Source organism: Bufo gargarizans, chromosome 5, assembly GCF_014858855.1.
Source record: "Bufo gargarizans isolate SCDJY-AF-19 chromosome 5, ASM1485885v1, whole genome shotgun sequence".
NCBI lineage: Eukaryota > Metazoa > Chordata > Amphibia > Anura > Bufonidae > Bufo > Bufo gargarizans.
The window spans coordinates 423,231,185-423,375,363 of record NC_058084.1 but is presented as its reverse complement, the minus strand read 5'-3'; the positions used below and the strand labels follow the sequence as shown (position 1 = coordinate 423,375,363).

At 42.0% G+C, this 144,179-nt stretch overlaps 1 protein-coding gene across 1 annotated transcript; it reads left to right on the top strand.

Moving 5' to 3' along the window:
- The first annotated feature begins 30,205 nt into the window (after positions 1-30,205).
- LOC122939488 (double-stranded RNA-specific editase B2-like) lies at positions 30,206-140,984 on the top strand. Its single transcript, XM_044295557.1, has 7 exons — positions 30,206-30,215; positions 30,307-30,475; positions 36,561-36,712; positions 55,203-55,371; positions 77,657-77,838; positions 125,237-125,415; positions 139,525-140,984. The coding sequence occupies exons 1-7, from the start codon at positions 30,206-30,208 to the stop codon at positions 139,699-139,701; spliced, it is 1,038 nt and encodes a 345-aa protein (XP_044151492.1). The 3' UTR covers positions 139,702-140,984.
- The last annotated feature ends 3,195 nt before the right edge of the window (positions 140,985-144,179 follow it).

Genomic DNA, 144,179 nt, shown 5'->3' with positions numbered 1-144,179 from the left:
GTGCTTTGACGGGCACTAAATAACTTTCCCAGCTACAACAGGACAACGGTAACGAGAGATTTAGAGGGATTTAAATTTGAGGCCTAGTATTTAGGCGCTGGGTGACAGGTATGGGTTTAGTGACAGAATTAGACTTGGAAATACACAGTAGCGGGTGTGTGTGAAGTTATTCTGAATGACCCTATGTGCACCTTCAATATTATATACCCTTTTTGGGATAGATTTCAAATAGCTCTGATATAGCAGGAACCACTAAATTATGAAATTGCTAAATTGGGAATTGTACTTCAACCCAGAACAAAAAATGTGCTTTGACGGGCACTAAATAACTTTCCCAGCTACAACAGGACAACGGTAACGAGAGATTTAGAGGGATTTAAATTTGAGGCCTAGTATTTAGGCGCTGGGTGACAGGTATGGGTTTAGTGACAGAATTAGACTTGGAAATACACAGTAGCGGGTGTGTGTGAAGTTATTCTGAATGACCCTATGTGCACCTTCAATATTATATACCCTTTTTGGGATAGATTTCAAATAGCTCTGATATAGCAGGAACCACTAAATTATGAAATTGCTAAATTGGGAATTGTATTTCAACCCAGAACAAGAAATGTGCTTGAACGGACACTAAATAACTCGCCCAGCTACAGCACTAGGGACAGATTTAGCTGGATATAAATTTGAGGCCTAGTATTTAGGCGCTGGGTGACCGGTATGGATTTAGTGACAGAATTAGACTGGGATATGGCCAAAAAATGAACAGACTATTGCTGGTTAAATGCACTTGGTGTGACAGCTTCACCCTGATGTAGGCTTTAGCCAAAAAACAACCACACCATTGAGGGTTAAATGCACTTGGTGACAGGCGCAGCTTGCCCCTGATTTTGTATATGGCCAAAAAATGAACAGACTATTGCTGGTTAAATGCACTTGGTGTGACAGCTTCACCCTGATGTAGGCTTTAGCCAAAAAACAACCACACCATTGAGGGTTAAATGCACTTGGTGACAGGCGCAGCTTGCCCCTGATTTTGTATATGGCCAAAAAATGAACAGACTATTGCTGGTTAAATGCACTTGGTGTGACAGCTTCACCCTGATGTAGGCTTTAGCCAAAAAACAACCACACCATTGAGGGTTAAATGCACTTGGTGACAGGCGCAGCTTGCCCCTGATTTTGTATATGGCCAAAAAATGAACAGACTATTGCTGGTTAAATGCACTTGGTGTGACAGCTTCACCCTGATGTAGGCTTTAGCCAAAAAACAACCACACCATTGAGGGTTAAATGCACTTGGTCGCAGCTTGTGCTGGCGCACCACAAGACACAAAATGGCCGCCGATCACCCCAGAAAAATGAGACTGACAAACGGTCTGTGCAGCCTAAAAACAGTGAGCAATTGAGGATCAGCAGCTCAATGGTCCACAGCTGCAGATCGATCAGTTAATCAAGTCCTTTGGAGGAGTTAATCTGCCTAATCTCGCCCTACTGTCGCAGCCGCAACCTCTCCCTACGCTAATCAGAGCAGAGTGACGGGCGGCGCTATGTGACTCCAGCTTAAATAGAGGCTGGGTCACATGGTGCTCTGGCCAATCACAGCCATGCCAATAGTAGGCATGGCTGTGATGGCCTCTTGGGGCAAGTAGTATGACGCTTGTTGATTGGCTGCTTTGCAGCCTTTCAAAAAGCGCCAAGAAAGCGTCACAAAAGCGCGAAGAAAGCGACGAACACCGAACCCGAACCCGGACTTTTACGAAAATGTCCGGGTTCGGGTCCGTGTCACGGACACCCCAAAATTCGGTACGAACCCGAACTATACAGTTCGAGTTCGCTCATCCCTAAATATAACGAATGTATTCGTCATATTCCACAAAACGAAGATAACGAAGTATTCTGCATCTTCATTTTAGCTACCTATTCATCAATTTCGCTAATTCTAGCAATGATATAGGAAAGTTGACTATAGAGACAGCTAAGTATAATTCGCTATGCGATTATATGACTGCTTTTTTTATAAATAGTATAATTATAATAATTATCAGGTATTATAATTATACTATTTATTTTTAAAAAAAAAGCAGTAATATAATCGCATAGCGAATTAAACTTAGCTGTCTCTATAGTCAACTTTCCTATATCATTGCTAGAATTAGCGAAATTGATGAATAGGTAGCTAAAACGAAGATGCAGAATACTTCGTTATATTCGTTTTGTGGAATATAACGAATATATTCGTCAATTCGCTAATTCTACCAAGCCATTGAAGCCAACCATATAGTAAACCAGGTCCAAGTTGGAATCGCAATTCGATTATGTCAAGTTATAATAATCGAATTTCGATTTTAACTTAGCACTGCTATATGCCATATTAGTTAGCCTAATATGGCATATAGCAGTGCTAAGTTAAAATCGAAATTCGATTATTATAACTTGAAAAAATCGAATTGCGATTCCAACTTGGACCTGGTTTACTATATGGTTGGCTTCAATGGCTTGGTAGAATTAGCGAATTGACGAATATATTCGTTATATTCCACAAAACGAATATAACGAATGTATTCGTCATATTCCACAAAACGAAGATAACGAAGTATTCGTCATATTCCACAAAACGAAGATAACGAAGTATTCTGCATCTTCGTTTTAGCTACCTATTCATCAATTTCGCTAATTCTAGCAATGATATAGGAAAGTTGACTATAGAGACAGCTAAGTTTAATTCGCTATGCGATTATATTACTGCTTTTTTTTTTTAAATAAATAGTATAATTATAATACCTGATAATTATTATAATTATACTATTTATAAAAAAAAGCAGTCATATAATCGCATAGCGAATTATACTTAGCTGTCTCTATAGTCAACTTTCCTATATCATTGCTAGAATTAGCGAAATTGATGAATAGGTAGCTAAAATGAAGATGCAGAATACTTCGTTATCTTCGTTTTGTGGAATATGACGAATACATTCGTTATATTCCTTTTGTGGAATATGACGAATACATTCGTTATATTCGTTTTGTGGAATATAACGAATATATTCGTCAATTCGCTAATTCTACCAAGCCATTGAAGCCATATTCCATGCTTATGGAGCGTCCCCATCACCATGGGAACGACTCCATATACTAGAATGTACTGTCGGATTTGAGAATTACGTTGAAATCGCAATTCGATTTTTTCAAGTTATAATAATCGAATTTCGATTTTAACTTAGCACTGCTATATGCCATATTAGTTAGCCTAATATGGCATATAGCAGTGCTAAGTTAAAATCGAAATTCGATTATTATAACTTGAAAAAAATCGAATTGCGATTTTAACGTAATTCTCAAATCCGACAGTACATTCTAGTATATGGAGATGTTCCCATGGTGATGGGGACGCTCCATGAGCATGGAAGTCGGCAGAAGCGGCAACGGGCACTGACTGGAGCAGCCAGGAAGCCAGGAATCCAAAGGACAGGTAAGAACAACTTTAGGGAAGTGGGAAAGAAAAAAATATAACAATAAAAAAAAAAAAAAAAAAAAAAAAAAAGAATATTCGAAATATCGAATTTATATCACTATATTCGAAATATTCGCGAATTAGCGAAGTGCCGATATTCGCGAAAAAAATTCGATATTCGAATATTCGCGCTCAACACTAATTATTACAGGAAGTTTATTTTGAATTATTCCTCTATTGTTAAACCACTCACTGATATGACCAGAAAGGGGGTAGATTTTTCTTCCTGGTCGGTAGAGGCGCGTAAGGCCTTTTCTAATATCAAGGAGAGTTTTGCTTCCGCTCCCATCTTGGTACAACCTGATATTTCTCTACCCTTCATAGTTGAGGTTGATGCTTCTGAGGTGGGTGTGGGGGCGGTCTTGTGTCAGGGTTCCTCTCCTGCCAAATGGCGACCGTGTGCCTTTTTCTCGAAGAAACTCTCCTCCGCAGAGAGAAATTACGATGTGGGAGATAGAGAATTGTTGGCCATCAAGTTGGCTTTTGAGGAATGGCGCCATTGGCTAGAGGGAGCCAGACACTCTATTACCGTGTTTACTGACCATAAAAATCTGGCCTACTTGGAGTCAGCCAAGCGTCTGAACCCGAGACAGGCCAGATGGTCTTTGTTCTTTTCAAGGTTTAATTTTGTTGTCACGTTCCGCCCTGGGGTTAAGAATGTGAAGGCAGATGCCCTGTCACGTGGTTTTCCGGGAGGTGGGAATTTTGAAGACCCGGGTCCCATCTTGGCTGAAGGTGTGGTGGTCTCTGCTCTTTTTCCTGAATTGGAGGCAGAGGTGCAGGCAGCCCAGTCAGAGGCTCCTGATCTTTGTCCTCCTGGGAGGTTGTTTGTGCCTCTCGCTTTAAGACACAAGATTTTTAAGGAACACCACGATACGGTCCTTGCTGGGCACCCGGGGGCAAGAGCCACAGTGGATCTCATCGCTTGGAGATTCTGGTGGCCTGCGCTTCGTAAGTCGGTTGAGGGTTTTGTGGCAGCCTGCGAGACTTGCGCTCGTGCCAAAGTCCCTCATTCACGGCCATCAGGTCCTCTCCTTCCCTTACCCATTCCTTCCCGTCCTTGGACACATCTGTCCATGGACTTCATAACGGACCTGCCTCGTTCCTCGGGGAAGACTGTGATTCTGGTGGTGGTGGACCGTTTTAGCAAAATGGTGCATTTCATCCCTTTTCCTGGTTTGCCCAATGCTAAGACGCTGGCGCAGGCATTTATTGATCACATTGTCAAATTGCATGGTATTCCTTCAGACATAGTCTCTGATAGGGGCACGCAGTTTGTTTCCAGATTCTGGAAGGCTTTCTGTTCTCGCTTGGGGGTTCGGTTGTCATTCTCTTCTGCTTTCCACCCGCAGTCGAATGGTCAGACAGAGCGCGTCAATCAGAATCTGGAGACATATCTGCGCTGTTTTGTGGCGGAGAATCAGGAGGATTGGTGTTCTTTTTTGTCCCTTGCTGAGTTTGCTTTAAATAACCGTCGTCAGGAGTCCTCTGATAAGTCACAATTTTTTGGTGCATATGGGTTTCATCCGCAGTTTGGGACTTTCTCGGGAGAGGGGTCTTCTGGTTTACCTGATGAGGACAGATTCTCCTCGTCTTTGTCATCTATTTGGCAAAAGATTCAGGATAATCTAAAAAGCATGAGTGAGAGATATAAGCGTGTGGCAGATAAGAGACGTGTGCCTGGTCCGGACCTGAATGTTGGTGATCTGGTGTGGTTGTCTACCAAGAATATCAAATTGAAGGTTCCCTCCTGGAAGTTGGGTCCTAAGTTTATTGGGCCTTACAAAATCCTGTCTGTCATCAATCCTGTTGCCTACCGTCTTGATCTTCCTCAGACTTGGAAGATCCATAATGTTTTTCATAAGTCCTTATTAAAACCTTATGTTCAACCCATTGTACCCTCGCCTTTGCCTCCTCCTTCGATTATGGTTGATGGGAATCTTGAATTTCAGGTCTCTAGGATTGTGGATTCTCGTGTTGTCCGCGGTTCTCTCCAGTACCTCGTTCATTGGGAAGGTTATGTTCCAGAGGAGAGGATGTGGGTCCCAGTGACGGACATTAAGGCCACTCGTCTCATCAGGGATTTCCATAGGTCCCATCCTGAGAAGGTGGGCTCTGAGTGTCCGGAGTCCACTCGTAGAGGGAGGGGTACTGTCACAACCAGACATCTGAGAAGCTCTGACAGATGCCTTTCAGAACCTCCTCCTTGAGCTTTCTTTGTTTTGGTTTTCAGTTCCTCATCTCGTTAGCCTCTCTCAGCTGTCTTGTAGTTGGACTGATTGCATCCCTTTAAATTCCTCCCCATAATGCATTAGTGTGCGGTTTATACAACTTCCTGGAGTGTGTGTGCATGCTGATCCTATTTCCTAGTCTTCTACAAGATAAGTGCTGTACCTTCATTTGTGATTTTCTGTTTGCTGGATACCAGGTGACCCTGACTCCCTCCGTGTCTAGTGTAGGGAGCCGGTGGTCGTGTCCCCTCACTATTGTAGGGTGTTCAGGTGTCATATAGTCGAGGTACGAGGATATGCGATCATCCACCATTGGGGTGTTCGCATAGGCTGAGCAGTCAGGGAGAGTGCCAGGTCTTATGCAGGGGTCTCCCTTTTGTTCCTTAGCTTTGGATCCAGTGAGTCATATATTCATTTTGCATTGTCTTGTTTCCTGTACACCTTTCCGTGACAATACTGCAGTCAATCAGTGGATAGTGCCCACAAAATAATTGCACTAATTAGAGCATAGTTGTATCTCCATATTTTTCATGAACAGAAAAAGGGACACAATATGTGGCGCATGCAGTGTACTGAGACAGATTTGTTAAGCCATACCTCTAACCATGCCCAAGCACACCTGCTCCATCAGAACAATGTAGAAGAAAATTCGGGTCACCAGGAAGGTCCAGGCTTGAAGGTAAGTTTATAGCTTTCACAGATTACGCGGTTCCTTCCTCAGAATGGAGTCCATAGGCTGAGGTAACACTCTCACCCCCACTAGTCTTTCCTTATACTCTTGCAAGACTCTGGGTCACTTGTATTATTCTCTTGTGGCCTACCCTTGGTCTGCACACAACTCAGAGGGGTAGCTACTTGACAGCTTACTTCTCTTCTGGGTTCAGCAGATCCAGCCCTAGCTTTGGTTAGCCAGCTCCGAATGTCTGACTCTGTAGTCTGGCTGTGGCATCTGACTTTTTTGTCTGAATATGGAGTTTGTTTTCATTGGTTTTAGACTAAACTTATGCTGACCTGACTGCACTGCTCTCAACTTCTGCACTTCACTGACTGACTTCACCCCACTTGCTCCGACCACTTACTTATTGCTTACTCTGCCTTGCACCTTCTATATATATAGCAGAGGTTACTGGGTGTAACCAGCCTGTTAGAAGGAATTACAGCAATATGTATACATCTTATAAAATTACATTCTGTAAATGCAGGGCCCCACTCCTATTACAGAGTGGGTCAGTGCATATACAGTATACAGGTGTTATCTGTCACTGTAATTCTGTTTGTGAGGATAATGAAACGACTGGTCAAAATGATGGATTTTTAGTCTATTTTAGGCTTAGTGTCAAAAAATGAATGAGAATAAGTAGAGTCCTAAGAGATGGTAATATTGTACATTTGTGTGTCTAGAGATACTTCGAGTCTCTTAGGCAGTCCAATCATGATGCATATACAGGTCCTTCTAAAAAAATTTGCATATTGTGATAAAGTTCATTATCTTCTGTAATGTACTGATAAACATTAGACTTTCATATATTTTAGATTCATTACACACCAACTGAAGAAGTTCAAGCCTTGTATTGTTTTAATATTGATGATTTTGGCATACAGCTCATGAAAACCCAAAATTCCTATCTAAAAAAATTAGCATATTTCATCCGACCAATAAAAGAAAAGTGTTTTTAATACAAAAAAAGTCAACCTTCAAATAAATATGTTCAGTTATGCACTCAATACTTGGTCGGGAATCCTTTTGCAGAAATGACTGCTTCAATGCGGCGTGGCATGGAGGCAATCAGCCTGTGGCACTGCTGAGGTGTTATGGAGGCCCAGGATGCTTCGATAGCGGCCTTAAGCTCATCCAGAGTGTTGGGTCTTGCGTCTCTCAACTTTCTCTTCCCAATATCCCACAGATTCTCTATGGGGTTCAGGTCAGGAGAGTTGGCAGGCCAATTGAGCACAGTAATACCATGGTCAGTAAACCATTTACCAGTGGTTTTGGCACTGTGAGCAGGTGCCAGGTCGTGCTGAAAAATGAAATCTTCATCTCCATAAAGCTTTTCAGCAGATGGAAGCATGAAGTGCTCCAAAATCTCCTGATAGCTAGCTGCATTGACCCTGCCCTTGATAAAACACAGTGGACCAACACCAGCAGCTGACATGGCACCCCAGACCATCACTGACTGTGGGTACTTGACACTGGACTTCAGGCATTTTGGCATTTCCCTCTTCCCAGTCTTCCTCCAGACTCTGGCACCTTGATTTCCGAATGACATGCAAAATTTGCTTATATCCGAAAAAAGTACTTTGGACCACTGAGCAACAGTCCAGTGCTGCTTCTCTGTAGCCCAGGTCAGGCGCTTCTGCCGCTGTTTCTGGTTCAAAAGTGGCTTGACCTGGGGAATGCGGCACCTGTAGCCCATTTCCTGCACACGCCTGTACACGGTGGCTCTGGATGTTTCTACTCCAGACTCAGTCCACTGCTTCCGCAGGTCCCCCAAGGTCTGGAATCGGTCCTTCTCCACAATCTTCCTCAGGGTCCGGTCACCTCTTCTCGTTGTGCAGCGTTTTCTGCCACACTTTTTCCTTCCCACAGACTTCCCACTGAGGTGCCTTGATACAGAACTCTGGGAACAGCCTATTCGTTCAGAAATTTCTTTCTGTGTCTTACCCTCTTGCTTGAGGGTGTCAATGATGGCCTTCTGGACAGCAGTCAGGTCGGCAGTCTTACCCATGATTGCGGTTTTGAGTAATGAACCAGGCTGGGAGTTTTTAAAAGCCTCAGGAATCTTTTGCAGGTGTTTAGAGTTAATTAGTTGATTCAGATGATTGGGTTAATAGCTCGTTTAGAGAACCTTTTCATGATATGCTAATTTTTTGAGATAGGAATTTTGGGTTTTCATGAGCTGTATGCCAAAATCATCAATATTAAAACAATAAAAGGCTTGAACTACTTCAGTTGTGTGTAATGATTCTAAAATATATGAAAGTCTAATGTTTATCAGTACATTACAGAAAATAATGAACTTTATCACAATATGCAATTTTTTTGAGAAGGACCTGTATACAGTTCATGCGGGAGTGGAGTGTCAGTGTGTCCAAACACTTAAAAGGGAACCTGTCACCGGGATTTTGTGTATAGAGCTGAGAACATGGGTTGCTAGATCGCCGCTAGAACATCCGCAATATCCAGTCCCCATAGCTCTGTGTGCTTTTATTGTGTAAAAAAAGATTTACTAAATATGCAAATTAACCTGAGATGAGTCCTGTCCCTGACTCATCTCAGGAACAGGACTCATCTCAGGTTAATTTGCATATGTATCAAATCTTTTTTTTTACACAATAAAAGCACACAGAGCTATGGGGACTGGGTATTGCGGATGTGCTAGCGACCATCTAGCAGCCCATGTCCCCAGCTCTATACCCAAAATCCAGGTGACAGGTTCCCTTTAATGACATTTTAGGGAACTCAAGATAGTCCCCCTTGGGAACGGTAGCGTAATGTAATTACAAGTACTCTCTCCATTCAAGTGAGCCGTAACTACTGAGACAACGGGCAGTGTAATGTAATCGCATGAAGCGCCGCCTCCTCTTTAGACAGCTGATCAACAGAGGTGTCAGGTTTCGGACCCCCGCTGATCAGATATTGATGAGCGATCCTAACGGTAACTCATAAATATAAATGGCCAGAGAAACCCTTTAAAGGGAACCTGTCACCGGGATTTGGGTTATAGAGCTGAGGACATGGGTTGCTAGATGGCTGCTAGCACATCCGCAATGCCCAGTCCCCATAGCTCTGTGTGCTTTTATTGTGTAAAAATAACGACTTGATGCATATGCAAATTAACCTGAGATGAGTCCTGTCCCTGTCCTGTTAACCTGAGATGAGTCAGGGACAGGACTCATCTCAGGTTAATTTGCATATGTATCAAATCGGTTTTTTGACACAATAAAAGCACACAGAGCTATGAGGACTGGGTATTGCGGATGTGCTAGCGGCCATCTAGCAACCCATGTCCTCAGCTCTATACACAAAATCCCGGTGACAGGTTCCCTTTAAAGCAATGTCGAGAACCCGATCCAGTAAGTTAAGTGACTACTGTAAATACGGTACAGGATTTTCTCCACTGAAATAGTTAAACCTATATATCACTAAAACTTACATTTAATGAATGTTAAATGTCATGCTGAGAAGGGCAAACTGAAAGTGAACAATTCTGCAATCTGCATGTTCACACTGTGTTTGCACCTCCTTGGGCACGGCCTGAGAACAGATGTCAGACGGGGTGAGAATATTCTCCTGCTCCGGATAGTTCAAACAAGCTGCACATTTCGCACACACGCGGCTGGTGGGAAATGTGAATCATCTGGTCATAGGTGAGAAAAGGTCCAAATGTTCTGATACTTATGTTTTGACATATTTGACACTGACATCTCTCAAACTGTTTTTTTTTTTAAAGAAGTCAAAAAGCTACGCAATTAACACTGACATGTAGAAATTCTGGCCTGTGTGCAACCATTGACTGGAATAAGTCTTCATACACAGCTGAGTCTCTTCAATGAGAGCCAGTACCCACAAAGATACGGTCATTGAGTGATCGGTGGCCTATTGACACAGGGTAAATATCAGGAACACTGGTTCCTGTTAATTGCCCCATCCTTGGCCCATGTAAAATGGCCGTAAAGGGGTTGTCTCATCATGGACAGTGGTGGCATATCGCTAGGATCCCGCACCTATATCAAGAACGGAGCCCTGCAAGTGAAGGAGGGCGCACTACGCATGCGCAGCCACCCTCCATTCATTTTCTATGGGGCCGGCGAAAATAGGCGAGTGCTGGCTTGGCTATTTCCATTGGCCCCATAGAAATGAATGGGAGCATGGGCCGCGCATGCTCGGTATGCTCCCATTCACTTCTATGGGGAGCCATCTTGGTGGTGGCCGGACCGGAGTCCTCCAGCCACCACCTTGCGGGGCTCCGTTCTCGATAAAGGTGGGACCCACGCCTATAAGACTATGGGGGCATATCCTAGCGATATGCCCCCATTGTCCATGATCAGACAACCCCTTTAAGGAATCTTATTTAACCAGGTAGAACCCTTGTCTGTACTGATGAGGGGCAAGAACCCCAAAACAGTTGTCTACAGATGGCTCTCTGGTATGGTTTATTTGCATATTTTTTCCCATGGAGCATTGCCTGACAAAAAAATCTCCATACACCACTCGTCAGTGGACATCTAAACGATGGCATCTAAGCGGTTAAACAGAAAGAGGGGCCCCTCCAATGCATTTTCAGGGTCCAGATGGAATTCCATGGTAGATGGAAGGACCTAATAGTCTGCCTGTCCGTTTTATACAGAAGTATTTCAGTGTATTAGTGACTATGAGTAACTTTATAAGAAAAAAAACAAAACTTTTAAGAGCCACTCCTTCTTGCCTCCCGTAGTGATCATTCACCCTCAGGTCACACAAGAGACTAGATGGGCCGTTGGCTCACTGAGGGGTAGAGTTATATGCTGCTCATAGAATGGAGAGGGGAGCAGGGGTGCTGCTGCTGAAATTAGCAATCGGAAGTCGGGTAGGGTACCTCGGCACCAAACCCAACTTCGGATTGCTATTTTAAAATGTTTTTAGAGACATTACGATAACCCAATCAATTCACCGAAGTCTGAAACAAATGTTGCCTCCACAGAAGCAATACATTTTAGTGCTGTACAGAGACAGGTCTGCGGACAGCATTAAAATAAAGTGTTTGAACGAATCGACTTCAGATCTATGACCCAAAGCTCGATTCGCTCAACACTAGTTATTTTCCATAGTATTTATTTTTCTATTTTGATTCATTTTTCCATCACATTATACACTGCTCGTTCCCAGGGGTTATGACCACCCTGCAATCCATCAGAGGTGGTCGTGCTTACACACCATATGAAATAGCACCAGCCTATGTGCGTTACCACAGCCACAGCCACCACTGCGACTGGCACTTTTTCCTATAGTGTGCAAGCACGGTTACCACTATGGATTACTGGGTGGTCGTAACCATGGAAACGAGCCATGTATAATGTAATGGAAAAATGAATCCAGCCAGCAAAGGAGGCAATATGGACAATCACAATACAATAGTAAGCGCCTTGTATTAACTTCTTCTACGTGGGAAATGCCTTTTGCTGAAGTGACACAACCCCTTTAAATCCATTCTCCATAAGTACAGTAAATGGTGGTGGTTTAGTGGCTCCAAAGCGGCAGGTTCCCTTAGAGGTTAATCGATTTGGCGATATGCAAATCACAAAGCCGCAAAATACAGATGCATCCCACGCTTTTCGCAGGCCCCATTGTAAATATGCCTATTCTCGCTTTTGCAGCATGGCTGCTCGGATGCGGACAGCACATGGATGAGATCCGTGTGCTGTCTGCATTTTTTGTGGCTCCATAGAAATGAATGGGTCCGCATTCGATCCGCAAAAAATGCAGATGCAGACCGACTAGTCAAAAGTGGTAGTTATTATGAGTCCCAAAGAACCCCTCTAAGCTTAATCATGGTCCTGCTAAGTATGTATAGTCACACTCAAGAGTAATACTCCGCTCTGCAATGAAATGGTTAATGTGGCTTTTAGCTTGTTCATTCCATCAGTCCTGTCCAGAAAAATGCTATTTCAATTGAGATTGCTTAGCTATTGTTAACCTGTCATTGCTATTTCCTCCAGAATTACTTTATTTAAATAGGTAACATGAGGTCTGACAAGAAAATTATCTATATACAGCACAATGTGAAGGCATAACCAGGGGGAACTGTTTAAGGTTTGTTCACACAGTAGTTTCAAACTGTATTGCAACTAGGGTTGCCACCTTACCCAACAAAAAATACTAAGCCACACCACAAAGGGGGGTTGTGGGGACCTGGCTTAACAAAGGGTGTTAAGTCACTATGTCATAATGTGACTCTCAGTATTAATAATGCCCCCAATAGTGCCACCCAGTAATATTAATGCCCCTATTAGTGCCCCTCAGAATTAGCAATGCCCTCATTAATGCCCCTCAGTAATATTAATGTCCCAATTAGTGCCCCCAAGAATTAATAATGTCCCCTTTAGCTCCCCTCAGCAATATTAATGCCCCAATTAATGACCCCTAGAATTAATAATGCCCCCATTAGTGCCCCTCAGTAATATTAATGCCCTAATTAGTGCCCTCAGAATTTATAATGCCCCTATTAGTGCCCCTCAGTAATATTAATGCCCCAATTAGTGCCCCCAGAATTAATAATGCCCCCATTAGTGCCCCTCAGTAATATTAATGCCCCAGTTAGTGACCCTCATAATAATTAATAATGCCCCCATTAGAGTTCCCAGAAATAATAATGCCCCCATTAGTGCCCCTCAGGAATATTAATGCCCTAATTAGTGCCCCCCAGAATTAATAATGCCCCCATTAGTTCCTCTCAGTAATATTAATGCCCCAATTAGTGACCCTTATAATTAATATTGCCCCCATTAGAGTTCCCAGAATTAATAATGCTCCCATTAGTGCCCCCCAAAATTAATACTAACCCCAGTAACAGTAATGTCCCCATTAGTACCCCCAGAATTAATAATGCCCCCATTAGTGCCCCTCAGTAATATTAATGCCCTAATTAGTGCCCCCAGAATTAATAATGCCCCCATTAGTGCCCCTCTGTAAAATTAATGCCCTAATTAGTGCCGCCAGAATTAGCAATGCCCTCATTAATGCCCCTCAACAATATTAATGTCCCAATTAGTGCCGCCAGAATTAGCAATGCCTTTATTAATGCCCCTCAGTAATATTAATGTCCCGATTAGTGCCCCCCAGAATTAATAATGCCCCCATTAGCTCCCCTCAGCAATATTAATAACCCAATTAGTGACCCCTAGAATTTATAATGCCCCATTAGTGCCCCTCAGTAATATTAATGCCCCAATTAATGCCCCCAGAATTAATAATGCCCCCATTAGTGCCCCTCAGTAATAGTAATGCCCCAATTAGTGACCCTCATAATTAATAATGCCCCCATTAGAGTTCCCAGAATTAATAATGCCCCCATTAGTGCCCCTCAGTAATATTAATGCCCTAATTAGTGCCCCCAGAATTAATAATGCCCCCATTAGTGCCCATTGGTAATATTAATGCCCCAATTAGTGTCCCCCAGAATTAATAATGCCCCCATTAGCTCCCCTCAGCAATATTAATACCCCAATTAGTGACCCCTAGAATTTATAATGCCCCATTAGTGCCCCTCAGTAATATTAATGCCCCAATTAATGCCCCCAGAATTAATAATGCCCCCATTAGTGCCCCTCAGTAATAGTAATGCCCCAATTAGTGACCCTCATAATTAATAATGCCCCCATTAGAGTTCCCAGAATTAATAATGCCCCCATTAGTGCCCCTCAGTAATATTAATGCCCTAATTAGTGCCCCCAGAATTAATAATGCCCCCATTAGTGCCCATTGGTAATATTAATGCCCCAATTAGTGTCCCCCAGAATTAATAATGCCCCCATTAGCTCCCCTCAGCAATATTAATACCCCAATTAGTGACCCCTAGAATTTATAATGCCCCATTAGTGCCCCTCAGTAATATTAATGCCCCAATTAATGCCCCCAGAATTAATAATGCCCCCATTAGTGCCCCTCAGTAATAGTAATGCCCCAATTAGTGACCCTCATAATTAATAATGCCCCCATTAGAGTTCCCAGAATTAATAATGCCCCCATTAGTGCCCCTCAGTAATATTAATGCCCTAATTAGTGCCCCCAGAATTAATAATGCCCCCATTAGTGCCCATTGGTAATATTAATGCCCCAATTAGTGTCCCCCAGAATTAATAATGCCCCCATTAGTTCCTCTCAGTAATATTAATGCCCCAATTAGTGACTCTTATCATTAATAATGCCCCCATTAGAGTTCCCAGAAATAATAATGCCCCCATTAGTGCCCCCCAAAATTAACACTACCCCCAGTAATAGTAATGTCCTCATTAGTACCTGCAGAATTAATGTCCCCTTCTCTGCTTGTGCAAAAGAAAAAAAAAATAACTCACCTCATCCATATGATTGCACTGCAGTGAGCACTCGCTAATAATGCCCCCATTAGCTCCCCCTCAGTAATATTAATGCCCCAATAAGTAACCCCCAGAATTAATAATGCCCCCATTAGTGACCCTCAGATATATTAATGCCCCAATTAGTGCCCCCAGAATTAATAATGCCCCCATTAGCTCCTCTCAGTAATATTAATGCCCCAATTAGTGAACCTCATAATTAATAATGCCCCCATTAGAGTTCCCAGAATTAATAATGCCCCCATTAGTGCCCCCCAGAATTAATACTGCTCCCAATAATAGTAATGCCCCATTAGTACCCCCAGAATTAATGTCCTCTTCTCTGCTTGTGCAAAAGAAAAAAAAAACTCTCCTCATCCATTTGATTGCACTGCAGTGAACACTCGCTAATAATGCCCCCATTAGCTCGCCTTAGTAATATTAATACCCCAATTAGTGACCCCCAGAATTAATAATGCCCCCATTAGTGATAAGTGGTAATATTAATGCCCCAATTAGTGCCACCCAGAATTAATATTGCCCCCATTAGCTCCTCTCAGAAATATTAATGCCCCAATTACCAATTAGTGACTCCCATATTTAATAATGCCCCCATTAGTGCCCCCCAGAATTAACAGTGCACCTAGTAACAGTAATGCCCCCATTAGTACACCCAAGAATTAATAATGCCCCCATTAATACCCCCAGAATTAATAATTCCCCATTAGTACCCCCCAGAATAAAATTAAAGAACTCACCTCATCCATTTGATTGCACCACAGTGAACACTCGCTGCTGACTGGAAGCTCAGGACAGGACCTGCACTCCAGCGTGATGACATCTTGCAGGTCCTGTCCTGAGTTTCCAGTGATCAGCGAGTGTTCACTGCGGTGTGGTCAAATGAATTAGGTGAGTTAGTTTTTTTTCTTAACACAAGTGAGTTAAAGGCAGTACTCAAAGGGCACTCCACAATGAAAGTGCTCATTAGTAACAGTCCATATAGGAAAATACTGGAAACTATTATTGCTGGTAGAAAAAACTTACCGCCACCTGCAGGGGCACTAAATTACCGGCTTGGCTGGTGAGTTACCGGCAGGGCGGCAACCCTAATTGCAATGTATGTTTAAATGATACTGCCCAAAGTTGTATGCTGGCAAATGACAGCAGATCCTTAAGAGGTTATTTAGAGAAGAAAACAGCACTACTCACTGGATGTATTCAAAAATCTGTCCCAATGGTGGTGGTGTCAGCAGTATTAGGTCCAAGCCCGACGGGCCCCCAGTAATTCATAAAAGAAAATAATTACCACAGCACTCTCTGTCTTCAGTCACATATGGTTTATTCACCATGCGATATTTCGACTTCACTGAGTCTTTTTCAAGCATTTCCTTAAGAAGAACACGCTGATGCTTTATTGAGCATCATCACATGCATGTGACGTTATTGACCCTGGGGTCACCGTAACACCCAAATGTCCTTTACACCTGGACACCTAGGATAGAATATGGTCCCCAAAGGCTGATTCTGTGAGATGTGGAGCTATTAGTACCCAGTAGTTAAACTGTGATATGGAATTTATATTGATGCCATTATTTAAAATCTTTTTGTTGCTTGGTTGGTTTTTCCTTTAATTTTAGCTATACAAAACTGTTGATAATGTAGCATCCAGAGAAAGCTGTGCTTCATGGAATTGCCTTTGAACTTTAGACACAGAAAGGACAAGAAAGTTTGGCAGAACTTAAAGAGGTTGTACACGATTAGAAAAGTTGCAAATTATGGTGCACACACATATTTGCACCATAATATGCAACTTTTTGAGCTTCTCACCACGCTTCTAAAGTAGTGGGAAAAGGAGCAAGGCTCAGCTGCATGGGGTGGGGCTTCACCCGGCCCGCCAGATTTACTCCAACTTACTCCAGAAACTGCCATAAATTATAGCAGACGTGTGCGCCAGTCACTAGCTGGCGTAAACTTAAGTTTGTGGCGCATGGACAGCCATAGATGAGACTAATTTATTAAGAGGCATCCAGCATAGGGAGGTCAAGACTGGCAAATAGGAACACCGGTTGTGATAAATGTCCCGCAGTGTTTGATATGGGTAAACTTCTTTGGGGGTTAAACCTGTAAGTAGGAGATTTATTAAAGTATGCCAATTGTCTGGTGTAAATATGTTAAGAAATATAGAGTTCGGAATGAAGACCATCTCTATGGAGCACCTGTGTTTTTGACATAGATACAGCATCAAATAAAGTGGGTGAGGCAGAGGGCAACTTTTTTATTACAATGTTATTTATTTTTTTATATAAAATTTCTTCTACTTAATAAAACAAATCTTAAATCTGGAGAGTCACACTTTATGTTCCGTGTTGCCCGGGAGTGTTTGACACTCGCGTCCGGGGATACTGGATGGGGAAGAACGAACCCATACTAAGTTTTGCTATGGTGCGCCAATGAGATCTGTGCAGGGGCATAGCTAAAGGCTTATGGGCGCTGGTGCAAGAGTTCAGCTTGGGCCCCCTTCCCTCAATGCTTTGTGGTCAGGGGCAGGGAAGCACATAGCCTTCGTGCTACCTGAAGCAAGAAAATTCTTGACCTAACCCCTTCCCTCCAGCCGGAGGTGTAACTTGATCAGCATGCACTTTCTATAATACTGGTGTCTACTTTTGTGGCACAAGGGTCTTTGGGCCCCCTCAGGCTCCTGGGCCCTGTAGCGACTGCTACCTCTGCACCTGCTATAGCTACACCCCTGGATCTGTGTACACTCCTGTGCACAAAATAATATCATTTTGAGCTAGGTACCTTCCTAATGTGAAGTTAGCAAGTAATCAAGGAGAGGAGAAGGAAGTCTAGGCTGTGGGTCTTCAAAGTCGGCAAATTGTGCCACTTTCCTGTTTTTAGGTCATCGGTTGCTCTGTGCTCCTCCACAATACTCTCGAAATGGTCATTGTGTACTCAGCTTTCTTTCTCTTACAATTTATCTGAGTTCTCATCTGTCCTCTGCCACATTGACTCTCCAATTCACTGTTGATGATAGACCATTACAGGCAAGGTTAAGATGACACATGAAGTGCCTCTAGCATTTATCTACGTCAGCTGAAAGCCAAAGTCTGACCAACAGACGGTGCAGTACAAACCCCGCATTAAGGAATACGCACTTGTTCTCACCGTGCCTAAAAGCCATGTGCTGAACTAAAGTGTATTTCTTATATAGGGGCAGTCACTGGAAGACTTCATTTCTACTTCAAAGACTGAACAATTTTTGTTTATTTATTTTATTTTTGTTTTCTATTTCCAGCCTTTCTGGAGCCATAACTTTTTTTCTTTCTTTCCGTTCATATAGCCATATGAGGTTTTGTTTTTTTGCGAGATGTATGGCACTTCCTAATGGAACCATTTAATATTGAACATAAAGGAAAACGGGGAAAAAAACTTCCAAATGTGTCATTGTAATTGTGTAATCTGAAAAAAGCCAATACCACCAGTTTTTTTAGCGTTTTTTTTTTTTTACGTTCCCTATGTGGTAAAAGTGACCTTTATTCCTTTGTTCAGTACAATTACAGCGATACCAGTTTTTTATAGTTTTTATTGTGTTTTAACAAAAAAATAAAAACTTTGAAAAAAATACATTTTCTTTGTAAGACAATATACTGGCCCAAAGATTTTTCATATTTATGTGTATTGAGTTATATGAGGGCCTATTTTTTGCTCAGTAATCTGTGGTTTTCATGGATACCATTTTGGGGTGTGTTTGACTTTTTGATCACTTTTTAATAATTTCTTTTGTTGGTGAAGTGATAAAAAAAAAAAGCGAATCGGCCATTTTGATATATATATTTTTTTTACTTTTACGGATTTCTCCTTACAGGATGAATTGAGTACATTTATATTTTAATAGTTCAGCCATTTCGGGACTTGCCGATGCCTAGGATCTTTATTTTTTATTGTTTATAAAATTATTAGAATTTTTATATAAAAAAAAAAATGTAACCTCTCCAGTCCATCTGGTTAATTTAATGGGTTAATGTCAATTGTTAATGTTAATTTTTGATTTGTAATCCAAGAGCTGAAATGGGAACACTGATAAGTCATGTTACCCTGCGCAGTGGGAGGTGGCGAGTCCTTCTCTTCTGGGTCAGCAGCTTGGTAGTGTAGCTCAAACAGCCTAAGGCCTCATGCACACGGACGGTTTTTTTTGCGGTCCGCAAAAACGGTTTCCGTTGTTCCGTGATCCGTGTCCGTTTTTTCTTCCGTGGGTCTTCCTTGATTTTAGAGGATCCACGGACATGAAAAATGAAAAAAAAATGTAAGTCAAGTTTGCCTTTAAAATGATAGGAAAAAATGGAAACGGATCACGGACACGGATCACGGACGACAATCTTGTGTGCATCCGTGATTTTTCACAGACCCATTGACTTGAATGGGTCCGTGAACCGTTGTCCGTGAAAAAAATAGGACAGGTCATATTTTTGTCACGGACTGGAAACACGGATCACGGACGCGGATGCCAAACGGTGCATTTTCAGATTTTTCCACGGACCCATTGAAAGTCAATGGGTCCGTGGAACAAAATGGAACAACGGCCGCGGATGCACACAACGGTCGTGTGCATGAGGCCTAAGAGAGTGGAAGCATCTGCATGTGCTTTGTGCAAAAGTGAGACCTGTTACAAGGACTTTTCATCTTTGCATGACATCAACAACCACCATCCTCTCAGAAGGAAAGACGTACAGGATGCACAGAATGTTAAGGGTCATTTTAAAGGACTGATGCACAGGACAGACAGTAAGTGCAATCACTTTTATACAGAAACAGTCCTTACTACTAGGGGAAAGGGTTAATTCCCTTCCATTTAGGCGCCCAGCACCTTTTTACCAGGGGTTAGCGACACAATGGAGGATCTACAGAGGATCTACGCCCCTCTGTGGGAACTGTATTACAATACTGTGAATGTTAACCCCTTCGGTCAACGTGGAAGGCAGTTTGGATCTGATAGAGAGCGAGAGACTCAGATTCTGCCATCTTACTGCACATTATGCCAGTTTTCAGCCTTGGAAGTATTGTGTATGTACTCTGGAGAGTCTGAACTGAATGCTACCAGTGTCTTGGTTTATGAACTGCCTAAACTACCTCAGTAAAGAACACTGGATCTGTTAACCCTACAATGGTCTGATTATTACCGTGCATGGCCTGAGGGAGCCCTGCCTTGCACCTGTAAACCCCACCAACCTCTAAACCTTGCATCTCTAAACCCCTCCAGGCAGGAGCCCCAGAACTCAAAGAGTGCCCTGAGGGAAGTAAGAGTGTGCCCTCCATTCACTGCATGCCCCAGGGAGCGTTGGAGTGAGGACAGCCACCACTACACCTCCTACTACCACTCCCATCCTCCTCGCAACACTCCCCGGCAGGCTATCATTTGAGCGCTTCTCCCTTAGACTGCAATGAATTACCATTGCAGTGTATGGGAAATTCACTGTGTTCCTATGGAGCCTATGCTTACGCTTACTGTATGAAATGAACGCATCTGCTAAAAAATACCGTAGATAAAAGTACTCAGTGTCTTGTATATTTTGTATTTGTATACTTTTCAACTATCTGCTTAAATTCACTCAGCTGTTTTTCAACAAGACTGTGGTCCCTAGACAAAAAAATAAACCGCCATAGATCCTTATAACAAATCACGTGTCAGGTTATATGATAAATAGGTTATTGCGTATCAGAGACAGAACTGTAAAATCAACAATATGTTAGCAGATGTAAGAGGCCATATAATACGCCATTCATTGCTACATATTTTGAGCGCATCGGCGATTGCTCAAAGTCAGACTGAATTTAGAACACAAATAAATCTTGACCCGAGGCTCCAGTGTTATCCACAGTGCTGTGAAATTGCTGCTCGCCCTTTGGTGGATATATTTACCTTGTACTGTAACCAGGTTTCCTATTTTTATTTTATTTAGGCTGTCACTTTTTATCAGCGTAAAATGAAGAGATGGTAAATAATCTGCTTAAAAATAAATTTAGATTTAGAAAATAGAGAGATGATAAATTTGGGGGTATTAGGAAGAACCTTATTGCAGCTCTGCTGCCCCAGTATATGCGTGGCAGGGACTGAACAAAAAAAAAATCCTAGCCTATTAAAATGGTCGCATTAAAAATAATGATAAAAAAAAGCAGAGCTGCATGTGAAGGAAGGGAGCAACATTCTTAGGGTAGATGCACATTGTCCTAGTTTTGGCGTAATAGTGCTGCCAAAGAGGTGCACCTGCCATCTACTGTACCTTCATATATTTCTGATTTTAAAAAATGTATAAAAAATTTCTGGAGAGAATACTTCCATTCACACAGAACCTATATGGAGGTGCATGGACCCTGCATCAATGCGTGAGAGCCCTTAGCCTCTGCTATTATCCAAAGTAAGACAGCAGATGAATTTACAACTTCAGAGGACTCCAACCTGTACAGCTAGAATCATAGATCATCCATATCAGATATTATACGTATTTATTTTATATATGTGGGTAAATAAGAAAAAGGAAAATATATATACTGTGTGTATATATATATATATATATATTTGTATGATATTGGTTTATTTTATATTTTTTGAATAAAAAAAAATCTGATCGATATCAGTCCGACTCCACCACCGCCAATCAGCTGCTCGTATTTTATTTAAGGGTACATTCAGACATCCGTAGAATGGGTCTGGATCCGTTCCGCAATTATGTGGAAAGGGTGCGGACCCATTTATTTTCAATGGGGGCCGGAAAAGATGCGGACAGCACACAGTGTCCGCAGCTCCGGAAGAAAATAGAGCATGTCCTATTCTTTTCTGCAGCTGCGGACAAGAATAGGAATCATCTATCCTAAATGCCGGCGATGTGCGACGTCAGTGTTTTGCGGTCCGCAATACACTACGGACGTCTTAATGGATCTTTACTGCTCGCCATCAGTGAGAAGTGTAATAGCAGCTCCTCCGTCCCCATTCACTTGAACGCAGGTAAACAGAAGACCTGTGTTCCCTTCAAACAGCTGATCAGTGAGGACAGGACATCAATATGGGGTCCTAAAAATAGGTGCTGACTTCATTTAATTTTGCATTGCATTTTTCACTGCTTGTTCTTGTGCCACTTCTGCAGCGCAGGTACGAGGTGGCGAGGATAAGAACTGCTGTGCACGCGCACTCCCACAGTCCTGGCCACCAGAGAGGCCGGCACTTTTTCTTATAGCGTGCAAACACGGCCACCGCTGCTGGATTGCATGGAGGTCGTAACTCAGGGATAGGAGCAGTGTATAATGTGATAGAAAAATGAATCAAGCCAGCAAAGGAAGCGATTTGGATAATAACTAGTGTTGAGTGAATGGAAATGCACGGATACATTTTCTGGTTTCTCCGTGCTTCGTAGTAGCAAATGTGTAAAAACCCCCAAAAAATCATACTTAGGGTACTTTCACACTTTGGATTCCAGCAGGCGCCGGAAGTGCCTGCCTGATCCGGAAATCCATATGCAAACGGATAGGCCTCTTTCACGCGATTGCGTTCCATTGTTCAGTTTTTATCGATCGGGTTTTGCACTGAATGTGGTACCCAGACCCGAACTTCTTCACTAAAGTTCAGGTTTGGGTTCAAGGTTATGTAGATTGTATTATTTCCCCTGCGTTCATCACATGGTCCATCACATGGTCCATCTCCATGGTGATGGATCATGTGATGGACCATGTGATGAGCGTAGTGACATCATCAAAGGTCCTATTCCTCACAGATAAAGACAGAAGAGATGCCGGCTGCGCGAACAAGTGGATTAAGGTGAGTTAAATAATTTTTTATTTTTTTTTAACCCCTCCAGCCCTATTTTACTTAGCATTCTGTATTCAGAATGCTATTATTTTCCCTTATAACCATGTTATAAGGGGAAATAATAATGATTGGGTCCCCATCCCGTCTCCTAGCAACCGTGTGTGAAAATCGCACCGCATCCGCATTTGCTTGCGGATGCTTGCGATTTTCACGCGGCCCCATTCACTTCTATGATGCCTGCGTTGCGGGAAAAACGCACAAAATAGAGCTTGCTGCGATTTTCACGCAACGCACAAGTGATGCGTGAAAATCACCGCTTATGTAAACAGCCCCATAGAAATTAATGGGTCTGGATTCAGTGCGGGTGCAATGCGTTCAACTCACGCATTGCACCTACACGGAAAACTCGCCCGTGTGAAAGGGGCCAAAGCATTTGTTTCCGGATCCGGATCCGGCTGACAAATGAATTGAAACACCGGGTCCATCTCTCCATTGTCATCCGGAAACACGGATCCGGTATTTTTTTTCTTCACATTTTTAAAGGCCTGCGCATGCACAAATGGGGAAACCGGATCCGATTTTCTGGAACACTTGGTACCGGATTCGGCATCAATACATTTTAATGGAAATCAATGCCAGATACGGCATTCCGGCAAATGTTCCGGAAATTCCGGCCGAATACAGTAAGAGTGACTGACCTGAAAACATCCTGATGCATACTGAATGGATTGCTCTCCATTCAGAATGCATTAGAATAAAACGGAAGCGTTTTTTTCCGGTATTGAGCCCCTGTGACATAACTCAATACCGGAAAACTTTAACGCAAGTGTGAAACTACCCTTACCTGATCCATTTGCTCGCGACGGGCCAGCAGCCTCCATCTTGCTTGATGATTTTGCACAAATTCCCGTGCGCAGTGACGTATGAGGTCACCACGCCGGCCAGCGTGATGACACCATCATGGGCAGCGCAAGATTTCGCACTAGATCTTGATGCAAGATGATGGAGGCCCGCCCTTCACAAGCAAATGGATCAGGCAAGATTTTTTTTTGTTCTCTAATAACTCGGAACTTAATAAAAAAATTAATAAAGTCATTTATTGAAAGAATGTGTTCAATATAATGCCCTACCGCGGCTCCATACAGCGGCACATGGGACATCCTAAAACATTTAAAGTTAGAAAAAAAGGCTTAATGTACCATAATGTGCCTAAACCTCAATCAATTGCCTTGGAACTTTGCACAACCTAAGAGCTCAGCTTCCCAAACCTATCCTGGAAGTTTCATGGATTTTGGCTACCCACAAGGCAAATGAGTGAACATTACGTTTTTTGGGGAGCTTAATGTGGCTTAATGTGCAAAAAACAACTCAGATGTTAACCGATTTCCCCAAAACTTCCCGTACTACAAGACTCTCTCTATGCCGACATAAACTGAAGATTTTGGGTCATTTGAGAAAACATACCAAAAGTTATTCACATTAAAATATTTTATTCCAATCCTGAAACTGGCTGGAATCTGGCTGTGAGGCTTGGCAGGTGAGTTTGAATAAGGAGCGGGGGGGGGGGGGGGAATACGGGTGAAACTGCACACTTTGTGTTGTTATTTCATTTAAATAGAAAAATGTTATTATAATGGGGAACATTAAACTGTTATGTTGCCTATTACAATCTAATTATCTGATTAAATGATTAGACAGGGCCGCTGTTCTGTCAAAGTTTGGAATGTGTGAATGGACGTGGTCACACATTTTAATGTAATCCCGCCCAGTTTTTTGGCGGTGGAATGTGTGACTTTCATTCCAACGCTTTGTCAACTGTTCCAGGGCAGATCGCTATTGCAAATCGTATGTGCAGGAGAACTGATCTGCCCTGGAACAGCTGTTCGGGTCTGAAATGTCACTTCTATCCGACTTTGTTAGTTGGGTGGAATGTGAGATCGCACTCACAGAGTCAACTCAAGTAGTGGTATATTAGAGAGAGTCTTGTAGTATAGGATGTTTGGGGCAAATCGGTTAACATCTGAGTTGTTTTCTGTACGTTGAGCCACATTAAGCTCCCCAAAAAACAAGCTTAATGTCACTAATTTGCCTTGTGGGTAACCAACATCCATGAAACTTCCAGGATAGGTTTGGGAAGCTGAGATCTTAGGTTGTGCAACATTTCAAGGCAATTGATTGAGGTTTAGGCACATTCTGGTACATTAAGCTCGTTTTACATTAAGCTAAATGTTTTCGAAAAGGAATAAAATAGTTTAATGTGAATAACTTTCGGTATGTTTTATCAAATGACCCATAATCTTCAGAATATGTCGGCATAGAGAGAATCTAGTAGGATGGGAAGTTTGGGGGAAATCGGTTAGCATCTGAGTAATTTTTTGTGCGTTAAGCCACATTAAGCTCCCCAAAAAACATTTGCCTTGTGGGTAGCCAAAATCCATGAAACTTCCAGGATAGGTTTGAGAAGCTGAGGTCTTAGGTTGTGTGACGTTTCAAGGCAATTGATTGAGGTTTAGGCACATTCTGGTACATTAAGCCATTTCCACATGAAATGTTTTAGGATGTCCCCGGCACACAGAGTAGTGCAGAGCCACAGGGACTCTACATACCGCTGCGCAGGCGCTGAGCCTGTGATGTGTGCATGATGCTTTGAAGGGGCTGTTTAGTTTAGAAATTCTATTTTTGTATACTCAATCTTCAGTCTGAGGATTCTCATTTCTTGGTCAGAGGACCTGTCCTGTCCTGTATTACATAGAAAACGTATTGATTTCACCCGGCAGTGCCGACACTATGTAAAGCTTTTTCCCTGTGGTGGCCTCATAGAGAAATTGGACAATTACTGCCAGGTTTCCCCACACACGACAGAAGATCACTGGAGGACTTAGCAGACGGACAGCTTATTGTGAAGGGATAGCTTTAAAGTGAATTTATAACCTAGATTTTTGTTTTACTATTAATCAGATTTACTAGATTAATTTTTCCGATTGTAGACTTTTTTTTATATTCTAGTTGCTCTGCTCTGTTAACAGCATTCAGAGATATTTGTTATGTAGCCGCATGGACCTAAGAACCTGTAGACTGGAGATGTTCATTGACTTTTAAGGGAGAGTTTTGTGAGCATGCTCAGTGACCTGTGCAGAAGTTATTGTGCAGAGAGGGGGATAAGGTGAGCTGTGAAAATCACCTTTTGTACATGGAGGATCCTGTGTTATCTGTACAGAGTCTGTGTCAGATTTGGGTTCCTTAGGCCTAACAGGGGAAATTATTCTCAGTGCTCAACCCCCATATAATCAGTAAAGTGTAATAGGTTTTGATTCCAAGAAATATACCCTAGTTGCAAGTGTCCGGCTCCAAAGGCAGCTCCAGAAGTTTTTTTTTTTCTCATGGACCTTTGGGACCCACTATGGTATGAGAGCCAGGACCAACTGGAGGAACCTCTGGTAATCTTCTGGGTCAGCCCGACACTATAGAAAGGTGATATATTTTATTGTACTCCTGCTTGTAATGATAATGAGATGACTGCTGAAAAGTGGCTTGTTCAGAACAGAATAGCCAAAGTGATCCTCTGGATCAACTTGCAGGATAAGAGGCTGAACTGGATGGACAGATGTCTTTTTTCAGCCTTATAAACTATGTTATTACGCTACTATGATAACTGGGAGATTTTAAAATTTCCTTTAATGTAAACATCGACATGGAGAAGTAAAAATAAAACACCAAATTTCTTACAGATATTTTTAAAGTATCAAAACTTGATTTAAACCATAGGTCACTTTCTGATTAAACATTCCCTTTAAATAAATAGGAGAATCCCTTTAAGGGCTCTCAGGTACAGACTCGTTTTACTAAAATCTGCTTTTTAAATGACAGACAAGGTTCCTTGTAAAATGTCCTTTCCTTATTGACCCTGTCTGACGCCCTCATTTTCTCATCTTTTGCTCTATTAAGAAATCACCTAATGAACAATCATGACGGGACATTGCGGAAAAAAAAATAGTCTACAGCGAGAACAATCATGAACTTATAGCTCTTTCAGCAATGAGCTGACAACACGGGAATGCTGGATCCATGCCCTGCAGGACCACGCTTGTAAGCAGACATCATTACTGTAAGCTAAAGCCGGGCATTTCCATAACAATCCCATGCCTGTAAAACCTGCGCACACATCCTCCGCTTGTTAGATAAAAGGCCTCTGACAAAAGTTTTCTTGTTCAATCAATAACTACATCCTTGGAGCACACATTCTATATGAGGTAATAAACATCTCCCACTGAGGGGAAAAACGGCTGGGTTGTTTATGGGCTGCTAAAGCAATTGCTGATGGTTACAGAGTCCTTATAAATGTACCTATCACTGCAAGTACTAAATAAAACCTAGAAATCAGTCTGAGTTCTTTTCCACTTTAGTTGGCATAGAAACTTCAGATAAATCATGACCAGCACTTGGTTCGAGGCTATAAGAGATGAAAATTGGACCTATATATACATTTATATTTTGTATATATATTATAGCGGTGCATTCCAAACTGTATACGTTTGCGTTGTTTCCGTTTGTTCCATTTGCATTCTGAATGGAAAGAGATCAGTTCAGGATGCATCAGGATGTCTCCTGTTCCGGCAGCATTCTGTTTTGTGACTGGCCTAAAAAACTGTGCCATGGTAAAACCTTCAGCTTACGCCTTTTGAGGTAGTTTCGGTTCGCCATGTCCTCTGTTTGAAATGTAAGTAAGAAATGGCAGTTATCAAGAATAGTGGAGGTCAAGAGAAGATCTGAAAGACCAAGAATAATTTCAGAGACAGCTGCTCATAGGATTGCTAGAAAGGCAAATCAGAACCCCTGCTTGACTGCAAAAGATCTTCAGGAAGATTTTGCAGACTCTGGAGTTGTGGTACTTTGTTCTACTGTTCAGCGACACCTGCACAAATATGGTCTTCATGGAAGACGCATTAGAAGAAAACCTCTCCTGTGAGATACACCTTATAGGAATATGTTATTTTAGGCCCCAAAAATCTGTGCTAAGTTCTTAAAATATCTTGATAGTAGACGGAGCTTTGTTTTTATTATACAGATCTCTAAATGCCCTGTATAGAAACAGATTTGAAAGATAACATTCTGGCTGTAGTCACCACTAGATGGCACATCGGAGCTTACTGCAGCTTTAGGGTGTAGATACAGTATATTGTTTTTAAACCTATGTCCTTGGAGGGGATTGGGAGATCTGGATCAGTAAAAACAAAGCTGTATATGTAGAAATAGATCACCACAGAAGGATGAGTCTATTTAGATTACTGCCAAAATTTGTATTTCAGTGTGGACATAGATTATGAGGGTTATCTGCTCTGGACATTTACTTTTTATCACAAGGGATCTCCTGAGTGAATCATGTGATTTATGACACCTGGGATTCTTCGTAATCTGTCGGGGAGAAGGGGAGTGACAGTGCTGATCATGGACTTTTAACCCCTCAGATGCCATAGTTAATTGCAACCATGACATCTGAAAGAGGTCATTTACTGGGAGCATGGTGCTCCTGGTGACCGAATGGCTCTCCACAAGACTGTAGAAGCCATTCAGTTGCTATGGCAGCTTCATGCCTTCTAAATGCCACAGGCTGGGCTTGATATGAACTTAGTGGTTCTCCCATAGGCAGCAATGGCAAATCATTGCAGTATATGTGAAAAGTGATTAGACAATTGCATGTTAAAGTCCTCTAGTGAGACTAAAAATAAATGTACAAAATTTTATTAAAAGGTTTATAAAAATATAAAACAAAAAGAATAAAAATTTGAATGATCTCCCTTTCCCTGTTTTACACATAAAAATAAACAATAACAAAATAAAGATCATAGGCATCGCTGTGTCTGAAAATCCCCATACTATTAAAATACACTGCCTGTCCAAAAAAAAAGTTGCCACTTGGATTTAACTAAGCAAATAGTTATGAGCCTCCTATTGAATAATTACTGCATGGGCGATTATCTTTCAGCTGGCAACAAGTTATTTAACCCCAACTGGTGCAATGAGTTGCGTCTCATTTCTTAAACAAACATGTCGAAAGACACATCTCGTGGTCGTGGAAAAGATGTTAGTCTGTTTGAGAAGGGTCAAATCATTGGCATGCATCAAGCAGAGAAAACATCTTAGGAGATTGCATAAGCGACTAAAATTGGGTTAAGAACTGTCCAACGCATTATTAAAAACTGGAAGGATAGTGGGGGCCCATCGTTTTCGAGGAAGAAATGTGGCGGGGAAAAAATCCTGAATGATCGTGATCTGCGATCACTTAAACGGGCTATGTTTAATAGTGAAAGTAAGAGCATTTCCACACGCGCAATGTGAAGGGAACTCAAGGGATTGGGACTGAACAGTTGTGTAGCCGTAAGAAAACAACTAATCAGTGAGGCAAACCAGAAAAAAAGGCTTCAATTTGCTAGGGAGCATAAAGATTGGACTGTGGAGCAATGGAAGATGGTCATGTGGTCTGATGAGTCCAGATTTCCCTTGTTCCAGAGTGATGGGCGCATCAGGGTAAGAAGAGGCAGATGAAGTGATGCACCCATCATGCCTAGTGCCTACTGTACAAGACCACAGTCCAGACCTTAACCCCATTGGGAATCTTTTTTTTTTTTGGGTGGCAACTATTTTTTGGGACAGGCAGTGTATAAAGGTATTTATCCCATACAGTAAGTAGCACAGGCACACACCAAAATGATATTAATAAAAACTACAGATCTCCCTGCAAAAAAAATTAGCTCTCACATAGCTCTGTAGATATAAATATAATAAAAAAATAGGTGGTGTAATATATTGATGCAAAGAAAAAAAAATTCTTTTAAAGTTTTTTTTTTTTTAACGCATTAAAACACAAGTAAAACTCTAAAAATGTGGTATTACTGTAATTGTATTGACCCGCAGAATTAAGTTAACAGGCCATTTTTACCACACAGGGAATGCCGTAAAAACAAAATCCCTAAAACCATGGCAGAATTTCATTTTTTTCCAATTCCAATTTTCCAATTCCATCTCATTTAGAAATTACAGCTTCCCACTACTTCATATGCACTAGCTGATCCTAGGAGAGGTGGGACTAGTAGTGTACAGGCACATAGTTATGCACTCCATGCCCGATTCTATCTCTGAGGAAAACCAGCAGTTCTTTAGCCCTTATGTTTCAATAATCGGTGGCAATCTCAGCACATGGACCGCCATCGATCAATGCTGACACTACAGGTACACTTTAAAGGGATTCTCTAAGATTTACATATTGATGTCCCATCCTGAGGATAGGTTATCAAAATGAGATTAGCGGGGGTCCGACTCCCGGCACCCCCGCTGACCAGCTCACCAAGCACAGCACATTACATTTTATAATCGGCTGTACTTGGTATCACAGCTCAGCCCCATTGACTTGAATAGGACTGAGCTGCTCCTAGGCCATGTGAACGATGAACATAACATCACATGGCGTAGGAAGGAGCCTAAGTGCTCATGGAGCGCCACGGCCTCTTTATACAGCTGATTGGTGGGGGTCCCGGTAGTCGGGCTCTGATAATGATGACCTATCCTGAGGATAGGCCATTAATATGTAAATCCCAGAGAACCCCTTTAATGAAAGTAATTATGTATCAAGGTATTAAAAAAAGGAAAATGACAAGAAATATATTATACAAATATGTTTTTAAACATAGTTTTTTACATTATTGCATCTTTTTATTTTTCAGGTTTAGACCTGAGGCAGGCACAGGTCATTGCCCTGTCTTCTGGCACCAAATGCATCAATGGAGAATATCTTAATGACCAAGGGCTGGTGGTCAATGACTGCCATGCGGAGGTTGTTGTGCGAAGAGCTTTCATCCATTTCCTTTATACTCAGCTGGAGCTACATTTAAGGTAAATTGAAATGTGCTGACGACACGACATGCTATGTGATCTGCTGTGGGGCAAATCTGTCCTCTAGATGACTGATCCACGCTCCTTTCATGAAGAAGACGTCTATTTATTCTGCGAATCTGAGTGACCAGCATTTGAAGGAAATAAGCAAAGCAATTTAATACAACTTTCATCTTTCAGTGTCTGGTCTATGAAAGCAGATTTCCTTTCATGAAGAATTAGATTTGCGGAAGTCAAGGGATACTTTCAGATATTTGTTTACATATTTCATGAAGAAACTGAACAGAACTGAACCGACTCAAGCAAAAGGCATGATGGAAAGCTAGATTTTCCGTCTCCCGTTGTGCTCAGATTTAGCCTATTTGCTTTTCTCCTGTATTCTAAATGTCCTTGTGTTTCAGATGAAGTAAAGCTATTACAAAACATATAAAATCCCGATAATTTACAGGGTACTCACTGGAAACAGTTGTGTAGAAAATTTTGTTGAATTTCTTGTATTTTATTATGTTTCTTTTTTAAATAAGCTAACATCACTGCAGCTTATGGTACAGATTAGCCTTGTGGAAATAATATAGATCAATGAGTTATTTGTCCAGAGACAATTAGTTGTTCCCATTACAGAAGGTGATGGCACACCTCTAGCAAAATGGTTCCCAACATTTTTGGCATTGGGGAACCACTAGAAAAAAAAAACTATCTTGGGGAACCACTATTAATTTAGGCCAGACACAACGGTCAGACCCCACAATTAAGTCAGTAGTCAGCCCCCATAATGCATTCAGCCATCATACTCCACAATTAATTCAGTCTGGCCCTCACAGTTAAGGGCTTGTTCACATCATTGTTATGTATTCCGTTATGGCATGGCTTTCCATTATAACAACGGAATCCATATGATGGAAATCAAAACGGAAACCTTTAGAGGCATTCCGTTTTGATCCGTCATAATAGAAGTATATGGGCAAGCATAACCGATCCGTCTGGTTTCCGTTATGCCGGACGGAAAACAAAGTTTGTCGACAGAACTTTGTTTTCCGTCCTATATATCTTATAGATTCCATTATTTTCCGTCTTATAGATCTTATAGATTCTGTTATTTTATGTTATAACCATGTTATAATGGAAAGCCATAACGGAATGCATAACGGTGATATGTACAAGCCCTAAGTTAGACGTCAAACCCCACAATTAATTCCAACTCCAGACCCCTAATCAATTGAACCCCCTCAACACCAGTTCAACCATATCATTGATTGTAGCACTGCCCGGTTATTGCCATCTCTTGGCCCCCTCAACAGTGCAATGATGATGTTCTTTAGCCTAAAGCCCTTAGGGGCAGCTCATATCAATGCTGAATGTGACATCTGGACTACTTCTGCTGTTGCCTCTGCAGAGGTCTATTGTCACCCCCATGCGTTGGTATTCTGCTGTGCTATAGTGCAGGACATTTGAGAAGCCCAGAGAAAGAAACACCAGAGGATGCAACCACCAGCTGGGTAAAGCACCCATGTGAGGCCAAGAGTTTCTTGGCATCCTTTGTAGGCACTCAAACAACCACAGGGCACTCCTGTGGAAATTTCTGCACTAGGGTACGCCATCACTTCCTGAGTTTGACTGTTAGTATCCAATCTTCCTAAGATTGAAGAGGACCACAATGCGCTCCTGGCCACCAACTGTTCAAGGAATTGAAGCATAGTCCCATTCACTTAACCCCTTAAGGACACAGCCCTATTTCACCTTAAGGACCAGGCCATTTTTTGCAAATCTGACCAGAGTCACTTTAAGTGCTGATAACTTTAAAACGCTTTGACTTATCCAGGCCATTCTGAGATTGTTTTTTCGTCACATATTGTACTTCATGACACTGGTAAAATGAAGTCAAAAAAATTATTTTTTTTGCACCAAAAAATACCAAATTTAACAAAATTTTAGAAAAATTAGCAAATTTCAAAGTTCCAGTTTCTCTACTTCTGTAATACATAGTAATACCCCCAAAAATTTGGATGACTTTACATTCCCCATATGTCTACTTCATGGTTGAATTATTTTGGGAATGATATTTTATTTTTTGGGGATGTTATAAGGCTTAGAAGTTTAGAAGCAAATCTTGAAATTTTTCAGAAATTTACAAAAACTCAATTTTTAGGGACCAGTTCAGGTCTCAAGTCACTTTGCGAGGCTTACATAATAGAAACCACCCAAAAATGACCCCATCTAAGAAACTACACCCCTCAAGGTATTCAAAACTGATTTTGAATACGTTGTTAACCCTTTAGGTGTTGCACAAGAGTTATTGGCAAATGGGGAGGAAATTTGAGAATTTTATTTTTTTGTCTAATTTTTCATTTTAACCCATTTTTTCCACTAACAAAGCAAGGGTTAACAGCCCAACAAGACTGTATCTTTATTGCCCTGACTCTGCTGTTTACAGAAACACCCCATATGTGGCCGTAAACTACTGTACGGCCACACAGCGGGGCGTAGAGGGAAAGGTGCGCCGTTTGTTTTTTGGAGGGCTGATTTTTATGGACCGGTTTTTTGACACCAAGTCCCATTTGAAGCCCCCCTGATGCACCCCCAGATTATAAACTCCATAAAAGTGACCCCATCTAAGAAACTACACCCATCAAGGTATTCAAAACGGATTTTACAAACTTTGTTAACCCTTTAGGTGTTGCACAAGATTTAATGGAAAATAGAGATACAATTTCAAAATTTCACTTTTTTGGCAGATTTTCCATTTTAATTTTTTTTTTCCAGTTACAAAGCAAGGGTTAACAGCCAAACAAAACTCATTATTTATGGCCCTGATTCTGTAGTTTACAGAAACACCCCATATGTGGTCGTAAACCGCTGTACAGGCACACGGCAGGGCGCAGAAGGAAAGGAATGCCATACGGTTTTTGGAAGGCAGGTTTTGCTGGACTGTTTTTTTTTACACCATGTCCCATTTGAAGCCCCCCTGATGCACCCCTGGAGTAGAAACTCCAAAAAAGTGACCCCATTTTAGAAACTACGGGATAGGGTGGCAGTTTTGTTGGTACTAGTTTAGGGTACATATGATTTTTGGTTGCTCTATATTACACTTTTTGTGCGGCAAGGTAACAAGAAATAGCTTTTTTGGCAGCGTTTTTTATTTTTTTATTTACAACATTCATCTGACAGGTTAGATCATGTGGTAATTTTATAGAGCAGGTTGTCACGGACGCGGCGATACCTAATATGTATACAATTTTTTTTATTTATGTACGTTTTACACAATGATTTCATTTTTAAAACAAAAAAAATGTTTTAGTGTCTCCATAGTCTAAGAGCCATTGTTTTTTCAGTTTTTGGGTGATTATCTTAAGTAGGGTCTCATTTTTTGCGGGATGAGATGACGGTTTGATTGGCACTATTTTGGGGTGCATATGACTTTTTGATCGCTTGCTATTACACTTTTTGTGACGTAAGATGACAAAAAATGGCTTTTTTTACACCGTTTTTATTTTTATTTTTTTACGGTGGTCACCTGAGGGGTTAGGTCATGTGATATTTTTATAGAGCCGGTCGATACGGACGCGGCGATACCTAATATGTATACTTTTTTTTATTTATGTAAGTTTTACACAATGATTTCATTTTTGAAACAAAAAAAATGATGTTTTAGTGTTTCCATAGTCTAAGAGCCATAGTTTTTTCAGTTTTTGGGCGATTATCTTAAGTAGGGTCTCATTTTTTGCGGGATGAGATGACGGTTTGATTGCCACTATTTTGGGGTGCATATGACTTTTTGATCGCTTGCTATTACACTTTTTGTGACGTAAGATGACAAAAAATGGCTTTTTTTACACCGTTTTTATTTTTATTTTTTTACGGTGGTCACCTGAGGGGTTAGGTCATGTGATATTTTTATAGAGCCGGTCGATACGGACGTGGCGATACCTAATATGTATACTTTTTTTTTATTTATGTAAGTTTTACACAATGATTTCATTTTTGAAACAAAAAAAATGATGTTTTAGTGTTTCCATAGTCTAAGAGCCATAGTTTTTTCAGTTTTTGGGCGATTATCTTAAGTAGGGTCTCATTTTTTGCGGGATGAGATGACGGTTTGATTGTTACAATTTTGGCGTACATGCGACTTTTTTGATCACTTTTATTACCTTTTTTTGGGAAGTAAGGTGGACAAAATTTCAATTTCATCATAGTTTTTTATTTTTTATTTTTATGGCGTTCACCGTTCGGGTAAAGTAACATGACCGTTTTATAGATCAGGTCGTTACGGACGCGGCGATACCAAACATGTGTAGGGAATTTTATTTTTTTAATTTTTAATCAGTGATAAATGTGTTTTTTGATTTTTACCTTTTTTTCACTTTTTTTTTGACCCAGACCCACTTGGTTCTTGAAGATCCAGTGGGTCTGATGTCTGTATAATACAGTACAGTACAATATATATTGCACTGTACTATATTTTACTTACACTGAACAGATCTATGCTTTCAGCACAGATCTGTTCAGCACCATGGACAGCAGGACGCCTGAGAGGCGTCCTGTTGCCATGGGAACCTTCCCCGTCTGCTCAGTTATGGTCAGAACTGCGCAGACGGGGAAGGGTAAGGACGGGGCTCTGGGGGGGCTGTCTGGGGGCTCTCTCCCTCTCCATTGGGGGGCTGCAAAGGCACTGCAGCCCCCCGATCGGAGAGGGAGGGAGCTCCCTCTTACTGTTAACTTTTTCCATACAGCGGTCCGTACGGACCGCTGTATGGAAAGGGTTAAACGGCTGACATCGCATCACCGATGTCAGCCGTTTATACCAGGGTGCCAGCAATGTGCTGGCACCCTGGTATACCCACTGTACACCAACGATTACGCAATAGGAGGCGGGCGGGGGATCGCGATCCCGCCTGCCGCACCGCCCGCCTCCCGCACCGCCCCCACCGCCCGCAACACCCCCCCCTGCACCTCCCACCGGGCTAAAATCATTCAGAGGTGCAGGGGGGGGTGATAAATATATATTTTCGCCACACTAAAGTTTCTGATCGCCGCGGTCAGGGACCGCAGCGATCAGAAACTGCAGAAAGCGCAACAAACCGCAGGTCTGAATTGACCTGCGGTTTGTTGCGATCGCGGACATGGGGGGGTCACGGGACCCCCCCGCGCATTTAGCCGAGGTGCCTGCTCAATGATTTGAGCAGGCACCTTGTTCCGATCACAGCCGGCCGCACGGCAGTGATCGGAACAACACATGACGTACCGGTACGTCATGTGTCCTTAAGGACTCGGGAAACATGCCGTACCGATACGTCATGTGTCCTTAAGGGGTTAAGGGTAGTTATTTTAAAATTTCATATCTGTACAACTAAGGTCGGGGTCACAACACTATTTAGTTTTCCGTTCTGTTGATTCCTCCTGCCAGGACTTTTTCTCCCATTTAAAACAATGGAACTGACAAAATAAAGGATCTGTTTGTTTTTTTTTGTTTGTTTTTGGGGGGGGTTCTATTGTCCTGATGGATCAGAAGAACGGAAAACTAAACGGTGATGTGAACCTGGCCTAAGGCTACGGGTACAGAGTTACCATATTCAGCATAGCTGGACATCGCCAGGCATTGCAAAATGCTTATTTACTATAATGGGATCCAGCAAGGATCAAACAGGTGCCAGAATAATACTGCTGCATGCAGTGGTCACTGGATCCCATTATAGTCAATGGGGATCCAGCGATGTCTGGCTATGCCAGATACGGTAACTCCTGTACTATGCTCCCCTGCTGGATTTACCGAACAGAGAAGTGAATGTAGCCTAATTACCAGATAAATGCTCTATTGACTGCCTCTGGTCCTTCCTCTGCCCTTGTGAAATGTAATATTGTCCAGTAGTTTTGTGACAGATTATTATCATTTCGGGATTATTATTGGATGTCACAATAAAGGAATATATATATAATCCCAATAATGAACTGTTTGCAGAGTTATATTTTTAACAGATTTATTATATTTTTATGACATGGTCACCTGCTGCCATCCAGAGCATTATCTACAGTAATGACAGGAGTCATGTCCTCCTTTCACTGTAATAAAAGATGTCCTGTCTCTATGCAGCAAGCACAGAAGTGACTGGGAGAGATCTGTTTTCATCCGGTTAAAAGAAGGAGGCTTCCGACTGAAGGACAGCGTCTTATTCCATCTGTATGTTAGCACATCGCCATGTGGAGATGCTCGGATCAACTCTCCCTATGAGATAACATCTAATTGTAAGTTTTGGTTTCCAACATACATACATTTTCTCAATTTTTGGGTCAGTAGGTCTTGGAGGTGCTATTTGTCCCTCTGGAGAGGGCTAGAAATGGCATACGGAGTCTTATAGGTCATACAATGCTCCAAGAAAAAACAATAAGCACATTAGCTTTCTTCCAAAAGAAAGAAAGCCTTCTCCATAGTGCCGTCTACTTGGGCTAGCTACACTATAGTCAATGTCTGACCCTTTAGCAGACCTATCAACATGTCTAAGGATATTAGCCAGACTAAAAGCCTTCTTCTCCGAAAGAAAAAAGGGAGCCATCGGTTGCCAGCTGTTTCCGGTTATAGTGCCCGTTCGTACAGAGGGTACGGTTGGCTAGGTGAGAAGTCTTTGACACAGAGTTACATTTGCATATTCTCAGTTTTATACAAAAAAAAATTCATAATGTTTTGTTTAATGAAACCAAACAATGCTAGTTTTGCCTACACATGTTAAAAGTGTTTTCTGGGATTTTTTACCAATGACCTATCCTCTGCATAGTTCATTGGTATCTGATCGGGGACACCCAGTACCCATTCAATTCAATGTGGCTGAGCTGTGCCTAGGCAATGTGACCAATGAATGTGACGTCACATGATCTAGGCAAAGCTGAGAGAAGGCCGCAACGCTATTGTGAGTGCCAGTGCCTTCTCAACCAGCCAAATAGTTTATCAGTTAAAAATCCCAGAAACCCCCTTTAAGAAGTTTAAGAAACAAACAGCAATGATGTGATACTATACCGATACATGCAAACGGTGCATATGATGGAAAAGGTTGAACTCTCATGTATATGGTATGGAAATGCAGCATAAACAACACAACAATCCGCCTAGAAAATGTGCATAGACTACACTGCCGTGTGCATACGCCCTGAAATCTCAGATATTTGCATATTTCTTACGTAAGTCAGACCACTGAAACAAACGGAAATGTTTGCCTTCCCATACACCTAATTGTTCTTTATATGCTTATTCCAGGCAAACAGATTTTCTTTTGATTGCATTTTCCTTTGCCTTATCTGTACCTTTACTCTGAATCCACATGTGCAGTGAAAGAAGCGCTCCACTGATTACCATTTACATGCACAATATCAGTCCCCTCCGGCTGCTGAGAGCTATTTCGGCCATCCAGCTGATTTTATTACTGAAAAATTCAACATTTCTAAATTTCTCAACATATGGTCAGCCTGTGTATATAGTATTAATGTGCACATAGAGCTTCACTAATTATCCAGTTCTCTGAATATAAGTGCATTTAGGGCTGTATTACACCAACAGATTATCTGACAGGTTTTCGAACCAATGGTCAGATGGCTGTTTACACACACAGATCTTTTTGTTATACACACCAACTATTGGTCTGATTGGACAGAAATTGGTCAGATAATCTGCTGGTGTAATACAGGCCTAAGACTTAGGCTGGTTTCACACGGGCGTTGCGGAAAAATGTGCGGGTGCGTTGCGGAAACACCCGCGATTTTTCCGCGCGAGTGCAAAACATTGTAATGCGTTTTGCACTCGCGTGAGAAAAATCGCGCATGTTTGGTACCCAAACCCGAACTTCTTCACAGAAGTTCGGGCTTGGGATTGATGTTCTGAAGATTGTATTATTTTCCCTTATAACATGGTTATAAGGGAAAATAATAGCATTCTGAATACAGAATGCTTAGTATAATAGCGCTGGAAGGGTTAAAAAAAATAAAAAAGTTAACTCACCTTATCCCCATGATCGTGTAGATCCCGGTCTGTTCTTTAGCTGTGGGCTGAATGACCTTTGGTGATGTCAGATCACATGCTCCAATCACATGGTCCATCACCGTGGTGATGGAGCATGTGATCTGACATCACCACAGGTCCTTTAGCCACAGCTAAAGAACAGACCGACCGGGAACTAGGCGATCATGGGGATAAGGTGAGTTAACTTTTTTATTTTTTTTAACCCTCCCAGCTAGGGCTGCAGCTAACGATTATTTGAATAATCGATTAGTTGCCGATTAATTTCTTCGATTAATCGATTAATCGGGAAAAACGACAAAATTACAAAACAGAGGTTTATATGATCTTACTTGAAAAATTATGTTCAAAGGCCATATTAAAACAAATTGTGGGCGACACTATTATGGGGGATCTGTGGGCGACACTATTATGGGGGATCTGTGGGCGACACTATTATGGGGGATCTGTGGGCGACACTATTATGGGGGATCTGTGGGCGACACTATTATGGGGGATCTGTGGGCGACACTATTATGGGGGATCTGTGGGCGACACTATTATGGGGGATCTGTGGGCGACACTATTATGGGGGATCTGTGGGCGACACTATTATGGGGGATCTGTGGGCGACACTATTATGGGGGATCTGTGGGCGACACTTATGGGGGATCTGTGGGCGACACTATTATGGGGGATCTGTGGACGGCGCAGTTATGGAGAGGGGGATCTGTGGGCGGCGCAGTTATGGAGAGGGGGATCTGTGGGCGGCGCAGTTATGGAGAGGGGGATCTGTGGGCGGCGCAGTTATGGAGAGGGGGATCTGTGGGCGGCGCAGTTATGGAGAGGGGGATCTGTGGGTGGCGCTGTTATGGAGAGGGGGATATGTGCACTGTTATGGGCATAACAGTGCACAGATCCCTTTCCCCATAACAGTGCACAGATCCCCCTCCCCATAGCAGTGCTATACACAGACCCCCCTCCCCATAGCAGTGCCATAGACAGATCCTCCCCCCTCCCCATAACAGCCCCGGCCCCGATGCTTATAAGTCGGACTAATCACTGCATCTTTATTTTACCTTTTTACAATGACGCTCCTGTAACAGCCAGGCAGAGCGGACGGCGGCGCAACGTCACTCACTCACGTGACGCACCTGCTCCGCCCACCTCATGAATGAAGGAGGCGGAGCAGGCGCGTCACGTGAGTGAGTGACGTAACGCCGCCGTCCGCTCTGCCTGGCTGTTACAGGAGCGTCATTGTAAAAAGGTAAAATAAAGATGCAGCGACCACCCGCCCGCCCGCATAGCAACGAATCGGCGATTATTCGATAACTGGATTCGTCGACAACGAATCCAGTTATCGAATATAATCGATTACATCGATTAATCGTTGCAGCCCTACTCCCAGCACTATTATACTATGCATTCTGTATTCAGAATGCTATTATTTTCCCTTATAACCATGTTATAAGGGAAAATAATACAGTGAATAGACTGTCACCACTCACCTAGAACCCATGCGTGGAAATCGCACCGCATCCGCACTTGCTTGCGGATGCTTGCGATTTTCACGCAACCCCATTCATTTCTATGGGGCCTGCGTTACGTGAAAAACGCTGAATATAGAACATGCTGCGATTTTCACGCAACGCATAAGTGATGCGTGAAAATTACCGCTCATGTGAACAGCCCCATAGAAATGAATGGGTCAGGATTCAGTGCGGGTGCAATGCGTTCAACTCACGCATCGCACCCGCGCGGAAATCTCGCCCGTGTGAAAGGGGCCTTAGACTGGCTATAAATTGCCTTGTCACAAACCAGCGGGTTCACTGTGCCACGTGTCCTACCTCCTCTAAGGGCGTTGTATAAGTGAACCCCTGGATCTTCACAGTACCCCTGATGGTGGGGATAGACCTTCCTAAAGGGAACACCAGGTCGCTACCTGTTGAGGAGGATAGGCACACGAGGCAGCTGGTCCATCTATCCCCTATCTATCTGTCTCTCTGTCTGTCTATCTATCTAAAATTATGGAAGAAAGGCTGCATTCTGACTTCAGCGAAACAAGTGGATTCCTTTATTCACCCAACACTCAATGCCATTGAGTGTTTGGGTAACTAAAGAAATCCTTTTATTTTATTTTTTATTTTTTTTATTTTTACTTGCATAAAAAAAATCTGATTTCTTTCTATTTATTTACTTTTTTACTTCGAATGCAAAGAACAAATAATCTACATGTCTCTGCTGTCTCTATATACAGAGCACTGGTAAGGCTACTTTCACACTAGCGTTCGGGTTTCCGTTCGTGAGCTCCGTTTGAAGGAGCTCACGAGCGGACCCGAACGCAGCCGTCCAGCCCTGATGCAGTCTGAATGGAGGCGGATCCGCTCAGACTGCATCAGTCTGGCGGCGTTCAGCCTCCGCTCCGCTCGCCTCCGCACGGACAGGCGGACAGCTGAACGCTGCTTGCAGCGTTCGGGTGTCCGCCTGGCCGTTCGGAGGCGTGCGGATCTGTGCGGATCCGTCCAGACTTTCAATGTAAGTCAATGGGGACGGATCCGTTTGAAGATGCCACAATGTGGCTCAATCTTCAAGCGGATCCGTCCCCATTGACTTTACATTGAAAGTCTGAACGGATCCGCGCAGGCTACTTTCGCACTTGCGCACTTGCGAATTTTTTTAAAGTTATTAATGCAGACGGATCCGTACTGAACGGAGCCTCCGTCTGCATTAATATGAGCGGATCCGTTCAGAACGGATCCGCCCGAACGCTAGTGTGAAAGTAGCCTAACAGTGACTGTTTTCAGGTGTTTTCTGATTATTTAACAGGGTTAAGCCTCATGCAGATGTCCATGGAACACTGTCCGTGAGATACCGGACTGGCATCCTGCTTAGTGCAGAAGCACACAATGTCATTGGTTGCTATGACACCGTGCACTTCGTGCCGCCACCGCAGTGCAGTAATACACTGGTATGATTTATACGCGTGTATTACTGTACTGCGGCAGCGGCACGAAGCGCACGGCTTCATAGCAACCAATGATGCCGTGCGCTCCTGCACTAAGCAGGATGCCAGTCCGGTATCTCACGGACCGTGTTCTACGGACGTCTGCATGAGGCTTTAAGCAGGCCTCCTGGGCAAACTTGCTAAGGGAAGCACACTTAGGGCTCATGCACACAAACTTGTCCTGGCCGTTCCGTGCATTGTGGACCGCAGTTTGCAGTCCCCACTGCACGGGCACCATCAACTTGAATGGGTCTGTGATCTGTCCGCACCGCAAAAAAAAAAATAGAACATGTTCTATTTTTTTGCGGTGTGGAGGCACAGAGAGAAACCCCATGGAAGTACTCCACAGTGCTTCCGTGAGGTTCTGTGCCTCCGTTCCACACTGCTCCTCCTGGATTGCAGACCCATTCAAGTGAATGGGTCCGCATCTGTGATATGTGAGCACACGGTCGGTGCCCATATATTGCAGACGAGCAACGGCCGTCTGCATGAGCCCTTAGGCTGAGTTCACACTTCAGTTATTAAGTGTTCTTGCATGGCAAGACCACTTACTGTTATCTCACATATATATTCTTATTATTATAGCCAAATTTACCACCCTGACTTCTCCCAAAATTTTTACACTACATAGACAGTAATATACCGAAACGTGCAGATTGTTCCCGATTGGGGTACTATTACTTTGTGGAACGCTTCGCCGAATGGTTCACGAAATATCGGCATTTTTGTGGCGAAATTGGTCCCATAGGAATGAATGGCGGAATGTTCAAAACTAGAGTGGGAGCTGACAAAAGCTAGAGTGTGAGCTGAAAAATCAGGACATGATTTCTAAACTGCCACCACTCCCTCATTTTCAAGCCCACCTACACAAATCTTATATCAAAATGTTCAGCTATCCCTGCTGCAATAGTCCTGATAGTTTTCACAATATGACCATTTGTTTGCAACTCATGCCGTCCATTGACATTCATTGAAACTCCACTCTAGCCACCTCAAATTTGAAGGGCAATTTCTAGACTGCGACTGTGCCTTCATTTTTAATATTTCAGAGACATACTATGCATCAAAATGTATGTCTGGGTCTTGTGATTCTCACAATATAAAGCTCTTGGGTGTAGGATTTATAATTTTTTAACTACAGCCGTTTGAAGATGGCAACCGCCAATGAAGTGAGCAAATTGAGCAGTTTGTTTTTAACCACTCTTCTCTGCCCTTGCCGTAGAGTGAGAGTGCTATAGAAACCCAGGTGTGTGAGCAGCCACCAGAGTGACAAAAGCTAGAGTGTGAGCTGAAAAACTGACATGATTTCTAAACTGCCAATACTCCCTCATTTTTAAGCCCACCTACACAAATCGGCTGCTAGTGTTTTTATAAATGTATGTTTAAATGTAACTGTGAAGCACTTTGGGCAACAACATTGCAATTAAATGTGCTATATAAATAAATAAAAGTTGAAATGCATTTCTCACTCTATTAAGATTGCCATGTGCACTTTTTAAACCCCTTCTACCCCGGGCCAGTGTTCACTCTGCTGCCCAGGCCATTTTTTGAAAATCTGACATGTGTCACTTTATGTGGTAATAGCTTTGGAACACTTTTACTTATCCAAGCCCTTCTGAGTTTGTTTTCTCGTGACACATTGTACTTCATGATAGTCATAAATTTGAGTCAATATATTTCACCTTTATTTTTTTTTAATCCCAAATTTACCCAAAATTTTGAAAAATTCCCAAATTTTCTAATTTCAATTTCTCTACTTTTATAATAGATAGTGATACCTCATATAATAATTATTACTTTACATTTCCCATATGTCTAATTCATGTTTGGATCATTTTGAAAATGAAATTTTATTTTTTGGGGGACGTTAAAAGGCTTAGAAGTTTGCAAGCAAATCTTGAATTTTTTCAGAAAATTTCAAAAACCCACTTTTTAAGGACCAGTTCAGGTCTGAACTCACTTTGTGAGGCTTACATAATAGAAACCACCCAAAAATGACCCCATTTTAGAAACTACACCCCTCAAGGTATACAAAACTGATTTGACAAACTTTGTTAACCCTTTAGGTGTTTCATAAGAATTAATGGAAATTTCAGAATTTCACTTTTTTGGCAGATTTTACATTTTAATCAATTTTTTCCAGTAGCAAAGCAAGGGTTAATAGCAAAACAAAACTCAATCTTTATTACTCATATTCTGTGGTTTACAGAAACACCCCACATGTGGTTGTAAACTACTGTATGGTCACACGGCAGGGTGCAGTAGGAAAGGAACGCCATATGGTTTTTGGAAGGCAGATTTAGCTGAAGTGGTTTTTAGATGCCATGACCCAGTTGAAGCCCCCGTGATGCACCCCTACAGTAGAAACTCAAAAAAGTGACCACATTTTGGAAACTACAGGATAAGGTGCCAGTTTTGATGGTACTATTTTGGGGTACATATGATTTTTAATTGCTCTACATTACGTTTTTTGTGAGGCAAGGTAACCAAAAAATTTATGTTTTGGCACAGTTTTTATTTTTTATTTTTCTGACAGGTTAGATCATGCACTATTTTTATAGAGCAGGTTGTTTCGGACGCAATGATATCAAATATGTCTACTTTCTATGATGTTTGTTTCCGATTTACATAATAAAGAATTTTTTAAAACAAAAATTTGGTTTGTGTACCTCCATTTTCTGAACGCCCTATTTTTTTTTATTTTTCTGCCGATCAGGCAGTGCAGGAGCTTGTTTTTTGAAGGAAGAGTTGACATTTTTATTGGTACCATTTTTGGGTACATATGATTTTTGGATCATTCATCATTACACTTTATCGGGCAAGGTGACCCATAAATTTGTTGTTTTGGCGCAGTTTTTATTAATTTATTTTTACCCCGTTTACCTAAGGGATTAGGTCATGTGACTTTTTTATAGAGCAGATCGTTACGGATGTGGCAATACCTAATATGTCTACTTTTTCTTATTTATTTAAGTTTTACACAATAATAGCATTTTTAAAACTGAAATAATGATATTTCAGTGTATCCATAGTCTGAGAGCCAGAGCTTTTTTTTGATTGTCTTAGGTAAGGTCTAATTTTTTGCAGGATGAGGTGATAGTTTGATTCGTACTATTTCGGGGGGTGTATGCCTTTTTGATGGTTTTCTGTTGCAATTTTTATGATGTAAGTTGACAAAAATGGCTTTTTTTTACACAGTTTTTATTTACATTTTTTTACGTTGTTCACCTGAGGGGTTAGGTCATGTGATATTTTTATAGAGATGGTTGTTACGGATGTGGCGATACCTAATATGTATGCTTTATTTATTTATTTCACTTTAGCACAATAATAGCAGTTTTGAAGCAAAAAATAATCATATTTTAGTGTCTCCATTGTCTGAGAGTGATAGTTTTTTTTTTTGACCGATTCTCTTAGGTAGGTTCTAATTTTTTGCGGGATGAGGAGAAAGTTTGATTGGTACTATTTTGGGGAGCATCCGCCTTTTTGATCACTTGCTGTTGCAATTTTTGTGATGTAATGTGACCCCCAAAAATTTTTTACACCGTTTTTATTTTTGGTTTTTACGGTGTTCATCTGAGTGGTTAGGTCATGTGATAATTTTATAGAGCTGGTTGTTACGGACGTGGCGATACCTAATATGTATATTTTTGTTTATGTATTTCACTTTAGCACAATAATAGCATTTTTGAAACAAAAAATTAGGTTTTAGAGTCTCCATGTTCTGAGAGCTATAGTTTTTATATTTTATGGGCGATTGTCTCATGTAAGGGCTCATTTTTTGCGGGATGAGGTTACGGTTTTATTGTTACCATTTTCTGGGACACATGCCTTTTTTAATCGCTTGGTGTTGCACTTTTTGTGATGTAAGGTGACAAATGCCTTTTTTTAATGGTGTTTATCGGACAGGATGGATCATGTGATATATTTGAAGAGCCGGTCATTACGGACACGGCGATACCTAATATGTGTGTTTTATGGGGTTTTTTTTCAGTTTTTTATTATAAAATGAGGGGAAAGGGGCGTTTATTTTTCATTTTTTTTACTTTATTACTAAATTAATTTTATTAAAAACATTTTTTTTTACTTTTTATTCTTTACTTTATTTCTGATGTTCACTTCTAGGGGTCTGATCCCCTCTGCAATAATACATCTGTATTGTAATGCATTGCCTGTTCGTGTACAACAGTGAGTAGTACACAAACAGGTTTCCTAGGAGACCCAGCCTGAGGCTGGATCTCCTGGGCACCCGTAGAAGACATTTCCCGATGCCGTGTAAGGCATTTGGCAGTCTCTGCGCGGTATCGGGCTGCCTTCTGACAGATTGAGTCCCTGCCACAGCAGCACGGGGACTCGATGTGTTCCCTCACCCGACAAAATCCCTTCTATGTCGCGGTCAGCACGGACCTCGGCATATAAGGGGTTAATCTTTGGCTTTTACAGCGATGCCGGCGGATACAGCAGGGGCCCGGCTACCAGGGACTGCCGGGCCCCTGCATTGATTGCACATGCACCGCTCCGGTGCCCGCCCGATCACGATGACGTACTATTACGTCAAATTGCAGGAACGCAGTGGCTTCCATGACGTAATAGTATGTCATATGTCGGGAAGGGGTTAAATTTGATCAATCAATTGGTTAGTGTAATGTTTACTTTCTTTACTCACTCCAAACACTCCACACAGTTACTCTGCCCACTCCATAAAGTTACTCTGCCCAGTCCAGCCTTTCCACAGTTACTCCAGCCACTCCAACCACACAACAGTTACTCAAGCCACTCCACCCAGTTACTCCGCCCACTCCAGTTGTAGACTAATGGTGGAGGCAAGAACACTTCACACAATTTCCCCAGAAATTTTAGATTTTCTAGTTTACATCAGTTATAGTGAGCCAAAACCAGGTGTGGGTCAAAAACACAGAACAGGAAGAAATCCTTCCATTAAACCTTATCTCTGTGTCGGCTTCACTACTGGTTTGGGCTCACAATAACTGATGGAAATAACTGACCAAACAACTGAAGTGTGAACTGGGCCTTACCTGCTTCCTGACACTGGCTCTCGGCTCCTGTGCTCTCCGACCTCTGCTCAGGTCCCTGGATGTCATCATCCATTTTGACGCTGCCTGCAACCAATCGTGGGCCACGGCGGTGACTTCTCCCCTTGCATCAAGTGAATAAATGTGACAGTACTTTAGAATTTGGGGCCCTGCTTTTAATTCCGCCCAGGGCCACATTTTGTCTAAAACCGGCCCTGCCTGCACCTATCTATTATTGGTGGCATATCCTTGCAATATGCCACCAATGTGTGAGACGGGCCAACTAATACTGTTTAGAAAAAAATAATAATTCTAAAAATGTATTGCATATAATAATTTTTATTTAAATAAATCACCTGACATTTTCAGTCTACAGCTCTTCTGTTTCCATGGTTACAGAGTACAAATCGACTAGTGTGTGTTCACTAATCTTGGAATCATTCTTCACCTATGTGGAGAATGGGGGACTCTTGTCCTGCCAGTTTGTATACTAAAAAGAATAATAACCAGTTGAGGCCCCAGGGATGCAAAAGTCTTACTTTTGATATACTGTAGTTCATCTTGTATTTCTTTCATTGGATCAATTGCAATATTGGTTGGGAATAGGATCTATCTAAAAGTTGACTCCAGTGTCCACATCATGTCTTCTTGTTTCATCTGTACCTGTTTTTTTCTTCAAGCACCAAAATCAACAAAATTATACAAACTAAACTTGCACTTATGCATGGAAAGAAAGAAAAAAAGACCTCCACATTACAACAACATAGAATAGGGCTGCCATCGGGGCAGTACAGACAGAACTGTAGTCAGGAGCCCCATAGGCTCAGCCTTATTAGTATTCCCTTCAGGGCAGTGACTATAAGGGCTGATTCACACGACCATGTGGCAAACATGGTCCATCTATTGGCTGCATCTCTCAGACTGACATCCTCTCCCCTGATCCGAACCAACTGCATCATAATGTTTCACGATAGTCAGTTGGTTCCTATATGATTATGGATCTATTGTACTGTATTCCAATGATGAGGTACAGTACAATAGACCTTCAATCAGATAGGCACTGATTGTATCATAAAACACTATGATACAGTCCGTTAGTCAGGCGAGCTTGGGTCAGTCCAGGAAATGCGGCCGACACACAGACTCCGTTTCCCAGACTGAACATGCCCATGTGAATCAACCGTAATGAACCTTCCATTCAATATGGGGAGGGGAGGGGCCCTCTCTAAGTACAAAGACATTTACTAAATTATTTTACTGGCGTCAAGTGGAAACGGAATCTCATACCTGCTGAATGGCAGGCAGTAAGTTTACTGCTACACTATAGACCTTCATTTTAAGATTATACAGTATTACTATTTTTTTTACAGGCATAATATTAAATAAATATTATTACTGCTTAGTAGCTTTTTAGGCACTTTTACTTTCCATCTTTTCTTTTATGGTAAAAGAAAAGCTAAAAGTTACATTTTCCTGTTTAACGCATTTACTAAAGAAATTATTATACAGGTCTCTATTGCAAATTGTCCCCCAGATCTTCTCCATTACTATGTGGTGACCTTCTGTGCCTAAAAGCTACTACACAGACGTACTATTTATCAATATAGATGTGAAGACAGCAGTAGTACTATGTAGTAGTTTTTTAGGCACAAAAAAATCCTATGTTTGTAAAGGTTTGGTTCTATAGTGTAGTGGTGAACTAAATAATATTACTGTTTTCTGCGCAGGTATATCAAATAGTAAGAAATGTTTAGCAGCTTTAAGCACAGAAAATCCAACCCTCACAGTAATATACTGTAGTTCTATAGTGTAGTGGTAAACATTATGCCTGCCATGCAGAAGGTCTGGGATTCAACTCTTAAGAGAAACCCGTAAAGAAGCAGGAAAATAGGATGTTTCCAGCTGTTCTTGTTCAGTAAAAGAAAAGCTGGAAAGTAAATTTTTTTTTTTTCTGCAAAGTTAATGTTACATAAAAAAAATAATGGAGCAAAAACCAATTACAAAAAAATGTGTTTCTGTAAGGCCACATGCACACGACCGTTGTTGTGTTCCGTTCCGCAAAATGGGGTTCTGTTGTTCCGTGATCCATTTCCGTTTTTGTTTCCGTGTGACTTCCTTTATTTTTGGAGGATCATTCAGACATGAAGGAAAGTAAAAAAAAGTCTAAGTCAAGATTGCCATGCAAAAACGGACGCGGACAATCTTGTGTGCCTCCGTGTTTTTTCACGGACCCATAGACTTGAATGGGTCCGCAAATCGTTTTCCAAGAAAAAAATAGGACAGGTTATATTTTTTTGACGGGCTGAAACCACGGATCACGGACGCGGATGACAAACTGTGCATTAGCTGAGTTTTCAACAGACCCATTGAAAGTCAATGGGTCCGCATTAAATCACGAAAAATGGAACAACGGACACGGAATGAAACAACGGTCGTGTGCATGAGGCCTTAGTAACATACTTACTATTAAATATCAGAAAACAGTATTTGGTATCCCTGTAATCATAATAACCTACCCCTACAATAGTTGACACATTATTTATGGTGATCGTAAACAGTGTTAATAAATAATTATGCATCTGTTTTTTTTTTTCTTCTTTCATTTAACCCATAATAAAAGTTTATAGAAATTATGTATGATATGGAAACATGGAATGATGCAAAAAAAAAAAAAAAAGTTGTGGCTGTGAATGTGAGAAAGGCTGGTGGGGGTGATCAGTTTTGGTCACCTGGCCCCTACCTCCAAAAAAATTTGAAAAAAAAAAGTTAAAAAAAGTCATACAGTATGTACCACAAAAACCTCCACCACCTTGTAAACATAAATATAAAAAAGTTATGGGTGACAAAAAAAATAGATTTTTTTTCAAAGGTTGTTTATTAAAACAAAATAAAAATAATATAAATTGGCATAGATGTAATCGTACTGACCTACATAATAAGGTCTTCATGTCATTTGCCACATGTTTTTTTTCCAATTTCACAACAAAATAAAAAAAATGTTTCAGTTCAAGATATGGTAAATGAAATGATGCCAATAAAAAAATACTACTTTTCCTGCAAAAACAAGCCGTCACATAGCTATGCAAATGGAAAAGTTAAATCGTTACATCTCATTGAAGACTGGGAGGAAAAACATAAAAGAAGAAATTAATATTGTCCTGGTCTCAAAGGGATTAAGCAGCGTACAAGGAAAGAGCAGCCTCAAAGGAAGCACCGCACCTTTTTATTCTTTGAAAGCCATGTACAGTAATACCAATGTCCATGACTAAATTGGATGGGGAGGGAATAGGGAGGAGAGGTGTCAGGTCCAGAATTTTTAAAGACCTCTTGCTTTTTGGTCCTAGTAAGGCCTCTTGCACACGAACGTTGTGTGCCCGTGGCCACATTGCGGCCTGCATACGGCGGGTCCGCAATACACAGGTACCGGCCCGTGTGTCATTTGAATGGGTCCACAATCACAGACATGCGGAAAAACAATAGAACTTGCAAAAAAATAGAACTTGTTCTATTTTTTTGCGGTGCGAACTGATCACGGACCCATTCAAGTTGAATGGGTCTCGATCCGTCCCGGCCGTCGCACAGACGTTGCCCGTGCATTGGGGACCGTGTTCGTGTGCAAGAGGCCTAATAGAGAGTCCATTATTATGTCTGGATGGTTAAAAGTGTTCCTTAGAATACATTATTGTAATATAGTTGCTTGCTGCTTTGTAGTTTAAACACCTAAAAAGAAGCAGAGGAAATTATATTCTGACACGGATTTGATGCGGTAATTACAATAAAACATACAACTTCGCTGCCACAATTTTCATGACTCATTTCATAGTTTTAAATTGAGGTATTATTTAGATGAACATTCAGAGGCCACTCGAACAAAGAGCAAAAAAAGGAAAACAATTTCAATCCAGTACAATGGACGCCGCAAAAACATATCACAATTCCAGTTGCTGTAATTTCTGCAGTTTAAACTTGAAGGAAAATTGGGTCACAGAATTTTTTTTACGATGATAAAGTGATTAAATGTTCTTCATGTCTGCACTTGGTAAAAGCTCTCTCCCCCAGTAGGCAGTGTGGGATTATGATTGGGGCGTTTGGGTCGGTAGCCCCGGGTCCAGCATCGCTGGGGGGCCTAACGCCCACAAACTACGATGGGGCACGGCAGCGCATAATTCCCTGCCCCGTCGCCGTCCGCCGATCACTGCCATAGGCTTCTGGCCTAGTAGGCCTGAAGCCTATGCGGTAGTAAAATCCCTGGAACAGGCGGGCGTGATGACGTGACCATCTACGAGTGAGCGCCGACTGGGACACAGGTAAGTATTAGCTTTTATTTTTTTTATTTTTTGTGTGCCAACTGCCAACTTTGGGGGACATTACTGAAGGGACAGTAGGGGGCAAACTACTACGTGGGGGAAAATTACTAGTGTGGGGGAAATAAATACTGTGAGGGCAGTGTGGAGAAATGAATACTGTGGGGACAGTGTGGAGAAATTAATACTGTGGGGGCAGTGTGGGGGGCAAATTACTTAATGGATGGCAGTGTCGGGGGAAATTATCTAATGGGGGCAGTGTGGAGGGCAAATTATTTAATAAAGGGCAGTGTGGGGGAAAATTACTATATGGATGGCAGTGTCGGGGCAAATTACTTAATTGATGGCAGTGTGGGGGCAAATTACTATATGGATGGCAGTGTCGGGCAAATAACTTAATGGATGGCAGTGTCGGGGCAAATTACTATATGGATGGCAGTGTCAGGGCAAATTACTTAATGAAGGGCAGTGTCAAGGCAAATTATCTAATGGGGGGTAGTGTGTGGGGTTATTACTTGATAGGGGCAGTGTGCAGGGCAAATTACTTTGTGGGGGGAATTACTACATGGAAGGCAGTGTGGAAGAAATGACGGTGTGGAGCAGTGTGGGGGAAATTACTATATGGGGCAGTGTGGGGGAAATTACTATATGAAGGCAGTGTGGGGGAAATTACTATATGAAGGCAGTGTGGGGGAAATTCCTCTATGGGGCAGTGTGGGGGAAATTCCTCTATGGGGCAGTGTGGGGAAAATTACTATATGAGGGCAGTGTAGGGGAAATTACTATATGGGGCAGTGTGGGGGAAATTACTATATGAAGGCAGTGTGGGGGAAATTCCTCTATGGGGCAGTGTGGGGGAAATTCCTCTATGGGGCAGTGTGGAGGAAATTCCTCTATGGGGCAGTGTGGGGGAAATTACTATATGAGGGCAGTGTGGGGGAAATTACTATATGGGGCAGTGTGGGGGAAATTACTATATGAAGGCAGTGTGGGGGAAATTCTTCTATGGGGCAGTGTGGGGGAAATTCTTCTATGGGGCAGTGTGGGGGAAATTACTATATGGGGCAGTGTGGGGGAAATTACTATATGAGGGCAGTGTGGGGGGAATTACTATATGGGGCAGTGTGGAGGGAATTACTATATGGGGCAGTGTGGAGGGAATTACTATATGGGGCAGTGTGGATGGAATTACTATATGGGGGCAGTATGGGGAAATTACTATATGGGGGCAGTGTGGGAGAAATTACTATATGGGGCAGTGTGGGGGAAATTACTATATGAGGGCAGTGTGGAGGAAATTACTATATCGGGGCAGTGTGGAGGGAATTACTATATGGGGCAGTCTGGGGGAAATTACTATATGGGTCAGTCTGAGGGAAATTACTATATGGGGCAGTCTGGGGGAAATTACTATATATGGGGCAGTCTGGGGGAAATTACTATATCGGGCCAGTGTGGGGGAAATTACTATATGGGGCAGTGTGGGGGAAATTACTGTATGGGGGCAGTGTGGGGGAAATTACTGTATGGGGGCAGTGTGGGGGAAATTACTATATGGAGCAGTGTGGGGGAAATTACTATATAGGAGCAGTGGGGGGAAATTACTATATGGGGCAGTGGGGGGGAAATTACTGTATGGGGATAGGGTGGGGGAAATTACTATATGGGGCAGTATGGGGGCATTTCTATTAGGGGAAATGTTTTGGGGGGACACTATACAGGCATTATTACCTGGAGCACAATATAGGGTGTTATTATTACTGGGGGCACTGTAGGGGACATTATAATTGCTGTGGACACTATAGGGACCTTTGGGGTAATTTATCAAACTGATGTAAAGTAGAACTGGGTTAGTTACCCATAGCAACAGATTTCACCTTTCATTTTTCACAGCTCCTTTGGAAAATGAAAGGTGGGATCTGATTATACTTTACACCAGTTTGATATATATCCCCAATTATGAGAACTGTAACAAGTCTGTGTAACAAACTCTGTAGAGACGAGATGCGGCTGAAAGAATTTGTCATGGCGTTCTGGGTCAAACGGAGAAGAGGAAAGAGAAGGTCCTATATGTAGAGCTGGCTCACTACTGTGACCTGCGTCTCATCTTCTCCTCAAAGTCTTTTTTTATTATAGTCATATGTATTTTAAATTTGGCAACTAAATTTTTTATTTGTCACCTGCAGTCCTATGTAACAGCCCAGATAACAGTGATAACTTTCTGTGTACAAATAATGTAGTAGATGTTCCATGCAGTCCTATATCCAACATAACACAATAGTTCACTGTTATGTGGGGTGTTACATAGGACTGCAGGTAACACCTATGAAATCTGTCCTCAGAGTTATGAGATGGTGGGGGTCCGACTCCTGGCACCCCTACCAATCAGCTGTTTGAGGAGACCGCAATGTCCCAGTGAGCTCCGCAGCCTCTTTGCTCCTTACCAAGCACAGCGCTGTTCATTTGATAGCATGGTGCTTGGTACTGCAACTTAGACCCAATCACTCAGATGGGACTGAGCTGCACCTAGACCATGTGAACGATGTCTTATGGCCTAGGAAGAGACTTTGGCGCTTACAAAGCACCGCAGCCTCTTCATACAGAAAAAACACTAAAATGAAGGGGGGCGAATTGGGTAAACAGCCCCGGGCCTATCATGCACTTAATCTGCCCCTGCCAGTAGGGGTATTTGCTGTTGAAGTCTGGTTTTTACATTAAAGGCTATGTACACCTTTGGGGGAAATGTTTTTTAATTATTGCATTGTACTTATTTTGAGCTAAAAATAATTTTTTCAATTGGTCTTTATTAAAAAGATGGAATCCTTTTTTTTTCAGTACATAGCTGAGATGCTCTAGTAGCACCCTTTGAATTTTCTGTCTTTTCCGTCAGACCTGGAGCAGACGGACTACTTATTTCTGCTCTCTGACCTCCTAAACACTCATTATAGCTCAGTTCTTATCTTACTGATAAGAATGTGTCTTAAATAAGTGTTTATGACTTAGTAATTTAGAGATAAGGTTTATTAGATGACCGGAACAAAGTGAAAGTGAAAGTATCAGTCACACAGTTAGAAAAGCAGTTAACCCTTTGTGACAGAATGGCTCAATATTTTTAATAAAGACCAATTGAAAATATGATTTTTAGCCAAAAATAAGTCAAATGCAATCATAAACAAAAATTGCCTCCAAAGGTGTACATAGCCTTTCAATCTTGTGGCTGTTTTCTCCAAGAACTTTGGGGAAGACAAATCAACTTTTGGTGGTCTTAAAAATATGCAAATTATGTTGCACGCTATATTTGCACTATCATTTGCCTTTTTTAATTTCTCACAACTCTTTTCGAAATGGGTGGGGCTAGGTGGCAGGGGAGTGGCCTCCCATGGCCCAACAATTTTACTGTCATTACTTACTGTTGGCATAGGTCTGAATTTCTTCTGCATGGACTGCTGGGAGATTCTGTGCCTCTGTTGGCCGGCAGTTCCTTGGACCCACCAGAGGAAATGATTCTGAGAGCCCACTCTCTGTGCTTATAGGACTTTAAGGGCCCTGTTTTAGTAGGGGTCCATTATTGTCAGAGTTTGGGCCACTGGAGGATCCTCTGGTAAAGTGGTGGGCCAGTCCAACCCTGTTGGCTAGTCCCACCAAGAGGCTCTGGCTATCATTATATCTAAATTGCCCTAATAAATAATATGGAAAGGAATCTATGTGGGCACAAAGTATTAATAGGGAACACTTATCTGTTTCTTAGATGTTTTTATTGTTTTCAGTGTCTACTTTCTAAGAATGTAGCATTCATTCTACAACTTTTTTAAGTTTTATATTGTTTGTATGAAGAAAAAATAGCAACTGAAAATGGACATATGAAAATTTACTAAATACATCAGCTTCATCAAACTATGTCCACACTAAGTAATAGCCTTGTGGAGAAATATGACATCCTGAGCAAAAATCTAAGCCCGACCCTTGGATCTCTGCCATAGAGTTGTACTTTGAATTGCAGTGGGTCTGCATGCTGATTTCCCCCTTCGATGGGACTAATCCACATGTGGTTGATCTGCTGCAGTTTCTGCATGGAATGGAATCAATGGTAAATCCGCCTAGAAAAAATCGGTATGAATGAAAATAAAGCTTCGTATGGAAAACGGGGGATGCAGAGTTTGCTACAATGTATGAGCACAGGTGTAATGTATGAGTTAGGAGAACTGCTTGCTTAGCTCACAGACAGTATACAGTTGTAGAAAAGTCATTGTTTTCAGCATCTGGATAAACAGAAGCATGCTCCTATTCCATGAAAGCAAGCAGGGATATTATAAATGATGAAGTACATTGCAAAATGTTATAGCTTTCTGTTTTACCATGAGTCAGTTGTTATGAATAAATAAATCATGAATATATTTTCTTTTCTTATCAGTGAACAAGTGCAAGCACATAATGAGGAAGTTTCGAGGTCATCTTCGTACAAAGATAGAGTCTGGAGAAGGAACGATTCCAGTGAGGACTCGGCCTGCCGTACAGACATGGGACGGTGTATTATCGGGAGAGCAGCTAGTCACAATGTCTTGTACAGACAAACTGACCAGGTAATTACATGTGATTAACTGCTTTTTTAGCTTGATTTTTTTTTAATCATTAGTATCTATGGCAAGTTGGAAACCAGTGATAGTCTAAGATCATGAACATCACCAATGTCATGTTCTAACACATATCGAAGATCTCAGAAGATCTGATCAGTACTCTATCCCAGGACTATTTTCTCTGGACACCAGGATTGCTACCAGAACTTTTTTTTCCATAGCAATGACCATACTGGATCTTCACAAGATTGCGCAAACTTTATGTTATTCTTATATTTGTAACAAGAAACTCCATCTTTTACAGGATCTCCCCATAAAATGTAGCTCAAAGATGACCTTGTTGAGACAAGTCACATCTTGCAACAGGTTCTATTCAGTCATGAACGATTGTTTCTTCTCTTGCTTCCTTGTGTGATCTCTGAAGGATCTCATCTTATAAGTCATCTGTGATTGCATTTATTTGGAATTGTTTGTGTGCAGCATAGATATGGTACATTGTTAGATGTTTGAGTGATACATGACGCCATGCTGACAGGCAATACTACTACTGCATGGCAAACCACCAGTTACTTTCAATTGTCCTAGATACTATATAGGTAAGTGAATCATAGTAAAGAGGTATTCCAGCCTAATAAAAAAAAAGTTTGTTGTGGAATGCAAAAAGTTTAAAAAAGTAGACATCTCTTGTTATGATAGCTCAGTACATTTTATATTCATCTCACTGATACCCTGCCAATGCTGTTACAACTGTATCCAGGTCCCAACAGCGCTGACGTCCCAATATGCCAGGAAATGACTGTTAATGGTTCACAGCCAATCACTGGCTGTAGCCAAGACCCACCCCATCCAGTGATTGGTTGAGGAGCATTCCCAGCCATTTCCTACCTTGTCAGGATAGTGGAGCACAGCGGGGAACCGTGCACTGTCAAAACAGCAGTAGCAGAGGATCAGTGAGGGGAGTATAGGCTCGATATTTTTTAACAACATTTGTTTACCACTGCAAGCCATTTTTATTTGGCTAGAATACCCCTTTAACTGGGTCTGAGGGCAACTGCAGGAAACTGAGACTCACTTTAGACACTTTCTCCATTACAATATATTAGATTATTGACCATAATCAATTCAATAAGATTTTGCCAAAGGACAGTGGTTCATTCTTACTCTTCAGTGCTGGTCAAAAACATGTGATTTAACTACCCATTTTTCTAAATGGTATATTTACTATAGTTCAGAACTTGTTAGCGATAAACCCAAGATATACCCAAACCCCTTCTATGTCACCACTTTGTATCCCAACAATCAAATCATGATCATAATGTCGGATTATCACCCTCAAGGATTTATTTCCCCAATAGAGCTTTGGAATAAGGTACTAATGACGCTCATGGAAACAGCAGGGTGTCATCCAGAATTCCCAGCTGTAGACCTGTAACCAGGGGTGTAATCATGGCTCCCCATACCAAATCCTAGTGCCCTGTGGGTGTTTCTATCAGTGATTGTTATCTGTGTACAGTGGCGACTCTAGGAACAATATATAGGGGGGGCACAAAGATACCACAGTCAAAAATGGGGGGGCAAAAACAAAATAAGTATATATAAATAAGATTACAAAATACGAGAGAATTGCAGTATGCAGGGATACATTTATAATAAAACAATTTACTTACAAAAGAAGCTATTCAGTCTGCTGTGCCGTCCTCTGCTTGCTTCCGCGGATTCTCTCCCCTTCTTTCTGTCTCTCGTCAGTGCGCAGGCGTACTGGTATGGTGGATCTGTGGAAGACACACTGTTATGGGGGCATCTGTGGATGACACATTATGCCTCTCATATCAGCCCCCATATCAGCCCTTTTGCCTCATTAGCCCCCATTAGTCCTCTTATTAGCCCCCATTATGCCTCTTATCACCCCCATATCAGCCCCATGCCTCTCATTAGCCCCCATATCAGCCCTTATGCCTCATTAGCCCCCATTATAAGCCCTTATGCCTCATTAGCCCCCATTATTCCTCTTATTAGCCCCCATTATGCCTCATTAGCCACATTATGCCTCATTAGCCCCCATTATTCCTCTTATTAGCCCCCATTATGCCTCATTAGCCCCATTATGCCTCATTAGCCCCATTATACCTCATTAGCCCCCATTATGCCTCATTAGCCCCCATTATTAGCCATTATGCCTCATTAGCCCACATTATGCCTCTTATTAGCCCCTATATGCCTAATTAGCTCCCATATGCCCAATTAGCCCCCATTATGCCTCTCATTAGCGCCCATATGCCTCATTAGCCCCCATATGCCTCTAATAGTCTAATTAGCCCCATTGTGTCTCTAATTAGCCCCCATTATGCATCATTAGCCCCCATTATGCATCATTGGCCCCCATATGCCTCTAACTAGCCCCATATGCCTCCAATTAGCCCCCATAGCCCCCATATGCCTCCAATTAGCCCCCATATTCCTCCTATTTGCCCCCATATGCCCCCATATGCTCTCAATTACCCCCGATATGCCTCCAATTAGCCCCCATAGCCCCCATATGCCTCCAATTAGCCCCATAGTCCCCATATGCCTCCAATTAGCCCCCACAGCAGCCACATTTAAAAAATAAAAATAAAAAACACTTACCTCTCCTGCACGGACGCCGCCTGCAATTTTCTCCCTCCTCAGTCGCCTGTGCTCTAAACTGGCACGCACAGCGTGTGGTCGCTCTGTGACCCCACGCTGTGCGCGCCAGTTTAGAGCACAGTCGACTGAGGAGGGAGAAAATTGCAGGCGGCGTCCGTCCAGGAGCAGGATAGGTAAGTGTTTTTTTATTTTTTTTTAAATGTACTAATGAGCGCTTCCATAATTGTTTTTTTTATGGTGACAGGTTATCTTTAAAGGGAATCTGTTAGCTCCAAAACACCCTCCAAACTAGAGTAAGTTGTGTATAGTATAAGGGTACTTTCACACTTGCTTCAGAGGATTCCGGCAGGCAGTTCAGTCGCTGGAACTGCCTGCTGGATTCGGCAATCCGGACGCAAACTGATGGCATTTGTCCAAATGCATTGAAATACCAGATCCATCTCTCCGTTGTCATCCAGAAAAACGGACATGGTATTATTATTATTTTTTTTGCATTTTTAAAGGTCTTTTAAAGGAACACTTAATGCCGGATCCGGCACTAATACACTTGCAATGTAAATTAAATTAATACACATGAAATATAAAACACTAATACACATGCAATGTAAATTAATGCCGGATCCGGCATTCCGGCAAGTGATCAGTATTTTTGGCCGGAGAGAAAACTACAGCATGCTGCAGTATTTTCTCCATCCAAAAAACTTAAGAGGGACTGAACTGATGCATCCTCAACGGATTGCTCTCCATTCAGAATACATAAGGATAAAACTGATCAGTTTTTTTCTGGTATTGAGCTCCTGTGACAGAACTCCTTACCAGAAAACAAAAACGCTAGTGAGAAAGTACCCTAAGTGATGCTGAGTCGAGTTATGTCATTTTATCTTCATACCCAATTGCATTCCAGCGCTGTGCTCCCACAAACCAGCCGTTAAATGCATTGAGAGGACTCCTCTTTGAGTCCTCTCCATTATGTGTGTGAGCTCGAGAGTCCTCTCAATGCATTTTACTGCTGGTTTGTGGGAGCATAGCATGGAAGAGAGTATGAAGATGAAAATAACGGATTCGGAACCACTTACACTATATAACCCTAACTCTAGTCGGAGGGGGAGGGGGTCGAGAGCTGACGGATTCCCTTTAAATTTTTAACTCTTCCCTTCCATCATGCTTTGTCATTACTACCTTCCTGCCATTTGCCCATTTAGCTGCATGGCCCCACATCTATTCTTCCCGCTACCATAGTAGTTACAGGGGCAACTGGGGGCACAGGGCTGGCGTAGCATTGGTCCAGGTTCCGGCTTACAAGGGTCACAACCAAACCCCCCGGTTAAGGAAAGCCAAGCTAAGCCTCTGGTAGATGTGTCCATGGCTGTAATGAGAATATACAGTAGTTTTAGTAATTTCTTAATAGCTAAGGGACAGGTAATGAGGCAAGCAGGTAAGGTTACTGCTTCTTTTTTGCTCTTGGCTGTCCTACTCCTTCCTCAACAAATCTTATTTATAAAAGGTTTTATGCAAATCATAAGTAGTTTTCTCTTATAATCCAGTTGCTAGAGAGAAATAATCCTTCATGGAAAAGCTTCATTGACAGCCAGAGAACAGTCCTTCCAGGCTTTGTATGTTTTTAGCCCTTTCTGATTGTTTTAGACATTTGATCAAACCAAAGAAATCAGATGTGGAACATAGGCTGTTTTTTTTTTCCCTCTCGGTGACTTCCACCAACTCCATGTCATTCTGGTTAAAGTCTGATGGACACTAGTAGATTAGTACATTGCCTGTAGCCCATCCATCCCACATTGCAGAGCATCGTATCAAACTGTTCTGTTGCTTTTAGCTGTTTACATATAGAACAGTCTGGGTTGAATTTTCACCGGTGTCTCATTTATTTTTTTTAAGAACATGTTGACGTTTGCTGCCTTTCTTTTATGATGGGTACATAGAGATTTTATCTTTTATTATTCTGTATGTGTAATTGTAATTTGGTGCAGGTACATACACTCACCTAAAGAATTATTAGGAACACCTGTTCTATTTCTCAATAATGCGATTATCTAGTCAACCAATCACATGGCAGTTGCTTCAATGCATGTAGGGTTGTGGTCCTGGTCAAGACAATCTCCTGAACTCCAAACTAAATGTCAGAATGGGAAAGAAAGGTGATTTAAGCAATTTTGAGCGTTGCATGGTTGTTGGTGCCAGACGGGTCTGAGTATTTCACAATCTGCTCAGTTACTGGGATTTTCACCCACAACCATTTCTAGGGTTTACAAAGAATGGTGCGAAAAGGGAAAAACATCCAGTATGCGGCAGTCCTGTGGGCGAAAATGCCTTGTTGATGCTAGAGGTCAGAGGAGAATGGGCCGACTGATTCAAGCTGATAGAAGAGCAACGTTGACTGAAATAACCACTCGTTACAACCGAGGTATGCAGCAAAGCATTTGTGAAGCCACAACACGCACAACCTTGAGGCGGATGGGCTACAACAACAGAAGACCCCACCGGGTACCACTCATCTCCACTACAAATAGGAAAAAGAGGCTACAATTTCCACGAGCTCACCAAAATTGGACTGTTGAAGACTGGTAAAATGGTTTCTTGAACATGACAATGAGTTCACTGTGCTAAAATGGCCACCACAGTCACCAGATCTCAACCCAATAGAGCATCTTTGGGATGTGGTGGAACGGGAGCTTCGTGCCCTGGATGTGCATCCCTCAAATCTCCATCAACTGCAAGATGCTATCCTATCAATATGGGCCAACATTTCTAAAGAATGCTATCAGCACCTTGTTGAATCAATGCTACGTAGAATTAAGGCAGTTCTGAAGGCAAAAGGGGGTCCAACACCGTATTAGTATAGTGTTCCTAATAATTATTTAGGTGAGTGTATTTCAGAAATGGTGACAGTTCCTCTTTAACAAGAAGTAGGAGACAGACGGAAGGCATTATAACTGGTTGGTATTTATGGAAACATATAGGTCTTCATTGGAGCTGTAGACGCAAAACACACATTTTATTAGTGAAAGCCATGCAAAGGTTACTTTCACATCAGCATACCTTTCCGGTATTGAGATCTGTCATACAGTAAGTAGGAAGATCTGTCAATACCAGAGGAAAACACTTCAGTTTTGTCCCTATTCATTGTCAATGAATGAAAAAACTGAACGGAACAGAGTGCACCAGAATGCATTCTGTTCCCTTTGGTTGTTTCCCCAGGCCATATAGAAAAACGCTGCAAACAGCATTTTTCAGTGCGGAGCAAGACGGATCCGGCATGAAACACAATGTAAGTCAATGGTACCGGATCAGTTTTCTCGGACACAAAAGAAAACAGATCCAGCGCCCATTGACTTCAAATGGTTTCAGTGCCGGGTCCGTCATGGCTAATAATTTAGACATAATACAACCGGATACGTTCATAACTGATGCAGGCGGTTGTATTATCATGACGGAAGCGTTTTTGCTGATCCATGACGGATCCAGCAAAAACGCAGATGTTATTTTAAAAGGAATTGGAGCAATAACATGGTTGCAAAGTTCTACATGTCCATAGCCTTTACAAAAATCATTAACTGAATATCAAATAATAATGCTGTGCAAATAAATGTTGATTATTACACATAGATTAAATGCAGCAGTATAGGAATATACAGTAGGCTACAAGACTGCAAGATGGACGGTGATTAGGTTTACACTGCAGAGAACATTATCGCCAAACACCATGTACGATAAAATGTCCCCCATGTCAATCATTATAATCCTATGTGCGTTCATCTCCGAGAAGCTATTTCCTCGCCTCAGTTTTGTACTAAACCTATATAATTCAGCAATCTAATAATACGTATTTGTGCCCCGTGGCGTGATTTGCTCTTACCGAAGAGGCGTATTTGTCACTTATTCTTGAAGGTGTTTATGAGCATTTCACCTATTCCATCTATGGCATTTCTATGATTGACAAATGGGGGGACAAAATATTTACTTAAGGTTTAACTATATTGAAGACCGGACAAGGAATTTTGTCTTTGTAAACAGTGCTGTAATATCAAGTGTTTGAACAAATGAGAGAGGAATTTCTCGTTCCCTTCTGGCCGTGGAGATTTCCCAGTTAACATTGATTCTGATTAGAAATAAGCTATTGGATTTGTGCTCCAGCAGTCGGCAGGTGGTTGACTTTTTTAAGGTGTTGTTGTACTGATTATCACATGAGAAAGTTTTGTCTTAAAAGCTTTTTCAATGGATGTTTGGTGTGATGGATTCATAGATGATATTCAGAAGATAAATAACGGAAGAGTTTATGACTCATGAATGCATTATCTCCGTAATTTGCTGCTTAAGAACATGAAAGTAACGTGGACTCGGGGCCCTCACAGGGCCAGCGAGTAGTATACATGGCTCCACGCTCAAGGGTGGCAAAAGGACACAAGTCACCAGGAACAACGGTTCTTACTGATCACACTTGAGGCAACAAGCTTGGTGGTTACAGCAGTCTTACAAGAGGCAACTGGCTTAGTGGTTACAGTCTCTCGATGAGAGTACGGCCTTAGTCAGTGCTAATAAGTTTGTTTCCGTAAGTGTTAACACCTTAATCTCCCCTCAAGCTCTGCGGACCTAACTTCCCTGAATGATAATACTCAACCCAACTTCCCTGAATGAAGATGGCTTTTTTTGTCTTTACTCATGGTACACCTCACACATTTGCACTATTGTCTCTTCAGGTTGCAGTTTCTCACAGTCTTCTCACAACACACTTAGGCTACTTTCACTCGCGTTTTGGCTTTCTGTTTGCGAGATCCGTTCAGGGCTCTCACCAGCGGTCCAAAACGGATCAGTTTTGCCCTAATGCATTCTGAATGGAAAAGGATCCGCCCAGAATGCGTCAGTTTGCCTCCGTTCAGTCACCATTCCGCTCCGGAGGCGGACACCAAAAGGCTGCTTGCAGCGTTTTTCTGTCTATCCTGGGATGCGGAGTGAGACGGATCCGTCCTGACACAAAATGTAAGTCAATGGGGACGGATCCGTTTTCTCGGACACAATCTGGCACAATAGAAAACGGGTCAGTCTCCCATTGACTTTCAATAGAGTTCATGACAGATCCGTCTTGGCTATAGAAGACATAATACATCCTGATGCGTTCATAACGGATGCATGCGGTTGTATTATTGTAATGGAAGTGTTTTTGTAGATCCATGATGGATCTGCAAAAAAAGCTAGTGTGAAAGAAGCCTAACACTCACTCTGTACAGGCTCTTTGAGGTTGTGGTAGCTCCTTCTTCACAGCTCAAGACACTGTACATGCTTTGGACTGACTGTTTAAATAGGCAAAAAGCTTTTTCAGGTGCTCTGTGGCCCTATCTTGACTAGTGTCTCACACCCTGCTTTCTAGGTGAATAAATCACAGGACTATTGTTGACTTTGTGTTGGGTAGAAGCTTCCTTGTTAGCTGCACATGCAATCCCTTTGGCTTGAGGACCTGCATAATTAGAACATCTGACCAAAAAGGTCCTGTGCATATAACATATTATGTAATATTAGTAATACAATTGACCACTAGGTGGTAGCACAAAACCACAGAACTATTTACCATATACACCTATGTAATGCTGAAGAAAAAGGATTTAAGAAAATAGAATCTTCTCTTCTCCAGAAACGGTTCCAATCGTGTCCATAGACTGTGTCTGGGATTGCAGCTCATCACTATTCAAGTGAATGGAACTGTGTTGTATGCGATACCAGATAAAGTTCATGGACAAGAGTGGAAAATAAATCAGACCCTTTTGTCTTAAAGGGGTTATCCAAGACTAAACATTTTTAACAGACCTCTTCAGAGTAGCTGGACCTGTGGTGTGGGTTAACTTCATACTTAGCTGGTCCTTGCCACTGGACTCCAGCTGCATAGCTTCACGACCACGTCGGCAGGTTTTGAGTTTCTGGGAATCAACATCCTCTTGACAGGTGTCACATGACTGCTGCAGCCAATCACTGGCTGCAGTGGTGACCAGTAAGTGACATACCACATGGGTGACAGGTCACCACTGTGGCCAGTGATTGGCTGCAGCAGTCACGTGACACCTTTCAACAGGATGTTTATTCCTAGAGAACAGGGAACTGCCGAGACAGCCGGTGAAAGATGCAGCTGGAACTAAGCAGTGAGGATCAGGGAAGTATGAACCCCACCGTGGGTCCAGCCACTCCGAAGAGGTCTGTTAAAAACATTTAGTCTTGGATAACCCCTTTAAACTGGATAACCCCTTTAATTGGCTGGTTCATCCTCTGAGGGGTAGTCACCTACCACATATTTTTATAATTTTGTTAAAAGGTTAAATCCATTCAAGTCATCCTGTAAAGAGCGGCCAGAGCAGAGCCCATGTTAAGAGGAGAGCGGCTTCCTTGGGGAACATGAGTGGCTCTGCCACGCTGAAGAATAAGAAAGCGCCACACCCCAAATGTAAAAAGAACGGTGAGCTACTCATCACCGAGTGGTAAAGCAGCTAGCATGTTACCTACTCATGGAGAATAGTATGAGGAGCAGCCATAATAAGAGCCGGACCACATTATCTTAGCCCGCATGGTGGGCATGCAAGACACAGTAAAGCCCTGCTGCAGCAGGGGACCATGGACGGCAGCCAGAGAGTGTGAGTCTCCCTCCCATATGTGTGCACTTCAGAGACAGCACAGAAGTATTGAGAGTCAAATTGCATTCCTCTGTTGGGGGGGTACGCATTTAGAGAAGGCCAAAGATAATATTGGGGACTTTGTAGCCCAGAGGGAGCTGGAGACATGCAGTTTGAGAAAAGTTTGTGCAAAGGCTGCAGCATGAAAGCAGAGAGTGGAAGGAAAGGTAAAATAAATGTAAATGCCTAAACTATTGCCAAAATGCCAAGGAGACTAAAGCACGTTCTCCGAATATCGCTCCACACCGCCAACTGCTAGTCTCCACTGCATTTAGAAGAAATACACTCGCCCAGACCAGCAGGAAGCTTGCATTAATTCCTCAAGAACATAAACACTGCTTACACCTCCCATATAATTTATTAGAGAGCAATAAAATAAAGACGTGATTCATATTAATCCCACCTAAAAAGATATTGGCGAGCACAGAACCTAGATTATCCGTCTGCCGCCGTAATTGTTCGTTTAGCATTTTGAAAAGGTGAGTATTTAATGATATTCCTTTCTTTCCAAATATTACATTACTTGGAGGAATTGCCGAACAGAGATATGCAAATCTGATAGTCTAAAGTAAATGTTTCATAAAATCAATGACTGTTTAAATTGTGGGACTAAATTGTTTGTATATAAATATTACCTTTTATATTCCATTTGAGTTTTATGTAGATGAACACATTACTTTAATGACCTGTATTTGCAGAGTGAGAGAAGAAGATTCTGTAAAAATTCTCGGCAGCCAGATGGCTGCCTTTTCTAGCATGAGATTAAAAGATGTTTCTAATTCACAGCTCTGCTTCTGAGGCAAATTAATATAGCAAGCTAAATTGCCTGTGTTTTTGGAATAAAATTTAAAGGGACCCTTTTTTTATTTTTAAGAGCTTTGTGTCACAGGTTCCTTAAGCAGATTGCTCCTCAGGTACAATGTGGCTGTTTAAACATTTGGTAATTAATGGGAAGTATTCCGTGGTAATTGACTGCTTTGGGGAAGGGAAAATATAATGACTCCTGATTAATCATGAAAGGAGATTCATTGCATAGAGGCAGAACAATAATTGCCCTAACGATCGAGAAATGCTAATTAATGAACAGGACGAGGATGTTAGAAATTAGCAGCAAAATGCCTATTTTCATAAAAAAAAAAAGGATTATGTTTTCTTGTGTCAAGATAAATTCTTTGCCATTCATGAAAAGAATCAAATGGCTAAAACCAATAATAGCAGATGACCTCTCATGTCGACAGGGCAGCCCTTATCTGTTGGTAACTGGGGTCACTGCCATGGACCAGAGGCATATACCAATATACATTTTTACCTGGGTGTTTCCATTTATGGTCAGGGGCATCAATCAAAACTTGGAGTTTGGCCCCATTCCACCAGGACCACTTTAAATAGGGACCATGGCATCTAAGCGGTTACAGAGCGGACCCTCTGTGTATCCAATCAGAACAAAACAAATTAGATTGTGGGGTGCTGCTGTCTGTGTGTGGCAGGTTGGAACCTAATGAAGGCCCAAGCCCTGCCTGCCATGTGTCCTTCCTAGTCCAGGCTTGCCTTCAGGGTATTCCTATACATTGCACTGCATAAAGAGTTGCAATGTATTATAGAAGTAATCAAAAGATCACGTATTAAAGTCCGCCTTGTGGGACTAGTAAATAGTTGTTGTGTTTTAAGTTAAAAAAAAGTTTTATTAAATAAAAAACATTCCAAGTAAAAAAAAAAGCTTTTCAATGGAAAAAATTGCATAAATAAAATCCTTAATCCACAAAAATTATACACTGTATAAGACCCTTAAAACTGTAATGTTTAATATATCAGTCTAAAACCTATTACCCAAACTATGATTGGATTGCGGTGCCAATCAATCATCCTGATAATTCTAAGATACAAAAAATAAAGGTAGAAATGAGATATATATATAGAAAGGAAAAGGCCGGGGTCCCGGGGGAGGAAAATAAACATACCCTATATCACCCTACTGTACCCCTCAGCCCAGAGAGGAATCCCAATGGTGGAGACTCTCTGTACGTGATCCTCGGCTAGATAGCCCTGAATTACCCTAAAGGTGTTTGGGGGGTGAAACCCCCAAGACCCCAACGCTTTTCCCCAACATAGTGGGTTCCCCACGGGGTCAAGATGCAGGGTATTATCAGATAATTCACATATGATAACCAAAAAATAAAGAATAAATAAATAAATAATAAACAGTACTAGGTGGGTGGCAAAAATAGACAGAAAAATGATGTACAAAAAAAAAGAGATTTCAATATCTGTCTCACTGTATGGAGGTCGACCAGAAGGATACTGGCTGCCTGATACCTGTAAAAAGAAGGTCCCTATGAAAGATCCAATCATGGCAACGTAATGTCTTCAAAAATCCCATACATTGATAGTAAAGACTTAGGGAGTGGCACGCTTCTGGTGTTTGAAAGGTCAAGTAAATCTTTACTATCAATGTGTGTGATTTTTTAAGACATTAAGTTACCATGATTGGATCTTTCATAGAAACCTTCTTTTTACAGGTATCAGGCAGCCAGTATCCTTCTGGTCGACTTCCAAAATTGTGCCATTAAAAGCTAAAACTTGCTCTGCAAAAAACAAGCCTTCATATGTCTATATCAATGGAAAAATAAAAAAAAGTTATAGCCATTGGAATGAGATGATCAAAAAATTAGGCCTCTTTCACACGAGCGTCACGGATTTTATCTTCACTGAAGTTCAGGTTTGGGTTAGGTGTTCTGTTGATTTTATCATTTTCCCTTCTAACATGGTTATACGGGAAAATAGTAGCATTCTTAATACAGAATGCTAACTAGAATGTCTATTGAGGGGTTAAATAATAAAAACAATAAACTCACCTCATCCACAGCCGGTATCGTCTTCTTTCTTCTTCCTGCAGGACCTGCAAAAGGACCTGCGCTGACGTCATCAAAGGTCATTTTGCAGGTCCTGAGAGAAGAAGAAAGAAGACAATGCCAGCCGCGCGAACAAGTGGATGAGGCGAGTTAATTTATTTATTTTTTTAACCCCTCAATGGACATTTTAGTTAGCATTCTGTATTAAGAATGCTATTATTTTCCCTTATAACCATGTTAGAAGGGAAAATAATACAGTGAACTGACTTTAATGGGGTCCGGGGTTGCTCATCCCTATTTACTAACATCATCTCCTATCAACCATGCGTGAAAATCACACTGCATCCGCACTTGCTTGCAGAAGCTATGCGATTTTCACGCAGCCCCATTCATTTCTATGGGGCCCGCGTTGCGTAAAAAACACAGAATATAGAACATGCTGCGATTTTCACGCAACGCACAAGTGATGCGTGAAAATCACTGCTCATCTGAACAACCCCATTGAAATGAATGGGTCAGGATTCAGTGCGGGTGCAATGCGTTTACGTCACACATTGCACCCGCGCGGAATACTCGCCCTCGTGAAAGGGGCCTTAAAAAAGTCACTTGGTCACTAAGGCCCAAAACAGACTGGTCACTAAGGTGTTACTGTAGCTCTCAGAGGGGTATCTTTTCCCAGGGAGCTTTGCCTGTAAGACTTTCTATACAACTGGAGGTCTCCACAAGGAAAAAACAGTATCCCCCAGAATTACAACAAAGGCTTCTCAGATAGTACCCTGCTCTTTACTGATGAGGGGCAAGAACCCCAAAAAACAGCTTTCTTCACATGAGTGCCCTTTTCATTTGGAGTGTCTGGTTAGGCTAAAATACCTAGTCCTGTTTCAAGGGTCTTTAATCATGCACAAATTGGCATACAGGGTAGAAAATTATAGGTGGCACTAGGGAGACATTTTTATTTCTTCTGGAGGAAGGTCTACCTTATATTTTCTGTCATGTATTGACAAAGGTGTAAATTGAAGCCTCTAAACCCTAATGCAGAATTTGCAACATACTCCCAATTATCATGTCATTTATCGTCCCTCAGGTGTCAGGGCCTGAATGTTACTACTACCGCTGCACTCCCTATAGCTATATCCCAGTATATTGATTATGTGCATCCAAAAATCCATGGATGTTCTACTGCAACATGAAGGAGATGCACAATAGGTGGTCATTGTACATTGTTTTGGCTAAGGTTGAAAATAATAATGATACAATTTGTTGCTATGGGGACATTTTGCTAGAAACTATCTTGATGCATTTTATCAGTTATATTACTTCTTAGGCCTCTTGCACACGACCATATGTATTTTGCGGTCCACAAAAAAAACGGATCCGCAAAAAATACGGATGACGTCTGTGTGCATTCTGTATTTTGCGGGAACGGAACAGCTGGCCCCTAAAAGAACAGTACCATGCTTGTCCGTAATGCGAACAATAATATGACATGTTCTATTTTTTTGCGGAACAGAATTACGGACATCCGGAAACATGGAGTACCTTCAGTTTTTTTAGAGGACCCATTAAAATGAATGGTTCCGTATACGGTCTGCAAAAAAAGCAGAACGTTCACGGAAAGAAAATACGTTCATGTGCAAGAGGCCTTAGGGTACTTTCACAGTAGCGTTTTTTTCTTTTCCGGTGTTGAGTTCCGTCCTAGGGGCTCAATACCGTAAAAAAACAGATCAGTTTTATCCTAATGCATTCGGAATGGAGAGCATTCTGTTTAGGATGCATCAGTTCAGTCCCTCTTACGTTTTTTTGGCCGGAGAAAATACTGCAGCATGCTGCAGTTTTCTCTCCAGCAAAAAATCCTGAACACTTACCAGAATGCCGGATCTGCCATTAATTTCCATTGAAATGTATTAGTGCCAGATCCGGCATAAAGTGTTCCGGCAAAACGGATCCGCAAAAAATACGGATAACGTGCGTGTGCATTCCGTATTTTGCGGAATGGAACAGCTGGCCCCTAATAGAACAGTACCATCCTTGATAAAAATGCAAAAAATAAAATGAAATACCAGATCTGTTTTTCCGGTTGACACCGGAGAGACGGATCCGGTATTTCAATGCATTTGTCAGACGGATCCGCATACGGATCCGTCTGACAAATGCCAACCATTTGCTTCCGAATTGTCACATCTGGCAGGCAGTTCCGGCGACGGAACTGCCTGCCGGAATCCTCTGACGCAAGTGTGAAAGTACCCTTAAAGTGTGAAAGTTATTCCTTAAAGGGAGTCTTTCACCTAATCTGAGCATTTTAGACCGCTCAGATCAGGTTATAGATTCTTTGACCCTCATTACAATGGTACCTTTCTTTTCTGTGTCCCTCGTCCAGATCATGAAAAAAGCACTTTTTAGACGTATGCAAATGTACTTCTGAAGGTGCCCAGGGGTGGCGTAACTGGGCGATGTGCCTAGAAAAACACACCTCTTTCAGCCCTCTGGCCCGCCCTTCTGTCCTAGTACCTCCTCCACCTCCAGGCGGCGAAAGTCACGAGCGGCACCAGAGGACGGCAGGCCAGCTTTCTTTAGTTGGCCGGCGCATGCACAATATGAAAAGCTGTTCCTCTGCCCATAATGGGCAGAGCAGTGCGCAGGTGCGGGCCACTTCCCAGCTTGACTTCTTCTCTTGCCGCTCGTGACGTCCGCCGGCTGGAGGCAGAGGAGGAGGTAATTATAGGACAGAAGGGCGGGCGAGAGGGCTGAAAGAGGTGTGTTTTTCTGGGCACATAGCCCAGTAACACCGCACGTGGGCACCTTCAGAAGCTCATTTGCATACGTTTAAAAAGTGTTTTTTTCATGATCTGGACGAGGGACACTGAAAAGAAAGGTACCATTGTAATGAGGGTCAAAGAATCTATAACCTGATCTGAGCAGCCTAAAACGCTCAGATTAGGTGAAAGACTCCCTTTAAAGTGTTTCCCTAGACAACTATAATTATGATGATGATGACTAGAATAATAATAATAAGTAGTAGTGTGGCGAGCGGGATCGGGTGGAAGGTGGTGATGGGGTGGAGCTGTGGTCACGGTTACACCTCTCATGGTGGCTGGTTCTGTTCTCCTCCTTTGCCACATGAGAAGTATGATGGAGGCTCTGCACCTACTGTATTATTGTATCTTGGTGTAGATGCTGTGGTGTGCAGCCCTCTGTTAGTAAAGTATCCTAGAGAGGCAGAAGAGGAGAAATAAACCCTGACACGGGATCAAGATGTAAACTCATAGCTGTTCTTTACATCTCAAACTTAGCAATACACTACTGGTTTTCAGAAGACAGTTCAAGCTTCGCGTTTAGTCTTCTGCTCAGTACAAATCGCAGAAGTTTAATTTCTTGAAGCAACAGGTTACATCACACTGTGGTCAAAGGTCGTTTGTTCCCCTTAGCTCCTGGACACCTTTGGCTGCCAGACTTAGATAAAGGTGTTTGTATTCTGTACTTTGCCTTTTGTGCCCCTCAGGCTGCCATACAATACCACAAAGTACCTTCTGATCTGACTTTTCCTATATCTTTCTTTCCTGAATGGGTCTTGACTATAACAAGAGATGAAAAAATAAAAAACAAAAATAAAAACCAGGAGACAGCACGTCCAAAGTGTTGGAATTTAATCCGGATTAAATTCCATCACTTTGGACGTGCTGTCTCCTGTTTTTTATTTTTTCATCTCTTGTTATATACGCTGGATTGGGGGTATTTTTACCAACCCCCTGGAGACGTGCACCCACCACACTGTTACCAAGGAGTGCTGTCCATCCCTATTTTTTTGCTAATTGGCTCTTGACTATGTCTTCTGTCTTCTGTAGTCCCTAGGCAGAGGACACACAGGGGATAAAGTCTTCACAACATACCCAATAGGCCTCAATTGAAAGAGCTGCCTGCTCCTTGCTTTAGATTTTTCTTTCAACTCTCTTGGTTAGTTCTCGTCCAGAGGGGTGAGCCATGAGTTTTGTTCAGTTTGCCTGTCTTCTAGATCTGACAAGCCCTTAAAGGGAACCTGTCATGTTGAACATGATGTCTGAGATTCGGGCACCATATTATAGAGCAAGAGGAGCTGAGCAAATTGATATATAGTTTAATCAGAAAAGATTCAGGAAGACTTGTAATTATTTAAATTCCTGCTCACTCTGGAGATTGAAGTCAAGGAGGCAGTCCTATCAGTGATTGACAGCTGTCTCTGTATACACTGGTAGGACCACCTTCTTGACTTCAAAGTCCAGAATGAGCAGGGATTAAAATCAATAAATTACAAGTTTTACTTAATATTTTTGCATAAATCTATATATCAATCTGCTCAGCTCATCCTGCTCTATAACGTTCTGTCTGTTGTTTACATTGCATTTTCGTGGTGATAGTTTCCCTTTAAGACACACGCAGTAGAAAGGATTCCCCCCATGAGGGTGGCAACAGGATTCTCTCACTTCCAGTCAGTCACTAGAGCCTGCAGACACGGCTCTCTGTGGCTGACTGAGGGTGAGAAAAGCACCCCCGGATACCCGCAGCTCACCTTCCGGTCTGAAAGTTCTTTACCCACTTTTTTTGCCGGCGATGGGGCGTAGCTTAACAGAGCGGGGGCGTGCCTTAACAGAGTATGGTCAAAGACGGGGCATGCTTTAGAAGTTTGGGGGTGTGGCCAGTGAGGTCCGGCTTTCTGGGGTGAAGCCAGTGGCCACCCTAGTCAAAGCACTCAGCTCAGCTCTGTGCCCCTTTGGTTCTGTTTGGCCATCCTTGGTGTACAGACTCATAGGGGGAGATTTATTAGAGATCGCTATTTTACACTGGTATTTAAAATCTCCTGCTCTGCCGGATGAAACTTTTAGTTTATGATGAGGAACAGGCCTTCTCTGTCTTTATTTGCTCCTAAAAACAGATAAAGATAACAGTTGGACCTGCGCACTCCCCACCCTACAACTTTTCTGGGTAGATGCGTCAAAGTTTTTCACAAGTGGCATTCCAAAAGTCACAAACACGGTACTTGCAACTTTTTTTTACGCCACAAAAAGTGAAATGCAGAGAAGATAATCTCACTGATAGACTTTCTCCGAGACTGTACACTGCTCTCCAAGAAGAGAGCTTCTACTCCTTCCTTTTTTTAGTGATTGTTGTGGGTCTCATCACCAAGATCCTCACCTATCAAAGCTTCTGATATGTCACTATGACGTATCAGACAGTTTCAGAACTGAGGAGTACCCTCTAAGTTAAGAGTTGTTCTGAGAAACGAATCCTTGTGGTCTATCACAGTTTTTGTCTATGACATTTCTGAAACAATTAGGGTCAGATTGGTCCATCAGAGTACCAGTGGGCTGATACTATGTCACAAAAATGAGCCACAATGGTCCTGTTAACAATAACCCCATTTGCCGCTGACTTTGGAGCTAATGACTTGCCATTTCAGTATATTGTTTATGTACTTATTAATACATTGACCAAAAATATAAACGCAGCACTTTCGGTTTTGCTCCCATTTTGCATGAGCTGAACTCAAAGATCTGAAACATTTTCTACATACACAAAAGACCAATTACTCACAAATCTGTCTAAGGCCTCTTTCACACTTTTATAAGTATTTTTAACCCAGTGTACACAGGGTATACTGTTTAATAAATTTTTTAACCATACATCTCGGTCCCACGTGAATTCCCAATGTTCTGAGTGCCGGTTCTATTCCATATTCATATATCAATCAGAACTAGGGGTGTTTCTTTGAACCTGTGCACCGATCGTGATAAACCTGAGTGAGCCACCTGCTTAGTATCCATTACTCTTTCACACTACCGTATAGCTATTTCAGTGTTTTGCGGTCCGTTTTTCACGGATCAGTTGTTTCGTTTTTTTTTGTTTCCGTTCCATTTTTCCATTCCGTTTTTCCGTTTGACATATACAGTAATTACATAGAAAAAATTGGGCTGGGCATAAAATCTTCAATAGATGGTTCCGCAAAAACGGAACGGATACGGATGCATTTCCACGGAACGTGATTTGCGGGCAATAATAGGACATGTTCTATCTTTCAACGGAACGGAAAAACGGAAATACGGAAACGGAATGCATACGGAGTAAATTCTGTTTTTTTGCGGAACCATTGAAATGAATGGAACGCAAAAAACGGCCCGCAAAACAGAAAAGAAAAAAGGTAGTGTGAAAGAGGCCTAAATCTGTGTTAGTAAGCACTTCTCCTTTGCCGAGATAATACATCCAACCTCACAGGTGTGGCATATCAAGGTGCTGATTAGACAGTATGTATATTGCACAGGTGTGCCTTAGACTGCCCACAATAACACTCTGAAATGTGCAGTTTCATCACACAGCACAATGCCACAGATATCGCAAAGTTTGAGGGAGCATGCAATTGGCATGCTGACTGCAGGAATGTCTACCAGAGCTGTTGCCCGTGCAATGAATGTTCATTTCTCTACCATAAGCCATCTTCAGAGAATTTGGCAGTACATCCAACCTGCCTCACAATCGCAAACCACGTGTAACCACCCCAGCCCAGGACCTCCACATCCAGAATGTTCACCTCCATGATCGTCTGAGACCAGCCACCCGGCCAGCTGCAGCAACAATCGGTTTGCATAACCAAAGAATTTCTGCACAAACTATCGGAAACCGTCTCAGGGAAGCTCATCTGCATGCTCGTCGTCCTCATCTGGGTCTGGACCTGACTGCAGTTCGTCGTCATAAGTGGACAAATGCTCACATTCGATGGCATCTGGCACATTGGGGAGGCATTCTGTTCACGGATGAGTCCCGGTTTTCCCTGTTCAGGGCAGATGGCAGATAGCGTGTGTGGCGTCGTGTGGGTGAGCGATTTGCTGACGTCAACGTTGTGGATCGAGTGGCCCATGGTGGCGGTGAGGTTATGGTATGGGCAGGCGTATGTTATGGACAACGAACACAGGTGTATTTTATTGATGGTATTTTGAATGCACAGAGATACCGTGACGAGATCCTGAGGCCCATTGTTGTGCCATTCATCCACGACCATCGGCTCATGTTACAGCATGATAATGCACGGCTCCATATTGCAAGGATCTGTACACAATTCCTGGAAGCTGAAAACATCCCAGTTCTTGCATGGCCAGCATACTCACCGGACATTTCACCCATTGAGCATGTTTGGGAAGCTCTGGATCAGCGTATACGACAGCGTGTTCCAGTTCCTGCCAATATTCTGCAACTTCGCACAGATATTGAAGAGGAGTGGACCAACATTCCACAGGCCACAATCAACAACCTGATCAACTCTATGCGACAGAGATGTGTTACACCGCGTGAGGCAAATGGTGGCCACACCAGATATTGACTGGTTTTCTGCCCCCCAGTAAGGCAAAACTGTGCACATTTCAGTGTCCTTTTATTGTGGGCAGTCTAAGGCACCTGTGCAATATTCATGCTGTCTATTCAGCACCTTGATATGCCACACCTGTGAGGTGGGATGGATTATCTCGGCAAATGAGAAGTGCTCAATAACACAGATTTAAACAGATCTGCTGTCCCATAGACCTACAGCAGCAGAGCAGGAAGGGAGATGGCACGTGCACCTCCCTAGTAGTGCCTGCCAAGTATATATATAATGATCTCCTTCCCCCCATCCCTGGTCCCCCCAGCAGTGTGGCCATCTTGTATAACAAAAAAACAACAACAAAAAACCTCGCCTCCCTCCCGATGCAGACCACAGTTTTATCTGTGGCTTGTGTTGCTGCGTCCTGATGCATGCGGTCCCAATTACATCACCACTCCTGCTCCGGGTCTCACGTGATGACGTCATCATACGAGACCCAGAGCAGGAGGTTGCAGTGATGTCATTTTGGCTTCTTGCTCTGTTCTAACGCCTCACAGGCTTGAGGCCTAGCGGTCTGAGGCTTGTGAAGTTGGACCACCATGAGTGTGTTCCTCTTTATGGGTAGCGAAGTGGCACCCTAGGCAGATGACTACCCTCCCCTATCCATTATCCCGGCCCTAATTCAGAGCACATTACTGCAGGAGAGGACTATAACTCCCAGCATGTCTATAATTTAATATCAGAGCACATTACAGGGGGACATATAAGAAGATGGGACTACAACTCCCAGCATGTCCAAGCCGTTATTATGTAATATCAGAGTACATTACAAGAGGAGGTATAAGAGAAGACTACAACTCCCAGCATGCCCAAGCAGTTATTATGTAATATCAGAGTACATTATAAGAGGAGGTATACAACTCCCACCATTCCCAGGGTGTTGTAATGTAAGCTGGTATTATATAATAATGGCCTTGAGATGCTGAGTGTTGTAGTCCTCTCCTCTTATACCTCCTCTCGTAATGTACTATGATATTACATAACAAGCTGGACATGCTGGGTGTTCTAGTCCTCTCCTCATACCTCCTCTTGTAATGTACTCTGATATTACATAACAGGAGGTATAAGAGGAGAGGCCTACAACTCCCAGCATTTCCCTGGTACTTACATTGAATCCATATTCCATCACATGCATGGCTGGTCTTCATTACTTTACTGCACTGTTGAGCTCCGCCTCCTGTTCTGGTCACATGATGGTGAGGTCATCGCAGGTCCTTCATCCCCTCTTCTCTGCTGAGCTCCCCCTCCTGCATCTGACATTATTGCAGGTCCTGTCAGCACTGTGGTAATGACTTGTGTTATGTGAGGGAGGGGACCTTACACTGTTCAGCTGTCTGCACTGAAGCAGGAGGCCCCTTAGATATCGAGGGTCCTGGGCAATTTCCCGGTTTGCCCCCAGTCCCCCCCCCCAACGCCGGCCCTGAATATATTGATAATATGTATTTTGTGTGCAAAGATAACAATGTTAAAGAGGTTCTCTCACTTCAGCAAGCAAGTGGCATTTATAATGTAGAGAAAGTTAATACAAGACACTAATGTATTGTGATTAGAGATGAGCGAATTTATGAAAAGTTCGATTCGGTTGATTCGCCGAATTTTACAAAATAAAATTGCTTCGTTGCGAATTACTTTGTCACAAAGTGCATTTTTTGTAAGTAGCGGGTGCAATGACAGGGAGCAGCGATAGCGCCGCCCCCCCATCATTGTACCCCACAGATGCCATGTTCATACATGATCGCGGCATCTGCATGTAAAAACTGTGTGAAATTAAAATAATTTTTTTGGTTTTTAAACTTACCTCCTCTATTTGCTCGAGACGGGCTGGCCCCCGCCATCTTGCTTGAAGATCTGGAGTAAAAATTTGTGCGGCACGAGATTACGTCATCACGCACGGGATTTCGGCCGAGATCTTCAATCAAATGGAGGCGTTAAGTATTAATTATATATTTTTTTTACACTATTTCAGGTTAAATCGATTCGCTAACACAAAGCATGAGGAAATTCAGCTTCAAGGCGAATCGAATTTATCCTGAAATTCGGATCGAATTCCACTTCGTGGGATTCGATTCGCTCATCTCTAATCGTGATTGTCCATATTGCTTCCTATGCTGGCTGGACCCATTTTTCCATTACATTTTACGCTGCTCATTCACATGGTTACGACCACCCAGCAATCCATCAGTAGTGGTCGTGCTTGCACAATATATATTTAAAAGTGCCTGCCTCTCTGGTGGCCGGAGCCGTGGGAGCTCAGCTCACATAGGCTGGTACTTTTTTCTATAGTGTGCAAGCACTACCACCACTGATGGATTACAGGGTGGCCGTAGCCATGGAAACGAGCAATGTATAATGTGATGGAAAAATGAATCCAGCCAGCAAAGGAGACAATATGGACAATCACAATACATTAGCAAGTGCCTTGTATTAACTTCCTCTTCATGATAAATGATATTTGCTGAAGTGACAACCCCTTTAAGCATGAAATTAGAACTGATTATGATCTTGCCAAAAGAGGTGAGTTTTTGGGTCGAGTTTGATGGCTTAGTTCTGGAATAACGTCCTGTAGACCATGAGGATAACTTCCTATCTCCAGCTAGTATTAAACCAGCTTACTCATGCGTCTTGGAAATTGTAGCTCCATGGTAAAGGACACCGTATATGCGTCTGATTTTGTCAGCAGGTAACTAGAGTGCTTTTACTGAAACTGCAGTTTGTAATCACTTGATCCTGTATTTTCTGACCTGCGTAATTTCAATTTCTTTGTCCAGATGGAATATCCTGGGGTTACAGGGTGCTCTCCTTAGTCACTTCATCGAGCCTGTTTACGTGCACAGCATTATCGTCGGCAGCCTACACCACACAGGCCACCTGTCCAGGGTAATGAGCCACAGAATAGAAGAGATTGGTAAATTGCCAGCACCGTATCGGCATAATCATCCTCTCCTTAGCGGTAAGCAAATGCCTTTCTTGTAGACAAATAACATTGTTCCCTTCCGTTCTTCTAAACCATAGTAATTGTGCAAGAAGCCTGCGTGAAGGTTAATCAAGGTCAAGCAGCTACAAGCCTTTCCTTATTATGTGTTATTTACTGAAGACCCCGCTCACCTTGACTTCCATTCCTTGTAGGTTAATGTCTTTTGAATTGGATATATGTACTTCTTTCCAAGCATGTATTTTCAATTAATACAGATAATTTGCACGTATAATATGCTGAAATACATTACAGAGAATAATTATACCTTCCTAGAATATGCAATGTGATCATATTGTAATTTGTATTAAGATCCTTAAAGGGGATATCCCATGATTAATGTAAAAAATTAAAATCAAACATCATATAGTACATGACAGTCTCTTTCTAATGCACAGAACCAGCCCTGTGTCTCACATCGATCAACAGCACTCTCTATTCATTGCTCCAATTGCTCTGCCAGTTTTATCTCAAGCTGACAGATCGGAAGGCGTGCCCTTTCTCAGGTGTCATGTCCTTTCTGCTGCAGCTGAAGGATGGAACTGAGCATGTGCGTCCACCTCAGTGAGGTAGACAGAGAAACTAGAAATAGAACAAACAGCAGGTGGCGCTATACAGATCGATGTCATGGAATACCTCAGTGTCTATACTAAAATTATTCAGATAAAGGTGCTGGTATGAAAACTGTAGATATTTTTCACAGGACAACTGCTGTAAGGAATATACAAAGCGTTGCTGGTCACTGACACATTGACTAAGACCCATTGACATGTATGAAACAAAATATATTTTAGTTTGTGAGAATAAATGACTCTTTACTGATCCTCAGCTCTGTTCATAAGGTGATTACTAAAAATAAAAATCCATTTGTATCAGTGACATAGGAAATAGTGCTGCCATCTAGTACAGGTGCGAGCTCTGCCAACTTCTGGAATCAGTCAGTGCACAGGAATTGAGTCGTATTGTTTATGACATCCAGTTAAAGTGCCATTTCTACAAAGCGAGTTCTTGTAAAATGGGGCATTGAGAATGTACCGTATTTCTCGCCCTATAAGACGCACCTAGGTTTTAGAGGAGGACAATAAGAAAAAAAATATTCTGAACCAAAAGGTGTGCTTTTGGTGGGTTTTGAACTAATAGTGGTCTGTGGATGACACTATTGTGGGGGATCTGTGGATGACACTATTATGGGGGATCTGTGGATGACGCACTGTTATGGGGGATCTGTGGATGGCACTGTTATGGGGGATCTGTGGATGACACTGTTATAGGGGATCTGTGGATGACACTGTTATGGGGGATCTGTGGATGGCACTGTTATGGAGGATCTGTGGATGGCACTGTTATGGGGGATCTGTGGATGCCACTGTTATGGGGGAGATCTGTGCATGACACTTATATAGCATCTTATGCTATATATGTGTCATCCACAGATTCCCCCCACACACATAACAGTGTCATCCACAGACCCCCCCCCCCTCCACATAACAGTGTCCCTGTGTAAAATAGTGAATGACCCACAATACAGGGGGTGGGGGCCCGGCCAGCTTCTGCTGTTGTAATGGCAGCGGGGGACCGGTGCAGTCACTGTATTCTATTACACCGGGCCCTGCTCACTGTAGTATTAATAGGTAACGGGTAGGCATGGGTGCTGTTTTAAACTATAGTAATCCTCTGCAGCATAGAGAAATCCATAGAGCATGGTACTCACTTGAAACTCCTGTAGGTAGGCAGGCCGGGCGGGCGGCAGCAGCGTAACATCATTCACTACATCACGCACTTGCTCCTCCCACTTTATGAATGAAACAGACCCTCCCCATAACAGTGTCATCCACAGATCCCCCCATGACAGTGCCATACACATACACAGACATTACGCTGCTTCCTTCTGCCCGTGAGTACCGTACTACATCGTCTCTATGCTGCAGAGGATTACTATAGTTTAAAACAGCGCCCATGCCGACACGTGACCTATTATTACTACAGTGAGCGGGGCCTGGTGTAATAGAATACAGTGACTGCCATTACAACACCAGATGCCGGCCCCCAGACCCTCCTCCCTCCCTGCTGATACACCGCCGGCCGAGCTGTGCAGCATCGCGGTCGGCGATGTATCAGTGTAAATGGCAGTATTCACCCTATAAGACGCAACGGCCAGGAAAGTGTGTTTTATAGGCGAAGTATAAAGATGAAGTAGTGTTGAAAAATCGTCCTGTAAACACTGGGCCAGATTAATTCTGTTTTCGTTTAGAGTCACATTACCGTTTCATTTTCCGTTCTTCTGATCCGTATATGGCCACCTTTAGGGCCCATGCACATAACTGTATGTATTTTTTGGTCCGCAAAACACAAATCTGCAAAAAAATAAGGATGATGGCCGTGTGACATCTGTAGTGGATACTTTCTGTAGTGGATACTTTTTTTTGCTGATCCATTGTAACAATACCTATCGTTGTCCACAAAATAGACAAGAATAGGACATGTTCTATCTTTTTTGAGGAACAGACATACGGAAGCGGAATGCACGCAGATTCATATATATATATATATATTTTTTATATTTTTTATTTTTTTTGAAGACCTATTGAAGTGAATGGTTCCACATATGGTCTGCAAAAAAAAAAATATGTTTGCGTGCATGAGTCCTTAGGCTGTGACTTCCATAGCTAGTGGTTTGTTGAGCAATCATTGCCTGTAGGTTGAGCCAGACCAGGAAGTGGAGACCGGCAAGGACCTGATAAGAAATTCTTCATACAGTTACAGCCTCAGAAGGACATATTAAAGGACATACTGTATAGCAAGCTTTGAAGGATAGGCATATTCAGTGAACATGGGCTTCTAAAGAATTCAGTAATGGTTCATGCACACAACCATATTATGACTCCATGTTGTATGGAGCACAGGGCTGTCATAGAGGTTAATACTGTACCTTTCTGCATTTACCTCTGATTTCATGCATACAGTAGGTATATGAAGAGGGTTTTTTTGTCCTGTAGGAATCTGAAAAACGGTGGCATGTTCCACTAGCGTTAAAGGGGTTTTCCAAGTGTTTTTTACCGATGACCTATTATCAGCACCTGATCGGTGGGGATCAGACACCCAGGACCCCGCCAATCAGCTGTTTGAGAAGGCACAGGTGCTTGCAGCTTTTCCTTCACGTTGATCGGTCACATGGCCTAAGTGCTCAGCCCCATAGAAGTGAATGGGGCTGAGCTGGGATACCAAACACCGCCACTATACAATGTACGGCGCTGTGCTTGTTGAGCAGAGAGAAGGATGCTGCACTACTACCAGCACCGGTCCTTTCTCAAACAGCTGATCAGCAGGGGTCCTGGGTATTGGACCCCCGCAGATAAGATACTGATGACCTATCCCGATAGGTCATCAGTTAAAAACACATGGAAAAGCACTTTTATGTACAGAGTTATTCTACCTTAGAAGCATTGCTCTATAAATACCATGTCTGTCAGAGTCTTTACTGCAATGCATGGAGGCTGAGCGTTTGCATGAGCCGTATCAGTCAGAAGCTTATCATGTCCTAATTAAACACAATTAGTTATGCTACTCCAAGATAGTCTCACAAATGACCTAGATAGAATTATTTTAATTAGCTAATTGTATGTGAAACCTATCTGGATACGTGATACCATGATTTCTAACAGGCTAATAATTAGTTAAAGGGGCTGCCATGGCTTTTACTATTGATGACCTATCCTCAGGATAGGTTATCGCTGATCTGATACTGATGACCCCTTTAATATCTACTCTGAGCCAAATATTCAGTAGCACAGAGGTGTCCATGTTTTATATATTTACAGATGAGTCCTTCCTTTCCTTTTCTCTTGGCTCAAGATATCCCAAAATGAGTGGTGCAAGATGACTAGCTTTGTTAAAAACAAAAACAAAACTTTAGCAGTTCTCAAAACACTGAACAGAGTAACTCAAAAGTGATTTTTTTTTTTTTTCAAAGCCGGTCACCACTCATCAGGGAATAGTGGACATGGAGCAATGCTATCACCTTCCCAATGACATGAGCCAACAATCTCATGGCTATAGGTGATGGAAGTCTGTCCTCTGGGAAATATAGATCCAACGGGTGACATTTATATCTGTCCCATCCTTTTTATCCTAGAAATAAGTAATTCAAGAGGACTCTTGTCACTACAAGTGCTTGTACTCTGCTATTTGCGGCAGTCCCGTAGAGTTGAATGGAGTCACAGACATGCATGTGCGTCTGCTGTTCTAGGCAAACAAGGAGCATGGGTCCCCGTTCTTGTGATCTGCAGGGCCCCAGTAGTTGGTTCCCCCATTGATCCTACTCTTATCCTCTATCCCAGGCATCCTCAAAACTGCGGCCCTCCAGCTGTTGCAAAACTACAACTCCCAGCTTGCCCAAACAGCCTACAGGTATCAGCCTACAGCAGGGCATTGTGGGAGTTGTAGTTTTACAACAGCTGGAGGGCCGCAGTTTGAGGATGCCTGCTCCATCCTGTCAGTAGAAGATAAGTCATAATGGGACAATTAGTTTAATCCAGGAATATATTCAGATTGCAAAATTTGAAGTTGAGAAAGAATGATATAATTTATCAAGCATAATATTCTTTATTTGTATAGAGCCAAAATATTCTGCAGCGCTCTACAATCAGAGGGTTTATGTACAAACAGAGTCATAAATAACATAGCAACAAACTAGTCAACAATTAAAACAATAGGACTCTGAGGGCCCTCCTCACAAGAGCTTACAATCTATGAGGATATGGGGGTGACACAGAAGGTAACAAGTGCTTGTTTTGCACAATGGTCCAGCCATCTTAACACTATAGGGGAGTAGATATAAAGCTGCATGAGCCATCACCAGCTGATATCTGTGGTGCTTCTGAGTGCGTGGGGTGTGGATATTTAATGATGGATCAGGTTCAGAAGGATGATGCTGAAAGAGATGAGGGTGAATAGTGAAGGGTTAGATCAGGGGATGCCATAGGCCTGTGATGGCTAACCTCCTGCACTCCAGCTGTGGTAAAACTACAACTCCCAAGATGTACACTTGCTTGGCTGTTCTCAGAGCTCAATAGAAATGAATGGAGCATGCTGGGAGTTGTAGTTTCACCAGAGCTGGAGTGCCAAAGGTTAGCCATCATTGCCATAGGCTAACCTAAAAGGATGTGTGTAACGGATCTCCTGGCACCCCGACTGGGTACCTCAGTTGATGGATGCTACTAGTGCTTCCCGAGGACTCCAAGCACTCCGCTCTATACTGTAACCACCACAGGAACATGGAACAGCTCTTACAAGAGCTAGGGGTTATAGCCAGGGGAATATACAGTGAATAGCAATCCCCACACACATGAGACAAGGCTCTATGTTGAAGGCAAAGCAGGAACTCTTTAATGGGTTATTTTTCAGCCTTTTATGCAGGTCTCCTAGCAAGGGACACTCCCCCTGGGGATCTTGTAGAAGACTGTGACAGTTTATATATTAGCCAATCACATGCATTTACAGTATTGAAACCTTCCCAGCAATTGTACACAAAACCCCCTTCCCTCTCTCTGTAACGCAATCAACAAAATACAATGGGCATTGTCTTTGACGCAATCAATAAAATACAATTACCAAAACACAATAGGCTCTGCCTGTGATACAATTACCAACATAATGGGCTAACTTAATCACTCACAGGCAGAAAACACACATTTTTCCCAAAACACAGAAAACACCTCAAAATCCCACATATCCAAAAATCACAAAGATCCGAGCAAGGGTTTCCCCAATTCCATGGAAGTCACATTGGAGGCCTGTCTTCTCCTTCAAAGTTAGTATATGGGCCATAATCCTGAGGCAAGAGGTTGGTAAACAGGCCCCTCCAAAACCCAGTGGTGAGGTTATTTTCACCACAATGTGTTTTTAGGGACCGTCTAAATCTGTGGATGCTGTGATTTAGCCTAATTTCTTGGGGTAGGGCATTCCAGACAATTGGTGCAGCTCAGGAGAAGTCTTGAAGGCGGGAGTGAGAGGCTCGGATTACGGTGGATGTTAGTTGTAAGTCATTAGCTGAACGGAGAGCACGGGTTGGGTGGTAGACGGAGATGAGGGGGGAGATGTAGGAGTGCAGCACTTTGGAGAGCTTTGTGGGTGAAAATAAGGACTTTAAATTCAATCCTATACTGTATGAGCAATCACTGCAATGACTGGCAGAGGGCAGAGGCATCGGAGTAGATAGATTAGAATGGTAGATCAGCCTGGCTGCTGCATTAAGGATAGATTGGAGAGGGGAAGGTCTGGGGAGGGTTCTCTAAAATGAGAATTTTTACTCCTCCCCTCTAGGTGTGATTTTGCTTTTCTTTGAGAAAACATGGTCAATAAAACAAAATTTTTTTTGTAATACTTCCAGTTGCTATGATTTGGACATACAGTAGGTAAAAATATATATCATGAACAATAATAGAGAATTTCTATAAAATGTATATTTCTTGGTGAGCACTACCAATGCATTAGTGCCTCTTCTCCAATGAAATAGTACTTACACCCTCCTTCTAGAGCCCTTTTGACCATAATTACCATATCTTTACTCTGTTCAAACCAATTAACCCCCTGGTGCTTTTCTCAACTAATGTGTAGAAAGTATAGTCACATTCAGAATAATTCAGATAAATGACTGAGATGTATGTCCCATATTATTCCATACTCTATGCCGTGATATTATATACATACAAATGACCCCTGGGTTTCTCCGAAAAAAAATACAAATCCACACGCATGTGACATGTCAGATTTCTGTTGCAGAAATGTTACATCTGAAAAGGTTTGTAAAGAACCCATGCAAAATCTGCAGAAACAAAAAAAAAAAAAAAAAGCTGTACGGGAGCTGACAGCTACTATGGTTGTACCGACACGTAATACAGCTGTGTGCGTGAAATACATGGGTTACTGCTTTGAAATAACAGAGGCTTGAGATGAGCTTTCACACATACAGACGTGGACAAAATTGTTGGTACCCTTTGGTCAATGAAAGAAAAAGTCACAATGGTCACAGAAATAACTTTAATCTGACAAAAGTAATAATAAATTAAAATTCTATAAATGTTAACCAATGAAAGTCAGACATTGTTTTTCAACCATGCTTCAACAGAATTATGTAAAAAAATAAACTCATGAAACAGGCATGGACAAAAATGATGGTACCCCTAACTTAATATTTTGTTGCGCAACCTTTTGAGGCAATCACTGCAATCAAACGCTTCCTGTAACTGTCAATGAGACATCTGCACCTCTCAGCAGGTATTTTGGCCCACTCCTCATGAGCAAACTGCTCCAGTTGTGTCCGGTTTGAAGGGTGCCTTTTCCAGACTGCATGTTTCAGCTCCTTCCAAAGATGCTCAATAGGATTGAGGTCAGGGCTCATAGAAGGCCACTTTAGAATAGTCCAATTTTTTCCTCTTAGCCATTCTTGGGTGTTTTTAGCGGTGTGTTTTGGGTCATTGTCCTGTTGCAAGACCCATGACCTGCGACTGAGACCAAGCTTTCTGACACTGGCTAGTACATTTCTCTCTAGAATTCCTTGATAGTCTTGAGATTTCATTGTACCCTGCACAGATTCAAGACACCCTGTGCCAGACGCAGCAAAGCAGCCCCAGAACATAACAGAGCCTCCTCCATGTTTCACAGTAGGGACAGTGTTCTTTTCTTGATATGCTTCATTTTTTCGTCTGTGAACATACAGCTGATGTGCCTTGGCAAAAACTTCGATTTTTGTCTCATCTGTCCACAGGACATTCTCCCAGAAGCTTTGTGGCTTGTCAACATGTAGTTTGGCATATTCCAGTCTTGCTTTTTTATGATTCGTTTTCAACAATGGTGTCCTCCTTGGTCGTCTCCCATGTAGTCCACTTTGGCTCAAACAACGACGGATGGTGCGATCTGACACTGATGTTCCTTGAGCATGAAGTTCACCTTGAATCTCTTTAGAAGTCTTTCTAGGCTCTTTTGTTACCATTCGGATTATCCGTCTCTTAGATTTGTCATCAATTTTCCTCCTGCGGCCACGTCCAGGGAGGTTGGCTACAGTCCCATGGATCTTAAACTTATGAATAATATGTGCAACTGTACTCACAGGAACATCTAGTTGCTTGGAGATGGTCTTATAGCCTTTACCTTTAACATGCTTGTCTATAATTTTCTTTCTGATCTCTTGAGACAGCTCTTTCCTTTGCTTCCTCTGGTCCATGTCGAGTGTGGTACACACCATATCACCAAACAACACAGTGATTACCTGGAGCCATATATATAGGCCCAATGGCTGATTACAAGGTTGTAGACACCTGTGATGCTAATTAGTGGACACACCTTGAATTAACATGTCCCTTTGGTCACATTATGTTCTGTGTTTTCTAGGGGTACCATCATTTTTGTCCATGCCTGTTTCATGAGTTTATTTTTTTACATAATTCTGTTGAAGCATGGTTGAAAAACAATGTCTGACTTTCATTGGTTAACATTTATAGAATTTTAATTTATTATTACTTTTGTCAGATTAAAGTTATTTCTGTGACCATTGTGACTTTTTCTTTCATTGACCAAAGGGTACCAACAATTTTGTCCACGTCTGTATAAATTAAGTTTGTATGTTTCCCTCTGTAAGAATTTCCCAGATCCTCTAAACTACATTAAAACATTAACTGGTGTCAAATTAAATCGTTGCACGTGCATTTATTCAATATAATAACATTTTCCACTAAATCTACATTTAAGAGACACTTTTTTTTTTACTCCTAGAAATATTTTTTTTTAACTTAAATATTAAATATTGTCATTCTGTAGAAGGCAGCACAAATAATAAATCCTCCTATACAGATAGGCAATCAATTGTCAGTTTACTGCTGCTGTAAAGGGAATATGTTACCTGACGGGTAATCCTCCTTCGCCATCGCCTAATAGCACTTAGTATCTTATTTCCAGATGTGCCTTTGTTCCAGCAATAGATGTTTTTTATCCTCTGAAAATCCAGTTTATTTGGTATGCAAATGAGCCAGTAAGGTGCCCAGAGGGGCGTCATTCTTGCAGGAAGGAGCCCAGGCACGCCTCCTGCCAAAATGTGTCCACCCACCCCTCCTACATTACATTCAAGCCATAACTCTGCCCCCCATTTCCCTGCTCTCAGCATGAAGGCGTGCTTGGGAACTAGCAGGAGGCGTGCCTGGTCTCCTTCCTGCAAGAGTGACGCCCCTTTGGGCACCTTACTGACTCATTTGCATACTAAATAAACTGGATTTTAAGAAGATAGCAAACATCTTTTGCTGGAACAAAGGCACATCTGGAAATAAGGTACTAAGTGCTATTAGGCCATGTCTTTACTTCAATAGCGATTATCCTGGTGACAGATTTCCTTTAAAGGAACAGGGCGCTATGGATGACACTGTTAAGGGAGCGGAGTGCTGTGGAGGTCACAGTTCAGAGGGCAGGTAGGGTGGCTACTCAGGCCACCCTCAAAGGATGGACTTAAAAACCCGGCCAAGTCCCACAAGGCCACGCCCCTGACTTGGTTAGGCCATGCCCCCTCCCACTCCACAGCCCACGGGGATTGAAAAAATGAAGGTAAAAAACGACTTCTGTCAGCTGCAGGGGTGGGAGGGAGGGTGACTTTTTGAGAGTGAGCTGTTCAAAAGAGCATCCCTGTGTCCATCCAGGCCCTGCGCCGGACGGAGGACAGGGAGTCTGAAAGCCGGACTGTCCTGCCTAAAACTGGACCTCTGACCATCCTAGGGGCAGGCTGCTGTGGAGGTCACAATAAAGGGGACGGTCCACTATAGAGGTCAGTGTTAAGAGGCAGATTGCTGTAGAGGCCACTATTAAGGGGGCGGGGTGTTGTGGAAATCACTGTTAAGGAGACGGGGTACTGTGGAGGTCACTAATAAAGGGGAGGCCGCTGTGGAGGTCACTGTTGAAGGGGCGGATGGCTGTGGAGAGACCTGCAATCACAAAACTCATAGATCACTAGTTGGTAAGTGCTTTAAAAGTAGAAGTTACAGCACTGAATAGCACCCCTGTGAAAGCACTGTTTTCACAAGTTCTCCCCAATGTGCCCCAACAATGCACAAACATTTTTTTTGAAAATTCTAGAGTGAAGTAAGCCTACTAATAGATGTTATAAACTCAGGAGGAATTTATCATTGTCTTTGTGCCTAAATTCTGGTAGAAAAAAGGTTGCAAATTGTGGCACAAGCCACTATTGTAAAAGAAAGCTCAAAAGTTGGTGTAAAGAGGTATCTCACAGTGAAAGAGAACAACCTCGCTAGAGCTACTTTTTTGGAAGTGGCTCCCTATGAGTCTGAGTCCATCTTTTTAGCAAGCATTGGTTCATGACAAGGGTAATAGCTAAGCAAGATATTCATTCATAGACAGCTGTTTCTAGGGATTTGTTCCTCATCAGTACAGAGTAGGATGCTGGCTGGCTGAGTGAAATGCCTTTGATGTAGCTTAAGGGGGGGCTGGCTCTCTTTAAAGGGGTTCTCTGGGAATTTAGAAAATGAAAATACTTGAATATTACTTTATTGTAAATATATTCCCATAAACCTTTCATTATTTAGAATGCCTTATTTTATTTAGGGAGCAATCATTAGGAGAAATAAAATGGCCACCGTCCTATTAATACACACAAAACCTGTCCTAATCATACAGGAGGACATTTTACTTCGCACTGAGGTAAAGAGCTCACTCATTCTCCTCTCCTACTTGTCAGGGATTATGATCCTGAATACAGATTATAAGAACTTTAACAGAATCTCTGTGGGAATGGAGTTCATGAGGATACATGAAGTACAGAGAGGATGGACAGGACAGACTGGGGTCATGGAGACTGCATGCAAGTGCGGCTGCACATTATCCACATCGCCCCCACCCTCCTCTCTGTACTTCATGCCTCCTCATGAATTCCATTTCTACAGAGATTCAGCTGAAGATCATATTAAACTTTATTCAGGATCATAGAAGAAGATGAGGCAGCGCTTTGGATACCTGCTCTGAAGTAGCATGTCCTCCCATGTGATTAGGACAGGTTTTGTGTGTACTAATAGGACAGCGGCCATATTATTTCCCCTGATGATTGCTCCACAGACAAAATGAGCCATTATAACTAATAAAAAGGTATTTGGGAATATATTTATAATAAAGTAATATTTAAGTATTTTAATTTACCTAATTCCCGGAGAACCCCTTTAAGAAGAACTGCTGTATAGGGAGACTTAGTGGCAATGCTTCATGGGAAAATAATATGCAATGAATGTCTCCCAAGGAAAGAGAACCATCTTGCTAGTACCACCTAGTTTGTGGGAAAGTAGTTCAACAGGGGATTTTTTTAAAAAGTCACAAAAAGGTGCTCTCTTACTCCAGTAGACAAAACTGCTATGTTTAAAAGCTTGCCAAATTTACTAAACAATGTGAGACATTTGATAACTTTGGCACAAATTATGTTAACGTGGACTCGAAAAATGGACTTCAAAAATGTACCTAATGATAAATTCCCTTCTTAGACGAAACAGTCTAAAGTTGCACCAGATGTCTCATCCAGCATCAGCCACTGTGATAAATTTGGCACATCTTTAGCTTGCCTACTGTATCGTAAGGGAATATTTTAAGTCAGTTTTGCTTGAGTCTGTGTTGACGTACTTTGTGCATAATTGATCCTAACACTTTTGTCTAAAAATGCTACTCCAGCTTTTTTACACCACCCCTTATTGGAGTGAGTTTATGACCTTTTTGGAACTTTTAAGAAACATACTTTTCTTACAAATCAATTGTGTCAAATGCCATGGATTACAGAAAGAAATCTCATCAAAGACTGCAAAGTTACAAACATTAGTCAATTAAATAAAGCATTAAAAGCTTACAGTGTGAACCAAAGATACTATGGTACATCATCAGTTTGCATGGACAAAAGTAACAAAACAAAAAAATCTAAAACAAGAGAGCTTACTTGAACACAAATAAGAAAAAAAAAAAAAAAAGAATAAAATAAAAATACAAAAACTAACAAAACTAAAAAAATAGGGAAAAACCACCTTCCAGATTAGAAATCAGTAGAAATGAATATAATACCAATCAGAAGCATAACGTGAAGAACAAGTGAAAATCATGCACCACATCATTAGTATGCCAACGTACTTGAATTGACCCCGTTGATTTTTTAAAATTTGTTGAGCGGACTCCAACGCAAGCTGAGCACTTTAGTCTGCTCAGTACTGTGCAGAGTGTGTAAGTCCTCATAGTCATGAGCTTCTGACCCACACCACTGATTTCAATAGGAGGAAACACATTAATCGGCAGCAGGGAGAGGCAGGAGCTCATGAATATTATTGAGCAGCATCGAGCAGTTGGCGCTGGAGTTAGCTCAATACAAATTTTAACAAATCAACTGGTTCAATTCAAGTAAGTGACCCAGCATCTTGCTCAGAGTATCTGTTACCAGTTTAGGCAGCCCTTAGATATTGCAGCATAAAATTGGTGACAGATTCCCTTTAAACTAACACTTGTGTATAACTAGTACACTGGGGCAGATTTACTGATAGAATCTAATAGTCAGAGAGTAAAAACTTTTAGGGGAGAATGTTTTTTACTGGCAAGTAGTTTCCCTCCAGATTTATCACTGAAAGTAAAAAAAAAAAAAAAATGCAAACAAGGTCCAAAACTCACTCCTGTAGGGACGGGTTGTTATCAGTAATTGCTAAGAATAAATAATGAAAAAAATTAGATCCAAGAACCATCTAACCGTTGACTTGTTCTGCCTTTTGTTGGACCAAATAGCTGCGTCCTGGTAAAGTGAATGTGATGGGCACCTGTCTTTATCTAACCTGTGCAACTGTGTTAATGGAACCTATTAATGCCTGGGAATAAATGGCTGATCACTTGATAATTGACGTGGTCAGAGCCTAAAGATATCCATTTATAAATCACACTGGACGTGCTGTAACAATTCTATTTTAAGGCTTAAGCAGTTTCCGGTGAATTAGTAGGTGATGTGGTGTAATTACTGGGGACGTAGCTGCTGTGATTACGCCCACGTCTTCATACTCTATTGAGTCATTCATACTATAGGCAGTCGTATGGCTGAGTGGCTTCATCCAAATACTTTAAGAAATAATATTTCTAGCAATTTAATTTGTTTCGTGGAGTAAAACTTTAGCGAATAAATTTATTTTTTCAATAGTGCATATGTGAGATTTCATGTCTGCGGGGAATTTTCATCATTTTATTCAGCGTGAATGCAGCATGACAGGGTCTATGTGGAGAAGATGTTGCCTAATCTGTTTTATTCTGTTTATCTTGCGTGTGTGTAAAGTGTCTGTTAATTCAGATCACATTTATGTTTTCTATTCCTGATTGATTCTCCTGCATCTGTGTCCTGTGGCTTCCAGTTCTCTCAGTGTAGAAGGTAAGTTCTTCCTGGCTGTCATAGTGTAAAGTCCAGACTGCAAATTCTTAGGGTACGGCCACATGGTCAGGTTTACTGATGCAGTTTTGGAAGCCAAAACTAGGAGTAAATTAAAAAAAGAGGGAATGCAAATAAGCACTTAGCAAGCTCTGCCTCTAATGCCACCAGATGTAAGGCAGCATATGACTAAGCCAGCATGTCATCTTCAGCTGTCTGCAGATGAGGTGCTGGCTTACTTATTATCCAAGTCATGTCTAAAGGCTTATTTAAAGGGTTGAACATTGACTTATAGGATAGCTGCCTTATATCTGGTGGCATTAGAGGCAGAGCTTGTTAAGAGCTCATTTAGTAACATAGTAACATAGTGTATAAGGCTGAAAAAAGACATTTGTCCATCCAGTTCGACCTGTTATCCTGCAAGTTGATCCAGAGGAAGGCAAAAAAAAAAAAACAGTGATGTAGAAGCCGATTTTCCCCACTTAAAGGGAAAACAATTCCTTCCCGACTCCATTCAGGCAATCAGAATAACTTCCTGGATCAACGACCACTCTCTACTAGCTATAGCTATACCCATGACAGATGTTAAACTTACCTGCCTATAGTTTCCAGGCTCTGTTTTTGGACCCTTTTTGAATATTGGCACCACATTTGCTATGCGCCAATCCTGTGGAACACTCTCTGTCAGTATAGAGTCCCTAAATATCAGAAATAAAGGTCTGGCTATGACATTACTTAATTCTCTTAGGATACGGGGGTGTATGCCATCTGGTCCTGGTGATTTGTCTATTTTAATCATTTTAAGACGCCGCTGTACTTCTTCCTGGGTCAGACCGGGCACTTTTAATGGGGAATTTACTTTTACATTCTGCATTTCATCTGACAGTTTATTTTCTTCACTGAATACAGTTGAGAAAAAAAATATTTAATAGCATCCCTTTCTTCCCAGAATTCCAGAGGAGTATGTATAGCTTATAAGCCTCCTCACACCGATTAAGGCGCTCTCCCGAAGGATAAACAGTGCCCCTCAAAAAAACTTTAATAAAAAGAATTTATATCTGACCTTTATACTTTTTCTCTTTTTACGATCTACTCCTGATTTTGGCTTCCAAAACTGCACCCAGAAACCTGACTGTGTGGCCGTATCTTTAATGGGTATAGAATACCTGTAATTTGAGGATCTTTGTGGTGCATCTAAATTAAAGTGAAATGATGTGCCCAGTTCTTTTAGCTTTAGCACATTAAGATGGCCTTTACCGGTGTAGTAAGTACCATATGGGCAGCTCCTACTATGGCTAATATGGGATCTTTTCATATGACTCTAAGTTGTGCAAATCCTCTATTATTCCTACTAGAAGTTTATGAATACATTTCCAGCAGTCTGAAAGGAAGGTCCATCTGATTATTAACAGTTTGTTTGGGGAAGGGGGTGTCTGCCACTGGCACCACTGATTCGGCAACGTCAGGCTGTACAGGGACACGCCCCAAGCTGCTAACACCCAGATGGACTTTTATTTTAAACTGCTGGTAATTCCTTCATAAGATTCAAGAAGGTGATTTCGATCATCAGGGATTTTGTATGATAATCATTTAGATCTCACCGGGTAGTAATACCTCATGTTTCTGTTGATTGTATGTATATTTTGAAAATTTTCTATTAAAAAAAAATTATTAAAAAAAGAACTTCTAAAAGGAATAAAAGAGGAATGACACAACATAAAGTCAAAAAATAGATGCTCCAACATAGGTATTACATGGATAATGAAAGAAGTTACTAAAACAAACGTCAGGAGAGGGGACAGATACCTTGGGTAGACTTGGTCCACTGTAACTTTGTCACCCAAAAGCCTACGTAGATCTGCAACAAGCCCAGGCTAAATGTAACCTAAAAGTGAGCTACTGTATATACTGCAAAAAGTAAAGAATATAGATGGAAATCTGATTCCGCATTGCATGCTAAACCGCTCCCCTGGTCACTTGCCTAAATTGCCTACAAAATTATAATATGAAGAATTTAGGTCAAGACAGGAAGAATCCAGGAATACATATAATAAATAAGAAATGTATGAGATATGCACAGACAGCAATAATATATGATACGAGCACCGCTCCCTCTGTTTAATTATGTCTTCAATAAAGACTCAATTTTTGTGAAGGCCGATATTGACCAAGATAAATATCACATTTGTTTGGAAGTCACCGTTATCATTCTTGGCCTCGTCTGAATTATTTGCACTGACAACGATGTTCAGCGTTACTTGATTTTGCCGTTAACATGGCCGTTAAATAAAGAAAGCTGCTATCATAACAAGCTTAATAACGTGTCACTTGCCGAGCTTTCCTTATAATTAGCAAGCTCCAGAGACAAGATTAAAATCTGCATAAACACTTCATTTCAGTCATCTACATGAATGTGCTTAGAAATCGCCATGGACGTTATTTACCAGTGTCACCTCAGCTTGTGATTGCATTTAGTAAGCGGCTGTTCTGCCATGGTTGAGATTTTCAGCAGAATCAAATAGACGTGAACATTTGAAAAGTATTTTTTTTAAAAATAAAAAAGAATCATCTGTGAACATAAAGCCTTAACTCCACTTCTGGGAAGTGGTTAAAATCAATTTAGCTGCTTAGTTAAATCAATGCTGTGGATTACGGCAACTGTCCACTGATGACCTCAGAAGTGATGTGGAGGCAGCACCCATAACTGTCACGGTAGGTGGGGAAAGGAAGAACACCAAATAAACAAACTACAACAGTAGACTAAGACTAAGTCCCAAAGCTAGTGAGGAGGGAGAAGGTAACCTCTTAGTTATCCCAGAGCCTCTCCCGGACTGCTAACTGTATGAGCAAATCCTAAAGGTGGAAGAGCTCATACATCGGGACCTAAGACCTGCTGAAACTGACACAAACCCTAAATTAGGAAGCAGGGATGAAACTGCCAGGACCTTCCACTGTGAAGGGAACAGCGTCTCCCTGAGACCTAGACACAACACACACACAAAGTAGAAACAGGAGGACTTAGCTTGATGATTAAGTATGAGCAGTGGCGTCTCTGGCTTTCAAATTTTGGGGGGCACACTGGGGCCCAGGACAAAAGTAGGGGGGGGCAGCTATAACAACGATACATTTACACAAGTATGCTTAGAAATGCTGCGATACTTTACCCAATACCTAAAACTGCAACAGCTAAGAAAAGTCCTGCTGTCTGTGGTTTAAAAACAAAACAAAAAAAACAATCACTCAGATTTCAACATGTCCTAGTTGCCTGTGGATGACACTTTTATAGGGAGGGGTATCTGTGGATGACACTGCTATGGGGGGGATCTGTGGATGACACATACCGTATATAGCATCTTATGCTATACAGTGGGATGCAAAGGTTTGGGCAACCTTGTTAATGGTCATGATTTTCCTGTATAAATCGTTGGTTGTTACGATAAAAAAAATGTCAGTTAAATATATCATATAGGAGACACACACAGTGATATTTGAGAAGTGAAATAAAGTTTATTGGATTTACCGAAAGTGTGCTATAATTGTTTAAACAAAATTAGGCAGGTGCATGAATTTGGGCACCACAAAAAAGAAATGAAATCAATATTTAGTAGATCCTCTTTTTGCTAAAATTACAGCCTCTAAACGCTTCCTGTAGGTTCCAATGAGAGTCTGGATTCTGGTTGAAGGTATTTTGGACCATTCCTCTTTACAAAACATCTTTAGTTCATTCAGGTTTGATGGCTTCCGAGCATGGACAGCTCTCTAAGTCACACCGCAGATTTTCAATTATATTCAGGTTTGGGGACTGAGATGGCCATTCCAGAACGTTGTACTTGTTCCTCTGCATAAATGCCTTAGTGGATTTTGAGCAGTGTTTAGGGTCGTTGTCTTGTTGAAAGATCCAGCCCCGGCACAGCTTCAGCTTTGTCACTGATTCCTGGACATTGGTCTCCAGAATCTGCTGATACTGAGTGGAATCCCTGCGTCCTTCAACTTTGACAAGATTCCCAGTCCCTGCACTGGCCACACAGCCCCACAGCATGATGGAACCACCACCATATTTTACTGTAGGTAGCAGGTGTTTTTCTTGGAATGCTGTGTTCTTTTTCCTCCATGCATAACACCCCTTGTTATGGCCAAATAACTCAATTTTAGTTTCATCAGTCAACAGCACCTTATTCCAAAATGAAGCTGGCTTGTCCAAATGTGCTTTAGCCCACCTCAAGCGGCACTTTTTGTGCTGTGGGCGGAGAAAAGGCTTCCTCTGCATCACTCTCGCATACAGCATCTCCTTGTGTAAAGTGCGCCGAATGGTTGAACGATGCACAGTGACTCCATCTGCAGCAAGAATATGTTGTAGGTCTTTGGTGCTGGTCTGTGGGTTGACTCTGACTGTTCTCACCATTCGTCGCTTCTGTCTATCTGAGATTTTTCTTGGTCTGCCAATTCGAGCCTTATCTTGAACTGAGCCTGTGGTCTTCTATTTCCTCAATATGTTTCTAACTGTGGAAACAGACAGCTGAAATCTCTGAGACAGCTTTCTGTATCCTTCCCCTAAACCAGGCATGTCCAAACTGTGGCCCTCCAGCTGTTGCTAAACTACAACTCCCAGCATGCCTTAATAGCTGTAAGCTATTCAGGCATGCTGGGAGTTGTAGTTTAGCAGCAGCTGGAGGGCCGCAGTTTGGACATGCCTGCCCTAAACCATTCAGGTCATTTGAGAGTTGTTTTGAGACCCCCATGTTGCTACTCTTCAGAGAAAATTAAAAGAGGAGGGAAACTTACAATTGACCCCCTTAAATACTCTTTCTCATAATTAGATTCACCTGTGTATGTAGGTCAGGGGTCACTGAGCTTACCAAGCCAATTTGAGTTCCAATAATTAGTTCTAAAGGTTTTGTAATCAATAAAATGACAACAGTGCCCAAATTTATGCATCTGCCTAATTTTGTTTAAACAATTATAGCCCACTTTCTGTAAATCCAATAAACTTCATTTCACTTCTCAAATATCACTGTGTGTGTCTCCTATATGATATATTTAACTGACATTTTTTATTGTTACAACCAACGATTTATACAGGAAAATCATGACGATTAACAAGGTTGCCCAAACTTTCGCATCCCACTGTATGTGTCATCCACAGATCCACCCCATGACAGTGTCATCCCCATTTCCCCCTCCATAACAGTGTCATCCACAGATCCCCCTCCCTATAACAGTGTCGTCCACAGATCCCCCTCCCTATAACAGTGTCATCCACAGATCCCCCTCCCTATAACAGTGTCAGCCACAGATCCCCCTCCCTATAACAGTGTCAGCCACAGATCCCCCCGCCTCTCACAGGAGTGTACATTTGACATTTCTAAACTGTAATCCAGATCCTGCAGTAACTTTAACTTTAAATCAGGATTCAGCGGCCGCTCATCTCTGCTAGTACCTTAACCTTACACCACTCGGCTAGCTTCAGTAACAGGGCCAGGCTACAACCTACAGGCACTGCCTGTAAGTTGTTACCGAGCGAGTGCTGATTTCTGTAGGTCAGAGGATACGGATTACAGTTTATTCCAGATTATTTTCTGTCCGCTGCCACAGAACAAGGGTGCTTATAGAACAGACTACACAGTGTAGAGGTATACTGTATATTGTGTGGCACAGTGTAGAGGTATACTGTATATTGTGTGGCACAGTGTAGAGGTATACTGTATATTGTGTGGCACAGTGTAGAGGTATACTGTATATTGTGGGGCACAGTGTAGAGGTATACTGTATATTGTAGGGCACAGTGTATGCTATATGTGTATAACAAACATATTTCACATGACAACTTACAATTACTTGGCTTGGCCCTTGGGGATCTCGGACACCACTTCAACACTTGGCTGGGGGGCTCTGCTGAGCTGATGTTGTGTTTTATCCTAATGAGAAATATTTCATAATAAGGATTTGGAGAAGGGGCAGATGGATAGCAGAGCAGGGACAACGCAAAAAAATACCCCCTTGTAATGCCTCCAGTTGAGCTAATGTCCCCATAATGTGCCAGTATAAAATACCCCTATATAGTGCCCCCAGTAAATGCCCCCATAGTGCTCCTCTCCCCCCTTCCTCCTAGTGCCCCTCATAATGTACCAGTATAAAATGCCCTATATATCGTGCTCCAGTAGATGCCCTCAGTGTCCCCGATAATTTGCAAGTATAAAATTCCCCTTCTTAGTGCCCCCCGTAGATGACTCCATAGTACTCCTCTCCCCCCTTCCCCATAGTACCCACCATAATCTGTCCCAGTATAAAATGCTACTGTACAGAGCCCCCCATATAAAATACCCCTTCTTTATGGCCTCAATAGATGCCCCTATAGTGCCCACCAATAATGTGCCAGTAATAAGTGCCCCCAATAACGTGCCAGTAATAAGTGCCCCCAATAATGTGCCAGTAATAAGTGCCCCCAATAACGTGCCAGAAATAAGAGCCCCCCAATGTTCCAGTAGCAAGAGCCCCCATCATGTGCCAGTAATAAGCCCCCCATCATGTGCCAGTAATAAGCCCCCATCATGTGCCAGTTATAAGCCCCCCATCATGTGCCAGTTATAAGCCCCCATCATGTGCCAGTTATAAGCCCCCATCATGTGCCAATAATAAGCCCCCCATCATGTGCCAGTTATAAGCCCCCATCATGTGCAAGTTATAAGCCCCCATCATGTGCCAATAATAAGCCCCCCATCATGTGCCAATAATAAGCCCCCCATCATGTGCCAGTTATAAGCCCCCATCATGTGCCAGTTATAAGCCCCCATCATGTGCCAGTAATAAGCTCCCCATCATGTGCCAGTAATAAGCCCCCCATCATGTGCCAGTAATAAGCCCCCCATAATGTGCCAGTAATAAGCCCCCCATCGTGTGCCAGTAATAAGCCCCCAATCATGTGCCAGTAATAAGCCCCCCATCATGTGCCAGTAATAAGCCCCCCTATCATGTGCCAGTAATAAGCCCCCCCAATGTGCCAGTAACAAGAGCCCCCTAATGTGCCTGTAATAACCCCCCATCGTGTGCCAGTAATAAGCCCCCCATCATGTGCCAGTAATAAGCCCCCCCCCCCCAATGTGCCTGTAAAACTATACTAAAAAAAAATTAAAAACACTTATACTTAACTCCATGTAAGCGATACGATGCAGGCCTCTTCCGGCCTGTGTCCCGCACTATATGGCTCAGGCGCCTCTCCCTCCCCTGCCGCAGCACAGGCAGATGACTATGGAGATGAGCGCAATGGAAGAGCTCATCTCCTTGTTGTGCCCGGCTGCAGCCGCTCAGCTGGGGGGGCATGTTAGTTGGGGGGCACAGCGTGATGTAGGGCAGCCCGTGGCCCCCTCTGGCCTCCCCCCTCCTGGCGACGCCAGTGAGTATGAGAACCTCTAACAACCAGCTTGGAACTTCAGAAAAAAATAACAACCGCAAGGTCTGCAGTGAGAGGCGGGCTAAAATAGAGCCACTAAACAGCAAATGAGCAGAACCTGTGGAGAGATGAGATCCTGCCCACAACAACAGACAGCAAGGAAAAACAGAAAGACCTGTCAGATAGACTTACGTGCTGCAAGTCTATCTGATCTTCTGAGACCTCTCACAGGGCAGTGACAATAAGGGATGTTTACCTGGCATTTATTTTCCTCAGTGTTTGCCCATTTACTGCGTTTTAGCTTAGCTCCATTAGAATACAGCTGTGATCTGTGACTACAACAGCTGTAGAGTCTACAGGGAGTCTGAGGTAGTCTGAGACAGGCCTCCTGTTTCATTATTAGTTCAGGCTCATGGTCTCTCCCTTTCCCCTGGAACTCTGCCTCTTCAGGTTGGCTGCTGTATATAATGTAAGTCTCACTAGGAAGTCAGTGTGTGGAGAGCAGATTTCCAGTAAAGTAGGAGCTGCAATAAGAACCGGGGTCCCTTTAATTTTGCAGCTTTATTTTATATCTAGTGTTGAGCGAATCAAACTCCACAAAGTGGAATTCAATCCAAATTTCAAGGAAAATTCTATTTACCACGAAGCTGAATTTCGTTGTGCTTTGTGGTAGCAAATTGATTTCCCCTGAATGGCGGTCAAAAATAAAATAAATCATACTTACCTTATCTGTTTGAGCGGTAGGAGCCGGCTGACGCCACCTTGATTGAAGATCTTGCATGAAATCCCGTGCACGTTTACGTATGATATCACCACGCCGGTCGACAGGATAACGTCATCGCGGGCCGTGCGAGATTTCACGGCAGATCTTCAATCAAGATGGTGGCCGGCTCTTTGAGATAAAAAAAAAATTATAATAAAATACTAATTTGTTTTATCTTACACTGTAATATTGCTATCAGATGCCGCAATCAGCTCTGAAAGCGGCCTCTGAGGGGTAGAATGACGGGGAGTAGCACAATCAGTGCTCCGTCATTGAACTCACTACGTAAAAAGAAATGCACTTCATGACGAAGTAATTAGTCAGAAAGCAAATTATTTTTGTAAAATTTGTCAAAGCAGCTGAATCGAGTTTTTCATTACTTCACTTATCTCTATTTTTATTCTTTTTTAACTCTGAACTCTTTTCAAGATATCTTCTTTTTATCTTTTCAAGAAAAGTGTAAAGAGCACCTGTAAGCAGGATCAATCCTGATAAACCAGGTATTCTGTCTGGTAGAGTTGATCCTGCTCATTAGGGTCCATTGACACGCCCGTAAGTGTTTTGCGGATCCGCAAAAATGCCTATTATTGTCCGCTATTGTGGACAAAAATAGGACATGTTCTATTTTTTTGCGGTGCCAAGGACCGGAAGTTTGGGGCCGCGCAACAGAAGTGCGGATGTGGACAGCACACTGTGTATTATTGCCGCAACCAATTTTTACTAAACAGGTATCATTTTCATCAGCAAAATAATTCCTACCAGGTAGTATGGTTAGTTCATAGGGTTGGTCCTGCTGACAGGTATCCTTTACAGGGGGGTTCTCCAGGATTTACATATTGATGACCTATTCTATTCTCTGCTTTGATTCCTCAGGGGTTCACTGTACTTTGCCTTTAGACTAATGAAAAATCTTATGGGGCTATAATGGTGGCTACTGTATATTGGTTGTCACCTAAGCACCAGAAGTCATTGTGTAGTGGAAGATGCTGGTTACTGTAATGGGAGCAATGCTGCAGTAGGCAACTCCTTCCACTACATAATGGATGGAGCGGTGTAGTTCCGGTCCCTACTTCTGAAGCTACTTCTGAACAGATTATCGGCATGGTGTCAGACCCCTGTGATCAGATATTATTATGCAGAGGATAGGTCATCATTATAAAGTAAATGGAGCGGACGACCCGTTTTAAGAATGGTTTGCAATGTGGAGATAAAATCATGGGGCCATTGGAGTACTTTATTTGATCTCCCTACTGAATAATACTTACACACACGGGAGATGTCAGCAAACCCTGTAACCAGAAGTGACGATGCTAAAAATCTATTAATAAAGAGATTATGAAAATACTTAATGTAAAATGCTAGGAGGCAATGCCCTCTATGTCCCTGTCAGCTATATAATATTGTATGATTTTATTCTTGCCGGTGGCTTCACTAATGCAGACTGTCCAGAGACAGTTGTAGTTGCTGTGTGTACTGGAATGATTAGGATCTTTATTAAGGCCAGTTCCTGGGGCCATGAGTGATGATCTCCTGGACGGAGAGATATGTGTAGGACATCCCCTGAGATATCACTGTTATATTGGTTTATAAATATAATGGTTGAGCTCCACCTGGATTGTCTGACTGTTCTATGAAGGACCCTCAAGTCGTACCCTCCAGACAAACTCAGCACCTTGTTCTATTGAATACTGCACTGTTAAAATGTATAAAAGGATGTAACTTTAAAGGGATTTTCCGGGACTTTTATTCTGATATCCGACACTAGGATCCCCCACTAATGAGAAGGCACCGACGCTCACAGTAGTGCCAAAGTCATCTCTTAGCTCACCAAGCACAGTGTCGTTCATTGTATAGCGTCTGTGCTTGGTATTGCAGCTCAGCCCCTTTCACTTCGATGAGGCTGAGCTGCACCACGGCCACGTAACCGATGACGTGACACATCACATGGCCTAGTGAAAGCTGAGAGAAGGCCACAGCTCTACTGAGAGTGCAGGTGCCTTCTCAAACAGCTGATTGGTGGGGATCATGGGTATCGGTCCCCCCCCCCCCCCGATCACATATTGATGACCTATCCAGAGGATAGGCCACCAATATAAAGGTCTCGGAAAACACCTTTAATGGAACGGTTTTATTTGTTTTTGCCAATGCCAAGCATGTGGTCAGGATTTCTTGTGGGTAATATTTGTAACATTTGCACAGAGACACTAACACAACCACAATATACAGAGAAGCAATTGTTTTCACCACATTTGATTCAAGTTATGTCATTTTAAAACCTTAGTGACCAGTTCTGTTTGGGCCTTAATGACCAAGCCAGAGTCACGCTGTGGGAGGGAAACACCACACCGAGCATAGGAGCGAAGGGGAAACAGGGAATCAGGCCTGAGAACTAGGGAAGGAAAATGGACACCTCCTAGTGAAAACCCTAACCAAAATCCTGACTGACTACCAGTATGAACAGACCCCAAAGGTAGGTGAGTTCATACTCAGGAATGCCTAGAGTCCTATCTAGCCCTATAGGACCCTGGTACTAATGGCAGGGACGAGAGAACCTGTTCCTCCAAAAGGAAGGATGAACAGGAGTCTACTTCAGGCCTAATGCAAACAATAGGGAAATGCAACACACAGAACCCATACAAAATACAAAAGGGAAAGGAAAGACTTAACTTCAAAGGAGTAATGGAAGAACCAGGAACTCAGTCAAGTTCCAACAACATTGTATCCAAAGGTCTAAACAGAAGCTATAAACCGCACAGGATTGTGGGAGAAACAACAATAAAAAGAGAAGGCTAAATGACCCTAATAGCCACACCTGGGGAAAGAAGGTGTGGCAGGCACCAGAAACAACACAGACGTCATTTGATCCAAACGGAAAACATGTCAGATCAAACCACGTGTTGCCAGTCTCACCAATCTCCTGCCACCTGTCGTGGAAACGTCCGTGACAGTATCCCCCCCCCCCCTCTCCTTTGTACAGGTGACCTCTGGACACCCAGGACCGACCTTATCCGGGTAAGACCTGCGCTTTCACCAAACCACTGGCATTCACGTCAGATGCCGGAACCCACATCCTCCCCTCGTCCATAACCCTTCCAGTGACAAGAAACTGAAGAGATCTACGGAGAACCCGAGAGTCAATTATCTTGGCAATCTAAAAATCCACGGGAGCAGGTGGCAAGGAAGACAGCTCCCAAGGTTCAACATATCGCTTCAATAAAGATTTATAAAACACATTATGTCCAAAACAATGATAGAAATGGCTGCAGCTCTCACCTCTGACTTTAATCCACGAAGCACAGAAAAAAGGGCCAGAACTGGGCCCAAGAGAATATCCAACAGCTTCTTGTGGAGCTTCTTGTGGAGTAAAAATCCAGCTTCTTGTGGAGTAAAAAATAGTTCTTTATTGGCTCATCATATAAAATCCACCAAAATCACAGGAAAAAGGTGTAGTAACATGTTTCGGGCTACAGAATCCAGCCCTTCATCAAGACATAACACACATTAAAACCATTCCTTTTTATGTAGCACAAGGTCCAACCCCCTCTAATCAGCAAAGTGTCCGCACCTGGAGCCTGGAATGGGAACCATTCTGTGGTTCAGGGGAGGAGATCCAGTATCATAGGTGATACATACATACACATAATGAACATATCTTATGCCACTTTCACACCTGCGTTAGGTGCGGATTCGTCTGCCATCCGCACAGACGGATCCGCACCTATAAATGCAATCGATGGTATCCGTTCAGAACGGATCCGTCCGCATTCTATGTAAAAAAGTTTAAGTCCAATTGTTAGTCAGATGGATCCGTCCCGACCCCACACTAAAAGTCAACAGGGGACGGATCCGCCTGCAATTGCACCATATTGTGTCAACGTCAAACGGATCTGTCCCCACCGACCCACACTGCAAGTCAGGACGGATCTGCCCGGCTCCGCACGGCCAGGCGGACACCAAAACGCTGCAAGCAGCGCCCCGGTGTCCGCCTCCAGAGCGGAATGAAGGCGGAACAGAGCCAAACTGATGCACTCCGAACGGATCCGCATCCATCCAGAATGCATTGGGGCCAAACCGATCCGCCCGGGGCCACCCGTGAGAGCCCCGATACGGACCCTACAGGCAGACACCGAAACGCTGGTGCGAAAGTAGCCCTAATTGTATTGCAGAGAGAGGTCATGTTTTCTATTTAACCCCTTTGGCATGCAGGTATCAAGTGAAAACATCCAAAAGGTCTCCCTGCTTAGGAGTTTTTGTCTGTGGTCCCCTCCTCTTATGGGCAATGAAACCACTTCAATCCCCTGTGCACAAAACGCAGATGCGTCACCTCTGTGAACAGTGGCGAAGTGGAAAGTCGCTGCCGACACATTGCGAGTCTGAAAATGAGGAATATCACTAAGATGTTTTCTGATACGTATTTTCAGCTCATTTACAGTGCATCCAACATACTGAACTTGACATATTTTGCATGTAATAACATACACAACAAACTCCGTATTACAGTTGATATCTTTTTTTAGAGTATATCTGTTGTTATTCACTGTAGATGTAACCTCCTTAGTGACACACATGTATCGGCAGCAAATGCATTTCTTACTTCCACATTTATAATTGCCAGTAGTTTTTGGCCGGGAACATACCCGGGGAATGGTATCAGTAAATAGGCTGGGGCTGAGTTTATTTCCCACCGTAGGTGCTTTATTAGATATGCATCTGATACCCGCAGACACCACATCTCTCCACTCCTCGTCGGGACAGGGAGATGTTTACGGATAATTCTGCATATGTGTGGATATTCTCTACTGTAGTTAGTAATAAAAACAGTAGGTTTTTTGTCCTCCTCAGCAAGGTCTTCACTTTTTTGACATCTATAGGATTTCTTCAAGGTCTGAGGAAAGATCAGATTCCCTATCTTTCAGTCTGGAAAACTCAACGCCTTTATTAATGTTCTGGAGTGTATAGCCTCTGCTCAGGAGTCTCTGTGTAATAATCTCTGTTTCTTTTAAGAACAACCCCTCTGTAGAGCAATTACGTCTAGCTCTAATCATTTCCCCCTTTGGTATGTTATTTATGACATGCGGTGGGTGGCAGGAGGAGGCAAGAAGAATGGTGTTCCCAGATGTCTTTTTTCTAAAGGTACAGGTAGTGACCAATCCCTCAGAGAGGTCCGATTCCAAATGTAAATCAAGAAAATCAATTTTAGCTGAATCGCTAATATAAGTAAGTTTGATAGAATCTGTACAGTTTTCTAAGATATTTGATGCACTGGGCCACCTTATTCTCCCCCCCCCCTTCCTGCCAAACCCACAGCATATCATCTATATAACGTCCATACCATTTAATAGAGCCAGCAAAGGGGTTGTCATCAAGAAACAGAAAATGTCGCTCCCACCACGCCATGTATATGTTTGCAATAGATGGTGAGTGTTTGGCCCCCATTGAAACACCCGACATTTGGAGATAGTATTTCCTATTGAACATAAAAAAATTATGTCTCATCAGAAAATCCACACATATGCACAAGAAATCCTGCAGTTCCACAGTATAGTCGCTATAGTGCGTCAGAAACCATTTAAGAGCCACAATGGCTGAATCCTGAGGAATGTTAGTATATAGTGCGGTAATATCAGCCGCAACCCAAATATAGTCTTCACTCCACTTAAAGTTATAAAAATTCTGAAGCACTGTGCGACTATCCTTCAAATAGCCAGGCATCAAAGGTATCAGTGGCTGTAGCAGGGAATCAGTCCATTCCGATAATCTCTCAGAATAGGACCCGATGCCTGCCACAATCGGACGCATAGGGGACGGGGAACCCAGTTTATGCACTTTTGGAAGTGCGTGAAAGATTGGTGTGGTCGCATGTTCCACATAAATATACTCCACTTCTTTTTTGGATAAAATTCCCAATCTTTTACCCTCCAACAGAATGTTGTGAAGCTTCTCTTGATAAGGGAGGAGCGGATTGAAATCCAACAGCAGGTAGGTGTTCTTCTCATTCAACATATTTAGAACTTGTTCCTTATATACACTGATGGCCCTTTACAAATTCCAGGAGTTAATAGAGTACTGTTGGAGGGTGAAAGATTGGGAATTTTATCCAAAAAAGAAGTGGAGTATATTTATGTGGAACATGCGACCACACCAATCTTTCACGCACTTCCAAAAAAGCATTAACCGGTTTCCCCGCCCCCTATGTGTCCGATTGTGGCAGGCATCGGGTCCTATTCTGAGAGATTATCGGAATGGACTGATTCCCTGCTACAGCCACTGATACCTTTGATGCCTGGCTATTTGAAGGATAGTCGCACAGTGCTTCTGAATTTTTATAACTTTAAGTGTGCAATGAGCAGGACACTGGTACAGTGGGTCAGCTATGCAGTGGGTCAGTATATATGTGTAGTAGTTTGTGACGCCAATTGCAGCTTGCGCAGGTACTGTAGCAGTGCCCTTTAAGATGTTATAACTCACATACCAGGTGAGGAATGCCAGAGGGGGATAATGTCTCTGTATGGTAGTAGGTATAGTGTCAACGGTGTCTGCTACTTTGGTACGGCTGGACGCCTGGATCCTGGCTCACTTGCAATAAATTAAGTGTGGTCAGTAGGAGTAGTTGAGGAATAATTGAGATCCAGACAGGAGATATAATCCAACTTGTCTTTACTTAATGGCAACAGATATCCATACGAGTTACAGCTTTAGTCTTTTTGGGTCCCAGCAGGTATTGGCAATATGTGGCAGGAATTTATATCTATTCTGCTTCTCATCATATGCCTAGTGAATCTGGCAGGTATTTGTCTTCTGCTCTGTCTGTCTTCTGCTTGTAGTGGGCCTGACTATCTGAGGAGGTATTTGGCTTCTCCTGGACTCTGGATAAGTACTCACAGTACTGCTCACAGGGAATGATGTCGTCCTGAAGGTCTGTAGTTCTGGAGGTTGTTTGCTTGTTACCAGCTGAGGTAGATGACTCATGCCGGGAAGATGGATCCTTGGCCTCAGCCGAGGCTGGATCCTAGGTTGGATCCCTGTTTCTGGGAGCTCCTACCAACACAGCCTTCCCCAGGCAGGGGGCTGGTACACACTCACTAGAACTTCCTCTTCTCCTCATGAGACAGGACATGGGAACATCCCACTTCTGCTCACACAGGAGAGGCTAGACTGGAATGAACTATTCCAGGCCTAGATATACTAAACTGACTATATACCTGATCACACATTGCCATCACTTGCTGGTGTACAGGGAAATTCCAGCATAATATATGAAACAGGAAATGCAAAGTTAGATTACACGAGATGGCAATAAATATACACTTGACATGTTGTAGCAGGGAGACAGAGTTTAGTGACATACTCTGGGATGTTACATACCCGCTTACTTTAAGTTAAGCCGTCCTCGGCGTATGCTAGGAGGGTGGAGGAATCAGCTCTGGGTACCCAATAAAATTACAAAGTGCTGCATGAATTACATATAATGACATACATAGACAAAACATATAACGGCTTTCTCGAGGTTCCTGCCCGCTAGAGTAAGGTGTCCAACACACAGTTTCCTTCTCTTGGTATAACTAGGTAACCTAATACTGCACAAAGCAAAACCTTTACTGACTGACTTTGTATGTTCTGGATCCTTTGAACACCAAAGAAAGCATGGGGGTGTCTTTACTCCGTAATCCCACCATTATGTAATGGAATGCCCGCAAATAGAAGGGTGGCTTTATCCTGTATTCCCTTCCCTGCACCATAGCCTGAAGAAATTTGGCTTGTAGCACGATCACTATGATGACTAAGAGGAAGCTAAAGTATGGCTCTAAGGCTTGAGGTACCATACCTTAGGCAAGAGGCTCAGAAGGGGAGGTATTTATCGTCTCCGTGTCTTCTGGCAATGTCACAGGAGGAGGGCTTTTAATCCCATTGCGCTCCTGGAAATGATACACCTCAGGATGGGAACAATCCTGAACATTTAACAAGTGGGAACGAGCAGCCTAGGGCTTCTAACGATTCCCGAAGCAGCAGGGGTACCTGTGTAGTAACTGGATCTGCCTGGACTTACCACTTGGTCCTACCCGGGTGTAGGCCATTAGTATACAACGTCCCTATGATGACAGTCCGTATAAGGGGGGAGAGAACAAGAGCTGTAAAAAGGCACACTTTAAGTAAGTTGCTACATTTTTGTTAAGTGCAATGGTTAAGTGCAATCATGACAAACAGTGCATAAATTCACATTGTGGCACCTAGAAAGAGAATACACACAATGGGCAGGTTATCTTAAACATTACAAAATTGTAAACTGGTACAATAGTGCAAAATATTAAATAGCATGAAATCACAAAGAGCTCAGGTATCACGTTTGAGTCCTTTCTTTGGGTGCAAACTTTTACGTTGCAATAAAACATTTTATAAAATAGTGCAAATTTTATTAATGCAAGAATAGGCTCAACAATAACTTGAGTCCTTTTTCCTGGAAGTGCTTAAGTTGTAGAATCCTCTGGAAACTGATAAAAGTCAATTTGTAATCCACAGGGTAAAAGTTAATTGTAATCCAAAGGGTTAAAATGTCATATAATAGCAGCAGGCTATCAAGTAACCTGAGAAAGGGAATAAAACATTGAACTTGGACATGAGGGGTTAAGTGCTGATGGGGGGAGTCCTAACTGACATGACCATCTGGATGAGGACTAAAACAGGCCACCTGTAACAAAAACGTTAAAAGCACACAAACACTGCCAACAGGTCCTCACCCGTCAGGAAACAGTCCATGAAGTGGCTCCCAAATGTCACTGATGATTTTGTTTCTTTACTTTAAGGAGGACACCTTTTACAGGTAGGTGTCCAGCTCCTCATCACTGCTGGAGCTGCTAAACCTCATGAGAGGATGTTCCTGCCTCTGGTGGTAGCTCATGGTAGCTGCTGTGGTTGTGCGCCACTGCCCTCTGCTGGTGGCTGCAGGAACTGGCTGTGCGGACAGCCTGGAAAATGCTGCTGTGACTCGCTATAGCCCGGGATCTCCAGCCGGTACAGAAGGGGATACGACCTCTGGCTGCAAGGGCTCAGGAAGGGCTGGAACAGCTGCCTGGGGCTGGGCTGCTTCCAAGGCAGAAGATATGGTGGCTTAAGGTAGGGCTGCACCTTAGGGTTGAAGGTCAAGACAGAATTGTTGATCTGCCCTACCCTCAGGGTTGGTGGTGGAGACAAATCCAGAATGAGAGGCACAGGTTCATGTTGGGGCTTCTCTCTGAACTGCATGGGGCCGTCCGGGGCTTTCTGGAGACATCTGACTGCCCGCAGAGCCTGGATCCTCCTGCCAGGTCTCTGGGGTGACGGCAGGGGTAAGCGGTTTGTCCAACAATGTGACACCGGCCGCAAATAGTCCTTGCATGGACCGCATGGGGGTATATTCGATTTGGTCCCCCACATAGAGGTTGCGCCTGGCCTGGGGCAGATAGTGCCTCTTAACGGACCGCCGGCCTACAAAGACCTCGGTGCCCGAGTAATTGTCCTGGAGGAACCCTACTCCCCGTTCTACAGAGAACCACAGCACAGTCCCGTTTCTCCTGGGTAACTTGGGATCCCCTGGCCGGGGGTCATCAATTACCTGCTTCACCCATTCCTCAACCGCTGATTTGTATTCCCAGGCGGTCTAGGCGAAGGCACTGATCTCATGGGGAACTTCGGGGTTCAGGCTCCGTAACTTGTCATAGCTGGGTGGCGGAGTGGAAACACCTGCCGCCTCCGCCGCACCAGGAGGTGTTGAGAGTGGTGCAGGCTTGGGCCTGGTGACGTTGGCTGGGGTCGCAGGACGCAGTGAAGGGGCGGACACGGACCGGGCCGGGGCCTCAGGGAGCGCGGCAGCTCCTACCTGTTGCTGCGGCCGGTTACGGTGCCTCCCGGTGGTCATCATGGACTTCTGGCGCCATCTGTTTCACTGGCTCGTCCACGGCGTGAGTAGCTGCGTCAGCGACGTCCTCCGCGGGTACTGGCTTGACGCCCACCTCCCTTTTCATAGACACGTCGTCTTCCGCAGGGGTGCTGGACAAGGCGGAGGGATCCACGGCCTCTGGGATCTTGATCAGGTCCGGGCTCTTTGAAGCAGGAAATGGGACTTCAGCAGTGGCCTTTTCTGTGACCTCCGGGATGCTGGACAAGGTAGGCGGTGCGGCTTTCTTGCTCAGGGAGGAATCCACGGCCTCCGGCATGGTGACAAATACAGAGGGCCCACTTTTCTTCATGACTTGAGAGACATGGATCTCCGGTGGGCGCTCCTCATACACCGATTCTCCACCAATCGCCATCTGGTTCCACCGAGGTTGGGGAAACGCCATCTTGACAACCTCCTCAATCCAGCAGGCTGCCAGTTCTAAGGGTGCGGCCCAGAGGGTGGAGTCTTTATCACCTCGGCTTGCACTAGAAAGTTCACTGGGGGCAGTCTCTCTTTTTCCCGCTCCCGGAGGGGCGTATTTGATATCTTTGCGCCTTTGAGGGGGAGTTACTTGGTTTTCCCGCTTCTGGGGGGCTTATTCAATAGTTTTGCGCTATTGAGGGGGCGTCTTTGTCTCTTCCCATCTCTTGGGTTCGGTTACAACTTCTTGCAGGGGTGTGTATTCACTATATTCGCCATCTTGGGGATCATAAAGAAGCTGCTCCATGAGGGAGACATGGAGTATAACCCTTGTAGTGCCGATGCGCACAATGCAGCGTTTTCTGGGCCCGCAATGAAAGTAATAAAGTAAATTTTTTTACTTTTTTGCACAATCTTCATCCCTTGCAATACTGTGAAACATGCGCTGGGATCCGTTTTAACACACAATTGGATCCGGTTCTGATATCAGGGATAGCACACAATTCAATCCGATCCTGTTCGTGATGCCACTTTAATGCAATGAGCAGGACACTGGTACAGTGGGTCAGCTATGCAGTGGGTCAGTATATATGTGTAGTAGTTTGTGACGCCAATTGCAGTTTGCGCAGGTACTGTAGCAGGTCCCGTTAAGATGTTATAACTTACGTACCAGGTGAGGAATGCCAGAGGGGGATAATGTCTCTGTATAGCAGATATGGTAGTGTCAACGGTGTCTCCTACCTTGGTACGGCTGGACTCCTGGATCCTGGCTCACTTGCAAGAAATTGAGTGTGGTCAGTAGGAGTAGTTGAGGAATAATTGAGATCCAGACAGGAGATATAATCCAACTTGTCTTTACTTAATGGCAACAGATATCCATACGAGTTACAGCTTTAGTCTTTTTGGGTCCCAGCAGGTATTGGCAATATGTGGCAGGAATTTATATCTATTCTGCTTCTGATCATATGCCTAGTGAATCTGGCAGGTATTTGTCTTCTGCTCTGTCTGTCTTCTGCTTGTAATGGGCCTGACTAGCTGAGGAGGTATTGGGCTTCTCATGGACTCTGGATTAGTACTCACAGGACTGCTCGTAGGGAATGATGTCGTCCTGGAGATCTGAAGTTCTGGAGGTTGTTGCTAGCCTGTCACCAGCTGAGGTAGATGACTCAGGCTGGGAAGATGGATCCTTGGCCTCAGCCGAGGCTGGATCCTAGGTTGGGATCCATGTAGCTGGGAGCTCCTACCAACACAGCTTTCCCCAGGCAGGGGGCTGGTACACGCTAACTTAACTTCCTTCTCCTCCTCATGAGACAGGACATGGGAACATCCCACTTCTGCTCAGACAGGGGAGCCTAGACTGGAATGAACTATTCCAGACTAGGTATACTAACTGGCTATGGACTGACTGCTACATATTGCTGCCACCTGCTGGCGGACAGGGAACTTACAGCAAATACATAATACAGGCCTGGAAAATACATATAATGATGAGAATGCAAGGTTAAATTACACAAGATGACAATACATTTACACCTGACATGTTGTAGCAGGGAGACAGAGTTTAGTGACATACTCTGGGATGTTACAAGTGGAGTGAAGAATATATTTGGGTTGCGGCTGATATTACCGCACTATATACTAACATTCCTCAGGATTCAGCCATTGTGGCTCTTAAATGGTTTCTGACGCACTATAGCGACTATACTGTGGAACTGCAGGATTTCTTGTGCATATGTGTGGATTTTCTGATGAGACATAATTTTTTTATGTTCAATAGGAAATACTATCTCCAAATGTCGGGTGTTTCAATGGGGGCCAAACACTCACCATCTATTGCAAACATATACATGGCGTGGTGGGAGCGACATTTTCTGTTTCTTGATGACAACCCCTTTGCTGGCTCTATTAAATGGTATGGACGTTATATAGATGATATGCTGTGGGTTTGGCAAGGGGGGAGAATAAGGTGGCCCAGTGCATCAAATATTTTAATAACTGTACAGATTCCATCAAACTTAATTATATTAGCGATTCAGCTAAAATTGATTTTCTTGATTTACATTTGGAATCGGACCTCTCTGAGGGATTGGTCACAACCTGTACCTTTAGAAAAAAGACATCTGGGAACACCATTCTTCTTGCCTCCTCCTGCCACCCACCGCATGTCATAAATAACATACCAAAGGGGGAAATGATTAGAGCTAGACGTAGTTGCTCTACAGAGGGGTTGTTCTCAAAAGAAACAGAGATTATTACACAGAGACTCCTGAGCAGAGGCTATACACTCCAGAACATTAATAAAGGCGTTGAGTTTTCCAGACTGAAAGATAGGGAATCTCTGATCTTTCCTCAGACCTTGAAGAAATCCTATAGATGTCAAAAAAGTGAAGACCTTGCTGAGGAGGACAAAAAAACCTACTGTTTTTATTACTAACTACAGTAGAGAATATCCACACATATGCAGAATTATCCGTAAACATCTCCCTGTCCTCCCTTGTTAAGCTATCCTCTTAATGCTGTTGCCAAACCATTTTGATGGGGTTTCCATCAATTTCTAACCTTTTTTTATGAACCAGACATCCTCTTCTCTTCTGAGCAGGGGGTACCTGGGGTTCTCCCATTGACTTCAATTGTATTAAATTGTATTCGAGCACCCGAATTATTTGGCGGAGCACTCGGATCTGCCGAGCATAGCGATGCTCGAGCCGAACAGCTGTTTGCCAAGCATGCTCGCTCAACACTATCACGGACCAATAGTAATGGTCCCTGATGGTTATTGTGCTAAAGGCAGATCTTCAGCACAGTAACCAATGCGCATGTCTGCGCCATTTAGTTTTTTTATTGGTAGGGGCTCCTTCCCTTTATTAAACTTTTTTTCAAACTTAATCAGGGGCCATATTGCCCCGACCAGGGTGCTGGGGGACCCGATCTGGGCGTCCTTCTATACACGCTCTCCTCTTCTGAGGAGAGAAAACTATTCCGGGGGCAGCGGTGGCCGGAATACTGTTTGCACATGCTCTGGGGGTTCAAGTGAGGATCGGGACCCAGTTTTCCCTTATGGGGAAGCTAGGGGACCAGATCCTTGCATCGGAGACTTTCTCCCTTCTCTCTTATATGAGAGGAGAGAGAAAGTTTACTGCCGTAAAAAGGCGGCGCTCCAGCCCAAGAACCCTTAGTGACCACCGTAAATACACATGTATGGGTGGTCACTAAGGGGTTAAAGGACTTTAAAATATATTCTATATTTTTCAAAGCAGCACCTGGATCTAAATACTTTTGTACTTACATGTAGTTAAAAATTAAGTATAGCCAGTGAGTTATTCAATAAAATCTATCAGTATAGCACCACCTGCTGTTTGTTCTTTTCCTTATGTCTCAGTCCACCTCGCTGAGATGGTTGCACATTTCATCCTTCAATTACCATCAGCCTTATCTTCTGTTAGAAGCTGTGACAGTTACAGGGAGTGAACTGCACCAGAAAGGACATGCAACCTGAGCTACCAGATTGAAATAAATTGAGCAGAACAATTGGCGCATGAAGATCTCTGGGTCCATGTGAGGTACAGGGCTGGTTCTAGGTTTGTTAGAAAGATATTGCCATGTACAATATGATGTCTGATATACATTTTTTTCGTTAACCCCTTAGTGACCAGCCTGTTTTGGGCCTTACTGACCAAGCGTTTTCCTTCCTTTTTTCATCATCATGTTTCAAGAGCTATAACTTTTTTATTTTTCCGTCTATATAGCTTCATGGGGGCTTTTTGCGGGTTCTAGTTTTTAATGGCACAATTACATATAACTTTCTGATTAACTTTTATTAACTCTTTCTGGGAGGGAGATGGGAAAAACAGCAATACTATCACTGCGTTTTTACGTTATAAATTTTACAGTGTTCATTTTTCGGTATAAATAACATAATATCTTTATTCTCTGGGTCAGTACAATTACAGTGATACCAAATACATATATTTTTACGTTTTACAACTTTTTGCAATGAAACCCCTTTTTAAAAGAATTTTTTTTTGCATTGCCGCTTCCCAAGACACATAACTTTTTTATTTTTCTTTCTATGGAGTTGTGTGAGGGCTTGATTTTTGCGGGTCGTCTTGTATTTTCCATTGACATTTGAAGTAAATGACACTTTTTGATTGCTTGTTATTAAGATTTTTTGGTGGCAACTAAGAATGTAGTCATTACGGATGTGGCAATATCAAACATATGGAGGAGATTTCTTTTTTGCAATTTTTTCATTGAAAAGCGTATTTTCAGTAAAACAAAAGGATCATTTTTTAATGGGATTTTTTATTGAATAGATGTGGGTTTTTTTAAAGTTTTTTTTTACCACTTAATATTCCCACAAGGGGACTATAACAGACAGCTTTTTGATTGATTTTAAAATGCAATGCATTATTCCTATAGTGCATTGCATTTTAATGTCAGTGCTATTCTGACATTGACCAGCAGACTGCGCTAGAGAGGCACAGCCTGCTGGAAACTACTCAAGGCGGGCCTGGGCCCTACATCAGACCCCTGCGAGCCTTCACATACATAAGCACCCCGCAATTGCATTTGCAGGGTGCCGATGGGAGACAGAGCGCCTAAAATGTTAAACAGCCCGGATTGGCACTCCTGCCGGTCTGGGCTGTTAGAGCAGGGCCGCGGCTCTCATGGGACCTGTGCAGCTCTTAGACTGGGTCGCCATAAAAAAGCAGTGACCCAGCCTAAGGCCCCTTAGTGACCGCTGTAAAAAGGCATATGAGTGGTCACTAAGCGGTTAATCATGTAATAACTCTTTTAATACAAGGAACATATGTAACATTTTACTGCTTGCCCAGGTATAAAAAGCAGAGAAAAATCACATGAAATAGAAACATAGAATGTGTCGGCAGATAAGAACCATTTCGCCCATCTAGTCTGCCCAATATACCGAATACTATGAATAGCCCTTGGCCCTATCTTATACAGGGAGTGCAGAATTATTAGGCAAGTTGTATTTTTGAGGACTAATTTTATTATTGAACAACAACCATGTTCTCAATGAACCCAAAAAACTAATTAATATCAAAGCTGAATATTTGTGGAATTAGTTTTTAGTTTGTTTTTAGTTTTAGCTATTTTAGGGGGATATCTGTGTGTGCAGGTGACTATTACTGTGCATAATTATTAGGCAACTTAACAAAAAACAAATATATACCCATTTCAATTATTTATTTTTACCAGTGAAACCAATAAAACATCTCAACATTCACAAATATACATTTCTGACATTCAAAAACAAAACAAAAACAAATCAGTGACCAATATAGCCACCTTTCTTTGCAAGGACACTCAAAAGCCTGCCATCCATGGATTCTGTCAGTGTTTTGATCTGTTCACCATCAACATTGCGTGCAGCAGCAACCACAGCCTCCCAGACACTGTTCAGAGAGGTGTACTGTTTTCCCTCCTTGTAAATCTCACATTTAATGATGGACCACAGGTTCTCAATGGGGTTCAGATCAGGTGAACAAGGAGGCCATGTCATTAGATTTTCATTTTTTATACCCTTTCTTGCCAGCCACGCTGTGGAGTACTTGGACGCGTGTGATGGAGCATTGTCCTGCATGGATGCAGACTTCTTCCTGTACCACTGCTTGAAGAAGGTGTCTTCCAGAAACTGGCAGTAGGACTGGGAGTTGAGCTTGACTCCATCCTCAACCCAAAAAGGCCCCACAAGCTCATCTTTGATGATACCAGCCCAAACCAGTACTCCACCTCCACCTTGCTGGCGTCTGAGTCGGACTGGAGCTCTCTGCCCTTTACCAATCCAGCCACGGGCCCATCCATCTGGCCCATCAAGACTCACTCTCATTTCATCAGTCCATAAAACCTTAGAAAAATCAGTCTTGAGATATTTCTTGGCCCAGTCTTGACGTTTCAGCTTGTGCGTCTTGTTCAGTGGTGGTCGTCTTTCAGCCTTTCTTACCTTCGCCATGTCTCTGAGTATTGCACACCTTGTGCTTTTGGGCACTCCAGTGATGTTGCAGCTCTGAAATATGGCCAAACTGGTGGCAAGTGGCATCTTGGCAGCTGCACGCTTGACTTTTCTCAGTTCATGGGCAGTTATTTTGCGCCCTTGGTTTTTCCACACGCTTCTTGCGACCCTGTTGACTATTTTGAATGAAACGCTTGATTGTTCGATGATCACGCTTCAGAAGCTTTGCAATTTTAAGAGTGCTGCATCCCTCTGCAAGATATCTCACTATTTTTGACTTTTCTGAGCCTGTCAAGTCCTTCTTTTGACCCATTTTGCCAAAGGAAAGGAAGTTGCCTAATAATTATGCACACCTGATATAGGGTGTTGATGTCATTAGACCACACCCCTTCTCATTACAGAGATGCACATCACCTAATATGCTTAATTGGTAGTAGGCTTTCGAGCCTATACAGCTTGGAGTAAGACAACATGCATAAAGAGGATGATGTGGTCAAAATACTCATTTGCCTAATAATTCTGCACTCCCTGTATGAAGGATGGCCTTATGCCTATCCCATGCATGCTTAAACTCCTCCACTGTATTTGCAGCTACCACTTCTGTAGGAAGGCTATTCCATGCATCCACTACTCTCTCAGTAAAGTAATACTTCCTGATATTACTTTTAAACCTTTGCCCCTCTAATTTAAAACTATGTCCTCTTGTAGCAGTTTTTCTTCTTTTAAATATTCTCTCCTCTTTTACCTTGTTGATTCCCTTTATGTATTTAAAAGTTTCTTATTATTATCTACATATCCCCTCTGTCTCGTCTTTCTTCCAAGCATACATGTTAAGGTCCTTTAAATCTTTCTTGGTAAGTTTTATCCTGCAATCCATGTACTAGTTTAGTAGCTCTTCTCTGAACTCTCTCCAAAGTATCAATATCCTTCTGGAGATATGGTCTCCAGTACCTCGCACAATACTCCAAATGAGGTCTCACTAGTGCTCTGTAGAGCGGCATGAGCACCTCCCTCTTTCTACTGGTAATGCCTCTCCCTATACACCCAAGCATTCTGCTAGCATTTCCTGCTGCTCTATGACATTGTCTGCCTACCTTTAAGTCTTCTGAAATAATGACCCCCTAAATCCCTTTCCTCAGATCCTGAGGTTAGGACTGTATCACTGATTTTATATTCTGCTCTAGAGTTTTACGCCCCAGGTGCATTATCTTGCACTTATCAACATAAAATTTTAGTTGCCAGATTTTTGACCATTCCTCTAGTTTTCCTAAATCTTTTTCCATTTGGTGCATGCCTCCAGGAACATCAACCCTGTTGCAAATCTTTGTGTCATCAGCAAAAAGACACACCTTACCATCAAGGCCTTCTGTAATTTTGCTGATAAAGATATTAAACAATATGGGTCCCAGAACAGATCCCTGAGGTACCCCACTGGTAACAAGACCATGGTCTGAATATACTTATTGACTACAACCCTCTGTTGTCTGTCCCTCAGCCACTGCCTAATTCATTCAACAATATGGGAGTCCATGCACAAAGACTGCAATTTATTGATAAGCCTTCTATGTGGGACAGTATCAAAAGCCTTACTAAAGTCCAGATAAACGATGTCTACTGTACCTCTGCTATCTATTATTTTAGTCACCCAATCAAAAAAATCTATAAGATTAGTTTGATATGATCTCCCTGAAGTAAACCCATGCTGTTTTTCATCTTTCAATCCATGGGATTTTAGATATTCCACAATCCTCTCCTTAAGTATGGTTTCCATTAATTTCCCCACTATTGATGTCAGGCTTACTGGCCTATAGTTGCCCGATTCCTCCCTACTACCTTTCTTGTGAATGGGCACAACATTTGCCAATTTCCAATCTTCTGGGACGACTTCTGTTGCCAGTGATTGGTTAAATAAATCTGTTAATGGTTTTTCTAGTTCACCGCTGAGCTCTTTTAATAGCTTTGGGTGTTTCCCATCATGCCCCTGTGACTTATTTGTATTAATTTTAGACAGCTGACTTAGAGCCTCTTCCTCTGTAAAGACACATGCATCAAAAGATTCATTAGTCTTCTTTCCTAACTGAGGTCCTTTTCCTTCATTTTCCTTTGTAAAAACTGAACAGAAGTATTCATTGAGGCAGTCAGCTAGTTCTTTATCTTCTTCCATATACCTTCCTTCTTTTGTTTTTAATTTGGTAATTCCTTGTTTTAGTTTCCTTTTTTCATTTATGTATCTGAAGAATGCCTTATCGCCTTTTTTCCCTGACTGAGCTAATTTCTCTTCTGCCTGTGCTTTAGAAGCTCTTATAACTTGTTTAAACTCTCTCTGCCTAATCTTATAAATTTGCCTGTCATCCTCGTTTTTTTTTTTTTATAATTACTGAATGCTATCTTTTTGTTTCTAATGATTTTGGCCACTTCTGCTGAGTACCACAGCGGTCTCTTCCTTTTTTTGCTTTTACTGACAAGCCTAATGCAATTTTCTGTTGCCTTCAATAGTTCCAAATGTTGTAAAACCTCCCAATTAAGGAGGGTATATAACCTCATATGTGTTACATATTGGGTTATGAAACACTCTACGCTTGGACTACTAACCCTTGAAATACTTGAATGCCACCATTGTATGAGCAGGATCCAATCACCGTAACCCGCTTCTGCTGCTTACTAGAAGAAAGGGGAAATCTTAGAGGATGCTTTGTCACTTCAACACCTGTCAGCTCCACTCAACACTCTTCAGAGACCCACATGAATATTATCAATGTCTCAATGACCATTTATGCGGCTAAAAATAAAAAATCCACCTAAAGACAACAGGAGATAAAGGTCTCATTCAGAACCACCTATGGGGCATTGATTACCCACCAAGAGATATCCAATAGGTGGATTTGATCATTAAATTAATCCCAATGATATGCCACCAATGTCTTAGACAAGATCATCCCTTCATGTGCAGTTATTAATGTTCAGATTGCAGTTTTTATCCAGAATTCTTTTTAAAGCCAATCATTCCTAAATACAGTGCTACAATTCTACATATCTACACCAGGCAGCATATTCTATACTAAAATACTTAGGACTTTGGTCCTTTTGAATATAAGACAAGTGATTATGACTTGAATCATCTGCCTCATATGGCGTTCCTGAAGCTCACCTGAGCGACAACAGATGAAAAATATAGAACTGCATCCAAGGGATTTATCTGTGAAAATATTTTCATCTTAAAAAATGTCACTGCAAAACTAGATTAATTTTGCAGAACATGAGTAAAGCTTTGATAAATCCCCTGCAAGATGTGTTCTGCATAAATTAGAGACAGCAGCAGACATCCTCTATTACTTACATTTATATTTTAAGTTCCTCATATTGGGTCAATTATAAAACGTGGTTTTATATTAAGAAATATTTCTAGAAATGTAAGTGACATTTTGAAGAACGTTCTGTAAATATATGACCTGTTTTTACTGCCGTGCTTGATGACAATTATCACATTACTTTGACAGTTCTTGCACAATCTATAAACTTCCCATCTTTTGTAAAAATGCACAATCAAACCAAACAATTAAGGTCAACTTGTCAAAATTTTTACTTAAGGTTGGAATTTAGCCACATAAACACACTGAACAAAAATATAAACGCAACACTTTCGGCTTTGCTCCCATTTTGCAAGAGCTGAACTCAAAGAACTGAAACATTTTCTACATACACAAAAGACCCATTACTCTCAAATATTGTTCACAAATCTGTCTAAATCTGTGTTATTTATTTTATGCACTTATATAGCGCTACTATATTCCGCAGCGCTTTACAGACATATTCATCACACTGTCCCCAATGGGGCTCACAATCTAAGGTCCATATCGGTATGTCTTTGGAGTGTGGGAGGGAACCGGAGTACCTGGAGGAAAGCCACGCAAACACAGGGAGAACATACAAACTCTATGCAGATGTTGCCCTTGGTCGGATTTAAACCTAGGACCCCAGTGCTGCAAGACACCAGCGCTAACCACTGAGCCACCGTGCTGCCCTTGTTAGTGAGCACTTCTCCTTTGCCAAGATAATCCATCCCACCTCACAGGTGTGGCATATCAAGGTGCTGATTAAACAGCATGAATATTGCACAGGTGTGCCTTAGACTGCCCACAATAAAAAGCCACTCTGAAATGTGCACATTTTTGCCTTACTGGGGGAAGGTCAGAAAACCTTTCAGTATCTGGTGTGGCCACCATTTGCCTCGTGCAGTGCAATACATCTCCGTCCACTCCTCTTCAATAGCTGTGCAAAGTTGCAGAATATTGACAGGAAATGGAACACGCTGTCGTATACGCCGATCTAGAGCATCCCAAACATGCTCAATGGGTGACATGTCTGGTGAGCATGCTGGCCATGCAAGAACTGGGATGTTTTCAGCTTCCAGGAATTATGTACAGATCCCTGAAATATGGGGCCGTGCAATATTATGCTGCAACATGAGGTGATGGTCGTGGATGAATGGCACAACAATGGGCCTCAGGATCTCGTCACGGTATATCTGTGCATTCAAAATGTCATCAATAAAATGCACCTGTGTTCGTTGTCCATAACATACGCCTGCCCATACCATAACCCCACCGCCACCATGGGCCACTCGATCAACAACGTTAACGTCAGCAAACCGCTCACCCACACGACGCCACACACGCTGTCTGCCATCTGCCCTGAACAGTGAAAACCGGGACTCATCCGTGAACAGAACGCCTCTCTAACCTGCCAGACGCCATCCAATGGGAGCATTTGCCCACTCAAGTCGGTTATGATGACTAACTGCAGTCAGGTCCAGATCCAATGAGGACGATGAGCATGCAGCTGAGCTTCCTTGAGACGGTTTCTGACAGTTTGTGCAGAAATTATTTGGTTATGCAAACCGATTGTTGCTGCAGCTGACCGAGTGGCTGGTCTAAGATGATCATAGAGGTGAACATGCTGGATGTGGAGGTCCTGGGCTTGTGTGGTTACACATGATCTGCAGTTGTAAGGCCTGTTGGATGTACTGCCAAATTCTCTAAAAAGGCCTTTGGAGACAGCTTATGGTAGAGAAATTAACATCCATTGCATGGACAACAGCTCTGGTAGACATTCCTGCAGTCAGCATGCTCCCTCAAACGTTGCGACATCTATGGCATTGTGCTGTGTGATCAAACTGCACATATCAGAATGATCTTTTATTGTGGGCAGTCTAAGGCACACCTGTGCAATATTCATGCTGTCTAATCAGCAACTTGATTTGCCACATCTGTGAGGTGGGATGAATTATCTCGGCAAATGAGAAGTGCCCACTAACACAGATTTAGACAGATTTGTGAACAATATTTGAGAGTAATAGGTCTTCTGTGTATGTAGAAAATGTTTTAGATCTTTGAGTTCAGCTCATGCAAAATGGGAGCAAAACCGAAAGTGTTGCGTTTATATTTTTGTTCAGTGTAGTACTCATTAAAGGGGCTGTCCCAATATGATAACCATTTTCCATGTGCCGTATAGGGACATATGGACATCAGAGAGGGAGGCATATGGACATCATCAAAGTTATTTCCCGACTCATGACACACCTCTACGAGCCAGAGTAGAGAGCAGCTATATAAGAGTGGCTCCCACTGTAGTGGATCCCTTCCATGCATTTCATTTTCGGCCATTCATCTCAACAGCTGGCATGTTATTCTACATATCCCCTGTAGCGGGAAGATCTTATATATATATATATATATATATATATATATATACATATCAGTTAAGAAACTTATTCATAGGATTTCCAAAAATGCTAAATCTTAAAGAATTCCATATACTGTTCTAGTAAACCAGAAGTTCGAGTGTTTGCCAAAGTTTGGTAACCCAGTGTTTTTATATTTAATTGTGGTGGGAATTTTTTTTAAAAGTTGCCATATTGATTGTTTCTTTTGAATTAGCATTACAGCAGCGGCCTGTCCCGGTCTTCTGTGTCCCAGCAGAGCGGACCTGCATCTTCCTTCCTCCTGGTAGATTTGCCCACTCCGGTTCTTCAAAGGCCAGCACACTTACCCTAATTTACACCAGCCTACAACTGGCCACTTTGTAATGCTTTAGGCACCTTCTCCAATGAAGAGGTGCCTGAGCAATAGATTTCTAGTCAGCTTATATCCTGATAGGTGTGCTACATTTTGTTTGTTTGCCAGTGTACCAACTTCTGCCCATTTTTTGGATATTGATCCTCTGCTGCCTGAACTGACCTGTGCCTAAATTTTGCACTGACCCTATGCTGCCCACCTTGACTTTGGGCTGTTTACTGTATAGCTCATTCTCTGCTTGCCCTGACCTCAGCATGTCTATGACTACAGTGTTGTCTGATCTCTTGGTACTCTAAACAGGTGTCTCTTGACCCCCGTGGGTTAATTATACAGAGACTACTCCAGGAGGTAGCAGCCTGGTGGTTCCTCTACAGTGAAGTACAGATCCTAGTCTAGGGATGAAAAGGGTGAAAACCAGGGAACTGTCAGGATAACACCCTTAGGAGTAGCCCCAAGTCAAATCTGTTGGTTCACACAGTGGTTCCGCAACCACTGCAATTAGCTATTAAGGGCACAGTTTCATAAGACTTGTCTGGATGGGTTGTAAAATACAGGCATGGAAAGAAATTGATCACATCAAAAAGACACGAGTCAACCCCACAATAAATAGCTCTGCATGCCTAAACTTCATGCAACTTGTGAATATGACATAAAGGAGCTAGGGGAATATTGTCCTTAAAGAGTTTGTCCAGCCTCTACAAAAATTTTACCTGGTTCCCAGATGTCACTGTGCTTAACATAAAAAAATCTACTCATCTGCTCCTAGCTGCTCCATTCGTCGAGAGTTTAGTCCTGTTCCTTCTGGTCCCCATGGTGTGAACTTCAACACCTCTGTGACCAATGACTGATCTCAGCACTTACATATTCCTTAGCAGCATCTTATTGCTGGGTCACATGCCATTGAAGACACGCCACTGCAGTGATTGGCCACAGTTATGCATGTGATCCCATCTGGAAATTTACATGCCGGAGATTTGAAGCAATAGGACCAGACCCTCTGCACTGGAGTGGAGTGGAGGGTAGCAGATGAGTGAATTTTGTATGTTATGTACTATCTGGGTCATAGGTAATAGGTACAATTGTAGTAAGGTCATAGGTAAAACATTTCTCTAGAAACTTGAGCTATATACAGTATCATGGAAGTTAGCATAAAATAAGCATAAAATATGGAAAACAACATGAACATAAAATATGAAAAAACAAACGCTGCCTTTCATATCTTAAAGGAGCAAACCTCTACATTGGGTTATACTTAGTGCACGGTCTGAGGGGGTGGGGCACTACACAAGAATTTAAACGCTACTGAAGGCAGAAGCTATGCATCGCTCCCAATTCCTGCACTAGGCATAATTCAGTTTATCAGTTTTTACAGGAGTGATCCTTTAACTCTTCACCCACTAACAACGAAGAAAAAAAGTCACAGTTATGCATTCTGAAATAGAGCCTTGCAATTAAAATGCTAAGCACTAGAATCCATTCTTTTTACATTTAGACTGTTTAACTGAAGATATGAACTTATCTTTCGTAAGTTAAATAATTGCTGCCAAATTTCCTGTCTTGAATCAGATATGATCTGAGCTGAATCGGGAATTGTGACGGCGAGAGCTTTATTCACACTGGTTTGGTGACATTTTCGATCACATCATTACTTAATGAACAGCCCTGGCCGACAGACACTGCATGTTTTGCTGGCATTTTGTAGGATATTAATAAAAAATGCCATTTAATGATGGCAGGACAAATGTTCTTATCTACATATTACAAAAAGACGTCAGCTGCGCACGAGGGTGGCACCATGGTGTTTCCATGGTGCTGTATTTCATGGAGGTTTAATAGAAAGTTTAAGATGATTAGAAGGATTTCTGGAGATGGATGATTTCCAAATATCTAGCTTTCTAAGTCAAGTGAGCATAATAGGCTGTTTTCTAGAATACTATGGGAAAAAATGGCATTACACACAATACTGAATAATGAAATCACAGAATTTATGTGATGTTTCATCCATCTGTGACCATTTATTGCAATACATAAATAATTCTATATTTTCCTTGTATCATATGTGAGTAAATTTTCATCTAATTGACCGAAATTGTAAAGGTGTAATATTCGTACTTAATACCTGACCTTAAAATTACTGCTGTTTTTTTCAGAGGAAACCCCATGTGCTCTGCTACTTGAGCCTTAGGGCTTATGCACCATGCGCACAGTTCCTAAGTGCCGGCACACAAAGTGTCTACACTCCCGTGTTCCAGAGCGGTAGACACCTCTTGTGCCACCACATGGTGCCACCACCCGTCACCACATTTTAGAGGAGTTCTCATCTATATGCAGTGCTTTGTAGGGGAAAATATTTCTCTAACATGCCATATGATGCAGTAAGGAACAATGCCATGTGAATCCAACTGAACGGTGTGAGACTGGGTTTCCCTGGGCTCACCAATTCTCGGGGCCAACACTTATGTCATCAATATTGTATAATAGATTTTGATTCAAAGAAATAGACTCTAGTAGCAAGTGATTGGCTCCAAAGCCAACTGCCAACATATGGCATCACAACCTGGGGCCACCAGAGGATCCTCTGGTACTCTGGTGGGCCAGTCCAGTGCTGCAACGTATCAAAACTCAATGAGGAACAGTTATCAACACTGGCCTTCCAAGTGAGATATGCCTAATTTATTACATGGCAGATGCCTCTTAATCAATCAGGTACATCTCTGGCAGTCTGTGCACCAGAAAGTGAAGTCTACACCAGCCAGCTATAACTTACACCAGTTTCTGGAGTAAGTTCTACTAAATCTGGCTGTGTGAAGCCCTTCCCCTCCTACTAAGCCTTGGCTCTTTTATTTCCACTTTAAAAAAGTGACGAGAATCTCAAACAATTCACAAATTATGGCACAAATATGACGTGTGCAAAAATTTGCGACTTATTTACACCACATTAGTGCCATAAACACTAAGGCACTTTTACTGTTTTCAGCAATTGTACAGGCTGTTATCTCTAGTTCAGTTACTGTTCTTTGCCTTTTCATTTGAAAAGTGAAATGAGTGAAATAATTAATTAATTTATAGTCAATATTAGAGCGTAGGCAGTGGTATACCATGAAGGCAAAACTTATGTTTACTTTATACCACCTATTAGTTGCCTTAGACTTAGATAGAATTTTGTATAAAATTGTTAGCACAAAATGGATTATCTTAAGCCATGCACCCTTTCCCATTAAACTACACAGCTTTCTTGCTACGTTATGCCACCTCCTTCCATGGCAGGTGAGACACAGTGGAATTTTATTTTTTGTTTACTTGCTTTATAAATGTGTCTAAAATGAGATGTGCCAAAGTTTGGCACATGTTACCCCAAAATTCAAGTACAGCCACAATGATAGATGTGGGCCAGTGTCATTACAGTGGTTCTTTTTGTTTTTTGGACAGGTATAAGCAATGCTCAAGCTCGTCAACCAGGAAAATCACCAGATTTTAGCATGAACTGGATTATGGGAAGTTCAGATCTGGAAGTTATTAATGCAACAACAGGGAAAAGAAGCTGTGGAAGTTCATCCAGACTCTGCAAGCACTTACTATATGTTCGGTGGTCGAGGCTTTATGGAAAGGTACAGTATCTGTTCACAGTTCATCTTTAATATATAGCTATTAAAAAATATCCTCCCCATACTGATTAATTGTTCGCCAGTAGCAGACTGTGATTAGACAGCATGATCTGCCGCCGGTAAACGATGATTTTTAAACCTGCTGAAAGATTGTGATTGTTCGATGAACGAGTATTTGCTGCAGTATAACACAGACAGATCATCGCAAATGAGCGTTCCTACGAATGCTTGTCAGCGATGATCTGCCCCAACAATTGGCTGTTGTAATACAGCATTTAGGTGTGTAAAGAGTTTACTAAACTATGATTAAAGATATGTACAAAAGATAACATACTGTAGAGAGTAAAGTAAGTAACAGTCACTAATGCCGTGAACAATTGAGCGAGATCCCATCGACCAGTGGCCAATGTGGCACCCTGCCAACGCTCATATGATACAAAGAGATGTGGTGGTAGCAATACACATTTTAGGCTGAGTTCACACTTTGGCTATAAGATCAGTTATTTCCATCAGTTATTGTGAGCCAAAACCAGGTGTGGGTCAAAACCACAGAACAGGAGCATATCTTTCCCTTATACCTTATATCTGAGTAGGCTTCACTACTGGCTTTAGCTCACAATAACTGATTGGAATAACTGACCAGATAACTGAAGTGTGAACTCAGCCTTATCCTGATGATGTCTTCAATGGAGCACCAAACTCTTTTTTACATATCTTAATGTTTCCTTGCCTCCTGGCCCCTCTTAAAGGTCTTTAGCATGCAGTACATGTACAGTTACTTCAGACTTCAGAAATGTGTGGGTACCAGGTACCACTAACCAACTACATTATAAGAAATTAAATTGGAAAGAACCACTAAAATACCTGTCTATGTAGATGCTTTTAAATTTTATGTGCTGGATTTTTTATTTTTTTAATAGCACCTTTATATTCTTATGCAGTATATATAAAATGTTTTACAAACACATACGTGCCAAACTAAAAACAAAAAACTAGTGAGCTGCATATATTAGGAAAGAAACCCTGTGCCCATATGAGCTTACAATCTATGGAGTGTATTAAGAGTTTATAAATGATGCCATAATCCATTTGCATTGTGAATAGTTTTAATATTTAAAAGGATTTTGTGGGATTTTATGCACTGTAAAACCTTAATTCTGCATGATTCTGCATGATTGTTAGCTGCCTGACTGAAAAACGCCTGGTATTCCGACTACAAAGATTTAATTTGCTGTGTGATAAATCTATAACATAAAGAGTTTTTTTCCTGGAGAAAATATGGATCAATAGTGGCTGAAATAAAAATGTTTGCTGGTATTATTATTGTGTGTTTTTCTGCCTCTGCTGGATTTAACCACAAAGATGTGAAACTAGCCTTAGGGAATCTGATAGGGCAGCCTAAAGTGATAGGTTTTTAAGGCACGCCTAAAATTGTAAATATTGGGAATTAACATAATTGTCTAGGGTAGAGCATTCCGGAGAACTGGCACAGCTTGAAAGAAGTCTTAAAGATGAGAGTGGGAGACAGGGGACCCTTCTTACAAAAAGTGATTGTCCAAAGGGAACCGCCCTTTTTTTGGATGGTTTCACACAGCTACATTTTCCTTTTTTTTTCTGTTCCAAAAAAACGCTGCAGTCAGATGGACAAATTTTTGAGATATGTTTCTGGGTCCTTGGCATTTTTTTTCCTTAAAGCAGCATGCTCCAGGTAGGCATTTTCCCTAGGTTTCTCTATAGGACTTGCCTGAAAACAATACCACTTAAAATTTTAATTTAAAAAAAAAACCTGCTTACAAAACTCACATTCATGGGAGGTTTTGCAAGTAAAAATAAAATTATAAATCTACTATGTGTGAAGAAAGCTTAAAGGGAATGTGTCACCTATATCTTTTTCAGCCAGTTAAAACCAGATATCAGCTAATCTCCTTTTTTCTAATCTGTTTTTATTTTCTGATTGCAGATTTTTTGTATTCTATTTTCTGAACATGATTATGGGGGTGGACATCTTGCCGGAAGCCCCATGTTCCATAGGCACAATGGACAGGAAGGGACCACATTGACTTCTATGGGAGAGTTTTTTAGGCATGCTCTGTGACCTGTGCAGGGTTCATTGTGTAAGGATGGGGAGTAGATAAGCTGTGACAATCTCCTACTGTGAATGGTGGATCCTGTGTTATCTATGTATAGGTGATATCTGTTATTGTAATCATGCCTGGATTGATAATAATAATGAGAAGACTGATAAAGTCTGAAAAGTCATCTGTTGGGCCGGAAACACCAGAGCGGGACAGCACTCTGCTGTTTCAGTAGCTCCCATTGCAGTGCAAGAGATCTACAGAAACAGTGTAGTACAGCAAGCTGTATGGGTCCCCTACCCTGGATACAGCATAGTTCTATACTGTCAAGCCCTGCTCGGGCTACATGCGGAGGTCTGCCAGATTAGCAGCACGTGTCTAGTCTTTTGTTTTGTTTTGGAGTCGAGCTAGATCCGCCTCCCTTCAGGTGCACTGGGTGGGGTTGTTGGTTTAAATTACACCCACTCCCAGTGTTCCGTGCGGGTTATAGCTTCTGTCTGGCTCTGTGGAAGGAAGGATTGGCTTTTCCTGCTCAGAAAAGATAAGTTGGTTATTGTTTTCTTGTTATTTGCTGTCTAGGCTGTTAGAGAGACGCCTGTCCCCTCCAGGTTCTGAGGGAGCAGGCAGGCTCTATTCCCCTTCACCATCTTAGGGATTTTAGGGTATTTGCAGACCAGGCGCGAGGACACATTATTCCCACTTTAAGGGTCTGAATGTGGGCATAGCAGTATAGGGAGAGCTGGTAGGGAAGTGTCAGGAGGTGACCCTGATTCCCAGCTTCTTGCCTAGATACTTGTTTGTTTATTTTTCTGTGTATCTGATGTCCTGTCCGCCGTGGCATATACCAATAAGAATTACTTAGATTCAAAATCTGTGTTCATCATACTATCCACTGCTTACTGTAGTTTTGGAGGTGTTTAAGCTGACAAAATTCCTTAACTTTACTATTATTGGCCTATCCTTAGGATAAGACTTCAATGTCTTATCGGTTGGGGTTTCGACACTCACACTCCTGTCTATCAGTTGTCCTGAGTAGCTCTGGTACCAGATGTCTGAGCCATCTGCTTCTCCAGTGGGAGCACCACTGCAGTAAACATGTCCATGCTCTACACAATGGACAGAGCTGTGTAGTTCCAGTGCTAACTTCCAGAGCAACTCGAGAACACTTCATTGGTAGAGTGCTGGTTGTTGGATCCTCTCTAGTCATATAGTGATGGCCTATGATGAGTCTGGTATTGCAGCTCATCTCCATTGGAGTCAATGGGGCAGAGCTGCATTGCTGCACACAACCTGTGGACAAGTGTGGTGCTGTTTTTGGAAGAAAGCAGACATGTTTTTCTAATTCTGGACAAGCCCTTTAAGACTGTCAGCGGATATAGAGAAAGCATATAGCGGATATAGAGAAAGCATATAGCTCCATCATTGTGACCCTTCATCACCCTGGTCGTCCACCCAGATTAAAGTGCTGTTACTGTATCTTCAGTATAGGTAAGCTATATCAGATTGGTGGGGGTACAACTCCCAGGATCTCCGCCGATCAGCTGTTTGAAGACGTAGCTGATTTCCTCTCCAGATTTACCTGTGCATCATCTCACTTGTAGAGGCTGCGAATAGTAATTACAACTCATCATCCCATTCAAGTGAGATGACGCATAGGTATTTTTGAAGCAGAAGCAGCACTCGCATGACCGCCACTACTTCTTCATACAGCTGATCGGCGGGAGTGGCGGGAGTCGTACCTCCACCGATCTGATATTGATAACCTAAGCCTCATGCAGACGTCCGTGGAACACAGTCCATGAGATACCGCACTGGCATCCTGCTTAGTGCAGGAGTGCACGGCGTCATTGGTTGCTATGACTCCGTGCGCTTTGTGCCGCCGCCGAAGTACAGTAATACAATAGTATGATCTATACTAGTGTATTACTCTACTGCGGTGGCGGCACAAAGCATACAGCGTCATAGCAACCAATGACGCGTGCTCTAGTGCACTAAGCAGGATGCCAGTGCGGTATTTTACAGACCGTGTTTAACGGATGTCAGCATGAGGCTTTATCCTGTGTATAGGTCATCAGTATCTTTGTATTGCACAACCCCTTTAACCTTCAGTTCTTATATTTTACATAAATCAAAGAAAGCTTGAAAGACAAGGGAGTGATCACATACCGTATGTACGCATCCTATCATAATCCTGATCCCGTTACATGGTCCATTGCACTGTGATGACTGTTGATCAAAAAGCAGAATGTGGAATCCGATATTTATACCGCTCTCATCATAACAATAATCTCAGTTCTTTTCCTGCCGTTCTCTAATGCTCTCAGGTACTTATCCCAGACAGAGATAAATAACCGACAAACACATTTTACATAGTCCGTTAACTACAAGAATCTCTCCGACCACATTTAACAATCCTATTCTCCAATATTTATGTGCATTTTAAGGCTGGCAATTAGAAACCAGTCAGTGAATGAGCTAATTGAATTCCTAAACAAAAGCTTTCTCCATTACTCACGACGACTTACGTTATTGCTCCTGATATTGACAAAATAATTCATTTTACTTAAGCTGCAAAGGATATATTGGCACTTGAGATTCTCTCCCTTGTTACTTCATATAATAAATCATTTGAAGTACTAGTCAATTAAATTCTCGTATAGATAAGATTTCCGTAAAACACATGGGAAAATGTAACCCTTCTGTCGCTGGACGTAAATCACCCTCCAGAACATTATGGTGTTTTTTTGCTTTACCTTTGTTTATTTATTTATTTATCACTTTGAGTTTTAATAAAAAAAATACCACTTTATTAGACCTTTTGGGAATTCTACGCACAAGACTTTTCCTGCTCCTTTGTGTTATTATTCACCGGTATGTCTTGGGTACTAAGATTCACTAGAATGCATTTTTATTTTGTCACTAAGGACAGAATTCATAAAGCCACAATCTTCTGTACTGCTCTCTCAACAATTTAAGACATTCGTCAGCCGGCAACACACAATCCCCCTGCAGTGCAAAGGATCAAGGCCTAATGAAGTTTGGCTTATGAACCTTTTAACAGCTGCGTTCTGCCTGGAGATGTGTGTTTGTTCTATCTCCTTTAAAGGTCTCAATATTTGTCAGGTAAAGAGCAGTGGGGCTTCGGAGCTTTATAAAAAAAAAAAACGTATATGGTTAAAGAAATAGAAAAGCAGAGTATGTTTAGAGTGTTTCTATTAACCACCTCAGCCCCCCTAGCTTAAACACCCTTAATGACCAGACCACTTTTTACAATTCTGCACTACACTATTTTCACGGTTTATTGCTCGGTCATACAACTTACAACCCAAATTAATTTTACCTCCTTTTCTTCTCACTAATAGAGCTTTCATTTGGTGGTATTTCATTGCTGCTGACATTTTTACTTTTTTTGTTATTAATAGAAATTTACAGATTTTTTAGCAAAAAATGACATTTTTCACTTTCAGTTGTAAAATGTTTCAAATAAAACTACATTTCTATATACATTTTTATCTAAATTTATTGTTCTACATGTCTTTGATAAAAAAAATGCAATAAGTGTATATTTATTGGTTTGGGTAAAAGTTATAGCGTTTACAAACTATGGTGCAAAAATGTGAATTTCCGCATTTTGAAGCAGCTCTGACTTTCTGAGCAACTGTCATGTTTCCTGAGGTTCCACAATGCCCAGACAGTAGAAAACCCCCACAAATGTAGACACCCTAAGGTATTCTCTGATGGGCATTGTGAGTTTATAGAAGTTTTTATTTTTTGTCACAAGTTAGCGGAAAATGATGATTTATTTTTATTTTTATTTTTTTCTTACAAAGTCTCATATTCCACTAACTTGTGACAAAAAATAAAAACTTCCATTAACTCACTATGCCCATCACGAAATACCTTGGGGTGTCTTCTTTCCAAAATGGTGTCACTTGTGGGGTAGTTATCCTTGGCATTTTAGGGGCCCTAATTCGTGAGAAGTAGTTTGAAATCCAAATGTGTAAAAAATGCCCTGTGAAATCCTAAAGGTGCTCTTTAGAATTTGTGCCCCTTTGCCCACCTAGGCTGCAAAAAAGTGTCACACATGTGGTATCGCCGTACTCAGGAGAAGTTGTGCAATGTGTTTTGGGGTGTATTTTTATATATACCCATGCTGGGTGAGAGAAATCTCTCTCTAAAATGACAACTTTGTATAAAAAAAATTGAAAAGTTGACTTTTAGAGAGATATTTCTCTCACCCAGCATGGGTATATGTAAAAAGACACCCCGAAACACATTGCCCTTGTTTGTTTTTAGTCACTGCGGCGGGGCGGACGTGGGTGAACGCACGTGTGGGCGACCGATCAGGCCTGATCGGGTAAACACTGCGTTTTGGGTGGAGGGCCAGCTAAGGTGACACTAATACTATTATAGATCTGACTGTGATCAGTTCTGATCACTTACAGATACTTTAAAAGTACAAATGCTGATTAGCGATACGCTAATCAGCGAGTCAGTGACTGCAGTGCGGTGGGCTGGGCGCTAACTGACGCTAACTGCCTAACAAAGGGGCCTAAACTATCCTAAACCTAACTGTCAATACTAGTGAAAAAAAAAGTGACAGTTTACACTGATCACTTTTTTCCCTTTCACTAGGTGATTGACAGGGGCGATCAAGGGGTTAATTGGGGTAATAGGGGGTGATCTGGGGGCTAAGTGTGCTGTTTGGTGTACTCACTGTGAACTGTGCTCCTCTGCTGGAACCAACCGACGAAAAGGACCAGCAGAGGAGCACAGAAGCCATTTAACACCTTATATTTAAAAAATATAATGTGTTATATGGCTTGTGATTCGTTTTTTTGAAAATCACCAGCCTGCCAGCGATGATCATTGCCTGGCAGGCTGGTGACGAAATACTTCTTTAACTTTTGCCGGCCCGCAATGCGCATGCGCGGGCCGGCTCTGCCCGAAATCTCGCGTCTCGCGAGATGACGCGCCGGCGCGTCCAGGAGGAATTACAAGGCCGCCGCCGGGACGCATCCCTGCGTGCGGTGGTCCTGTAGTGGTTAAATGGGTATTATGTTTTTAAGAAAGGTTACTTAAAAGAGTTTTCTGTTCTGCATTAACATCTGTTGAAATAATCATTTATGAAGGTAACTGTAATTTTGCAAAGTATTTCTATTAGCCTTATTGCTCTCTCAATTTGGGCTGAAATAACATGTCCATGCAGCTCTTTTATATTTCCTGTGATGTTATGTCATGGGGTGTGTCAAAGCAGCAACAAAGGAAGTGACAGGGGAGTGTATATGTAACTAGCTGGTAGGAGGAGCTATAAACTAGCTGGGCGATGTTAGGGGTGGTGCTAGAGCTGTGGCAGAGAAAGGAGAAGTGCACCATGGGTTTGGTTGGATGCAGCAACAGAAAGTGCTACAAACAGGATGGTGATTAATTATGAGTGATTGGTTTTCATGATGAAAATGGGTCTTTTGTGTATTTAGAAAATGTTTCAGATCTTTGAGTTTAGCTCATGCAAAATGGGAGCAAAACCGAAAGTGTTGCGTTTATATTTTTGGTCAGTGTAGAAACCACCCATAAATGGCCCCATTTTAGAAACTACACCACTCAAGGTATTCAAAACTGATTTTACAAACTTTGTTAACCCTTTAGGTATTCCACAAGAATTAAAGGAAAATGTAGATGAAATTTCAGAATTTTACTTTAATGGCAGATTTTCCATTTTAATAAATTTTTTCCAGTAACAAAGCAAGGATTAACAGCCAAACAAAACTCAATATTTATTACCCTGTAGTTTACATAAACACCCCATATGTGGTCGTAAACTGCTGTATGGGCACACGGCAGGGCCCAGAAGGAAAGGAACGCCATATGGTTTTTGAAGGGCAAATTTCACTGGGATAATTTTAAGTTGCCATGTCACATTTGAAGACCCCCTTATGCACCTCTAGACTAGAAACTCCAAAAAAATACCCTATTTTGGAAACTACAGGATAAGGTGGCAGTTTTGTTGGAACTATTTTAGGGTACATGTGATTTTTGGCTGCCCTATATTACACTTTTTGTGAGGCAAGGTAACAATGTTCATCTAACAGGTTAGACCATGTGATATTTTTATAGAGCAGGTTGTTACGGACGCGACAATACCAAATATGATTACTTTTTTTGTTTGCTTGTTTCAGTTTTACATAATAAAGCATTTTTGAAAAAAAATATGTTTTAGTGTTTCCATATTCTGAAAAACATTTATTTTTATTTTTTGGGTGACTGTCTTATGTAGGGGCTCATTTTTTTGGTATGAGAAGATGGTTTGATTGGTACTATTTTAGGGTGCATATGACTTTTTGATCGCTTGGTATTACACTTTTTGTGATGTAAAGTGACAAAAACTGGCTTTTTTGACACACTTTTTATTTTATATTTTTATGGTGTTCACCTGAGGGGTTAGTTCATGTGATATTTTTATACAGCAGGTTCTTACGGATGCGGCAAAACCTAACATGTATACTTTTTTTATTTATTTAAGTTAGGTAGGGTACCATTTTTTGAGGAATAAGATGACGGTTTGATTGGCACTATTTTGGGGTGCATATGACTTTTTGATCGCTTGCTATTACACTTTTTGTGAGGTAAGGTGACAAAAAATGGCTTTTTTTTACCCTTTTTTTTTTTTTTGTACGGTGTTCACCTGAGGGGTAAGGTTATGTGGTATCTTTATAGAGCAAGTTGTTATGGACGCGGTGATACTGTCACGGCCACGGTTATGGTCGTGACTCCTTGGGAGCCGCATACAGTTGCCCGCGGTTGTGGTTGTTGTGTCAACCGCAGCTGAGGCATGATGTAGTTGGCCTCAGTGCGGTTGCCGCGGACAACAGCTTTGTGTGCGGCTCCCGGGGAGTTGTGTGCGTGTGTGGATGCACTTTGTTTGTATGTCTGGTGTGCACTGTAGTATGTTTGGTGCGCACGGACATCGTCCTTTCACTGTGGCTGCCCGTGGCAACGTTTGGTAATGTACATGTGGTGGCACTGTCTCGGCCTTCGGGCTGTCTCCCAGGACGGCTGCCACCCGTGTCGTTGCCAGCGGCAACAGCCACAGGATGATCTTAGTTTGGTCACTTCCCCTGTATGTTTGGTGAGTTCCCCTACCAACACCACAGAAGGGAAAGTGTCCAACAGAACACACTGTGGCTGTTGCCGCTGGCAACGACATGGGTGGCAGCCGTCCAGGGAGTCAGCCCGAGGGCCGGGGCAGTGCCACCACATGTACACAACAACCAAACGTTGCCACGGGCAACCACAGTGCGGGGAATGATGTCCGTGCGCACACAAACATAAAACACAGTGCACACCAGACATACAAACGTGCATACACACACAACTCCCCGGGAGCCGCACACAAAGCTGATGTCCGCGGCAACCGCACTGAGGCCAACTACATTATGCCTCAGCTGCGGTTGACACAACAACCAAAACCGCGGGCAACTGTATGCGGCTCCCAAGGAGTCACGACCATAACCGTGGCCGTGACACTCCCACCCCTCAAAGCCCCCCCACCAAAAAAAAAAAACGTGAGGGACTCAGACAAGGGGAAGTGACCAAACTAAGATCATCCTGTGGCTGTTGCCGCTGGCAACGACACGGGTGGCAGCCGTCCTGGGAGACAGCCCGAAGGCCGAGACAGTGCCACCACATGTACATTACCAAACGTTGCCACGGGCAGCCACAGTGAAAGGACGATGTCCGTGCGCACCAAACATACTACAGTGCACACCAGACATACAAACAAAGTGCATCCACACACGCACACAACTCCCCGGGAACCGCACACAAAGCTGTTGTCCGCGGCAACCGCACTGAGGCCAACTACATCATGCCTCAGCTGCGGTTGACACAACAACCACAACCGCGGGCAACTGTATGCGGCTCCCAAGGAGTCACGACCATAACCGTGGCCGTGACAGATACCTAACAAAAAAAAAAATCATGTTTTAGTGTTTCCATAGTCCGAGAGGCATAGTTTTTTTTATCTTTTTGGGCAATTGTCTTAGGTAGGGGCTAATTTTTTGTTGGATGAGGTAACTGTTAGATTGGCACTATTTTGGGGGGCATACGCCCTTTTGATCGCTTGGTGTTGCACTTTTAGTGATGTAAGATGATAAAAAAATGTTTATTTTTTTAGCACAGTTTTTATTTTATTTTTTGGGAGGTGTTCACCTGAGGGGTTAGCTCATCGGATATTTTTATAGAGCCAGTCAATACGGATGCGGCGATACCTAATATGTCTGCTTTTTTTTTCCCCTATTTTTTACAATTTTTTTTAACTTTACTTGAAACTTTAAATTTTTGGGTAAAACTATTTTTTTTTACTTCCTTTTTCACTTAATTTTTTGTGCCACTATGGGACTTCAACTTTTGGATACAGCAACAGAAAGTGCTACAAACAGGATGGTGATTAATTATGAGTGATTGGTTTTCATGATGAAAATGGGTCTTTTGTGTATTTAGAAAATGTTTCAGATCTTTGAGTTTAGCTCATGCAAAATGGGAGCAAAACCGAAAGTGTTGCGTTTATATTTTTGGTCAGTGTAGAAACCACCCATAAATGGCCCCATTTTAGAAACTACACCACTCAAGGTATTCAAAACTGATTTTACAAACTTTGTTAACCCTTTAGGTATGCCACAAGAATTAAAGGAAAATGTAGATGAAATTTCAGAATTTTACTTTAATGGCAGATTTTCCATTTTAATCAATTTTTTCCAGTAACAAAGCAAGGATTAACAGCCAAACAAAACTCAATATTTATTACCCTGTAGTTTACATAAACACCCCATATGTGGTCGTAAACTGCTGTATGGGCACACGGCAGGGCCCAGAGGGAAAGGAACGCCATATGGTTTTTGAAGGGCAAATTTCACTGGGATAATTTTAAGTTGCCATGTCACATTTGAAGACCCCCTTATGCACCTCTAGACTAGAAACTCCAAAAAAATACCCTATTTTGTAAACTACAGGATAAGGTGGCAGTTTTGTTGGAACTATTTTAGGGTACATGTGATTTTTGGCTGCCCTATATTACACTTTTTGTGAGGCAAGGTAACAATGTTCATCTAACAGGTTAGACCATGTGATATTTTTATAGAGCAGGTTGTTACGGACGCGACAATACCAAATATGATTACTTTTTTTGTTTGCTTGTTTCAGTTTTACATAATAAAGCATTTTTGAAAAAAAATATTTTTTAGTGTTTCCATATTCTGAAAAACATTTATTTTTATTTTTTGGGTGACTGTCTTATGTAGGGGCTCATTTTTTTGGTATGAGAAGATGGTTTGATTGGTACTATTTTAGGGTGCATATGACTTTTTGATCGCTTGGTATTACACTTTTTGTGATGTAAAGTGACAAAAACTGGCTTTTTTGACACACTTTTTTTTTTTTTTTATGGTGTTCACCTGAGGGGTTAGTTCATGTGATATTTTTATACAGCAGGTTCTTACGGATGCGGCAAAACCTAACATGTATACTTTTTTTATTTATTTAAGTTAGGTAGGGTACCATTTTTTGAGGAATGAGATGACGGTTTGATTGGCACTATTTTGGGGTGCATATGACTTTTTGATCGCTTGCTATTACACTTTTTGTGAGGTAAGGTGACAAAAAATTGCATTTTTTTTACCCTTTTTTTTTTTTTTTGTACGGTGTTCACCTGAGGGGTAAGGTTATGTGGTATCTTTATAGAGCAAGTTGTTATGGACGCGGTGATACCTAACAAAAAAAAAAATCATGTTTTAGTGTTTCCATAGTCCGAGAGGCATAGTTTTTTTATCTTTTTGGGCAATTGTCTTAGGTAGGGGCTAATTTTTTGTTGGATGAGGTAACTGTTAGATTGGCACTATTTTGGGGGGCATACGCCCTTTTGATCGCTTGGTGTTGCACTTTTAGTGATGTAAGATGACAAAAAAATGTTTATTTTTTTAGCACAGTTTTTATTTTATTTTTTGGGAGGTGTTCACCTGAGGGGTTAGCTCATCGGATATTTTTATAGAGCCAGTCAATACGGATGAAGCGATACCTAATATGTCTACTTTTTTCTTTTTTTCCCTATTTTTTTTAACTTTACTTGAAACTTTAAATTTTTGGGTAAAACTATTTTTTTTACTTCTTTTTTCACTTAATTTTTTGTGCCACTATGGGACTTCAACTTTTGGGGGTCTGATCCCCTTTACAATGCATTACAATACTTCTGTATTGTGATGCATTGGCTGTAAGTGTATTATACAGTGTAATACACTTACAGCTTCCTGCCTGTGAGATCCAGGGAGCTGGATCTCACAGGGTGTCACGGAAGGCAGTTACGCTGCCTAAGGCATCGGGCTGCCTTCCCTGATATCGGGTCCTCGTCACAGCAGCGCTGGGACCCGATGGCCACCCGGCAGGATCCCGCAATTGCCGCGGTCAGTGCTGACTGCGGCAGTGCTAGGGTTAATGTGTTCACCAATACCAGCGCATACAGCAGGGGTCCGGCTATCAGTGTCTGCCGGACCCCTGCAGCTGATCAGGCATGGCGTACATGTACATCACTGGTCCTTAAGTCACGGACAGATATGATGTAAATGTACGTAATGGGTCCTTATGCGTTTAATCTAGAAGAAACTAAAACATCACATTTTGATATGATGAAAATTCTTCATTCTTTAGTAGTGATGTGTTATTTGATGGAAAGGCCATAGGCACCTTGGGTCCATTTTGTTTCTGAAATGTGTTTATGTTTGGTTAAAATTATTTTTGTAAATGATTTTATGAAAACTGTTTAACTCTTTGTCTTTTGCAACCTGCATGTATTCTCATGCATTGTAAGCTGCTCAGTCCTGTTCAGTGTGATCTCTGTTAGCCCTCACTCTGCTCTCCTAAACAGTGATATTAGCTGTCATTTAATAATATACATTTAGACACAATACATTATACTTTTACATTTACACAATATATTATATTTTCTGTATTAATTCCTCATGGATTTCAAGTTTCCTTCTTGAAGCCATTCAGTGTGAATATTGTTTGCTTACTTCCAGTGGGTTACAATCTGCCCCGTTCATGTGATGATCATAAAGCTGCACACCTTTTACTTCAGTTCAGAGCTGTGTCTTATAAGACCTGAGAGATCCTTACATGAACAGGAGTGATTTTTTTCCAACAAAGGTTCTAACAGAAAACCATGAGAAATGAATACAGAAAGTATAATTAGCAGTGAATAAGCATTGTTTGCTGAAACTGGAATAGCTCTTTAAATATAATGAAATGAAATGAGGTAGTGGTATCACTTCTAAAGAATCAAACATTTTCATAATTTCAATAATTATTATCTGATGAAAGAAGATGAAGAATGTTATAGCATAGGCAATGAATAATAATAATAGTAGTAGTAATAATCATTATTATGATTATTCTTAACACTATGAATATAGAACTATTAATCTGAATTATTATATATGTTGACAAACAATCTGGGATATTTATGTAGCCTTGTCCTAAGGACACCAATAACAACCAAATAGCTTGATTCTTTTTAGTTTTTAATTTCAGCTGCTATCTACTTTTGTCATGATGGGTACACCCTTATTTTGAGCATAGAAAAACCTTTAGGGACAGGAACAGTCCATCGGCTGTGTCGGGTATCACAGTTCAAGGTAGAGGGATGAAAAGTACCCTTTCTAAAAAAATAAAATTTAAGTCTATGGACACCTTTGGAGTCATATTTTATTGATGTAGATATTTTGGGCTAAGGGTTTTAATAGGTTTTTATTAGCAATTTGGCTTTTTGGCTTCTGCAGCTTCTATGTTTCACAATACATAACAAGATGCAAAATGCTGTTCCTAGTTAAATCCAAATCAGTCATACTGGCTATCTAATGGCTCTCTCTATTCCCTTTTTTTTCCTCTCCCGAATGATCTTCTGAACTAATTTATGACCACAACAAAGTTTATGTAAAATACAGTAAATTAGATATTTAATTACCTTTTTTTCTTTTGTTTAATCTCACAGCTGAGCTCACGATCTCCGAGTCAAGAAGAAATGCCTTCAGTGTACTGTGAAGCCAAGATGGTAAATCCAACTTACCAATGTGTGAAGCAACAGCTCTTTAAAGCCATTCAGAAATCAGGCCTTGGCACATGGGTGAAGAAGCCTCCTGAGCAAGATCAATTTTTACTAACTCTGTAAATTCGGGATAGAACTTTATGATTTTACCACGATTCTTCTGGAACAATACAAATTGGCAGAATTTTTATGCCTCTTGTGCAAACTTTGTTAACAATATACATAATTAGATTATTTTTGTAATGCAGTTAATACATAATATCAATGAACAACATACTTTACATGTTTGAGGGTTAGCAGAGACAATGATGTGTAAGATTTCAACTTTTGCCATCTAGGGGATATGAGAACGAGACCAGATTTCCACATTTATTGTCCATTGGTGATGAACCTCAGTGGCTACAATATATAATGGTTGGTAAAAATACAAGTAATTAAGAATGTTTCCTGAATAGTAATAAAATATTTTCCATATAAAAAAGGAGCATAAATGATGGTTGTGTAGATGAGGCACTCTTCTATCAGATGCCTATATCCCGGTAACCCTACTGTATGGTTATTAGTAAACCCCTCTCTGTCCCTCAGCACAATCAAATACAAGGTCTTCTAGAGTAGATATTCTCCTAGTACTGGGCAAGTTTTGAAAGAGAGATTTTGATATAATGTCAAATTATTTCAGCGTTAATACTGTGAGTAGGAAATAATGAGCACATGTCAAAGCAGGAGAACATTCATGGAGAGGATTTATCTTCTATTTTGTGGTCAAGAGCCTCCTACTTTAAAAAAAATATCCATTGTGTATTCACAGAAGTAGTACATGATCTGCATATACTCCTGGAAACTGAAATGATGTATATGCTGAACATGTACATAAACTATAATGGTCCCAATCTTTTTGGCATACTAGTTATACCTGTCATTTACATTCCATGCATTCCATATGCAATATAACATACATTATCAGGTGTTTGAAGTCCATACATTTTGTCTCATCCTATCTTTATTAAGCATTGAATGAGATAAAATAGAAGAACCTGAAAGAACTTAGTGCAAACTGCACCTCCAGTAGATTACTTTTTAATGTGTAACTTTGGAAAATAATGACACCTCAAAATTGAAAATAAGTGTAAAGTCTTTCCTACCCATGTGGACTTTCTAATCTTCTATTATGATTAAGAATGAGGGACTTACTGGAGGAACAAATTAAAATGGCATTCATTAAGTACTGAGGCCTACGGGTTCTACAGAACCTGATTCTACCAGGATGATGGGGAATAGTGGAAGCTTTCCATAAGCAGTGTTTGTGAGCATATCTAATACCCAATAAACAGTAATGATCTCTGTGTGAGTGTTTGTCCTGCATTCCTTATAAAATGGTTAGATTGGAACAGAATGTTAGCCATCAATATTCAAAGACTGGGAGGAACGCAGAAGTTGACCTTAAAACAGGAGGGAAGATAGACAAAAATGAAGCCATAATATCAGCTCATACTAAGGTATATTATGGACATAACCTAAAACACCTAATTATAAAGATTTGTGCATTTTTTTTGCTGAAGTTTTGTGGATTTTTGTTTTTATGTGTATGTTCACATTTAAATGCCAGTTTACTGTATACATATCAAAATGATCTACATAACAGCAAAGGTGACCGTACATATTAGACTTAAATTGGGCAGAACTGCTGATTTCAGTAGGACTGGTCAATGATCTAACATGTTTGGGGAGTTCAGGCAACATCTTTTCAACATATATTAGGGACAAAAAGGATCAGGCATGTTGTTCTCAAAGAAGATAAGTTGCCACCAGAGGTGTCTGGCTATGGATTACCCCAGTCTCCCAAGAGTGAACTGATCTTGGATGTGTTTGAGGAGGTCAGAAATAGCTGTTGTTACGGATCAGTAAGTGTGGATACACTGTGCCAATTAACTGGTTTGGTGTAGTGCCCCCTGCTTTTCACCCTTTTACCCCTGTATAGGGATCACAGGTATCTGGACTTAGCTGCAGGAAAGCAACCAGACCGCTACCTCCTGGAACAGTCCCAGGAGGTCTCAGGTGTAGTTGACAGCTGACTCATTGTGGTCAGGGACTCCGGTGCAAGCACAGTGAGCTCAGGATACAGAAAATGCCCCAAAACCACAGGATGAGTCACTAAGGCTTAGATCTAGCTTAGTAGATCTGGACTACACACTGGTAGTGTAGATGAATGAAGACAGAAGATGAACCGGCAGGCTGGGTGGTAGTGAAGACACAGACAGGGCAGGCAGGCTGGGTACTTGACAGGAACACGAATAAGGCAGATGGCCAGCGTTAACTTAAACACAAACCGAACTAAAACTGGAAGCCTAGGAGCATACAGGTAGGATAGAAAAAGAACTTGGAGTACGGCAGGAAATAACACAGGTTAAATGCAGGTAAATTACAATAGCACTAGACTATCAAACACGCTTGCTGGTCACCAGGGAACCTCAAGCACCCTCTGCATGGAGAGGGTGCCTTAAATACCCAGTGACCTCTAGCCCATTGGCTGGGGAAGGATTTGGAAGCATGCACACTGGCCCTGGAGGTGAGCATGTATGTCCTATGGAGAAGAAAGCTGGAGCACTATGCAGAAGTATAGAGGCTACAGCATCCGTGTCCACAGAGGAGAGCAGGGCAGTGGCGGCCATTGCCAGCTGCCCTAACAGATGTCCCCTGATTATCGAAAGTGCATGGACACCTTTAATTTGCAAATAGAATGAACCTGTATTATAATCCAGAGCTGCGTTCACAATTCTACTGATTGTCATTATAAACAGCATGTCTGTCAACAGATTCAACTCTAAGAACTTAGCTCAGCTGCACTAATATAGGAAGAGAGTTCATGTTTGTATCAGATTGCTGAACCATACCTGATATAAAAGCTACTGTACCCCTTCCCGATTGCAAATGCAGACATTGATGTAGAAAAAAAAATTCTGGAAGATTTTAACTCTGAAGCTTGCAGAATTGTGATTGCAGCTTTGGAGCATAATACAGGCTGTAACTATGGAAAATACAAGATAAGTAAAGCAATCCATTTGCTTTGAGCAGATTCATTTAAGCAGACCTTTTTAAGCAGACTTATTTAATATGTATATATTAAAATGGTGTTTAAATATTAGCATACACCTTAGTTTGTAACCCTATTATAAGTCATATTTAATCATTAGCAGTTCACAATCCTTATCAGTAAAGTGGATCACTAAAGAGAGCTACATAGCCGCTATAAGACCTCTGAAGTTACGTTACTTGACATTCCAGTGTAGAATATAGAAATATAGAAGCCGGTGACATCACTGGTTCAGGGCTGCATGCTCATGAATATTCCTCTGACTAATTTGCTGATGTCACTGGTTCAAGTAATAATTTCCAGCTATTAGGGTCTCAATTTGACTGACTTCAACAAGATACAGTAGGGGATACGTGCCTTTCCTCCTGCTTATCACAAGCAGCCATTCTTTCATCGCTTACTTGGATATTGTATAGATCTTTATTACCACGTAGTATTATACGCAGAAATCAGCTTACCCAATAAATAGAAGTGGAATTAAGATGAATACAAGTATATCTCCTTCCTAACGTAGGACAAGGCTTTACCCCTGCTTTGTGATGACAGTGTGAATGGCGGATATACTGCCAGTTATAAATTAGTAGGGTCATTGTAAAATAGTAGGCTACTCAGGGGAAAAAGATAAGGCGACATTAATCCTTTAATCTGCCCATCCATTCTTGTTTGGAATTTCTATTGCACTTCATATTTACCTGCAAGACAAATTGGCCATTTCTGCTGTCTCACAGCGCAGTGCTTACTTCTCTGCCCAGATAGGATCTGGCTGCATTTGTCTTCCCCCTTCAGGAGAACAAAGCAGGCATTTCTAAAGGAAATTGCTGCACCGCTCAGCGTTTCTAGGGGGCAATGAAACACATCATAGCAATAAATTAGAGTCAACTGAATTTTTTTTTCCGATTCCATGTACTTGGCTGATATAGCACTTAAGTCATCTTGATTGAATATATCTTCAGCTAATTGTGTGCATTTATTTATACCCAGTATATGGTATAATATTTCTTGTAGAGGAACAACTTTTTTTTTATTTGATTTTTATCTAAATGGTCATTAGGATTGAAAGGCTGTGAACACCTTTGGGGCAATTTTTGTATGATTGCAATTTACTCATTTTGAGCTGAAATTATTTTTCAAATACATCTTAAAGGCTATGGACAACTTCGGGCAGTTTTTTTAATTGTATTTTACTCATTTTGGCCTGAAAATCATTTTTCAGTTGGTCTTCATTAAACATGTGCCGCATTTTTTTTTTTTATACAAGGGGTTAAAATCAGTCTATTTGAATACTGTCACTCTTGTGAAGCCTTACCTTTAACCTCCTGACCTCATAAACACTCACTATGACTAAACTCTTATCAAACTGATAAGAATATGGCTTAAAGGGACACTGACAGGCCCAATAACCATAATTAGCTGTACATATCCATGCACAGGTCTTCTAATGTGCATTAAAAACATATAAGTATCCCCCCTGTCCACATTATGAATACAGTTAACTCACGTTTTATAACCT

Excerpts from the sequence above, each read along its gene's own strand:
- LOC122939488 (XM_044295557.1), top strand. Across the intron at positions 30,476-36,560 it reads CAGCTGGAGCTACATTTAAG|CAAGCACAGAAGTGACTGGG; the intron begins GTAAATTGAAAT and ends GTCTCTATGCAG. Across the intron at positions 55,372-77,656 it reads TGTACAGACAAACTGACCAG|ATGGAATATCCTGGGGTTAC; the intron begins GTAATTACATGT and ends TTCTTTGTCCAG.